This window comes from Pongo pygmaeus, chromosome 7 (assembly GCF_028885625.2).
Source record: "Pongo pygmaeus isolate AG05252 chromosome 7, NHGRI_mPonPyg2-v2.0_pri, whole genome shotgun sequence".
Lineage (NCBI taxonomy): Eukaryota > Metazoa > Chordata > Mammalia > Primates > Hominidae > Pongo > Pongo pygmaeus.
Genome location: NC_072380.2, coordinates 8,018,291 through 8,142,959, shown reverse-complemented (window position 1 = coordinate 8,142,959; position 124,669 = coordinate 8,018,291). Strand labels below are relative to the sequence as shown.

The 124,669-nt window shown below is 49.0% G+C and overlaps 18 protein-coding genes across 18 annotated transcripts; all 18 read right to left on the bottom strand.

The window, feature by feature from the left end:
* Nucleotides 1–5,427: 5,427 nt before the first annotated feature.
* On the bottom strand, nucleotides 5,428–7,067 carry LOC129043220 (ubiquitin carboxyl-terminal hydrolase 17-like protein 22). Its single transcript, XM_054499952.2, has one exon. The coding sequence runs from the start codon at nucleotides 7,065–7,067 to the stop codon at nucleotides 5,478–5,480; it is 1,590 nt and encodes a 529-aa protein (XP_054355927.1). The 3' UTR covers nucleotides 5,428–5,477.
* A 6,964-nt stretch (nucleotides 7,068–14,031) lies between these two features.
* Nucleotides 14,032–17,320, bottom strand: LOC129043218 (putative ubiquitin carboxyl-terminal hydrolase 17-like protein 23). The gene is made up of 4 exons (XM_063669427.1): nucleotides 15,810–17,320; nucleotides 15,044–15,164; nucleotides 14,207–14,326; nucleotides 14,032–14,087 (listed from the first exon to the last, which is right to left on the bottom strand). Exons 1-4 carry the CDS (start codon nucleotides 16,407–16,409, stop codon nucleotides 14,032–14,034), a joined length of 897 nt encoding a protein of 298 aa, XP_063525497.1. The 5' UTR covers nucleotides 16,410–17,320.
* Nucleotides 17,321–18,689: 1,369 nt separating this feature from the next.
* On the bottom strand, nucleotides 18,690–21,067 carry LOC129043197 (putative ubiquitin carboxyl-terminal hydrolase 17-like protein 23). The gene is made up of 4 exons (XM_063669426.1): nucleotides 20,525–21,067; nucleotides 19,702–19,822; nucleotides 18,865–18,984; nucleotides 18,690–18,745 (listed from the first exon to the last, which is right to left on the bottom strand). Exons 1-4 carry the CDS (start codon nucleotides 21,065–21,067, stop codon nucleotides 18,690–18,692), a joined length of 840 nt encoding a protein of 279 aa, XP_063525496.1.
* Nucleotides 21,068–22,783: 1,716 nt separating this feature from the next.
* LOC129043217 (putative ubiquitin carboxyl-terminal hydrolase 17-like protein 23) lies at nucleotides 22,784–25,729 on the bottom strand. Its single transcript, XM_063669425.1, has 5 exons — nucleotides 25,187–25,729; nucleotides 24,364–24,484; nucleotides 23,527–23,646; nucleotides 23,163–23,248; nucleotides 22,784–22,837 (listed from the first exon to the last, which is right to left on the bottom strand). Exons 1-5 carry the CDS (start codon nucleotides 25,727–25,729, stop codon nucleotides 22,784–22,786), a joined length of 924 nt encoding a protein of 307 aa, XP_063525495.1.
* A 2,278-nt stretch (nucleotides 25,730–28,007) lies between these two features.
* Nucleotides 28,008–30,385, bottom strand: LOC134740066 (putative ubiquitin carboxyl-terminal hydrolase 17-like protein 23). The gene is made up of 4 exons (XM_063669424.1): nucleotides 29,843–30,385; nucleotides 29,020–29,140; nucleotides 28,183–28,302; nucleotides 28,008–28,063 (listed from the first exon to the last, which is right to left on the bottom strand). Exons 1-4 carry the CDS (start codon nucleotides 30,383–30,385, stop codon nucleotides 28,008–28,010), a joined length of 840 nt encoding a protein of 279 aa, XP_063525494.1.
* A 2,284-nt stretch (nucleotides 30,386–32,669) lies between these two features.
* Nucleotides 32,670–35,954, bottom strand: LOC134740065 (putative ubiquitin carboxyl-terminal hydrolase 17-like protein 23). Its single transcript, XM_063669423.1, has 4 exons — nucleotides 34,505–35,954; nucleotides 33,682–33,802; nucleotides 32,845–32,964; nucleotides 32,670–32,725 (listed from the first exon to the last, which is right to left on the bottom strand). The coding sequence occupies exons 1-4, from the start codon at nucleotides 35,045–35,047 to the stop codon at nucleotides 32,670–32,672; spliced, it is 840 nt and encodes a 279-aa protein (XP_063525493.1). The 5' UTR covers nucleotides 35,048–35,954.
* A 1,377-nt stretch (nucleotides 35,955–37,331) lies between these two features.
* Nucleotides 37,332–39,709, bottom strand: LOC134740064 (ubiquitin carboxyl-terminal hydrolase 17-like protein 6). The gene is made up of 3 exons (XM_063669422.1): nucleotides 38,344–39,709; nucleotides 37,507–37,626; nucleotides 37,332–37,387 (listed from the first exon to the last, which is right to left on the bottom strand). The coding sequence occupies exons 1-3, from the start codon at nucleotides 39,707–39,709 to the stop codon at nucleotides 37,332–37,334; spliced, it is 1,542 nt and encodes a 513-aa protein (XP_063525492.1).
* A 3,030-nt stretch (nucleotides 39,710–42,739) lies between these two features.
* On the bottom strand, nucleotides 42,740–45,286 carry LOC134740085 (ubiquitin carboxyl-terminal hydrolase 17-like protein 22). The gene has a single exon (XM_063669444.1). It carries the CDS (start codon nucleotides 44,377–44,379, stop codon nucleotides 42,790–42,792), a length of 1,590 nt encoding a protein of 529 aa, XP_063525514.1. The 5' UTR covers nucleotides 44,380–45,286; the 3' UTR covers nucleotides 42,740–42,789.
* An 809-nt stretch (nucleotides 45,287–46,095) lies between these two features.
* Nucleotides 46,096–49,041, bottom strand: LOC129043216 (ubiquitin carboxyl-terminal hydrolase 17-like protein 6). The gene is made up of 4 exons (XM_054499948.2): nucleotides 47,676–49,041; nucleotides 46,839–46,958; nucleotides 46,475–46,560; nucleotides 46,096–46,149 (listed from the first exon to the last, which is right to left on the bottom strand). The coding sequence occupies exons 1-4, from the start codon at nucleotides 49,039–49,041 to the stop codon at nucleotides 46,096–46,098; spliced, it is 1,626 nt and encodes a 541-aa protein (XP_054355923.2).
* Nucleotides 49,042–51,319: 2,278 nt separating this feature from the next.
* On the bottom strand, nucleotides 51,320–53,697 carry LOC129043214 (ubiquitin carboxyl-terminal hydrolase 17-like protein 6). Its single transcript, XM_054499947.2, has 3 exons — nucleotides 52,332–53,697; nucleotides 51,495–51,614; nucleotides 51,320–51,375 (listed from the first exon to the last, which is right to left on the bottom strand). The coding sequence occupies exons 1-3, from the start codon at nucleotides 53,695–53,697 to the stop codon at nucleotides 51,320–51,322; spliced, it is 1,542 nt and encodes a 513-aa protein (XP_054355922.2).
* A 2,284-nt stretch (nucleotides 53,698–55,981) lies between these two features.
* Nucleotides 55,982–58,359, bottom strand: LOC129043213 (putative ubiquitin carboxyl-terminal hydrolase 17-like protein 23). The gene is made up of 4 exons (XM_063669421.1): nucleotides 57,817–58,359; nucleotides 56,994–57,114; nucleotides 56,157–56,276; nucleotides 55,982–56,037 (listed from the first exon to the last, which is right to left on the bottom strand). Exons 1-4 carry the CDS (start codon nucleotides 58,357–58,359, stop codon nucleotides 55,982–55,984), a joined length of 840 nt encoding a protein of 279 aa, XP_063525491.1.
* Nucleotides 58,360–66,099: 7,740 nt separating this feature from the next.
* On the bottom strand, nucleotides 66,100–67,689 carry LOC129043211 (ubiquitin carboxyl-terminal hydrolase 17-like protein 22). The gene has a single exon (XM_054499944.2). It carries the CDS (start codon nucleotides 67,687–67,689, stop codon nucleotides 66,100–66,102), a length of 1,590 nt encoding a protein of 529 aa, XP_054355919.1.
* A 16,559-nt stretch (nucleotides 67,690–84,248) lies between these two features.
* Nucleotides 84,249–87,405, bottom strand: LOC134740084 (ubiquitin carboxyl-terminal hydrolase 17-like protein 22). The gene has a single exon (XM_063669443.1). It carries the CDS (start codon nucleotides 86,355–86,357, stop codon nucleotides 84,768–84,770), a length of 1,590 nt encoding a protein of 529 aa, XP_063525513.1. The 5' UTR covers nucleotides 86,358–87,405; the 3' UTR covers nucleotides 84,249–84,767.
* Nucleotides 87,406–89,431: 2,026 nt separating this feature from the next.
* LOC134740083 (ubiquitin carboxyl-terminal hydrolase 17-like protein 22) lies at nucleotides 89,432–91,021 on the bottom strand. Its single transcript, XM_063669442.1, has one exon. It carries the CDS (start codon nucleotides 91,019–91,021, stop codon nucleotides 89,432–89,434), a length of 1,590 nt encoding a protein of 529 aa, XP_063525512.1.
* Nucleotides 91,022–94,049: 3,028 nt separating this feature from the next.
* Nucleotides 94,050–95,689, bottom strand: LOC134740082 (ubiquitin carboxyl-terminal hydrolase 17-like protein 22). Its single transcript, XM_063669441.1, has one exon. It carries the CDS (start codon nucleotides 95,687–95,689, stop codon nucleotides 94,100–94,102), a length of 1,590 nt encoding a protein of 529 aa, XP_063525511.1. The 3' UTR covers nucleotides 94,050–94,099.
* Nucleotides 95,690–98,717: 3,028 nt separating this feature from the next.
* Nucleotides 98,718–100,357, bottom strand: LOC129043208 (ubiquitin carboxyl-terminal hydrolase 17-like protein 22). The gene has a single exon (XM_054499941.2). It carries the CDS (start codon nucleotides 100,355–100,357, stop codon nucleotides 98,768–98,770), a length of 1,590 nt encoding a protein of 529 aa, XP_054355916.1. The 3' UTR covers nucleotides 98,718–98,767.
* Nucleotides 100,358–116,914: 16,557 nt separating this feature from the next.
* Nucleotides 116,915–120,071, bottom strand: LOC134740081 (ubiquitin carboxyl-terminal hydrolase 17-like protein 22). The gene has a single exon (XM_063669440.1). It carries the CDS (start codon nucleotides 119,021–119,023, stop codon nucleotides 117,434–117,436), a length of 1,590 nt encoding a protein of 529 aa, XP_063525510.1. The 5' UTR covers nucleotides 119,024–120,071; the 3' UTR covers nucleotides 116,915–117,433.
* Nucleotides 120,072–122,097: 2,026 nt separating this feature from the next.
* LOC129043205 (ubiquitin carboxyl-terminal hydrolase 17-like protein 22) lies at nucleotides 122,098–123,687 on the bottom strand. Its single transcript, XM_054499938.2, has one exon. The coding sequence runs from the start codon at nucleotides 123,685–123,687 to the stop codon at nucleotides 122,098–122,100; it is 1,590 nt and encodes a 529-aa protein (XP_054355913.1).
* Between the last annotated feature and the right edge of the window lie 982 nt (nucleotides 123,688–124,669).

The window sequence follows — 124,669 nt, the reverse complement described above, 5'->3', positions numbered from 1 at the left end:
GATTGCAGGACAGGGACTGGGCTTCAGAGATGCACCTTTCGCAGCTGGACGAATGACCCGGAATCTCCCCAGATGCCGTCTGTAAACACACCAAATGAGATTGATTTCAGGGCTTTCTGAATTTAGTTTCGTTGAAGACACACACTCCTGTGTGTGATTTCCTTGACTACCAATACGACTTACTTCCAAATGACTTACATGCCAGTGGGAAAATTTTCCGTTTCAACTCATTGGAATTGGACACCGTGAAACAGGCAAGTCGGTCTGTCTGTTTCCGGCGTTCTGTGGGTTCCACCAAGTGCACAAGTCCTAGGGCGCCTGAGGTCCATTCAAAAACCAGTGTAAAAACGGCGAGTCAGGGTAAGAAAGAAGAGCACCGTTCCTATCTTCCAAATGCATTCCAGTTTCCACGACTCAAGGTGGCGAGAAGGATCCACGGATGTCCCACATTAACAAAATTTCACCTTCTCATGCCGACCAACAACTGACGAGTGAAACACACCCCGGGAGAAAATAGTCAACCCAGTCCCCTGCAATAACCTCACACGCAAACCTACACGTCAACAGGTCATATTCAGAAATACACACTGAATGTCATCTACCGTGAACACAAACACACAGACAGTCCCTCCAGAGGTTGTCTGCGTTGTCCGTGTTGTACAGACAGAAACTTGGGCTCCTCATTACTTTACTTAGGATTGGCAGTGTTCGTGTTTGTGTGGGTGTGTGTGTGTTTGCGTGCGTGCTTGTGGGGGTGTGTGTGTGTGTGTGTTTGCGCACCCCTATGTGTGGGTCGGCACATCCACTGAGCTCACTGGCACAGAAGCAGAGCCCTCTTGCTGTGTTTGTTCTTCCCTTTGGATCTCCTGGTCCTCCCTTGCAGAGAAGCGAGTGTGCCAGTGTTCATGGACTCGTGATCTGTCGGGTTCGTTGAGGAGAGGTTTAGCAGGGAGCTTTGCTGTTCAGGATGGTGGTTTTTCATCCCACACTTGTATTTCGATTGATGAATCACAAGTACGTTGGGAGGCAGGGTACCTTCGACTTTTCTGACGTTGAAGTCAGGCTTGGTTTTGTTTTGCTCTTGGAGGAATTTCCAGTGGTCTAAGGTGCTTTCCTGAGTGGCCGTTTCCACCAAGTGCTCGTCCAACTCGGGTACCTGGAGGCAGGGGTCTCTCTTGAGCTCTCCTTGCGTTGCTCGCCTGTCTGTGTCTTCAGCGCCAAGGGCTCTTGCTTCCCTGCCTCTTGACACACTCTCACTGTGTCTTTCCCATTCACTCTTCTGGATGTAAAAGAGGACATAGGCCTGTTGACTCAGGACAGAAGTGATGCCAGAGGCAGTGACCTCGGCATCATCCATTTTATACCACTGGCCTTCTTGAGCTTTGACATAAGAGAAGTAATGTCCGTTGTGACAGCTCCACCCGGCGTGGACCAGCACAGCATAGAGGACATAGACAAGAGGTCCTGCGTTCTGCTGAGACACGTATGGCTGCATGTCAAGGCACTCAGGATATTGCACACTCTTGGCCAGTTTGTTGCCTGTGACATGGGAGAATCTCTTCAATACAAGGATGAGGACCTTGGCAGAAGTGTGCAAAGTTAACGTCTTGGAGGCCGGCGCCTTCTGGAGACAAAGACCACAATGATAGGCATTCTCTCCATTGAGTTCTTCGGGCTTCACCAACTGTTCCAAAGCTTGCTTCACACTCTGAGCTGCCTGGATATCCAGGGCGATGTCCAGGTAAGGGTCAAAGGTGTCTGAAATGCCCTGGCAGTGGAGACACTTGATTTGAGATCTCCAGTACCCTCCAAATATTTGGTGCATGAGGGTGGTGTCCTTAGAGTGATGATCTACCAGCTTGTGCCCGGGAAGGCATGCCTTTTTCATGGCATCCACAGTGAACATCAGAAATTCATGGGCGTCTTCCTGCTTGCCTCTATGGAAGCCAGCAGCCAATGCCCGTGAGGGCTGGATGACATGGCCAGGACGGTGGAGGGCCCGTGTGATGTGAGCTTGCATAGTACAGAGCATGCAGCCCTTGTGACCATGACAAGTTTGAGAGTGCTCCCGGGACAGCATGTAGTTGGCAAGGGGCGGTGTGTATGTCAGGCACTGCAGGGAAGCATTCACGTAGCAGGTATTTCCCATATTCTGGAGCCCAGCCCCCACCGCAGCAGGTCTCCTGCTACTCAGAGGAAGCTGCTCCCTGGGAGCAAGCTGTCTTGCCACAGGAGCCAAATCATCACCGAGGTCGACACGGGTCTCAGATGAGAGTGGTGACTTCTCAGGGAGAGAAGTCCGCTGGATTTCAGCAAAAGCTGCACCTGGCCCAGAACATGTGAGTTTTGAAAAGCGGTTCAACTGCCACTCCCCTCCCAAGCAGAGTGAGTCGTCCTCCATGTCGCCTGGAACAAGGATCACAAGGTTTTTCTGCTGGGACCGCGGGTTGCAGAAAGACGCTATCTCTTCCGAGAGGGTGTTCAAATGAGGAGCTGTCTGGCCGCATCAGCCCTTATATACCTCACCCCCACCAACCGCGAACACCCCACCCACCCATCAGGTGCGCGATAAACCAATCAAATATCAGCACTCAATTAAGGAAGGAGTCACAGGGTGTGTCCCCTTGCGTTGCTGGGAATTCAACAGACACAGCCCACATCATGCTTTCCAGAACACCTGAATCCAATTACTCCTCAGGCTGATAGGCACGTAGAATACGAGTGTAACCGGGTTGGGACAGTGGCCACACACTTGCCTTATTTTAGGTAAAACAATGTCAGGGAAGAAATCTTTACCTATGAAGCCGTGTGTGTGTGCGCGCTTGTGTGTGTGTGTCCGTGTTTGTGTGTGTGTGTGTGTGTGTGTGTGTGTGTTTGTGCTGGGATGTACTTTCAAGTGTGTGCTTTTGGCAGATACCATCATCCCTTCAGCGATTGAAGGACAAGAAGTCGGAAGTGCGCTTTCTGACTGGAGAATAGTCAATGAAGTACAGTAATTAGCACAGCGTATTTTTTTTTCCTCAATAAGAAAGGAGAGATCCGTGGAATCAAACAGACCTTCCAGCGGTAACCTTTCCATGCTCAGCCTATTGATTGTGTATCCGAGTGAAATTGCCTGCCAGTGGGGAACAAGACAAGTCTTTGCCTGAAATGCTCTTGTGAAAGTTAGATTCCCATATAATAAAGCATCAAGTGGTAGAAACATGCACTGAAGTTTGAAGAGATACTCAGTGCACAAAGTAGAATGTGAAAGACTTTCGTGAAATCACGCAATCACCGAGAGACTAATTGATGACATTCCCCAAATTGAGGTTTACCAGAAAAGAGAAATAGTCATGACATGCTACAGTCAGCGGTTTCAGACGTCCGACGGCAGTTTAAGAAAACATGAAACAAAAGTCTTGAGATATCAGAAGGTATCCCAACTAAAACCTTTGGTTTATGAAAGAAATGATGAAAATAGAAGCAACATATCTCACAGTATGGGTGGTAATATTTTCATACGTATGTGATAATGGATCAACATGTGATAGAGATGAAATAAAAAGTTCCCAATTTGACAAAAGCAAACAAGGAAAATTACACCGTAGAAAAGCCCGGGTGACGGGAGTGAGGCCCTGTTTCAAGAAGAAAGCATCGCAGAGATTGAAAAGCAGGGAGTGAATCAGAGGATTGTATAACGTTGTTAATACTGGCCCTTGTTTCAGTGGCAAAAGGACCAAATAAGCCGTGTGTCTCACGGATTCTCGCATCAATTGTTCAGGATCTGAGATATTGCCTCCATTCCCAGTTAGGCATTGTATGGTGGAATTGCAGTTAGCACATCTGGTGCAAAAATTTTAATGCTGACGAAGGTGGACATGTTCCCTGAGCTAAGAGGGTCAGAATTTGGGTGTGTCTTCAGGCTCTCTGGCTTACCAGGAATGGAGATCCTGGCTCTAGGGATTTTCCCAAAATGTCTCAGACAGTAAGCAACAGGGCAGAATTGAGTCCCGGCGCCAAGGCCTCGAGGTGTAAAGAAACAGCCCTGGCCTCAGGGCCCATGAAATTAGGATGATTTAAAGAAGGATGGTGGAATGAGAGGACTGTGACCTTCGGCCCCGTTTCTTTCCCTTGTCTTTTCATGGGCCAGGTGTGCTCAATCAGAAGGCTTCCTGCGCGTGATGTCGAGTGTCCTGGGGGAAGAAAGGAGCACTGTTTTGAAAGATGCTCCACAGGGAGAAAGGAGCCACCATTCTCAGGAGAATGATCCCCAGAAGCCTGAGCAATCCAGATGCCGTGGCTTCACACTAGACCCTGGAGGGTCTTATTCCTGGAGCCGGGACCTGGGCATCGGTGTCCTTTCATGCTCATAACTGATTTTGAGGGGAGCCCAATGGATAAACTGTCTGCGAGTCATTCGCATCACACTGTAGTTTTCACACACGTCACACAGAAACCCTGTTCGTGTGCACATTTGGGTGCTTGAGCAGGGTTGCACCCAAGATTCTGCGGTTCTACCGAGCCCTGGGTTGTGCACTGGACAACCTTCCTCAGGGGTTGGTCAATTCTGATCACTGCACCTAACGAGACAGGGACCATGAAACCTAATCAGCAAATACAGAAAAGGAAGTGGTCATTTCCCACAATCATTTCCACTGAAACACCACGTCGGATAAATAAGTCTGATTGCAGGACAGGGACTGGGCTTCAGAGATGCACCTTTCGCAGCTGGACGAATGACCCGGAATCTCCCCAGATGCCGTCTGTAAACACACCAAATGAGATTGATTTCAGGGCTTTCTGAATTTAGTTTCGTTGAAGACACACACTCCTGTGTGTGATTTCCTTGACTACCAATACGACTTACTTCCAAATGACTTACATGCCAGTGGGAAAATTTTCCGTTTCAACTCATTGGAATTGGACACCGTGAAACAGGCAAGTCGGTCTGTCTGTTTCCGGCGTTCTGTGGGTTCCACCAAGTGCACAAGTCGTAGGGCGCCTGAGGTCCATTCAAAAACCAGTGTAAAAACGGCGAGTCAGGGTAAGAAAGAAGAGCACCGTTCCTATCTTCCAAATGCATTCCAGTTTCCACGACTCAAGGTGGCGAGAAGGATCCACGGATGTCCCACATTAACAAAATTTCACCTTCTCATGCCGACCAACAACTGACGAGTGAAACACACCCCGGGAGAAAATAGTCAACCCAGTCCCCTGCAATAACCTCACACGCAAACCTACACGTCAACAGGTCATATTCAGAAATACACACTGAATGTCATCTACCGTGAACACAAACACACAGACAGTCCCTCCAGAGGTTGTCTGCGTTGTCCGTGTTGTACAGACAGAAACTTGGGCTCCTCATTACTTTACTTAGGATTGGCAGTGTTCGTGTTTGTGTGGGTGTGTGTGTGTTTGCGTGCGTGCTTGTGGGGGTGTGTGTGTGTGTGTGTTTGCGCACCCCTATGTGTGGGTCGGCACATCCACTGAGCTCACTGGCACAGAAGCAGAGCCCTCTTGCTGTGTTTGTTCTTCCCTTTGGATCTCCTGGTCCTCCCTTGCAGAGAAGCGAGTGTGCCAGTGTTCATGGACTCGTGATCTGTCGGGTTCGTTGAGGAGAGGTTTAGCAGGGAGCTTTGCTGTTCAGGATGGTGGTTTTTCATCCCACACTTGTATTTCGATTGATGAATCACAAGTACGTTGGGAGGCAGGGTACCTTCGACTTTTCTGACGTTGAAGTCAGGCTTGGTTTTGTTTTGCTCTTGGAGGAATTTCCAGTGGTCTAAGGTGCTTTCCTGAGTGGCCGTTTCCACCAAGTGCTCGTCCAACTCGGGTACCTGGAGGCAGGGGTCTCTCTTGAGCTCTCCTTGCGTTGCTCGCCTGTCTGTGTCTTCAGCGCCAAGGGCTCTTGCTTCCCTGCCTCTTGACACACTCTCACTGTGTCTTTCCCATTCACTCTTCTGGATGTAAAAGAGGACATAGGCCTGTTGACTCAGGACAGAAGTGATGCCAGAGGCAGTGACCTCGGCATCATCCATTTTATACCACTGGCCTTCTTGAGCTTTGACATAAGAGAAGTAATGTCCGTTGTGACAGCTCCACCCGGCGTGGACCAGCACAGCATAGAGGACATAGACAAGAGGTCCTGCGTTCTGCTGAGACACGTATGGCTGCATGTCAAGGCACTCAGGATATTGCACACTCTTGGCAAGTTTGTTGCCTGTGACATGGGAGAATCTCTTCAATACAAGGATGAGGACCTTGGCAGAAGTGTGCAAAGTTAACGTCTTGGAGGCCGGCGCCTTCTGGAGACAAAGACCACAATGATAGGCATTCTCTCCATTGAGTTCTTCGGGCTTCACCAACTGTTCCAAAGCTTGCTTCACACTCTGAGCTGCCTGGATATCCAGGGCGATGTCCAGGTAAGGGTCAAAGGTGTCTGAAATGCCCTGGCAGTGGAGACACTTGATTTGAGATCTCCAGTACCCTCCAAATATTTGGTGCATGAGGGTGGTGTCCTTAGAGTGATGATCTACCAGCTTGTGCCCGGGAAGGCATGCCTTTTTCATGGCATCCACAGTGAACATCAGAAATTCATGGGCGTCTTCCTGCTTGCCTCTATGGAAGCCAGCAGCCAATGCCCGTGAGGGCTGGATGACATGGCCAGGACGGTGGAGGGCCCGTGTGATGTGAGCTTGCATAGTACAGAGCATGCAGCCCTTGTGACCATGACAAGTTTGAGAGTGCTCCCGGGACAGCATGTAGTTGGCAAGGGGCGGTGTGTATGTCAGGCACTGCAGGGAAGCATTCACGTAGCAGGTATTTCCCATATTCTGGAGCCCAGCCCCCACCGCAGCAGGTCTCCTGCTACTCAGAGGAAGCTGCTCCCTGGGAGCAAGCTGTCTTGCCACAGGAGCCAAATCATCACAGAGGTCGACACGGGTCTCAGATGAGAGTGGTGACTTCTCAGGGAGAGAAGTCCGCTGGATTTCAGCAAAAGCTGCACCTGGCCCAGAACATGTGAGTTTTGAAAAGCGGTTCAACTGCCACTCCCCTCCCAAGCAGAGTGAGTCGTCCTCCATGTCGCCTGGAACAAGGATCACAAGGTTTTTCTGCTGGGACCGCGGGTTGCAGAAAGACGCTATCTCTTCCGAGAGGGTGTTCAAATGAGGAGCTGTCTGGCCGCATCAGCCCTTATATACCTCACCCCCACCAACCGCGAACACCCCACCCACCCATCAGGTGCGCGATAAACCAATCAAATATCAGCACTCAATTAAGGAAGGAGTCACAGGGTGTGTCCCCTTGCGTTGCTGGGAATTCAACAGACACAGCCCACATCATGCTTTCCAGAACACCTGAATCCAATTACTCCTCAGGCTGATAGGCACGTAGAATACGAGTGTAACCGGGTTGGGACAGTGGCCACACACTTGCCTTATTTTAGGTAAAACAATGTCAGGGAAGAAATCTTTACCTATGAAGCCGTGTGTGTGTGCGCGCTTGTGTGTGTGTGTCCGTGTTTGTGTGTGTGTGTGTGTGTGTGTGTGTGTTTGTGCTGGAATGTACTTTCAAGTGTGTGCTTTTGGCAGATACCATCATCCCTTCAGCGATTGAAGGACAAGAAGTCGGAAGTGCGCTTTCTGACTGGAGAATAGTCAATGAAGTACAGTAATTAGCACAGCGTATTTTTTTTTCCTCAATAAGAAAGGAGAGATCCGTGGAATCAAACAGACCTTCCAGCGATAACCGTTCCATGCTCAGCCTATTGATTGTGTATCCGAGTGAAATTGCCTGCCAGTGGGGAACAAGACAAGTCTTTGCCTGAAATGCTCTTGTGAAAGTTAGATTCCCATATAATAAAGCATCAAGTGGTAGAAACATGCACTGAAGTTTGAAGAGATACTCAGTGCACAAAGCAGAATGTGAAAGACTTTCGTGAAATCACGCAATCACCGAGAGACTAATTGATGACATTCCCCAAATTGAGGTTTACCAGAAAAGAGAAATAGTCATGACATGCTACAGTCAGCGGTTTCAGACGTCCGACGGCAGTTTAAGAAAACATGAAACAAAAGTCTTGAGATATCAGAAGGTATCCCAACTAAAACCTTTGGTTTATGAAAGAAATGATGAAAATAAAAGCAACATATCTCACAGTATGGGTGGTAATATTTTCATACGTATGTGATAATGGATCAACATTTGATAGAGATGAAATAAAAAGTTCTCAATTTGACAAAAGCAAACAAGGAAAATTATACCGTAGAAAAGCCCGGGTGACGGGAGTGAGGCCCTGTCTCAAGAAGAAAGCATCGCAGAGATTGAAAAGCAGGGAGTGAATCAGAGGATTGTATAACGTTGTTAATACTGGCCCTTGTTTCAGTGGCAAAAGGCCCAAATAAGCCGTGTGTCTCACGGATTCTCGCATCAATTGTTCAGGATCTGAGATGTTGCCTCCATTTCCAGTTAGGCATTGTATGGTGGAATTGCAGTTAGCACATCTGGTGCAAAAATTTTAATGCTGACGAAGGTGGACATGTTCCCTGAGCTAAGAGGGTCAGAATTTGGGTGTGTCTTCAGGCTCTCTGGCTTACCAGGAATGGAGATCCTGGCTCTAGGGATTTTCCCAAAATGTCTCAGACAGTAAGCAACAGGGCAGAATTGAGTCCCGGCGCCAAGGCCTCGAGGTGTAAAGAAACAGCCCTGGCCTCAGGGCCCATGAAATTAGGATGATTTAAAGAAGGATGGTGGAATGAGAGGACTGTGACCTTCGGCCCCGTTTCTTTCCCTTGTCTTTTCATGGGCCAGGTGTGCTCAATCAGAAGGCTTCCTGCGCGTGATGTCGAGTGTCCTGGGGGAAGAAAGGAGCACTGTTTTGAAAGATGCTCCACAGGGAGAAAGGAGCCACCCTTCTCAGGAGAATGATCCCCAGAAGCCTGAGCAATCCAGATGCCGTGGCTTCACACTAGACCCTGGAGGGTCTTATTCCTGGAGCCGGGACCTGGGCATCGGTGTCCTTTCATGCTCATAACTGATTTTGAGGGGAGCCCAATGGATAAACTGTCTGCGAGTCATTCGCATCACACTGTAGTTTTCACACACGTCACACAGAAACCCTGTTCGTGTGCACATTTGGGTGCTTGAGCAGGGTTGCACCCAAGATTCTGCGGTTCTACCGAGCCCTGGGTTGTGCACTGGACAACCTTCCTCAGGGGTTGGTCAATTCTGATCACTGCACCTAACGAGACAGGGACCATGAAACCTAATCAGCAAATACAGAAAAGGAAGTGGTCATTTCCCACAATCATTTCCACTGAAACACCACGTCGGATAAATAAGTCTGATTGCAGGACAGGGACTGGGCTTCAGAGATGCACCTTTCGCAGCTGGACGAATGACCCGGAATCTCCCCAGATGCCGTCTGTAAACACACCAAATGAGATTGATTTCAGGGCTTTCTGAATTTAGTTTCGTTGAAGACACACACTCCTGTGTGTGATTTCCTTGACTACCAATACGACTTACTTCCAAATGACTTACATGCCAGTGGGAAAATTTTCCGTTTCAACTCATTGGAATTGGACACCGTGAAACAGGCAAGTCGGTCTGTCTGTTTCCGGCGTTCTGTGGGTTCCACCAAGTGCACAAGTCCTAGGGCGCCTGAGGTCCATTCAAAAACCAGTGTAAAAACGGCGAGTCAGGGTAAGAAAGAAGAGCACCGTTCCTATCTTCCAAATGCATTCCAGTTTCCACGACTCAAGGTGGCGAGAAGGATCCACGGATGTCCCACATTAACAAAATTTCACCTTCTCATGCCGACCAACAACTGACGAGTGAAACACACCCCGGGAGAAAATAGTCAACCCAGTCCCCTGCAATAACCTCACACGCAAACCTACACGTCAACAGGTCATATTCAGAAATACACACTGAATGTCATCTACCGTGAACACAAACACACAGACAGTCCCTCCAGAGGTTGTCTGCGTTGTCCGTGTTGTACAGACAGAAACTTGGGCTCCTCATTACTTTACTTAGGATTGGCAGTGTTCGTGTTTGTGTGGGTGTGTGTGTGTTTGCGTGCGTGCTTGTGGGGGTGTGTGTGTGTGTGTGTTTGCGCACCCCTATGTGTGGGTCGGCACATCCACTGAGCTCACTGGCACAGAAGCAGAGCCCTCTTGCTGTGTTTGTTCTTCCCTTTGGATCTCCTGGTCCTCCCTTGCAGAGAAGCGAGTGTGCCAGTGTTCATGGACTCGTGATCTGTCGGGTTCGTTGAGGAGAGGTTTAGCAGGGAGCTTTGCTGTTCAGGATGGTGGTTTTTCATCCCACACTTGTATTTCGATTGATGAATCACAAGTACGTTGGGAGGCAGGGTACCTTCGACTTTTCTGACGTTGAAGTCAGGCTTGGTTTTGTTTTGCTCTTGGAGGAATTTCCAGTGGTCTAAGGTGCTTTCCTGAGTGGCCGTTTCCACCAAGTGCTCGTCCAACTCGGGTACCTGGAGGCAGGGGTCTCTCTTGAGCTCTCCTTGCGTTGCTCGCCTGTCTGTGTCTTCAGCGCCAAGGGCTCTTGCTTCCCTGCCTCTTGACACACTCTCACTGTGTCTTTCCCATTCACTCTTCTGGATGTAAAAGAGGACATAGGCCTGTTGACTCAGGACAGAAGTGATGCCAGAGGCAGTGACCTCGGCATCATCCATTTTATACCACTGGCCTTCTTGAGCTTTGACATAAGAGAAGTAATGTCCGTTGTGACAGCTCCACCCGGCGTGGACCAGCACAGCATAGAGGACATAGACAAGAGGTCCTGCGTTCTGCTGAGACACGTATGGCTGCATGTCAAGGCACTCAGGATATTGCACACTCTTGGCCAGTTTGTTGCCTGTGACATGGGAGAATCTCTTCAATACAAGGATGAGGACCTTGGCAGAAGTGTGCAAAGTTAACGTCTTGGAGGCCGGCGCCTTCTGGAGACAAAGACCACAATGATAGGCATTCTCTCCATTGAGTTCTTCGGGCTTCACCAACGGTTCCAAAGCTTGCTTCACACTCTGAGCTGCCTGGATATCCAGGGCCATGTCCAGGTAAGGGTCAAAGGTGTCTGAAATGCCCTGGCAGTGGAGACACTTGATTTGAGATCTCCAGTACCCTCCAAATATTTGGTGCATGAGGGTGGTGTCCTTAGAGTGATGATCTACCAGCTTGTGCCCGGGAAGGCATGCCTTTTTCATGGCATCCACAGTGAACATCAGAAATTCATGGGCGTCTTCCTGCTTGCCTCTATGGAAGCCAGCAGCCAATGCCCGTGAGGGCTGGATGACATGGCCAGGACGGTGGAGGGCCCGTGTGATGTGAGCTTGCATAGTACAGAGCATGCAGCCCTTGTGACCATGACAAGTTTGAGAGTGCTCCCGGGACAGCATGTAGTTGGCAAGGGGCGGTGTGTATGTCAGGCACTGCAGGGAAGCATTCACGTAGCAGGTATTTCCCATATTCTGGAGCCCAGCCCCCACCGCAGCGGGTCTCCTGCTACTCAGAGGAAGCTGCTCCCTGGGAGCAAGCTGTCTTGCCACAGGAGCCAAATCATCACAGAGGTCGACACGGGTCTCAGATGAGAGTGGTGACTTCTCAGGGAGAGAAGTCCGCTGGATTTCAGCAAAAGCTGCACCTGGCCCAGAACATGTGAGTTTTGAAAAGCGGTTCAACTGCCACTCCCCTCCCAAGCAGAGTGAGTCGTCCTCCATGTCGCCTGGAACAAGGATCACAAGGTTTTTCTGCTGGGACCGCGGGTTGCAGAAAGACGCTATCTCTTCCGAGAGGGTGTTCAAATGAGGAGCTGTCTGGCCGCATCAGCCCTTATATACCTCACCCCCACCAACCGCGAACACCCCACCCACCCATCAGGTGCGCGATAAACCAATCAAATATCAGCACTCAATTAAGGAAGGAGTCACAGGGTGTGTCCCCTTGCATTGCTGGGAATTCAACAGACACAGCCCACATCATGCTTTCCAGAACACCTGAATCCAATTACTCCTCAGGCTGATAGGCACGTAGAATACGAGTGTAACCGGGTTGGGACAGTGGCCACACACTTGCCTTATTTTAGGTAAAACAATGTCAGGGAAGAAATCTTTACCTATGAAGCCGTGTGTGTGTGCGCGCTTGTGTGTGTGTGTCCGTGTTTGTGTGTGTGTGTGTGTGTGTGTGTGTGTGTGTGTGTGTGTGTTTGCGCTGGGATGTACTTTCAAGTGTGTGCTTTTGGCAGATACCATCATCCCTTCAGCGATTGAAGGACAAGAAGTCGGAAGTGCGCTTTCTGACTGGAGAATAGTCAATGAAGTACAGTAATTAGCACAGCGTATTTTTTTTTCCTCAATAAGAAAGGAGAGATCCGTGGAATCAAACAGACCTTCCAGCGATAACCTTTCCATGCTCAGCCTATTGATTGTGTATCCGAGTGAAATTGCCTGCCAGTGGGGAACAAGACAAGTCTTTGCCTGAAATGCTCTTGTGAAAGTTAGATTCCCATATAATAAAGCATCAAGTGGTAGAAACATGCACTGAAGTTTGAAGAGATACTCAGTGCACAAAGCAGAATATGAAAGACTTTCGTGAAATCACGCAATCACCGAGAGACTAATTGATGACATTCCCCAAATTGAGGTTTACCAGAAAAGAGAAATAGTCATGACATGCTACAGTCAGCGGTTTCAGACGTCCGACGGCAGTTTAAGAAAACATGAAACAAAAGTCTTGAGATATCAGAAGGTATCCCAACTAAAACCTTTGGTTTATGAAAGAAATGATGAAAATAAAAGCAACATATCTCACAGTATGGGTGGTAATATTTTCATACGTATGTGATAATGGATCAACATTTGATAGAGATGAAATAAAAAGTTCCCAATTTGACAAAAGCAAACAAGGAAAATTACACCGTAGAAAAGCCCGGGTGACGGGAGTGAGGCCCTGTTTCAAGAAGAAAGCATCGCAGAGATTGAAAAGCAGGGAGTGAATCAGAGGATTGTATAACGTTGTTAATACTGGCCCTTGTTTCAGTGGCAAAAGGCCCAAATAAGCCGTGTGTCTCACGGATTCTCGCATCAATTGTTCAGGATCTGAAATGTTGCCTCCATTTCCAGTTAGGCATTGTATGGTGGAATTGCAGTTAGCACATCTGGTGCAAAAATTTTAATGCTGACGAAGGTGGACATGTTCCCTGAGCTAAGAGGGTCAGAATTTGGGTGTGTCTTCAGGCTCTCTGGCTTACCAGGAATGGAGATCCTGGCTCTAGGGATTTTCCCAAAATGTCTCAGACAGTAAGCAACAGGGCAGAATTGAGTCCCGGCGCCAAGGCCTCGAGGTGTAAAGAAACAGCCCTGGCCTCAGGGCCCATGAAATTAGGATGATTTAAAGAAGGATGGTGGAATGAGAGGACTGTGACCTTCGGCCCCGTTTCTTTCCCTTGTCTTTTCATGGGCCAGGTGTGCTCAATCAGAAGGCTTCCTGCGCCTGATGTCGAGTGTCCTGGGGGAAGAAAGGAGCACTGTTTTGAAAGATGCTCCACAGGGAGAAAGGAGCCACCCTTCTCAGGAGAATGATCCCCAGAAGCCTGAGCAATCCAGATGCCGTGGCTTCACACTAGACCCTGGAGGGTCTTATTCCTGGAGCCGGGACCTGGGCATCGGTGTCCTTTCATGCTCATAACTGATTTTGAGGGGAGCCCAATGGATAAACTGTCTGCGAGTCATTCGCATCACACTGTAGTTTTCACACACGTCACACAGAAACCCTGTTCGTGTGCACATTTGGGTGCTTGAGCAGGGTTGCACCCAAGATTCTGCGGTTCTACCGAGCCCTGGGTTGTGCACTGGACAACCTTCCTCAGGGGTTGGTCAATTCTGATCACTGCACCTAACGAGACAGGGACCATGAAACCTAATCAGCAAATACAGAAAAGGAAGTGGTCATTTCCCACAATCATTTCCACTGAAACACCACGTCGGATAAATAAGTCTGATTGCAGGACAGGGACTGGGCTTCAGAGATGCACCTTTCGCAGCTGGACGAATGACCCGGAATCTCCCCAGATGCCGTCTGTAAACACACCAAATGAGATTGATTTCAGGGCTTTCTGAATTTAGTTTCGTTGAAGACACACACTCCTGTGTGTGATTTCCTTGACTACCAATACGACTTACTTCCAAATGACTTACATGCCAGTGGGAAAATTTTCCGTTTCAACTCATTGGAATTGGACACCGTGAAACAGGCAAGTCGGTCTGTCTGTTTCCGGCGTTCTGTGGGTTCCACCAAGTGCACAAGTCCTAGGGCGCCTGAGGTCCATTCAAAAACCAGTGTAAAAACGGCGAGTCAGGGTAAGAAAGAAGAGCACCGTTCCTATCTTCCAAATGCATTCCAGTTTCCACGACTCAAGGTGGCGAGAAGGATCCACGGATGTCCCACATTAACAAAATTTCACCTTCTCATGCCGACCAACAACTGACGAGTGAAACACACCCCGGGAGAAAATAGTCAACCCAGTCCCCTGCAATAACCTCACACGCAAACCTACACGTCAACAGGTCATATTCAGAAATACACACTGAATGTCATCTACCGTGAACACAAACACACAGACAGTCCCTCCAGAGGTTGTCTGCGTTGTCCGTGTTGTACAGACAGAAACTTGGGCTCCTCATTACTTTACTTAGGATTGGCAGTGTTCGTGTTTGTGTGGGTGTGTGTGTGTTTGCGTGCGTGCTTGTGGGGGTGTGTGTGTGTGTGTGTTTGCGCACCCCTATGTGTGGGTCGGCACATCCACTGAGCTCACTGGCACAGAAGCAGAGCCCTCTTGCTGTGTTTGTTCTTCCCTTTGGATCTCCTGGTCCTCCCTTGCAGAGAAGCGAGTGTGCCAGTGTTCATGGACTCGTGATCTGTCGGGTTCGTTGAGGAGAGGTTTAGCAGGGAGCTTTGCTGTTCAGGATGGTGGTTTTTCATCCCACACTTGTATTTCGATTGATGAATCACAAGTACGTTGGGAGGCAGGGTACCTTCGACTTTTCTGACGTTGAAGTCAGGCTTGGTTTTGTTTTGCTCTTGGAGGAATTTCCAGTAGTCTAAGGTGCTTTCCTGAGTGGCCGTTTCCACCAAGTGCTCGTCCAACTCGGGTACCTGGAGGCAGGGGTCTCTCTTGAGCTCTCCTTGCGTTGCTCGCCTGTCTGTGTCTTCAGCGCCAAGGGCTCTTGCTTCCCTGCCTCTTGACACACTCTCACTGTGTCTTTCCCATTCACTCTTCTGGATGTAAAAGAGGACATAGGCCTGTTGACTCAGGACAGAAGTGATGCCAGAGGCAGTGACCTCGGCATCATCCATTTTATACCACTGGCCTTCTTGAGCTTTGACATAAGAGAAGTAATGTCCGTTGTGACAGCTCCACCCGGCGTGGACCAGCACAGCATAGAGGACATAGACAAGAGGTCCTGCGTTCTGCTGAGACACGTATGGCTGCATGTCAAGGCACTCAGGATATTGCACACTCTTGGCAAGTTTGTTGCCTGTGACATGGGAGAATCTCTTCAATACAAGGATGAGGACCTTGGCAGAAGTGTGCAAAGTTAACGTCTTGGAGGCCGGCGCCTTCTGGAGACAAAGACCACAATGATAGGCATTCTCTCCATTGAGTTCTTCGGGCTTCACCAACTGTTCCAAAGCTTGCTTCACACTCTGAGCTGCCTGGATATCCAGGGCGATGTCCAGGTAAGGGTCAAAGGTGTCTGAAATGCCCTGGCAGTGGAGACACTTGATTTGAGATCTCCAGTACCCTCCAAATATTTGGTGCATGAGGGTGGTGTCCTTAGAGTGATGATCTACCAGCTTGTGCCCGGGAAGGCATGCCTTTTTCATGGCATCCACAGTGAACATCAGAAATTCATGGGCGTCTTCCTGCTTGCCTCTATGGAAGCCAGCAGCCAATGCCCGTGAGGGCTGGATGACATGGCCAGGACGGTGGAGGGCCCGTGTGATGTGAGCTTGCATAGTACAGAGCATGCAGCCCTTGTGACCATGACAAGTTTGAGAGTGCTCCCGGGACAGCATGTAGTTGGCAAGGGGCGGTGTGTATGTCAGGCACTGCAGGGAAGCATTCACGTAGCAGGTATTTCCCATATTCTGGAGCCCAGCCCCCACCGCAGCAGGTCTCCTGCTACTCAGAGGAAGCTGCTCCCTGGGAGCAAGCTGTCTTGCCACAGGAGCCAAATCATCACAGAGGTCGACACGGGTCTCAGATGAGAGTGGTGACTTCTCAGGGAGAGAAGTCCGCTGGATTTCAGCAAAAGCTGCACCTGGCCCAGAACATGTGAGTTTTGAAAAGCGGTTCAACTGCCACTCCCCTCCCAAGCAGAGTGAGTCGTCCTCCATGTCGCCTGGAACAAGGATCACAAGGTTTTTCTGCTGGGACCGCGGGTTGCAGAAAGACGCTATCTCTTCCGAGAGGGTGTTCAAATGAGGAGCTGTCTGGCCGCATCAGCCCTTATATACCTCACCCCCACCAACCGCGAACACCCCACCCACCCATCAGGTGCGCGATAAACCAATCAAATATCAGCACTCAATTAAGGAAGGAGTCACAGGGTGTGTCCCCTTGCATTGCTGGGAATTCAACAGACACAGCCCACATCATGCTTTCCAGAACACCTGAATCCAATTACTCCTCAGGCTGATAGGCACGTAGAATACGAGTGTAACCGGGTTGGGACAGTGGCCACACACTTGCCTTATTTTAGGTAAAACAATGTCAGGGAAGAAATCTTTACCTATGAAGCCGTGTGTGTGTGCGCGCTTGTGTGTGTGTGTCCGTGTTTGTGTGTGTGTGTGTGTGTGTGTGTGTGTTTGTGCTGGGATGTACTTTCAAGTGTGTGCTTTTGGCAGATACCATCATCCCTTCAGCGATTGAAGGACAAGAAGTCGGAAGTGCGCTTTCTGACTGGAGAATAGTCAATGAAGTACAGTAATTAGCACAGCGTATTTTTTTTTCCTCAATAAGAAAGGAGAGATCCGTGGAATCAAACAGACCTTCCAGCGATAACCTTTCCATGCTCAGCCTATTGATTGTGTATCCGAGTGAAATTGCCTGCCAGTGGGGAACAAGACAAGTCTTTGCCTGAAATGCTCTTGTGAAAGTTAGATTCCCATATAATAAAGCATCAAGTGGTAGAAACATGCACTGAAGTTTGAAGAGATACTCAGTGCACAAAGCAGAATATGAAAGACTTTCGTGAAATCACGCAATCACCGAGAGACTAATTGATGACATTCCCCAAATTGAGGTTTACCAGAAAAGAGAAATAGTCATGACATGCTACAGTCAGCGGTTTCAGACGTCCGACGGCAGTTTAAGAAAACATGAAACAAAAGTCTTGAGATATCAGAAGGTATCCCAACTAAAACCTTTGGTTTATGAAAGAAATGATGAAAATAATAGCAACATATCTCACAGTATGGGTGGTAATATTTTCATACGTATGTGATAATGGATCAACATTTGATAGAGATGAAATAAAAAGTTCCCAATTTGACAAAAGCAAACAAGGAAAATTACACCGTAGAAAAGCCCGGGTGACGGGAGTGAGGCCCTGTCTCAAGAAGAAAGCATCGCAGAGATTGAAAAGCAGGGAGTGAATCAGAGGATTGTATAACGTTGTTAATACTGGCCCTTGTTTCAGTGGCAAAAGGCCCAAATAAGCCGTGTGTCTCACGGATTCTCGCATCAATTGTTCAGGATCTGAGATGTTGCCTCCATTTCCAGTTAGGCATTGTATGGTGGAATTGCAGTTAGCACATCTGGTGCAAAAATTTTAATGCTGACGAAGGTGGACATGTTCCCTGAGCTAAGAGGGTCAGAATTTGGGTGTGTCTTCAGGCTCTCTGGCTTACCAGGAATGGAGATCCTGGCTCTAGGGATTTTCCCAAAATGTCTCAGACAGTAAGCAACAGGGCAGAATTGAGTCCCGGCGCCAAGGCCTCGAGGTGTAAAGAAACAGCCTCAGGGCCCATGAAATTAGGATGATTTAAAGAAGGATGGTGGAATGAGAGGACTGTGACCTTCGGCCCCGTTTCTTTCCCTTGTCTTTTCATGGGCCAGGTGTGCTCAATCAGAAGGCTTCCTGCGCCTGATGTCGAGTGTCCTGGGGGAAGAAAGGAGCACTGTTTTGAAAGATGCTCCACAGGGAGAAAGGAGCCACCCTTCTCAGGAGAATGATCCCCAGAAGCCTGAGCAATCCAGATGCCGTGGCTTCACACTAGACCCTGGAGGGTCTTATTCCTGGAGCCGGGACCTGGACATCGGTGTCCTTTCATGCTCATAACTGATTTTGAGGGGAGCCCAATGGATAAACTGTCTGCGAGTCATTCGCATCACACTGTAGTTTTCACACACGTCACACAGAAACCCTGTTCGTGTGCACATTTGGGTGCTTGAGCAGGGTTGCACCCAAGATTCTGCGGTTCTACCGAGCCCTGGGTTGTGCACTGGACAACCTTCCTCAGGGGTTGGTCAATTCTGATCACTGCACCTAACGAGACAGGGACCATGAAACCTAATCAGCAAATACAGAAAAGGAAGTGGTCATTTCCCACAATCATTTCCACTGAAACACCACGTCGGATAAATAAGTCTGATTGCAGGACAGGGACTGGGCTTCAGAGATGCACCTTTCGCAGCTGGACGAATGACCCGGAATCTCCCCAGATGCCGTCTGTAAACACACCAAATGAGATTGATTTCAGGGCTTTCTGAATTTAGTTTCGTTGAAGACACACACTCCTGTGTGTGATTTCCTTGACTACCAATACGACTTACTTCCAAATGACTTACATGCCAGTGGGAAAATTTTCCGTTTCAACTCATTGGAATTGGACACCGTGAAACAGGCAAGTCGGTCTGTCTGTTTCCGGCGTTCTGTGGGTTCCACCAAGTGCACAAGTCCTAGGGCGCCTGAGGTCCATTCAAAAACCAGTGTAAAAACGGCGAGTCAGGGTAAGAAAGAAGAGCACCGTTCCTATCTTCCAAATGCATTCCAGTTTCCACGACTCAAGGTGGCGAGAAGGATCCACGGATGTCCCACATTAACAAAATTTCACCTTCTCATGCCGACCAACAACTGACGAGTGAAACACACCCCGGGAGAAAATAGTCAACCCAGTCCCCTGCAATAACCTCACACGCAAACCTACACGTCAACAGGTCATATTCAGAAATACACACTGAATGTCATCTACCGTGAACACAAACACACAGACAGTCCCTCCAGAGGTTGTCTGCGTTGTCCGTGTTGTACAGACAGAAACTTGGGCTCCTCATTACTTTACTTAGGATTGGCAGTGTTCGTGTTTGTGTGGGTGTGTGTGTGTTTGCGTGCGTGCTTGTGGGGGTGTGTGTGTGTGTGTGTTTGCGCACCCCTATGTGTGGGTCGGCACATCCACTGAGCTCACTGGCACAGAAGCAGAGCCCTCTTGCTGTGTTTGTTCTTCCCTTTGGATCTCCTGGTCCTCCCTTGCAGAGAAGCGAGTGTGCCAGTGTTCATGGACTCGTGATCTGTCGGGTTCGTTGAGGAGAGGTTTAGCAGGGAGCTTTGCTGTTCAGGATGGTGGTTTTTCATCCCACACTTGTATTTCGATTGATGAATCACAAGTACGTTGGGAGGCAGGGTACCTTCGACTTTTCTGACGTTGAAGTCAGGCTTGGTTTTGTTTTGCTCTTGGAGGAATTTCCAGTAGTCTAAGGTGCTTTCCTGAGTGGCCGTTTCCACCAAGTGCTCGTCCAACTCGGGTACCTGGAGGCATGGGTCTCTCTTGAGCTCTCCTTGCGTTGCTCGCCTGTCTGTGTCTTCAGCGCCAAGGGCTCTTGCTTCCCTGCCTCTTGACACACTCTCACTGTGTCTTTCCCATTCACTCTTCTGGATGTAAAAGAGGACATAGGCCTGTTGACTCAGGACAGAAGTGATGCCAGAGGCAGTGACCTCGGCATCATCCATTTTATACCACTGGCCTTCTTGAGCTTTGACATAAGAGAAGTAATGTCCGTTGTGACAGCTCCACCCGGCGTGGACCAGCACAGCATAGAGGACATAGACAAGAGGTCCTGCGTTCTGCTGAGACACGTATGGCTGCATGTCAAGGCACTCAGGATATTGCACACTCTTGGCAAGTTTGTTGCCTGTGACATGGGAGAATCTCTTCAATACAAGGATGAGGACCTTGGCAGAAGTGTGCAAAGTTAACGTCTTGGAGGCCGGCGCCTTCTGGAGACAAAGACCACAATGATAGGCATTCTCTCCATTGAGTTCTTCGGGCTTCACCAACTGTTCCAAAGCTTGCTTCACACTCTGAGCTGCCTGGATATCCAGGGCGATGTCCAGGTAAGGGTCAAAGGTGTCTGAAATGCCCTGGCAGTGGAGACACTTGATTTGAGATCTCCAGTACCCTCCAAATATTTGGTGCATGAGGGTGGTGTCCTTAGAGTGATGATCTACCAGCTTGTGCCCGGGAAGGCATGCCTTTTTCATGGCATCCACAGTGAACATCAGAAATTCATGGGCGTCTTCCTGCTTGCCTCTATGGAAGCCAGCAGCCAATGCCCGTGAGGGCTGGATGACATGGCCAGGACGGTGGAGGGCCCGTGTGATGTGAGCTTGCATAGTACAGAGCATGCAGCCCTTGTGACCATGACAAGTTTGAGAGTGCTCCCGGGACAGCATGTAGTTGGCAAGGGGCGGTGTGTATGTCAGGCACTGCAGGGAAGCATTCACGTAGCAGGTATTTCCCATATTCTGGAGCCCAGCCCCCACCGCAGCAGGTCTCCTGCTACTCAGAGGAAGCTGCTCCCTGGGAGCAAGCTGTCTTGCCACAGGAGCCAAATCATCACAGAGGTCGACACGGGTCTCAGATGAGAGTGGTGACTTCTCAGGGAGAGAAGTCCGCTGGATTTCAGCAAAAGCTGCACCTGGCCCAGAACATGTGAGTTTTGAAAAGCGGTTCAACTGCCACTCCCCTCCCAAGCAGAGTGAGTCGTCCTCCATGTCGCCTGGAACAAGGATCACAAGGTTTTTCTGCTGGGACCGCGGGTTGCAGAAAGACGCTATCTCTTCCGAGAGGGTGTTCAAATGAGGAGCTGTCTGGCCGCATCAGCCCTTATATACCTCACCCCCACCAACCGCGAACACCCCACCCACCCATCAGGTGCGCGATAAACCAATCAAATATCAGCACTCAATTAAGGAAGGAGTCACAGGGTGTGTCCCCTTGCATTGCTGGGAATTCAACAGACACAGCCCACATCATGCTTTCCAGAACACCTGAATCCAATTACTCCTCAGGCTGATAGGCACGTAGAATACGAGTGTAACCGGGTTGGGACAGTGGCCACACACTTGCCTTATTTTAGGTAAAACAATGTCAGGGAAGAAATCTTTACCTATGAAGCCGTGTGTGTGTGCGCGCTTGTGTGTGTGTGTCCGTGTTTGTGTGTGTGTGTGTGTGTGTGTGTGTTTGTGCTGGGATGTACTTTCAAGTGTGTGCTTTTGGCAGATACCATCATCCCTTCAGCGATTGAAGGACAAGAAGTCGGAAGTGCGCTTTCTGACTGGAGAATAGTCAATGAAGTACAGTAATTAGCACAGCGTATTTTTTTTTCCTCAATAAGAAAGGAGAGATCCGTGGAATCAAACAGACCTTCCAGCGATAACCTTTCCATGCTCAGCCTATTGATTGTGTATCCGAGTGAAATTGCCTGCCAGTGGGGAACAAGACAAGTCTTTGCCTGAAATGCTCTTGTGAAAGTTAGATTCCCATATAATAAAGCATCAAGTGGTAGAAACATGCACTGAAGTTTGAAGAGATACTCAGTGCACAAAGCAGAATATGAAAGACTTTCGTGAAATCACGCAATCACCGAGAGACTAATTGATGACATTCCCCAAATTGAGGTTTACCAGAAAAGAGAAATAGTCATGACATGCTACAGTCAGCGGTTTCAGACGTCCGACGGCAGTTTAAGAAAACATGAAACAAAAGTCTTGAGATATCAGAAGGTATCCCAACTAAAACCTTTGGTTTATGAAAGAAATGATGAAAATAATAGCAACATATCTCACAGTATGGGTGGTAATATTTTCATACGTATGTGATAATGGATCAACATTTGATAGAGATGAAATAAAAAGTTCCCAATTTGACAAAAGCAAACAAGGAAAATTACACCGTAGAAAAGCCCGGGTGACGGGAGTGAGGCCCTGTCTCAAGAAGAAAGCATCGCAGAGATTGAAAAGCAGGGAGTGAATCAGAGGATTGTATAACGTTGTTAATACTGGCCCTTGTTTCAGTGGCAAAAGGCCCAAATAAGCCGTGTGTCTCACGGATTCTCGCATCAATTGTTCAGGATCTGAGATGTTGCCTCCATTTCCAGTTAGGCATTGTATGGTGGAATTGCAGTTAGCACATCTGGTGCAAAAATTTTAATGCTGACGAAGGTGGACATGTTCCCTGAGCTAAGAGGGTCAGAATTTGGGTGTGTCTTCAGGCTCTCTGGCTTACCAGGAATGGAGATCCTGGCTCTAGGGATTTTCCCAAAATGTCTCAGACAGTAAGCAACAGGGCAGAATTGAGTCCCGGCGCCAAGGCCTCGAGGTGTAAAGAAACAGCCCTGGCCTCAGGGCCCATGAAATTAGGATGATTTAAAGAAGGATGGTGGAATGAGAGGACTGTGACCTTCGGCCCCGTTTCTTTCCCTTGTCTTTTCATGGGCCAGGTGTGCTCAATCGGAAGGCTTCCTGCGCGTGATGTCGAGTGTCCTGGGGGAAGAAAGGAGCACTGTTTTGAAAGATGCTCCACAGGGAGAAAGGAGCCACCATTCTCAGGAGAATGATCCCCAGAAGCCTGAGCAATCCTGATGCCGTGGCTTCACACTAGACCCTGGAGGGTCTTATTCCTGGAGCCGGGACCTGGGCATCGGTGTCCTTTCATGCTCATAACTGATTTTGAGGGGAGCCCAATGGATAAACTGTCTGCGAGTCATTCGCATCACACTGTAGTTTTCACACACGTCACACAGAAACCCTGTTCGTGTGCACATTTGGGTGCTTGAGCAGGGTTGCACCCAAGATTCTGCGGTTCTACCGAGCCCTGGGTTGTGCACTGGACAACCTTCCTCAGGGGTTGGTCAATTCTGATCACTGCACCTAACGAGACAGGGACCATGAAACCTAATCAGCAAATACAGAAAAGGAAGTGGTCATTTCCCACAATCATTTCCACTGAAACACCACGTCGGATAAATAAGTCTGATTGCAGGACAGGGACTGGGCTTCAGAGATGCACCTTTCGCAGCTGGACGAATGACCCGGAATCTCCCCAGATGCCGTCTGTAAACACACCAAATGAGATTGATTTCAGGGCTTTCTGAATTTAGTTTCGTTGAAGACACACACTCCTGTGTGTGATTTCCTTGACTACCAATACGACTTACTTCCAAATGACTTACATGCCAGTGGGAAAATTTTCCGTTTCAACTCATTGGAATTGGACACCGTGAAACAGGCAAGTCGGTCTGTCTGTTTCCGGCGTTCTGTGGGTTCCACCAAGTGCACAAGTCCTAGGGCGCCTGAGGTCCATTCAAAAACCAGTGTAAAAACGGCGAGTCAGGGTAAGAAAGAAGAGCACCGTTCCTATCTTCCAAATGCATTCCAGTTTCCACGACTCAAGGTGGCGAGAAGGATCCACGGATGTCCCACATTAACAAAATTTCACCTTCTCATGCCGACCAACAACTGACGAGTGAAACACACCCCGGGAGAAAATAGTCAACCCAGTCCCCTGCAATAACCTCACACGCAAACCTACACGTCAACAGGTCATATTCAGAAATACACACTGAATGTCATCTACCGTGAACACAAACACACAGACAGTCCCTCCAGAGGTTGTCTGCGTTGTCCGTGTTGTACAGACAGAAACTTGGGCTCCTCATTACTTTACTTAGGATTGGCAGTGTTCGTGTTTGTGTGGGTGTGTGTGTGTTTGCGTGCGTGCTTGTGGGGGTGTGTGTGTGTGTGTGTTTGCGCACCCCTATGTGTGGGTCGGCACATCCACTGAGCTCACTGGCACAGAAGCAGAGCCCTCTTGCTGTGTTTGTTCTTCCCTTTGGATCTCCTGGTCCTCCCTTGCAGAGAAGCGAGTGTGCCAGTGTTCATGGACTCGTGATCTGTCGGGTTCGTTGAGGAGAGGTTTAGCAGGGAGCTTTGCTGTTCAGGATGGTGGTTTTTCATCCCACACTTGTATTTCGATTGATGAATCACAAGTACGTTGGGAGGCAGGGTACCTTCGACTTTTCTGACGTTGAAGTCAGGCTTGGTTTTGTTTTGCTCTTGGAGGAATTTCCAGTAGTCTAAGGTGCTTTCCTGAGTGGCCGTTTCCACCAAGTGCTCGTCCAACTCGGGTACCTGGAGGCAGGGGTCTCTCTTGAGCTCTCCTTGCGTTGCTCGCCTGTCTGTGTCTTCAGCGCCAAGGGCTCTTGCTTCCCTGCCTCTTGACACACTCTCACTGTGTCTTTCCCATTCACTCTTCTGGATGTAAAAGAGGACATAGGCCTGTTGACTCAGGACAGAAGTGATGCCAGAGGCAGTGACCTCGGCATCATCCATTTTATACCACTGGCCTTCTTGAGCTTTGACATAAGAGAAGTAATGTCCGTTGTGACAGCTCCACCCGGCGTGGACCAGCACAGCATAGAGGACATAGACAAGAGGTCCTGCGTTCTGCTGAGACACGTATGGCTGCATGTCAAGGCACTCAGGATATTGCACACTCTTGGCAAGTTTGTTGCCTGTGACATGGGAGAATCTCTTCAATACAAGGATGAGGACCTTGGCAGAAGTGTGCAAAGTTAACGTCTTGGAGGCCGGCGCCTTCTGGAGACAAAGACCACAATGATAGGCATTCTCTCCATTGAGTTCTTCGGGCTTCACCAACTGTTCCAAAGCTTGCTTCACACTCTGAGCTGCCTGGATATCCAGGGCGATGTCCAGGTAAGGGTCAAAGGTGTCTGAAATGCCCTGGCAGTGGAGACACTTGATTTGAGATCTCCAGTACCCTCCAAATATTTGGTGCATGAGGGTGGTGTCCTTAGAGTGATGATCTACCAGCTTGTGCCCGGGAAGGCATGCCTTTTTCATGGCATCCACAGTGAACATCAGAAATTCATGGGCGTCTTCCTGCTTGCCTCTATGGAAGCCAGCAGCCAATGCCCGTGAGGGCTGGATGACATGGCCAGGACGGTGGAGGGCCCGTGTGATGTGAGCTTGCATAGTACAGAGCATGCAGCCCTTGTGACCATGACAAGTTTGAGAGTGCTCCCGGGACAGCATGTAGTTGGCAAGGGGCGGTGTGTATGTCAGGCACTGCAGGGAAGCATTCACGTAGCAGGTATTTCCCATATTCTGGAGCCCAGCCCCCACCGCAGCAGGTCTCCTGCTACTCAGAGGAAGCTGCTCCCTGGGAGCAAGCTGTCTTGCCACAGGAGCCAAATCATCACAGAGGTCGACACGGGTCTCAGATGAGAGTGGTGACTTCTCAGGGAGAGAAGTCCGCTGGATTTCAGCAAAAGCTGCACCTGGCCCAGAACATGTGAGTTTTGAAAAGCGGTTCAACTGCCACTCCCCTCCCAAGCAGAGTGAGTCGTCCTCCATGTCGCCTGGAACAAGGATCACAAGGTTTTTCTGCTGGGACCGCGGGTTGCAGAAAGACGCTATCTCTTCCGAGAGGGTGTTCAAATGAGGAGCTGTCTGGCCGCATCAGCCCTTATATACCTCACCCCCACCAACCGCGAACACCCCACCCACCCATCAGGTGCGCGATAAACCAATCAAATATCAGCACTCAATTAAGGAAGGAGTCACAGGGTGTGTCCCCTTGCATTGCTGGGAATTCAACAGACACAGCCCACATCATGCTTTCCAGAACACCTGAATCCAATTACTCCTCAGGCTGATAGGCACGTAGAATACGAGTGTAACCGGGTTGGGACAGTGGCCACACACTTGCCTTATTTTAGGTAAAACAATGTCAGGGAAGAAATCTTTACCTATGAAGCCGTGTGTGTGTGCGCGCTTGTGTGTGTGTGTCCGTGTTTGTGTGTGTGTGTGTGTGTGTGTGTGTTTGTGCTGGGATGTACTTTCAAGTGTGTGCTTTTGGCAGATACCATCATCCCTTCAGCGATTGAAGGACAAGAAGTCGGAAGTGCGCTTTCTGACTGGAGAATAGTCAATGAAGTACAGTAATTAGCACAGCGTATTTTTTTTTCCTCAATAAGAAAGGAGAGATCCGTGGAATCAAACAGACCTTCCAGCGATAACCTTTCCATGCTCAGCCTATTGATTGTGTATCCGAGTGAAATTGCCTGCCAGTGGGGAACAAGACAAGTCTTTGCCTGAAATGCTCTTGTGAAAGTTAGATTCCCATATAATAAAGCATCAAGTGGTAGAAACATGCACTGAAGTTTGAAGAGATACTCAGTGCACAAAGCAGAATATGAAAGACTTTCGTGAAATCACGCAATCACCGAGAGACTAATTGATGACATTCCCCAAATTGAGGTTTACCAGAAAAGAGAAATAGTCATGACATGCTACAGTCAGCGGTTTCAGACGTCCGACGGCAGTTTAAGAAAACATGAAACAAAAGTCTTGAGATATCAGAAGGTATCCCAACTAAAACCTTTGGTTTATGAAAGAAATGATGAAAATAATAGCAACATATCTCACAGTATGGGTGGTAATATTTTCATACGTATGTGATAATGGATCAACATTTGATAGAGATGAAATAAAAAGTTCCCAATTTGACAAAAGCAAACAAGGAAAATTACACCGTAGAAAAGCCCGGGTGACGGGAGTGAGGCCCTGTCTCAAGAAGAAAGCATCGCAGAGATTGAAAAGCAGGGAGTGAATCAGAGGATTGTATAACGTTGTTAATACTGGCCCTTGTTTCAGTGGCAAAAGGCCCAAATAAGCCGTGTGTCTCACGGATTCTCGCATCAATTGTTCAGGATCTGAGATGTTGCCTCCATTTCCAGTTAGGCATTGTATGGTGGAATTGCAGTTAGCACATCTGGTGCAAAAATTTTAATGCTGACGAAGGTGGACATGTTCCCTGAGCTAAGAGGGTCAGAATTTGGGTGTGTCTTCAGGCTCTCTGGCTTACCAGGAATGGAGATCCTGGCTCTAGGGATTTTCCCAAAATGTCTCAGACAGTAAGCAACAGGGCAGAATTGAGTCCCGGCGCCAAGGCCTCGAGGTGTAAAGAAACAGCCTCAGGGCCCATGAAATTAGGATGATTTAAAGAAGGATGGTGGAATGAGAGGACTGTGACCTTCGGCCCCGTTTCTTTCCCTTGTCTTTTCATGGGCCAGGTGTGCTCAATCAGAAGGCTTCCTGCGCCTGATGTCGAGTGTCCTGGGGGAAGAAAGGAGCACTGTTTTGAAAGATGCTCCACAGGGAGAAAGGAGCCACCCTTCTCAGGAGAATGATCCCCAGAAGCCTGAGCAATCCAGATGCCGTGGCTTCACACTAGACCCTGGAGGGTCTTATTCCTGGAGCCGGGACCTGGGCATCGGTGTCCTTTCATGCTCATAACTGATTTTGAGGGGAGCCCAATGGATAAACTGTCTGCGAGTCATTCGCATCACACTGTAGTTTTCACACACGTCACACAGAAACCCTGTTCGTGTGCACATTTGGGTGCTTGAGCAGGGTTGCACCCAAGATTCTGCGGTTCTACCGAGCCCTGGGTTGTGCACTGGACAACCTTCCTCAGGGGTTGGTCAATTCTGATCACTGCACCTAACGAGACAGGGACCATGAAACCTAATCAGCAAATACAGAAAAGGAAGTGGTCATTTCCCACAATCATTTCCACTGAAACACCACGTCGGATAAATAAGTCTGATTGCAGGACAGGGACTGGGCTTCAGAGATGCACCTTTCGCAGCTGGACGAATGACCCGGAATCTCCCCAGATGCCGTCTGTAAACACACCAAATGAGATTGATTTCAGGGCTTTCTGAATTTAGTTTCGTTGAAGACACACACTCCTGTGTGTGATTTCCTTGACTACCAATACGACTTACTTCCAAATGACTTACATGCCAGTGGGAAAATTTTCCGTTTCAACTCATTGGAATTGGACACCGTGAAACAGGCAAGTCGGTCTGTCTGTTTCCGGCGTTCTGTGGGTTCCACCAAGTGCACAAGTCCTAGGGCGCCTGAGGTCCATTCAAAAACCAGTGTAAAAACGGCGAGTCAGGGTAAGAAAGAAGAGCACCGTTCCTATCTTCCAAATGCATTCCAGTTTCCACGACTCAAGGTGGCGAGAAGGATCCACGGATGTCCCACATTAACAAAATTTCACCTTCTCATGCCGACCAACAACTGACGAGTGAAACACACCCCGGGAGAAAATAGTCAACCCAGTCCCCTGCAATAACCTCACACGCAAACCTACACGTCAACAGGTCATATTCAGAAATACACACTGAATGTCATCTACCGTGAACACAAACACACAGACAGTCCCTCCAGAGGTTGTCTGCGTTGTCCGTGTTGTACAGACAGAAACTTGGGCTCCTCATTACTTTACTTAGGATTGGCAGTGTTCGTGTTTGTGTGGGTGTGTGTGTGTTTGCGTGCGTGCTTGTGGGGGTGTGTGTGTGTGTGTGTTTGCGCACCCCTATGTGTGGGTCGGCACATCCACTGAGCTCACTGGCACAGAAGCAGAGCCCTCTTGCTGTGTTTGTTCTTCCCTTTGGATCTCCTGGTCCTCCCTTGCAGAGAAGCGAGTGTGCCAGTGTTCATGGACTCGTGATCTGTCGGGTTCGTTGAGGAGAGGTTTAGCAGGGAGCTTTGCTGTTCAGGATGGTGGTTTTTCATCCCACACTTGTATTTCGATTGATGAATCACAAGTACGTTGGGAGGCAGGGTACCTTCGACTTTTCTGACGTTGAAGTCAGGCTTGGTTTTGTTTTGCTCTTGGAGGAATTTCCAGTAGTCTAAGGTGCTTTCCTGAGTGGCCGTTTCCACCAAGTGCTCGTCCAACTCGGGTACCTGGAGGCAGGGGTCTCTCTTGAGCTCTCCTTGCGTTGCTCGCCTGTCTGTGTCTTCAGCGCCAAGGGCTCTTGCTTCCCTGCCTCTTGACACACTCTCACTGTGTCTTTCCCATTCACTCTTCTGGATGTAAAAGAGGACATAGGCCTGTTGACTCAGGACAGAAGTGATGCCAGAGGCAGTGACCTCGGCATCATCCATTTTATACCACTGGCCTTCTTGAGCTTTGACATAAGAGAAGTAATGTCCGTTGTGACAGCTCCACCCGGCGTGGACCAGCACAGCATAGAGGACATAGACAAGAGGTCCTGCGTTCTGCTGAGACACGTATGGCTGCATGTCAAGGCACTCAGGATATTGCACACTCTTGGCAAGTTTGTTGCCTGTGACATGGGAGAATCTCTTCAATACAAGGATGAGGACCTTGGCAGAAGTGTGCAAAGTTAACGTCTTGGAGGCCGGCGCCTTCTGGAGACAAAGACCACAATGATAGGCATTCTCTCCATTGAGTTCTTCGGGCTTCACCAACTGTTCCAAAGCTTGCTTCACACTCTGAGCTGCCTGGATATCCAGGGCGATGTCCAGGTAAGGGTCAAAGGTGTCTGAAATGCCCTGGCAGTGGAGACACTTGATTTGAGATCTCCAGTACCCTCCAAATATTTGGTGCATGAGGGTGGTGTCCTTAGAGTGATGATCTACCAGCTTGTGCCCGGGAAGGCATGCCTTTTTCATGGCATCCACAGTGAACATCAGAAATTCATGGGCGTCTTCCTGCTTGCCTCTATGGAAGCCAGCAGCCAATGCCCGTGAGGGCTGGATGACATGGCCAGGACGGTGGAGGGCCCGTGTGATGTGAGCTTGCATAGTACAGAGCATGCAGCCCTTGTGACCATGACAAGTTTGAGAGTGCTCCCGGGACAGCATGTAGTTGGCAAGGGGCGGTGTGTATGTCAGGCACTGCAGGGAAGCATTCACGTAGCAGGTATTTCCCATATTCTGGAGCCCAGCCCCCACCGCAGCAGGTCTCCTGCTACTCAGAGGAAGCTGCTCCCTGGGAGCAAGCTGTCTTGCCACAGGAGCCAAATCATCACAGAGGTCGACACGGGTCTCAGATGAGAGTGGTGACTTCTCAGGGAGAGAAGTCCGCTGGATTTCAGCAAAAGCTGCACCTGGCCCAGAACATGTGAGTTTTGAAAAGCGGTTCAACTGCCACTCCCCTCCCAAGCAGAGTGAGTCGTCCTCCATGTCGCCTGGAACAAGGATCACAAGGTTTTTCTGCTGGGACCGCGGGTTGCAGAAAGACGCTATCTCTTCCGAGAGGGTGTTCAAATGAGGAGCTGTCTGGCCGCATCAGCCCTTATATACCTCACCCCCACCAACCGCGAACACCCCACCCACCCATCAGGTGCGCGATAAACCAATCAAATATCAGCACTCAATTAAGGAAGGAGTCACAGGGTGTGTCCCCTTGCATTGCTGGGAATTCAACAGACACAGCCCACATCATGCTTTCCAGAACACCTGAATCCAATTACTCCTCAGGCTGATAGGCACGTAGAATACGAGTGTAACCGGGTTGGGACAGTGGCCACACACTTGCCTTATTTTAGGTAAAACAATGTCAGGGAAGAAATCTTTACCTATGAAGCCGTGTGTGTGTGCGCGCTTGTGTGTGTGTGTCCGTGTTTGTGTGTGTGTGTGTGTGTGTGTGTGTTTGTGCTGGGATGTACTTTCAAGTGTGTGCTTTTGGCAGATACCATCATCCCTTCAGCGATTGAAGGACAAGAAGTCGGAAGTGCGCTTTCTGACTGGAGAATAGTCAATGAAGTACAGTAATTAGCACAGCGTATTTTTTTTTCCTCAATAAGAAAGGAGAGATCCGTGGAATCAAACAGACCTTCCAGCGATAACCTTTCCATGCTCAGCCTATTGATTGTGTATCCGAGTGAAATTGCCTGCCAGTGGGGAACAAGACAAGTCTTTGCCTGAAATGCTCTTGTGAAAGTTAGATTCCCATATAATAAAGCATCAAGTGGTAGAAACATGCACTGAAGTTTGAAGAGATACTCAGTGCACAAAGCAGAATATGAAAGACTTTCGTGAAATCACGCAATCACCGAGAGACTAATTGATGACATTCCCCAAATTGAGGTTTACCAGAAAAGAGAAATAGTCATGACATGCTACAGTCAGCGGTTTCAGACGTCCGACGGCAGTTTAAGAAAACATGAAACAAAAGTCTTGAGATATCAGAAGGTATCCCAACTAAAACCTTTGGTTTATGAAAGAAATGATGAAAATAATAGCAACATATCTCACAGTATGGGTGGTAATATTTTCATACGTATGTGATAATGGATCAACATTTGATAGAGATGAAATAAAAAGTTCCCAATTTGACAAAAGCAAACAAGGAAAATTACACCGTAGAAAAGCCCGGGTGACGGGAGTGAGGCCCTGTCTCAAGAAGAAAGCATCGCAGAGATTGAAAAGCAGGGAGTGAATCAGAGGATTGTATAACGTTGTTAATACTGGCCCTTGTTTCAGTGGCAAAAGGCCCAAATAAGCCGTGTGTCTCACGGATTCTCGCATCAATTGTTCAGGATCTGAGATGTTGCCTCCATTTCCAGTTAGGCATTGTATGGTGGAATTGCAGTTAGCACATCTGGTGCAAAAATTTTAATGCTGACGAAGGTGGACATGTTCCCTGAGCTAAGAGGGTCAGAATTTGGGTGTGTCTTCAGGCTCTCTGGCTTACCAGGAATGGAGATCCTGGCTCTAGGGATTTTCCCAAAATGTCTCAGACAGTAAGCAACAGGGCAGAATTGAGTCCCGGCGCCAAGGCCTCGAGGTGTAAAGAAACAGCCCTGGCCTCAGGGCCCATGAAATTAGGATGATTTAAAGAAGGATGGTGGAATGAGAGGACTGTGACCTTCGGCCCCGTTTCTTTCCCTTGTCTTTTCATGGGCCAGGTGTGCTCAATCAGAAGGCTTCCTGCGCCTGATGTCGAGTGTCCTGGGGGAAGAAAGGAGCACTGTTTTGAAAGATGCTCCACAGGGAGAAAGGAGCCACCCTTCTCAGGAGAATGATCCCCAGAAGCCTGAGCAATCCAGATGCCGTGGCTTCACACTAGACCCTGGAGGGTCTTATTCCTGGAGCCGGGACCTGGGCATCGGTGTCCTTTCATGCTCATAACTGATTTTGAGGGGAGCCCAATGGATAAACTGTCTGCGAGTCATTCGCATCACACTGTAGTTTTCACACACGTCACACAGAAACCCTGTTCGTGTGCACATTTGGGTGCTTGAGCAGGGTTGCACCCAAGATTCTGCGGTTCTACCGAGCCCTGGGTTGTGCACTGGACAACCTTCCTCAGGGGTTGGTCAATTCTGATCACTGCACCTAACGAGACAGGGACCATGAAACCTAATCAGCAAATACAGAAAAGGAAGTGGTCATTTCCCACAATCATTTCCACTGAAACACCACGTCGGATAAATAAGTCTGATTGCAGGACAGGGACTGGGCTTCAGAGATGCACCTTTCGCAGCTGGACGAATGACCCGGAATCTCCCCAGATGCCGTCTGTAAACACACCAAATGAGATTGATTTCAGGGCTTTCTGAATTTAGTTTCGTTGAAGACACACACTCCTGTGTGTGATTTCCTTGACTACCAATACGACTTACTTCCAAATGACTTACATGCCAGTGGGAAAATTTTCCGTTTCAACTCATTGGAATTGGACACCGTGAAACAGGCAAGTCGGTCTGTCTGTTTCCGGCGTTCTGTGGGTTCCACCAAGTGCACAAGTCCTAGGGCGCCTGAGGTCCATTCAAAAACCAGTGTAAAAACGGCGAGTCAGGGTAAGAAAGAAGAGCACCGTTCCTATCTTCCAAATGCATTCCAGTTTCCACGACTCAAGGTGGCGAGAAGGATCCACGGATGTCCCACATTAACAAAATTTCACCTTCTCATGCCGACCAACAACTGACGAGTGAAACACACCCCGGGAGAAAATAGTCAACCCAGTCCCCTGCAATAACCTCACACGCAAACCTACACGTCAACAGGTCATATTCAGAAATACACACTGAATGTCATCTACCGTGAACACAAACACACAGACAGTCCCTCCAGAGGTTGTCTGCGTTGTCCGTGTTGTACAGACAGAAACTTGGGCTCCTCATTACTTTACTTAGGATTGGCAGTGTTCGTGTTTGTGTGGGTGTGTGTGTGTTTGCGTGCGTGCTTGTGGGGGTGTGTGTGTGTGTGTGTTTGCGCACCCCTATGTGTGGGTCGGCACATCCACTGAGCTCACTGGCACAGAAGCAGAGCCCTCTTGCTGTGTTTGTTCTTCCCTTTGGATCTCCTGGTCCTCCCTTGCAGAGAAGCGAGTGTGCCAGTGTTCATGGACTCGTGATCTGTCGGGTTCGTTGAGGAGAGGTTTAGCAGGGAGCTTTGCTGTTCAGGATGGTGGTTTTTCATCCCACACTTGTATTTCGATTGATGAATCACAAGTACGTTGGGAGGCAGGGTACCTTCGACTTTTCTGACGTTGAAGTCAGGCTTGGTTTTGTTTTGCTCTTGGAGGAATTTCCAGTAGTCTAAGGTGCTTTCCTGAGTGGCCGTTTCCACCAAGTGCTCGTCCAACTCGGGTACCTGGAGGCAGGGGTCTCTCTTGAGCTCTCCTTGCGTTGCTCGCCTGTCTGTGTCTTCAGCGCCAAGGGCTCTTGCTTCCCTGCCTCTTGACACACTCTCACTGTGTCTTTCCCATTCACTCTTCTGGATGTAAAAGAGGACATAGGCCTGTTGACTCAGGACAGAAGTGATGCCAGAGGCAGTGACCTCGGCATCATCCATTTTATACCACTGGCCTTCTTGAGCTTTGACATAAGAGAAGTAATGTCCGTTGTGACAGCTCCACCCGGCGTGGACCAGCACAGCATAGAGGACATAGACAAGAGGTCCTGCGTTCTGCTGAGACACGTATGGCTGCATGTCAAGGCACTCAGGATATTGCACACTCTTGGCAAGTTTGTTGCCTGTGACATGGGAGAATCTCTTCAATACAAGGATGAGGACCTTGGCAGAAGTGTGCAAAGTTAACGTCTTGGAGGCCGGCGCCTTCTGGAGACAAAGACCACAATGATAGGCATTCTCTCCATTGAGTTCTTCGGGCTTCACCAACTGTTCCAAAGCTTGCTTCACACTCTGAGCTGCCTGGATATCCAGGGCGATGTCCAGGTAAGGGTCAAAGGTGTCTGAAATGCCCTGGCAGTGGAGACACTTGATTTGAGATCTCCAGTACCCTCCAAATATTTGGTGCATGAGGGTGGTGTCCTTAGAGTGATGATCTACCAGCTTGTGCCCGGGAAGGCATGCCTTTTTCATGGCATCCACAGTGAACATCAGAAATTCATGGGCGTCTTCCTGCTTGCCTCTATGGAAGCCAGCAGCCAATGCCCGTGAGGGCTGGATGACATGGCCAGGACGGTGGAGGGCCCGTGTGATGTGAGCTTGCATAGTACAGAGCATGCAGCCCTTGTGACCATGACAAGTTTGAGAGTGCTCCCGGGACAGCATGTAGTTGGCAAGGGGCGGTGTGTATGTCAGGCACTGCAGGGAAGCATTCACGTAGCAGGTATTTCCCATATTCTGGAGCCCAGCCCCCACCGCAGCAGGTCTCCTGCTACTCAGAGGAAGCTGCTCCCTGGGAGCAAGCTGTCTTGCCACAGGAGCCAAATCATCACAGAGGTCGACACGGGTCTCAGATGAGAGTGGTGACTTCTCAGGGAGAGAAGTCCGCTGGATTTCAGCAAAAGCTGCACCTGGCCCAGAACATGTGAGTTTTGAAAAGCGGTTCAACTGCCACTCCCCTCCCAAGCAGAGTGAGTCGTCCTCCATGTCGCCTGGAACAAGGATCACAAGGTTTTTCTGCTGGGACCGCGGGTTGCAGAAAGACGCTATCTCTTCCGAGAGGGTGTTCAAATGAGGAGCTGTCTGGCCGCATCAGCCCTTATATACCTCACCCCCACCAACCGCGAACACCCCACCCACCCATCAGGTGCGCGATAAACCAATCAAATATCAGCACTCAATTAAGGAAGGAGTCACAGGGTGTGTCCCCTTGCATTGCTGGGAATTCAACAGACACAGCCCACATCATGCTTTCCAGAACACCTGAATCCAATTACTCCTCAGGCTGATAGGCACGTAGAATACGAGTGTAACCGGGTTGGGACAGTGGCCACACACTTGCCTTATTTTAGGTAAAACAATGTCAGGGAAGAAATCTTTACCTATGAAGCCGTGTGTGTGTGCGCGCTTGTGTGTGTGTGTCCGTGTTTGTGTGTGTGTGTGTGTGTGTGTGTGTTTGTGCTGGGATGTACTTTCAAGTGTGTGCTTTTGGCAGATACCATCATCCCTTCAGCGATTGAAGGACAAGAAGTCGGAAGTGCGCTTTCTGACTGGAGAATAGTCAATGAAGTACAGTAATTAGCACAGCGTATTTTTTTTTCCTCAATAAGAAAGGAGAGATCCGTGGAATCAAACAGACCTTCCAGCGATAACCTTTCCATGCTCAGCCTATTGATTGTGTATCCGAGTGAAATTGCCTGCCAGTGGGGAACAAGACAAGTCTTTGCCTGAAATGCTCTTGTGAAAGTTAGATTCCCATATAATAAAGCATCAAGTGGTAGAAACATGCACTGAAGTTTGAAGAGATACTCAGTGCACAAAGCAGAATATGAAAGACTTTCGTGAAATCACGCAATCACCGAGAGACTAATTGATGACATTCCCCAAATTGAGGTTTACCAGAAAAGAGAAATAGTCATGACATGCTACAGTCAGCGGTTTCAGACGTCCGACGGCAGTTTAAGAAAACATGAAACAAAAGTCTTGAGATATCAGAAGGTATCCCAACTAAAACCTTTGGTTTATGAAAGAAATGATGAAAATAATAGCAACATATCTCACAGTATGGGTGGTAATATTTTCATACGTATGTGATAATGGATCAACATTTGATAGAGATGAAATAAAAAGTTCCCAATTTGACAAAAGCAAACAAGGAAAATTACACCGTAGAAAAGCCCGGGTGACGGGAGTGAGGCCCTGTCTCAAGAAGAAAGCATCGCAGAGATTGAAAAGCAGGGAGTGAATCAGAGGATTGTATAACGTTGTTAATACTGGCCCTTGTTTCAGTGGCAAAAGGCCCAAATAAGCCGTGTGTCTCACGGATTCTCGCATCAATTGTTCAGGATCTGAGATGTTGCCTCCATTTCCAGTTAGGCATTGTATGGTGGAATTGCAGTTAGCACATCTGGTGCAAAAATTTTAATGCTGACGAAGGTGGACATGTTCCCTGAGCTAAGAGGGTCAGAATTTGGGTGTGTCTTCAGGCTCTCTGGCTTACCAGGAATGGAGATCCTGGCTCTAGGGATTTTCCCAAAATGTCTCAGACAGTAAGCAACAGGGCAGAATTGAGTCCCGGCGCCAAGGCCTCGAGGTGTAAAGAAACAGCCCTGGCCTCAGGGCCCATGAAATTAGGATGATTTAAAGAAGGATGGTGGAATGAGAGGACTGTGACCTTCGGCCCCGTTTCTTTCCCTTGTCTTTTCATGGGCCAGGTGTGCTCAATCAGAAGGCTTCCTGCGCCTGATGTCGAGTGTCCTGGGGGAAGAAAGGAGCACTGTTTTGAAAGATGCTCCACAGGGAGAAAGGAGCCACCCTTCTCAGGAGAATGATCCCCAGAAGCCTGAGCAATCCAGATGCCGTGGCTTCACACTAGACCCTGGAGGGTCTTATTCCTGGAGCCGGGACCTGGGCATCGGTGTCCTTTCATGCTCATAACTGATTTTGAGGGGAGCCCAATGGATAAACTGTCTGCGAGTCATTCGCATCACACTGTAGTTTTCACACACGTCACACAGAAACCCTGTTCGTGTGCACATTTGGGTGCTTGAGCAGGGTTGCACCCAAGATTCTGCGGTTCTACCGAGCCCTGGGTTGTGCACTGGACAACCTTCCTCAGGGGTTGGTCAATTCTGATCACTGCACCTAACGAGACAGGGACCATGAAACCTAATCAGCAAATACAGAAAAGGAAGTGGTCATTTCCCACAATCATTTCCACTGAAACACCACGTCGGATAAATAAGTCTGATTGCAGGACAGGGACTGGGCTTCAGAGATGCACCTTTCGCAGCTGGACGAATGACCCGGAATCTCCCCAGATGCCGTCTGTAAACACACCAAATGAGATTGATTTCAGGGCTTTCTGAATTTAGTTTCGTTGAAGACACACACTCCTGTGTGTGATTTCCTTGACTACCAATACGACTTACTTCCAAATGACTTACATGCCAGTGGGAAAATTTTCCGTTTCAACTCATTGGAATTGGACACCGTGAAACAGGCAAGTCGGTCTGTCTGTTTCCGGCGTTCTGTGGGTTCCACCAAGTGCACAAGTCCTAGGGCGCCTGAGGTCCATTCAAAAACCAGTGTAAAAACGGCGAGTCAGGGTAAGAAAGAAGAGCACCGTTCCTATCTTCCAAATGCATTCCAGTTTCCACGACTCAAGGTGGCGAGAAGGATCCACGGATGTCCCACATTAACAAAATTTCACCTTCTCATGCCGACCAACAACTGACGAGTGAAACACACCCCGGGAGAAAATAGTCAACCCAGTCCCCTGCAATAACCTCACACGCAAACCTACACGTCAACAGGTCATATTCAGAAATACACACTGAATGTCATCTACCGTGAACACAAACACACAGACAGTCCCTCCAGAGGTTGTCTGCGTTGTCCGTGTTGTACAGACAGAAACTTGGGCTCCTCATTACTTTACTTAGGATTGGCAGTGTTCGTGTTTGTGTGGGTGTGTGTGTGTTTGCGTGCGTGCTTGTGGGGGTGTGTGTGTGTGTGTGTTTGCGCACCCCTATGTGTGGGTCGGCACATCCACTGAGCTCACTGGCACAGAAGCAGAGCCCTCTTGCTGTGTTTGTTCTTCCCTTTGGATCTCCTGGTCCTCCCTTGCAGAGAAGCGAGTGTGCCAGTGTTCATGGACTCGTGATCTGTCGGGTTCGTTGAGGAGAGGTTTAGCAGGGAGCTTTGCTGTTCAGGATGGTGGTTTTTCATCCCACACTTGTATTTCGATTGATGAATCACAAGTACGTTGGGAGGCAGGGTACCTTCGACTTTTCTGACGTTGAAGTCAGGCTTGGTTTTGTTTTGCTCTTGGAGGAATTTCCAGTAGTCTAAGGTGCTTTCCTGAGTGGCCGTTTCCACCAAGTGCTCGTCCAACTCGGGTACCTGGAGGCAGGGGTCTCTCTTGAGCTCTCCTTGCGTTGCTCGCCTGTCTGTGTCTTCAGCGCCAAGGGCTCTTGCTTCCCTGCCTCTTGACACACTCTCACTGTGTCTTTCCCATTCACTCTTCTGGATGTAAAAGAGGACATAGGCCTGTTGACTCAGGACAGAAGTGATGCCAGAGGCAGTGACCTCGGCATCATCCATTTTATACCACTGGCCTTCTTGAGCTTTGACATAAGAGAAGTAATGTCCGTTGTGACAGCTCCACCCGGCGTGGACCAGCACAGCATAGAGGACATAGACAAGAGGTCCTGCGTTCTGCTGAGACACGTATGGCTGCATGTCAAGGCACTCAGGATATTGCACACTCTTGGCAAGTTTGTTGCCTGTGACATGGGAGAATCTCTTCAATACAAGGATGAGGACCTTGGCAGAAGTGTGCAAAGTTAACGTCTTGGAGGCCGGCGCCTTCTGGAGACAAAGACCACAATGATAGGCATTCTCTCCATTGAGTTCTTCGGGCTTCACCAACTGTTCCAAAGCTTGCTTCACACTCTGAGCTGCCTGGATATCCAGGGCGATGTCCAGGTAAGGGTCAAAGGTGTCTGAAATGCCCTGGCAGTGGAGACACTTGATTTGAGATCTCCAGTACCCTCCAAATATTTGGTGCATGAGGGTGGTGTCCTTAGAGTGATGATCTACCAGCTTGTGCCCGGGAAGGCATGCCTTTTTCATGGCATCCACAGTGAACATCAGAAATTCATGGGCGTCTTCCTGCTTGCCTCTATGGAAGCCAGCAGCCAATGCCCGTGAGGGCTGGATGACATGGCCAGGACGGTGGAGGGCCCGTGTGATGTGAGCTTGCATAGTACAGAGCATGCAGCCCTTGTGACCATGACAAGTTTGAGAGTGCTCCCGGGACAGCATGTAGTTGGCAAGGGGCGGTGTGTATGTCAGGCACTGCAGGGAAGCATTCACGTAGCAGGTATTTCCCATATTCTGGAGCCCAGCCCCCACCGCAGCAGGTCTCCTGCTACTCAGAGGAAGCTGCTCCCTGGGAGCAAGCTGTCTTGCCACAGGAGCCAAATCATCACAGAGGTCGACACGGGTCTCAGATGAGAGTGGTGACTTCTCAGGGAGAGAAGTCCGCTGGATTTCAGCAAAAGCTGCACCTGGCCCAGAACATGTGAGTTTTGAAAAGCGGTTCAACTGCCACTCCCCTCCCAAGCAGAGTGAGTCGTCCTCCATGTCGCCTGGAACAAGGATCACAAGGTTTTTCTGCTGGGACCGCGGGTTGCAGAAAGACGCTATCTCTTCCGAGAGGGTGTTCAAATGAGGAGCTGTCTGGCCGCATCAGCCCTTATATACCTCACCCCCACCAACCGCGAACACCCCACCCACCCATCAGGTGCGCGATAAACCAATCAAATATCAGCACTCAATTAAGGAAGGAGTCACAGGGTGTGTCCCCTTGCGTTGCTGGGAATTCAACAGACACAGCCCACATCATGCTTTCCAGAACACCTGAATCCAATTACTCCTCAGGCTGATAGGCACGTAGAATACGAGTGTAACCGGGTTGGGACAGTGGCCACACACTTGCCTTATTTTAGGTAAAACAATGTCAGGGAAGAAATCTTTACCTATGAAGCCGTGTGTGTGTGCGCGCTTGTGTGTGTGTGTCCGTGTTTGTGTGTGTGTGTGTGTGTGTGTGTGTGTGTGTGTTTGTGCTGGGATGTACTTTCAAGTGTGTGCTTTTGGCAGATACCATCATCCCTTCAGCGATTGAAGGACAAGAAGTCGGAAGTGCGCTTTCTGACTGGAGAATAGTCAATGAAGTACAGTAATTAGCACAGCGTATTTTTTTTTCCTCAATAAGAAAGGAGAGATCCGTGGAATCAAACAGACCTTCCAGCGGTAACCTTTCCATGCTCAGCCTATTGATTGTGTATCCGAGTGAAATTGCCTGCCAGTGGGGAACAAGACAAGTCTTTGCCTGAAATGCTCTTGTGAAAGTTAGATTCCCATATAATAAAGCATCAAGTGGTAGAAACATGCACTGAAGTTTGAAGAGATACTCAGTGCACAAAGTAGAATGTGAAAGACTTTCGTGAAATCACGCAATCACCGAGAGACTAATTGATGACATTCCCCAAATTGAGGTTTACCAGAAAAGAGAAATAGTCATGACATGCTACAGTCAGCGGTTTCAGACGTCCGACGGCAGTTTAAGAAAACATGAAACAAAAGTCTTGAGATATCAGAAGGTATCCCAACTAAAACCTTTGGTTTATGAAAGAAATGATGAAAATAAAAGCAACATATCTCACAGTATGGGTGGTAATATTTTCATACGTATGTGATAATGGTTCAACATTTGATAGAGATGAAATAAAAAGTTCCCAATTTGACAAAAGCAAACAAGGAAAATTATACCGTAGAAAAGCCCGGGTGACGGGAGTGAGGCCCTGTCTCAAGAAGAAAGCATCGCAGAGATTGAAAAGCAGGGAGTGAATCAGAGGATTGTATAACGTTGTTAATACTGGCCCTTGTTTCAGTGGCAAAAGGCCCAAATAAGCCGTGTGTCTCACGGATTCTCGCATCAATTGTTCAGGATCTGAGATGTTGCCTCCATTTCCAGTTAGGCATTGTATGGTGGAATTGCAGTTAGCACATCTGGTGCAAAAATTTTAATGCTGACGAAGGTGGACATGTTCCCTGAGCTAAGAGGGTCAGAATTTGGGTGTGTCTTCAGGCTCTCTGGCTTACCAGGAATGGAGATCCTGGCTCTAGGGATTTTCCCAAAATGTCTCAGACAGTAAGCAACAGGGCAGAATTGAGTCCCGGCGCCAAGGCCTCGAGGTGTAAAGAAACAGCCCTGGCCTCAGGGCCCATGAAATTAGGATGATTTAAAGAAGGATGGTGGAATGAGAGGACTGTGACCTTCGGCCCCGTTTCTTTCCCTTGTCTTTTCATGGGCCAGGTGTGCTCAATCAGAAGGCTTCCTGCGCGTGATGTCGAGTGTCCTGGGGGAAGAAAGGAGCACTGTTTTGAAAGATGCTCCACAGGGAGAAAGGAGCCACCATTCTCAGGAGAATGATCCCCAGAAGCCTGAGCAATCCTGATGCCGTGGCTTCACACTAGACCCTGGAGGGTCTTATTCCTGGAGCCGGGACCTGGGCATCGGTGTCCTTTCATGCTCATAACTGATTTTGAGGGGAGCCCAATGGATAAACTGTCTGCGAGTCATTCGCATCACACTGTAGTTTTCACACACGTCACACAGAAACCCTGTTCGTGTGCACATTTGGGTGCTTGAGCAGGGTTGCACCCAAGATTCTGCGGTTCTACCGAGCCCTGGGTTGTGCACTGGACAACCTTCCTCAGGGGTTGGTCAATTCTGATCACTGCACCTAACGAGACAGGGACCATGAAACCTAATCAGCAAATACAGAAAAGGAAGTGGTCATTTCCCACAATCATTTCCACTGAAACACCACGTCGGATAAATAAGTCTGATTGCAGGACAGGGACTGGGCTTCAGAGATGCACCTTTCGCAGCTGGACGAATGACCCGGAATCTCCCCAGATGCCGTCTGTAAACACACCAAATGAGATTGATTTCAGGGCTTTCTGAATTTAGTTTCGTTGAAGACACACACTCCTGTGTGTGATTTCCTTGACTACCAATACGACTTACTTCCAAATGACTTACATGCCAGTGGGAAAATTTTCCGTTTCAACTCATTGGAATTGGACACCGTGAAACAGGCAAGTCGGTCTGTCTGTTTCCGGCGTTCTGTGGGTTCCACCAAGTGCACAAGTCCTAGGGCGCCTGAGGTCCATTCAAAAACCAGTGTAAAAACGGCGAGTCAGGGTAAGAAAGAAGAGCACCGTTCCTATCTTCCAAATGCATTCCAGTTTCCACGACTCAAGGTGGCGAGAAGGATCCACGGATGTCCCACATTAACAAAATTTCACCTTCTCATGCCGACCAACAACTGACGAGTGAAACACACCCCGGGAGAAAATAGTCAACCCAGTCCCCTGCAATAACCTCACACGCAAACCTACACGTCAACAGGTCATATTCAGAAATACACACTGAATGTCATCTACCGTGAACACAAACACACAGACAGTCCCTCCAGAGGTTGTCTGCGTTGTCCGTGTTGTACAGACAGAAACTTGGGCTCCTCATTACTTTACTTAGGATTGGCAGTGTTCGTGTTTGTGTGGGTGTGTGTGTGTTTGCGTGCGTGCTTGTGGGGGTGTGTGTGTGTGTGTGTTTGCGCACCCCTATGTGTGGGTCGGCACATCCACTGAGCTCACTGGCACAGAAGCAGAGCCCTCTTGCTGTGTTTGTTCTTCCCTTTGGATCTCCTGGTCCTCCCTTGCAGAGAAGCGAGTGTGCCAGTGTTCATGGACTCGTGATCTGTCGGGTTCGTTGAGGAGAGGTTTAGCAGGGAGCTTTGCTGTTCAGGATGGTGGTTTTTCATCCCACACTTGTATTTCGATTGATGAATCACAAGTACGTTGGGAGGCAGGGTACCTTCGACTTTTCTGACGTTGAAGTCAGGCTTGGTTTTGTTTTGCTCTTGGAGGAATTTCCAGTGGTCTAAGGTGCTTTCCTGAGTGGCCGTTTCCACCAAGTGCTCGTCCAACTCGGGTACCTGGAGGCAGGGGTCTCTCTTGAGCTCTCCTTGCGTTGCTCGCCTGTCTGTGTCTTCAGCGCCAAGGGCTCTTGCTTCCCTGCCTCTTGACACACTCTCACTGTGTCTTTCCCATTCACTCTTCTGGATGTAAAAGAGGACATAGGCCTGTTGACTCAGGACAGAAGTGATGCCAGAGGCAGTGACCTCGGCATCATCCATTTTATACCACTGGCCTTCTTGAGCTTTGACATAAGAGAAGTAATGTCCGTTGTGACAGCTCCACCCGGCGTGGACCAGCACAGCATAGAGGACATAGACAAGAGGTCCTGCGTTCTGCTGAGACACGTATGGCTGCATGTCAAGGCACTCAGGATATTGCACACTCTTGGCAAGTTTGTTGCCTGTGACATGGGAGAATCTCTTCAATACAAGGATGAGGACCTTGGCAGAAGTGTGCAAAGTTAACGTCTTGGAGGCCGGCGCCTTCTGGAGACAAAGACCACAATGATAGGCATTCTCTCCATTGAGTTCTTCGGGCTTCACCAACTGTTCCAAAGCTTGCTTCACACTCTGAGCTGCCTGGATATCCAGGGCGATGTCCAGGTAAGGGTCAAAGGTGTCTGAAATGCCCTGGCAGTGGAGACACTTGATTTGAGATCTCCAGTACCCTCCAAATATTTGGTGCATGAGGGTGGTGTCCTTAGAGTGATGATCTACCAGCTTGTGCCCGGGAAGGCATGCCTTTTTCATGGCATCCACAGTGAACATCAGAAATTCATGGGCGTCTTCCTGCTTGCCTCTATGGAAGCCAGCAGCCAATGCCCGTGAGGGCTGGATGACATGGCCAGGACGGTGGAGGGCCCGTGTGATGTGAGCTTGCATAGTACAGAGCATGCAGCCCTTGTGACCATGACAAGTTTGAGAGTGCTCCCGGGACAGCATGTAGTTGGCAAGGGGCGGTGTGTATGTCAGGCACTGCAGGGAAGCATTCACGTAGCAGGTATTTCCCATATTCTGGAGCCCAGCCCCCACCGCAGCAGGTCTCCTGCTACTCAGAGGAAGCTGCTCCCTGGGAGCAAGCTGTCTTGCCACAGGAGCCAAATCATCACAGAGGTCGACACGGGTCTCAGATGAGAGTGGTGACTTCTCAGGGAGAGAAGTCCGCTGGATTTCAGCAAAAGCTGCACCTGGCCCAGAACATGTGAGTTTTGAAAAGCGGTTCAACTGCCACTCCCCTCCCAAGCAGAGTGAGTCGTCCTCCATGTCGCCTGGAACAAGGATCACAAGGTTTTTCTGCTGGGACCGCGGGTTGCAGAAAGACGCTATCTCTTCCGAGAGGGTGTTCAAATGAGGAGCTGTCTGGCCGCATCAGCCCTTATATACCTCACCCCCACCAACCGCGAACACCCCACCCACCCATCAGGTGCGCGATAAACCAATCAAATATCAGCACTCAATTAAGGAAGGAGTCACAGGGTGTGTCCCCTTGCATTGCTGGGAATTCAACAGACACAGCCCACATCATGCTTTCCAGAACACCTGAATCCAATTACTCCTCAGGCTGATAGGCACGTAGAATACGAGTGTAACCGGGTTGGGACAGTGGCCACACACTTGCCTTATTTTAGGTAAAACAATGTCAGGGAAGAAATCTTTACCTATGAAGCCGTGTGTGTGTGCGCGCTTGTGTGTGTGTGTCCGTGTTTGTGTGTGTGTGTGTGTGTGTGTGTGTTTGTGCTGGGATGTACTTTCAAGTGTGTGCTTTTGGCAGATACCATCATCCCTTCAGCGATTGAAGGACAAGAAGTCGGAAGTGCGCTTTCTGACTGGAGAATAGTCAATGAAGTACAGTAATTAGCACAGCGTATTTTTTTTTCCTCAATAAGAAAGGAGAGATCCGTGGAATCAAACAGACCTTCCAGCGATAACCTTTCCATGCTCAGCCTATTGATTGTGTATCCGAGTGAAATTGCCTGCCAGTGGGGAACAAGACAAGTCTTTGCCTGAAATGCTCTTGTGAAAGTTAGATTCCCATATAATAAAGCATCAAGTGGTAGAAACATGCACTGAAGTTTGAAGAGATACTCAGTGCACAAAGCAGAATATGAAAGACTTTCGTGAAATCACGCAATCACCGAGAGACTAATTGATGACATTCCCCAAATTGAGGTTTACCAGAAAAGAGAAATAGTCATGACATGCTACAGTCAGCGGTTTCAGACGTCCGACGGCAGTTTAAGAAAACATGAAACAAAAGTCTTGAGATATCAGAAGGTATCCCAACTAAAACCTTTGGTTTATGAAAGAAATGATGAAAATAATAGCAACATATCTCACAGTATGGGTGGTAATATTTTCATACGTATGTGATAATGGATCAACATTTGATAGAGATGAAATAAAAAGTTCCCAATTTGACAAAAGCAAACAAGGAAAATTACACCGTAGAAAAGCCCGGGTGACGGGAGTGAGGCCCTGTCTCAAGAAGAAAGCATCGCAGAGATTGAAAAGCAGGGAGTGAATCAGAGGATTGTATAACGTTGTTAATACTGGCCCTTGTTTCAGTGGCAAAAGGCCCAAATAAGCCGTGTGTCTCACGGATTCTCGCATCAATTGTTCAGGATCTGAGATGTTGCCTCCATTTCCAGTTAGGCATTGTATGGTGGAATTGCAGTTAGCACATCTGGTGCAAAAATTTTAATGCTGACGAAGGTGGACATGTTCCCTGAGCTAAGAGGGTCAGAATTTGGGTGTGTCTTCAGGCTCTCTGGCTTACCAGGAATGGAGATCCTGGCTCTAGGGATTTTCCCAAAATGTCTCAGACAGTAAGCAACAGGGCAGAATTGAGTCCCGGCGCCAAGGCCTCGAGGTGTAAAGAAACAGCCCTGGCCTCAGGGCCCATGAAATTAGGATGATTTAAAGAAGGATGGTGGAATGAGAGGACTGTGACCTTCGGCCCCGTTTCTTTCCCTTGTCTTTTCATGGGCCAGGTGTGCTCAATCGGAAGGCTTCCTGCGCGTGATGTCGAGTGTCCTGGGGGAAGAAAGGAGCACTGTTTTGAAAGATGCTCCACAGGGAGAAAGGAGCCACCATTCTCAGGAGAATGATCCCCAGAAGCCTGAGCAATCCTGATGCCGTGGCTTCACACTAGACCCTGGAGGGTCTTATTCCTGGAGCCGGGACCTGGGCATCGGTGTCCTTTCATGCTCATAACTGATTTTGAGGGGAGCCCAATGGATAAACTGTCTGCGAGTCATTCGCATCACACTGTAGTTTTCACACACGTCACACAGAAACCCTGTTCGTGTGCACATTTGGGTGCTTGAGCAGGGTTGCACCCAAGATTCTGCGGTTCTACCGAGCCCTGGGTTGTGCACTGGACAACCTTCCTCAGGGGTTGGTCAATTCTGATCACTGCACCTAACGAGACAGGGACCATGAAACCTAATCAGCAAATACAGAAAAGGAAGTGGTCATTTCCCACAATCATTTCCACTGAAACACCACGTCGGATAAATAAGTCTGATTGCAGGACAGGGACTGGGCTTCAGAGATGCACCTTTCGCAGCTGGACGAATGACCCGGAATCTCCCCAGATGCCGTCTGTAAACACACCAAATGAGATTGATTTCAGGGCTTTCTGAATTTAGTTTCGTTGAAGACACACACTCCTGTGTGTGATTTCCTTGACTACCAATACGACTTACTTCCAAATGACTTACATGCCAGTGGGAAAATTTTCCGTTTCAACTCATTGGAATTGGACACCGTGAAACAGGCAAGTCGGTCTGTCTGTTTCCGGCGTTCTGTGGGTTCCACCAAGTGCACAAGTCCTAGGGCGCCTGAGGTCCATTCAAAAACCAGTGTAAAAACGGCGAGTCAGGGTAAGAAAGAAGAGCACCGTTCCTATCTTCCAAATGCATTCCAGTTTCCACGACTCAAGGTGGCGAGAAGGATCCACGGATGTCCCACATTAACAAAATTTCACCTTCTCATGCCGACCAACAACTGACGAGTGAAACACACCCCGGGAGAAAATAGTCAACCCAGTCCCCTGCAATAACCTCACACGCAAACCTACACGTCAACAGGTCATATTCAGAAATACACACTGAATGTCATCTACCGTGAACACAAACACACAGACAGTCCCTCCAGAGGTTGTCTGCGTTGTCCGTGTTGTACAGACAGAAACTTGGGCTCCTCATTACTTTACTTAGGATTGGCAGTGTTCGTGTTTGTGTGGGTGTGTGTGTGTTTGCGTGCGTGCTTGTGGGGGTGTGTGTGTGTGTGTGTTTGCGCACCCCTATGTGTGGGTCGGCACATCCACTGAGCTCACTGGCACAGAAGCAGAGCCCTCTTGCTGTGTTTGTTCTTCCCTTTGGATCTCCTGGTCCTCCCTTGCAGAGAAGCGAGTGTGCCAGTGTTCATGGACTCGTGATCTGTCGGGTTCGTTGAGGAGAGGTTTAGCAGGGAGCTTTGCTGTTCAGGATGGTGGTTTTTCATCCCACACTTGTATTTCGATTGATGAATCACAAGTACGTTGGGAGGCAGGGTACCTTCGACTTTTCTGACGTTGAAGTCAGGCTTGGTTTTGTTTTGCTCTTGGAGGAATTTCCAGTAGTCTAAGGTGCTTTCCTGAGTGGCCGTTTCCACCAAGTGCTCGTCCAACTCGGGTACCTGGAGGCAGGGGTCTCTCTTGAGCTCTCCTTGCGTTGCTCGCCTGTCTGTGTCTTCAGCGCCAAGGGCTCTTGCTTCCCTGCCTCTTGACACACTCTCACTGTGTCTTTCCCATTCACTCTTCTGGATGTAAAAGAGGACATAGGCCTGTTGACTCAGGACAGAAGTGATGCCAGAGGCAGTGACCTCGGCATCATCCATTTTATACCACTGGCCTTCTTGAGCTTTGACATAAGAGAAGTAATGTCCGTTGTGACAGCTCCACCCGGCGTGGACCAGCACAGCATAGAGGACATAGACAAGAGGTCCTGCGTTCTGCTGAGACACGTATGGCTGCATGTCAAGGCACTCAGGATATTGCACACTCTTGGCAAGTTTGTTGCCTGTGACATGGGAGAATCTCTTCAATACAAGGATGAGGACCTTGGCAGAAGTGTGCAAAGTTAACGTCTTGGAGGCCGGCGCCTTCTGGAGACAAAGACCACAATGATAGGCATTCTCTCCATTGAGTTCTTCGGGCTTCACCAACTGTTCCAAAGCTTGCTTCACACTCTGAGCTGCCTGGATATCCAGGGCGATGTCCAGGTAAGGGTCAAAGGTGTCTGAAATGCCCTGGCAGTGGAGACACTTGATTTGAGATCTCCAGTACCCTCCAAATATTTGGTGCATGAGGGTGGTGTCCTTAGAGTGATGATCTACCAGCTTGTGCCCGGGAAGGCATGCCTTTTTCATGGCATCCACAGTGAACATCAGAAATTCATGGGCGTCTTCCTGCTTGCCTCTATGGAAGCCAGCAGCCAATGCCCGTGAGGGCTGGATGACATGGCCAGGACGGTGGAGGGCCCGTGTGATGTGAGCTTGCATAGTACAGAGCATGCAGCCCTTGTGACCATGACAAGTTTGAGAGTGCTCCCGGGACAGCATGTAGTTGGCAAGGGGCGGTGTGTATGTCAGGCACTGCAGGGAAGCATTCACGTAGCAGGTATTTCCCATATTCTGGAGCCCAGCCCCCACCGCAGCAGGTCTCCTGCTACTCAGAGGAAGCTGCTCCCTGGGAGCAAGCTGTCTTGCCACAGGAGCCAAATCATCACAGAGGTCGACACGGGTCTCAGATGAGAGTGGTGACTTCTCAGGGAGAGAAGTCCGCTGGATTTCAGCAAAAGCTGCACCTGGCCCAGAACATGTGAGTTTTGAAAAGCGGTTCAACTGCCACTCCCCTCCCAAGCAGAGTGAGTCGTCCTCCATGTCGCCTGGAACAAGGATCACAAGGTTTTTCTGCTGGGACCGCGGGTTGCAGAAAGACGCTATCTCTTCCGAGAGGGTGTTCAAATGAGGAGCTGTCTGGCCGCATCAGCCCTTATATACCTCACCCCCACCAACCGCGAACACCCCACCCACCCATCAGGTGCGCGATAAACCAATCAAATATCAGCACTCAATTAAGGAAGGAGTCACAGGGTGTGTCCCCTTGCATTGCTGGGAATTCAACAGACACAGCCCACATCATGCTTTCCAGAACACCTGAATCCAATTACTCCTCAGGCTGATAGGCACGTAGAATACGAGTGTAACCGGGTTGGGACAGTGGCCACACACTTGCCTTATTTTAGGTAAAACAATGTCAGGGAAGAAATCTTTACCTATGAAGCCGTGTGTGTGTGCGCGCTTGTGTGTGTGTGTCCGTGTTTGTGTGTGTGTGTGTGTGTGTGTGTGTTTGTGCTGGGATGTACTTTCAAGTGTGTGCTTTTGGCAGATACCATCATCCCTTCAGCGATTGAAGGACAAGAAGTCGGAAGTGCGCTTTCTGACTGGAGAATAGTCAATGAAGTACAGTAATTAGCACAGCGTATTTTTTTTTCCTCAATAAGAAAGGAGAGATCCGTGGAATCAAACAGACCTTCCAGCGATAACCTTTCCATGCTCAGCCTATTGATTGTGTATCCGAGTGAAATTGCCTGCCAGTGGGGAACAAGACAAGTCTTTGCCTGAAATGCTCTTGTGAAAGTTAGATTCCCATATAATAAAGCATCAAGTGGTAGAAACATGCACTGAAGTTTGAAGAGATACTCAGTGCACAAAGCAGAATATGAAAGACTTTCGTGAAATCACGCAATCACCGAGAGACTAATTGATGACATTCCCCAAATTGAGGTTTACCAGAAAAGAGAAATAGTCATGACATGCTACAGTCAGCGGTTTCAGACGTCCGACGGCAGTTTAAGAAAACATGAAACAAAAGTCTTGAGATATCAGAAGGTATCCCAACTAAAACCTTTGGTTTATGAAAGAAATGATGAAAATAATAGCAACATATCTCACAGTATGGGTGGTAATATTTTCATACGTATGTGATAATGGATCAACATTTGATAGAGATGAAATAAAAAGTTCCCAATTTGACAAAAGCAAACAAGGAAAATTACACCGTAGAAAAGCCCGGGTGACGGGAGTGAGGCCCTGTCTCAAGAAGAAAGCATCGCAGAGATTGAAAAGCAGGGAGTGAATCAGAGGATTGTATAACGTTGTTAATACTGGCCCTTGTTTCAGTGGCAAAAGGCCCAAATAAGCCGTGTGTCTCACGGATTCTCGCATCAATTGTTCAGGATCTGAGATGTTGCCTCCATTTCCAGTTAGGCATTGTATGGTGGAATTGCAGTTAGCACATCTGGTGCAAAAATTTTAATGCTGACGAAGGTGGACATGTTCCCTGAGCTAAGAGGGTCAGAATTTGGGTGTGTCTTCAGGCTCTCTGGCTTACCAGGAATGGAGATCCTGGCTCTAGGGATTTTCCCAAAATGTCTCAGACAGTAAGCAACAGGGCAGAATTGAGTCCCGGCGCCAAGGCCTCGAGGTGTAAAGAAACAGCCTCAGGGCCCATGAAATTAGGATGATTTAAAGAAGGATGGTGGAATGAGAGGACTGTGACCTTCGGCCCCGTTTCTTTCCCTTGTCTTTTCATGGGCCAGGTGTGCTCAATCAGAAGGCTTCCTGCGCCTGATGTCGAGTGTCCTGGGGGAAGAAAGGAGCACTGTTTTGAAAGATGCTCCACAGGGAGAAAGGAGCCACCCTTCTCAGGAGAATGATCCCCAGAAGCCTGAGCAATCCAGATGCCGTGGCTTCACACTAGACCCTGGAGGGTCTTATTCCTGGAGCCGGGACCTGGGCATCGGTGTCCTTTCATGCTCATAACTGATTTTGAGGGGAGCCCAATGGATAAACTGTCTGCGAGTCATTCGCATCACACTGTAGTTTTCACACACGTCACACAGAAACCCTGTTCGTGTGCACATTTGGGTGCTTGAGCAGGGTTGCACCCAAGATTCTGCGGTTCTACCGAGCCCTGGGTTGTGCACTGGACAACCTTCCTCAGGGGTTGGTCAATTCTGATCACTGCACCTAACGAGACAGGGACCATGAAACCTAATCAGCAAATACAGAAAAGGAAGTGGTCATTTCCCACAATCATTTCCACTGAAACACCACGTCGGATAAATAAGTCTGATTGCAGGACAGGGACTGGGCTTCAGAGATGCACCTTTCGCAGCTGGACGAATGACCCGGAATCTCCCCAGATGCCGTCTGTAAACACACCAAATGAGATTGATTTCAGGGCTTTCTGAATTTAGTTTCGTTGAAGACACACACTCCTGTGTGTGATTTCCTTGACTACCAATACGACTTACTTCCAAATGACTTACATGCCAGTGGGAAAATTTTCCGTTTCAACTCATTGGAATTGGACACCGTGAAACAGGCAAGTCGGTCTGTCTGTTTCCGGCGTTCTGTGGGTTCCACCAAGTGCACAAGTCCTAGGGCGCCTGAGGTCCATTCAAAAACCAGTGTAAAAACGGCGAGTCAGGGTAAGAAAGAAGAGCACCGTTCCTATCTTCCAAATGCATTCCAGTTTCCACGACTCAAGGTGGCGAGAAGGATCCACGGATGTCCCACATTAACAAAATTTCACCTTCTCATGCCGACCAACAACTGACGAGTGAAACACACCCCGGGAGAAAATAGTCAACCCAGTCCCCTGCAATAACCTCACACGCAAACCTACACGTCAACAGGTCATATTCAGAAATACACACTGAATGTCATCTACCGTGAACACAAACACACAGACAGTCCCTCCAGAGGTTGTCTGCGTTGTCCGTGTTGTACAGACAGAAACTTGGGCTCCTCATTACTTTACTTAGGATTGGCAGTGTTCGTGTTTGTGTGGGTGTGTGTGTGTTTGCGTGCGTGCTTGTGGGGGTGTGTGTGTGTGTGTGTTTGCGCACCCCTATGTGTGGGTCGGCACATCCACTGAGCTCACTGGCACAGAAGCAGAGCCCTCTTGCTGTGTTTGTTCTTCCCTTTGGATCTCCTGGTCCTCCCTTGCAGAGAAGCGAGTGTGCCAGTGTTCATGGACTCGTGATCTGTCGGGTTCGTTGAGGAGAGGTTTAGCAGGGAGCTTTGCTGTTCAGGATGGTGGTTTTTCATCCCACACTTGTATTTCGATTGATGAATCACAAGTACGTTGGGAGGCAGGGTACCTTCGACTTTTCTGACGTTGAAGTCAGGCTTGGTTTTGTTTTGCTCTTGGAGGAATTTCCAGTAGTCTAAGGTGCTTTCCTGAGTGGCCGTTTCCACCAAGTGCTCGTCCAACTCGGGTACCTGGAGGCAGGGGTCTCTCTTGAGCTCTCCTTGCGTTGCTCGCCTGTCTGTGTCTTCAGCGCCAAGGGCTCTTGCTTCCCTGCCTCTTGACACACTCTCACTGTGTCTTTCCCATTCACTCTTCTGGATGTAAAAGAGGACATAGGCCTGTTGACTCAGGACAGAAGTGATGCCAGAGGCAGTGACCTCGGCATCATCCATTTTATACCACTGGCCTTCTTGAGCTTTGACATAAGAGAAGTAATGTCCGTTGTGACAGCTCCACCCGGCGTGGACCAGCACAGCATAGAGGACATAGACAAGAGGTCCTGCGTTCTGCTGAGACACGTATGGCTGCATGTCAAGGCACTCAGGATATTGCACACTCTTGGCAAGTTTGTTGCCTGTGACATGGGAGAATCTCTTCAATACAAGGATGAGGACCTTGGCAGAAGTGTGCAAAGTTAACGTCTTGGAGGCCGGCGCCTTCTGGAGACAAAGACCACAATGATAGGCATTCTCTCCATTGAGTTCTTCGGGCTTCACCAACTGTTCCAAAGCTTGCTTCACACTCTGAGCTGCCTGGATATCCAGGGCGATGTCCAGGTAAGGGTCAAAGGTGTCTGAAATGCCCTGGCAGTGGAGACACTTGATTTGAGATCTCCAGTACCCTCCAAATATTTGGTGCATGAGGGTGGTGTCCTTAGAGTGATGATCTACCAGCTTGTGCCCGGGAAGGCATGCCTTTTTCATGGCATCCACAGTGAACATCAGAAATTCATGGGCGTCTTCCTGCTTGCCTCTATGGAAGCCAGCAGCCAATGCCCGTGAGGGCTGGATGACATGGCCAGGACGGTGGAGGGCCCGTGTGATGTGAGCTTGCATAGTACAGAGCATGCAGCCCTTGTGACCATGACAAGTTTGAGAGTGCTCCCGGGACAGCATGTAGTTGGCAAGGGGCGGTGTGTATGTCAGGCACTGCAGGGAAGCATTCACGTAGCAGGTATTTCCCATATTCTGGAGCCCAGCCCCCACCGCAGCAGGTCTCCTGCTACTCAGAGGAAGCTGCTCCCTGGGAGCAAGCTGTCTTGCCACAGGAGCCAAATCATCACAGAGGTCGACACGGGTCTCAGATGAGAGTGGTGACTTCTCAGGGAGAGAAGTCCGCTGGATTTCAGCAAAAGCTGCACCTGGCCCAGAACATGTGAGTTTTGAAAAGCGGTTCAACTGCCACTCCCCTCCCAAGCAGAGTGAGTCGTCCTCCATGTCGCCTGGAACAAGGATCACAAGGTTTTTCTGCTGGGACCGCGGGTTGCAGAAAGACGCTATCTCTTCCGAGAGGGTGTTCAAATGAGGAGCTGTCTGGCCGCATCAGCCCTTATATACCTCACCCCCACCAACCGCGAACACCCCACCCACCCATCAGGTGCGCGATAAACCAATCAAATATCAGCACTCAATTAAGGAAGGAGTCACAGGGTGTGTCCCCTTGCATTGCTGGGAATTCAACAGACACAGCCCACATCATGCTTTCCAGAACACCTGAATCCAATTACTCCTCAGGCTGATAGGCACGTAGAATACGAGTGTAACCGGGTTGGGACAGTGGCCACACACTTGCCTTATTTTAGGTAAAACAATGTCAGGGAAGAAATCTTTACCTATGAAGCCGTGTGTGTGTGCGCGCTTGTGTGTGTGTGTCCGTGTTTGTGTGTGTGTGTGTGTGTGTGTGTGTTTGTGCTGGGATGTACTTTCAAGTGTGTGCTTTTGGCAGATACCATCATCCCTTCAGCGATTGAAGGACAAGAAGTCGGAAGTGCGCTTTCTGACTGGAGAATAGTCAATGAAGTACAGTAATTAGCACAGCGTATTTTTTTTTCCTCAATAAGAAAGGAGAGATCCGTGGAATCAAACAGACCTTCCAGCGATAACCTTTCCATGCTCAGCCTATTGATTGTGTATCCGAGTGAAATTGCCTGCCAGTGGGGAACAAGACAAGTCTTTGCCTGAAATGCTCTTGTGAAAGTTAGATTCCCATATAATAAAGCATCAAGTGGTAGAAACATGCACTGAAGTTTGAAGAGATACTCAGTGCACAAAGCAGAATATGAAAGACTTTCGTGAAATCACGCAATCACCGAGAGACTAATTGATGACATTCCCCAAATTGAGGTTTACCAGAAAAGAGAAATAGTCATGACATGCTACAGTCAGCGGTTTCAGACGTCCGACGGCAGTTTAAGAAAACATGAAACAAAAGTCTTGAGATATCAGAAGGTATCCCAACTAAAACCTTTGGTTTATGAAAGAAATGATGAAAATAATAGCAACATATCTCACAGTATGGGTGGTAATATTTTCATACGTATGTGATAATGGATCAACATTTGATAGAGATGAAATAAAAAGTTCCCAATTTGACAAAAGCAAACAAGGAAAATTACACCGTAGAAAAGCCCGGGTGACGGGAGTGAGGCCCTGTCTCAAGAAGAAAGCATCGCAGAGATTGAAAAGCAGGGAGTGAATCAGAGGATTGTATAACGTTGTTAATACTGGCCCTTGTTTCAGTGGCAAAAGGCCCAAATAAGCCGTGTGTCTCACGGATTCTCGCATCAATTGTTCAGGATCTGAGATGTTGCCTCCATTTCCAGTTAGGCATTGTATGGTGGAATTGCAGTTAGCACATCTGGTGCAAAAATTTTAATGCTGACGAAGGTGGACATGTTCCCTGAGCTAAGAGGGTCAGAATTTGGGTGTGTCTTCAGGCTCTCTGGCTTACCAGGAATGGAGATCCTGGCTCTAGGGATTTTCCCAAAATGTCTCAGACAGTAAGCAACAGGGCAGAATTGAGTCCCGGCGCCAAGGCCTCGAGGTGTAAAGAAACAGCCCTGGCCTCAGGGCCCATGAAATTAGGATGATTTAAAGAAGGATGGTGGAATGAGAGGACTGTGACCTTCGGCCCCGTTTCTTTCCCTTGTCTTTTCATGGGCCAGGTGTGCTCAATCAGAAGGCTTCCTGCGCCTGATGTCGAGTGTCCTGGGGGAAGAAAGGAGCACTGTTTTGAAAGATGCTCCACAGGGAGAAAGGAGCCACCCTTCTCAGGAGAATGATCCCCAGAAGCCTGAGCAATCCAGATGCCGTGGCTTCACACTAGACCCTGGAGGGTCTTATTCCTGGAGCCGGGACCTGGGCATCGGTGTCCTTTCATGCTCATAACTGATTTTGAGGGGAGCCCAATGGATAAACTGTCTGCGAGTCATTCGCATCACACTGTAGTTTTCACACACGTCACACAGAAACCCTGTTCGTGTGCACATTTGGGTGCTTGAGCAGGGTTGCACCCAAGATTCTGCGGTTCTACCGAGCCCTGGGTTGTGCACTGGACAACCTTCCTCAGGGGTTGGTCAATTCTGATCACTGCACCTAACGAGACAGGGACCATGAAACCTAATCAGCAAATACAGAAAAGGAAGTGGTCATTTCCCACAATCATTTCCACTGAAACACCACGTCGGATAAATAAGTCTGATTGCAGGACAGGGACTGGGCTTCAGAGATGCACCTTTCGCAGCTGGACGAATGACCCGGAATCTCCCCAGATGCCGTCTGTAAACACACCAAATGAGATTGATTTCAGGGCTTTCTGAATTTAGTTTCGTTGAAGACACACACTCCTGTGTGTGATTTCCTTGACTACCAATACGACTTACTTCCAAATGACTTACATGCCAGTGGGAAAATTTTCCGTTTCAACTCATTGGAATTGGACACCGTGAAACAGGCAAGTCGGTCTGTCTGTTTCCGGCGTTCTGTGGGTTCCACCAAGTGCACAAGTCCTAGGGCGCCTGAGGTCCATTCAAAAACCAGTGTAAAAACGGCGAGTCAGGGTAAGAAAGAAGAGCACCGTTCCTATCTTCCAAATGCATTCCAGTTTCCACGACTCAAGGTGGCGAGAAGGATCCACGGATGTCCCACATTAACAAAATTTCACCTTCTCATGCCGACCAACAACTGACGAGTGAAACACACCCCGGGAGAAAATAGTCAACCCAGTCCCCTGCAATAACCTCACACGCAAACCTACACGTCAACAGGTCATATTCAGAAATACACACTGAATGTCATCTACCGTGAACACAAACACACAGACAGTCCCTCCAGAGGTTGTCTGCGTTGTCCGTGTTGTACAGACAGAAACTTGGGCTCCTCATTACTTTACTTAGGATTGGCAGTGTTCGTGTTTGTGTGGGTGTGTGTGTGTTTGCGTGCGTGCTTGTGGGGGTGTGTGTGTGTGTGTGTTTGCGCACCCCTATGTGTGGGTCGGCACATCCACTGAGCTCACTGGCACAGAAGCAGAGCCCTCTTGCTGTGTTTGTTCTTCCCTTTGGATCTCCTGGTCCTCCCTTGCAGAGAAGCGAGTGTGCCAGTGTTCATGGACTCGTGATCTGTCGGGTTCGTTGAGGAGAGGTTTAGCAGGGAGCTTTGCTGTTCAGGATGGTGGTTTTTCATCCCACACTTGTATTTCGATTGATGAATCACAAGTACGTTGGGAGGCAGGGTACCTTCGACTTTTCTGACGTTGAAGTCAGGCTTGGTTTTGTTTTGCTCTTGGAGGAATTTCCAGTAGTCTAAGGTGCTTTCCTGAGTGGCCGTTTCCACCAAGTGCTCGTCCAACTCGGGTACCTGGAGGCAGGGGTCTCTCTTGAGCTCTCCTTGCGTTGCTCGCCTGTCTGTGTCTTCAGCGCCAAGGGCTCTTGCTTCCCTGCCTCTTGACACACTCTCACTGTGTCTTTCCCATTCACTCTTCTGGATGTAAAAGAGGACATAGGCCTGTTGACTCAGGACAGAAGTGATGCCAGAGGCAGTGACCTCGGCATCATCCATTTTATACCACTGGCCTTCTTGAGCTTTGACATAAGAGAAGTAATGTCCGTTGTGACAGCTCCACCCGGTGTGGACCAGCACAGCATAGAGGACATAGACAAGAGGTCCTGCGTTCTGCTGAGACACGTATGGCTGCATGTCAAGGCACTCAGGATATTGCACACTCTTGGCAAGTTTGTTGCCTGTGACATGGGAGAATCTCTTCAATACAAGGATGAGGACCTTGGCAGAAGTGTGCAAAGTTAACGTCTTGGAGGCCGGCGCCTTCTGGAGACAAAGACCACAATGATAGGCATTCTCTCCATTGAGTTCTTCGGGCTTCACCAACTGTTCCAAAGCTTGCTTCACACTCTGAGCTGCCTGGATATCCAGGGCGATGTCCAGGTAAGGGTCAAAGGTGTCTGAAATGCCCTGGCAGTGGAGACACTTGATTTGAGATCTCCAGTACCCTCCAAATATTTGGTGCATGAGGGTGGTGTCCTTAGAGTGATGATCTACCAGCTTGTGCCCGGGAAGGCATGCCTTTTTCATGGCATCCACAGTGAACATCAGAAATTCATGGGCGTCTTCCTGCTTGCCTCTATGGAAGCCAGCAGCCAATGCCCGTGAGGGCTGGATGACATGGCCAGGACGGTGGAGGGCCCGTGTGATGTGAGCTTGCATAGTACAGAGCATGCAGCCCTTGTGACCATGACAAGTTTGAGAGTGCTCCCGGGACAGCATGTAGTTGGCAAGGGGCGGTGTGTATGTCAGGCACTGCAGGGAAGCATTCACGTAGCAGGTATTTCCCATATTCTGGAGCCCAGCCCCCACCGCAGCAGGTCTCCTGCTACTCAGAGGAAGCTGCTCCCTGGGAGCAAGCTGTCTTGCCACAGGAGCCAAATCATCACAGAGGTCGACACGGGTCTCAGATGAGAGTGGTGACTTCTCAGGGAGAGAAGTCCGCTGGATTTCAGCAAAAGCTGCACCTGGCCCAGAACATGTGAGTTTTGAAAAGCGGTTCAACTGCCACTCCCCTCCCAAGCAGAGTGAGTCGTCCTCCATGTCGCCTGGAACAAGGATCACAAGGTTTTTCTGCTGGGACCGCGGGTTGCAGAAAGACGCTATCTCTTCCGAGAGGGTGTTCAAATGAGGAGCTGTCTGGCCGCATCAGCCCTTATATACCTCACCCCCACCAACCGCGAACACCCCACCCACCCATCAGGTGCGCGATAAACCAATCAAATATCAGCACTCAATTAAGGAAGGAGTCACAGGGTGTGTCCCCTTGCGTTGCTGGGAATTCAACAGACACAGCCCACATCATGCTTTCCAGAACACCTGAATCCAATTACTCCTCAGGCTGATAGGCACGTAGAATACGAGTGTAACCGGGTTGGGACAGTGGCCACACACTTGCCTTATTTTAGGTAAAACAATGTCAGGGAAGAAATCTTTACCTATGAAGCCGTGTGTGTGTGCGCGCTTGTGTGTGTGTGTCCGTGTTTGTGTGTGTGTGTGTGTGTGTGTGTGTGTGTTTGTGCTGGGATGTACTTTCAAGTGTGTGCTTTTGGCAGATACCATCATCCCTTCAGCGATTGAAGGACAAGAAGTCGGAAGTGCGCTTTCTGACTGGAGAATAGTCAATGAAGTACAGTAATTAGCACAGCGTATTTTTTTTTCCTCAATAAGAAAGGAGAGATCCGTGGAATCAAACAGACCTTCCAGCGGTAACCTTTCCATGCTCAGCCTATTGATTGTGTATCCGAGTGAAATTGCCTGCCAGTGGGGAACAAGACAAGTCTTTGCCTGAAATGCTCTTGTGAAAGTTAGATTCCCATATAATAAAGCATCAAGTGGTAGAAACATGCACTGAAGTTTGAAGAGATACTCAGTGCACAAAGTAGAATGTGAAAGACTTTCGTGAAATCACGCAATCACCGAGAGACTAATTGATGACATTCCCCAAATTGAGGTTTACCAGAAAAGAGAAATAGTCATGACATGCTACAGTCAGCGGTTTCAGACGTCCGACGGCAGTTTAAGAAAACATGAAACAAAAGTCTTGAGATATCAGAAGGTATCCCAACTAAAACCTTTGGTTTATGAAAGAAATGATGAAAATAAAAGCAACATATCTCACAGTATGGGTGGTAATATTTTCATACGTATGTGATAATGGTTCAACATTTGATAGAGATGAAATAAAAAGTTCCCAATTTGACAAAAGCAAACAAGGAAAATTATACCGTAGAAAAGCCCGGGTGACGGGAGTGAGGCCCTGTCTCAAGAAGAAAGCATCGCAGAGATTGAAAAGCAGGGAGTGAATCAGAGGATTGTATAACGTTGTTAATACTGGCCCTTGTTTCAGTGGCAAAAGGCCCAAATAAGCCGTGTGTCTCACGGATTCTCGCATCAATTGTTCAGGATCTGAGATGTTGCCTCCATTTCCAGTTAGGCATTGTATGGTGGAATTGCAGTTAGCACATCTGGTGCAAAAATTTTAATGCTGACGAAGGTGGACATGTTCCCTGAGCTAAGAGGGTCAGAATTTGGGTGTGTCTTCAGGCTCTCTGGCTTACCAGGAATGGAGATCCTGGCTCTAGGGATTTTCCCAAAATGTCTCAGACAGTAAGCAACAGGGCAGAATTGAGTCCCGGCGCCAAGGCCTCGAGGTGTAAAGAAACAGCCCTGGCCTCAGGGCCCATGAAATTAGGATGATTTAAAGAAGGATGGTGGAATGAGAGGACTGTGACCTTCGGCCCCGTTTCTTTCCCTTGTCTTTTCATGGGCCAGGTGTGCTCAATCAGAAGGCTTCCTGCGCGTGATGTCGAGTGTCCTGGGGGAAGAAAGGAGCACTGTTTTGAAAGATGCTCCACAGGGAGAAAGGAGCCACCATTCTCAGGAGAATGATCCCCAGAAGCCTGAGCAATCCTGATGCCGTGGCTTCACACTAGACCCTGGAGGGTCTTATTCCTGGAGCCGGGACCTGGGCATCGGTGTCCTTTCATGCTCATAACTGATTTTGAGGGGAGCCCAATGGATAAACTGTCTGCGAGTCATTCGCATCACACTGTAGTTTTCACACACGTCACACAGAAACCCTGTTCGTGTGCACATTTGGGTGCTTGAGCAGGGTTGCACCCAAGATTCTGCGGTTCTACCGAGCCCTGGGTTGTGCACTGGACAACCTTCCTCAGGGGTTGGTCAATTCTGATCACTGCACCTAACGAGACAGGGACCATGAAACCTAATCAGCAAATACAGAAAAGGAAGTGGTCATTTCCCACAATCATTTCCACTGAAACACCACGTCGGATAAATAAGTCTGATTGCAGGACAGGGACTGGGCTTCAGAGATGCACCTTTCGCAGCTGGACGAATGACCCGGAATCTCCCCAGATGCCGTCTGTAAACACACCAAATGAGATTGATTTCAGGGCTTTCTGAATTTAGTTTCGTTGAAGACACACACTCCTGTGTGTGATTTCCTTGACTACCAATACGACTTACTTCCAAATGACTTACATGCCAGTGGGAAAATTTTCCGTTTCAACTCATTGGAATTGGACACCGTGAAACAGGCAAGTCGGTCTGTCTGTTTCCGGCGTTCTGTGGGTTCCACCAAGTGCACAAGTCCTAGGGCGCCTGAGGTCCATTCAAAAACCAGTGTAAAAACGGCGAGTCAGGGTAAGAAAGAAGAGCACCGTTCCTATCTTCCAAATGCATTCCAGTTTCCACGACTCAAGGTGGCGAGAAGGATCCACGGATGTCCCACATTAACAAAATTTCACCTTCTCATGCCGACCAACAACTGACGAGTGAAACACACCCCGGGAGAAAATAGTCAACCCAGTCCCCTGCAATAACCTCACACGCAAACCTACACGTCAACAGGTCATATTCAGAAATACACACTGAATGTCATCTACCGTGAACACAAACACACAGACAGTCCCTCCAGAGGTTGTCTGCGTTGTCCGTGTTGTACAGACAGAAACTTGGGCTCCTCATTACTTTACTTAGGATTGGCAGTGTTCGTGTTTGTGTGGGTGTGTGTGTGTTTGCGTGCGTGCTTGTGGGGGTGTGTGTGTGTGTGTGTTTGCGCACCCCTATGTGTGGGTCGGCACATCCACTGAGCTCACTGGCACAGAAGCAGAGCCCTCTTGCTGTGTTTGTTCTTCCCTTTGGATCTCCTGGTCCTCCCTTGCAGAGAAGCGAGTGTGCCAGTGTTCATGGACTCGTGATCTGTCGGGTTCGTTGAGGAGAGGTTTAGCAGGGAGCTTTGCTGTTCAGGATGGTGGTTTTTCATCCCACACTTGTATTTCGATTGATGAATCACAAGTACGTTGGGAGGCAGGGTACCTTCGACTTTTCTGACGTTGAAGTCAGGCTTGGTTTTGTTTTGCTCTTGGAGGAATTTCCAGTGGTCTAAGGTGCTTTCCTGAGTGGCCGTTTCCACCAAGTGCTCGTCCAACTCGGGTACCTGGAGGCAGGGGTCTCTCTTGAGCTCTCCTTGCGTTGCTCGCCTGTCTGTGTCTTCAGCGCCAAGGGCTCTTGCTTCCCTGCCTCTTGACACACTCTCACTGTGTCTTTCCCATTCACTCTTCTGGATGTAAAAGAGGACATAGGCCTGTTGACTCAGGACAGAAGTGATGCCAGAGGCAGTGACCTCGGCATCATCCATTTTATACCACTGGCCTTCTTGAGCTTTGACATAAGAGAAGTAATGTCCGTTGTGACAGCTCCACCCGGCGTGGACCAGCACAGCATAGAGGACATAGACAAGAGGTCCTGCGTTCTGCTGAGACACGTATGGCTGCATGTCAAGGCACTCAGGATATTGCACACTCTTGGCAAGTTTGTTGCCTGTGACATGGGAGAATCTCTTCAATACAAGGATGAGGACCTTGGCAGAAGTGTGCAAAGTTAACGTCTTGGAGGCCGGCGCCTTCTGGAGACAAAGACCACAATGATAGGCATTCTCTCCATTGAGTTCTTCGGGCTTCACCAACTGTTCCAAAGCTTGCTTCACACTCTGAGCTGCCTGGATATCCAGGGCGATGTCCAGGTAAGGGTCAAAGGTGTCTGAAATGCCCTGGCAGTGGAGACACTTGATTTGAGATCTCCAGTACCCTCCAAATATTTGGTGCATGAGGGTGGTGTCCTTAGAGTGATGATCTACCAGCTTGTGCCCGGGAAGGCATGCCTTTTTCATGGCATCCACAGTGAACATCAGAAATTCATGGGCGTCTTCCTGCTTGCCTCTATGGAAGCCAGCAGCCAATGCCCGTGAGGGCTGGATGACATGGCCAGGACGGTGGAGGGCCCGTGTGATGTGAGCTTGCATAGTACAGAGCATGCAGCCCTTGTGACCATGACAAGTTTGAGAGTGCTCCCGGGACAGCATGTAGTTGGCAAGGGGCGGTGTGTATGTCAGGCACTGCAGGGAAGCATTCACGTAGCAGGTATTTCCCATATTCTGGAGCCCAGCCCCCACCGCAGCAGGTCTCCTGCTACTCAGAGGAAGCTGCTCCCTGGGAGCAAGCTGTCTTGCCACAGGAGCCAAATCATCACCGAGGTCGACACGGGTCTCAGATGAGAGTGGTGACTTCTCAGGGAGAGAAGTCCGCTGGATTTCAGCAAAAGCTGCACCTGGCCCAGAACATGTGAGTTTTGAAAAGCGGTTCAACTGCCACTCCCCTCCCAAGCAGAGTGAGTCGTCCTCCATGTCGCCTGGAACAAGGATCACAAGGTTTTTCTGCTGGGACCGCGGGTTGCAGAAAGACGCTATCTCTTCCGAGAGGGTGTTCAAATGAGGAGCTGTCTGGCCGCATCAGCCCTTATATACCTCACCCCCACCAACCGCGAACACCCCACCCACCCATCAGGTGCGCGATAAACCAATCAAATATCAGCACTCAATTAAGGAAGGAGTCACAGGGTGTGTCCCCTTGCGTTGCTGGGAATTCAACAGACACAGCCCACATCATGCTTTCCAGAACACCTGAATCCAATTACTCCTCAGGCTGATAGGCACGTAGAATACGAGTGTAACCGGGTTGGGACAGTGGCCACACACTTGCCTTATTTTAGGTAAAACAATGTCAGGGAAGAAATCTTTACCTATGAAGCCGTGTGTGTGTGCGCGCTTGTGTGTGTGTGTCCGTGTTTGTCTGTGTGTGTGTGTGTGTGTGTGTGTGTTTGTGCTGGAATGTACTTTCAAGTGTGTGCTTTTGGCAGATACCATCATCCCTTCAGCGATTGAAGGACAAGAAGTCGGAAGTGCGCTTTCTGACTGGAGAATAGTCAATGAAGTACAGTAATTAGCACAGCGTATTTTTTTTTCCTCAATAAGAAAGGAGAGATCCGTGGAATCAAACAGACCTTCCAGCGATAACCGTTCCATGCTCAGCCTATTGATTGTGTATCCGAGTGAAATTGCCTGCCAGTGGGGAACAAGACAAGTCTTTGCCTGAAATGCTCTTGTGAAAGTTAGATTCCCATATAATAAAGCATCAAGTGGTAGAAACATGCACTGAAGTTTGAAGAGATACTCAGTGCACAAAGCAGAATGTGAAAGACTTTCGTGAAATCACGCAATCACCGAGAGACTAATTGATGACATTCCCCAAATTGAGGTTTACCAGAAAAGAGAAATAGTCATGACATGCTACAGTCAGCGGTTTCAGACGTCCGACGGCAGTTTAAGAAAACATGAAACAAAAGTCTTGAGATATCAGAAGGTATCCCAACTAAAACCTTTGGTTTATGAAAGAAATGATGAAAATAAAAGCAACATATCTCACAGTATGGGTGGTAATATTTTCATACGTATGTGATAATGGATCAACATTTGATAGAGATGAAATAAAAAGTTCTCAATTTGACAAAAGCAAACAAGGAAAATTATACCGTAGAAAAGCCCGGGTGACGGGAGTGAGGCCCTGTCTCAAGAAGAAAGCATCGCAGAGATTGAAAAGCAGGGAGTGAATCAGAGGATTGTATAACGTTGTTAATACTGGCCCTTGTTTCAGTGGCAAAAGGCCCAAATAAGCCGTGTGTCTCACGGATTCTCGCATCAATTGTTCAGGATCTGAGATGTTGCCTCCATTTCCAGTTAGGCATTGTATGGTGGAATTGCAGTTAGCACATCTGGTGCAAAAATTTTAATGCTGACGAAGGTGGACATGTTCCCTGAGCTAAGAGGGTCAGAATTTGGGTGTGTCTTCAGGCTCTCTGGCTTACCAGGAATGGAGATCCTGGCTCTAGGGATTTTCCCAAAATGTCTCAGACAGTAAGCAACAGGGCAGAATTGAGTCCCGGCGCCAAGGCCTCGAGGTGTAAAGAAACAGCCCTGGCCTCAGGGCCCATGAAATTAGGATGATTTAAAGAAGGATGGTGGAATGAGAGGACTGTGACCTTCGGCCCCGTTTCTTTCCCTTGTCTTTTCATGGGCCAGGTGTGCTCAATCAGAAGGCTTCCTGCGCCTGATGTCGAGTGTCCTGGGGGAAGAAAGGAGCACTGTTTTGAAAGATGCTCCACAGGGAGAAAGGAGCCACCCTTCTCAGGAGAATGATCCCCAGAAGCCTGAGCAATCCAGATGCCGTGGCTTCACACTAGACCCTGGAGGGTCTTATTCCTGGAGCCGGGACCTGGGCATCGGTGTCCTTTCATGCTCATAACTGATTTTGAGGGGAGCCCAATGGATAAACTGTCTGCGAGTCATTCGCATCACACTGTAGTTTTCACACACGTCACACAGAAACCCTGTTCGTGTGCACATTTGGGTGCTTGAGCAGGGTTGCACCCAAGATTCTGCGGTTCTACCGAGCCCTGGGTTGTGCACTGGACAACCTTCCTCAGGGGTTGGTCAATTCTGATCACTGCACCTAACGAGACAGGGACCATGAAACCTAATCAGCAAATACAGAAAAGGAAGTGGTCATTTCCCACAATCATTTCCACTGAAACACCACGTCGGATAAATAAGTCTGATTGCAGGACAGGGACTGGGCTTCAGAGATGCACCTTTCGCAGCTGGACGAATGACCCGGAATCTCCCCAGATGCCGTCTGTAAACACACCAAATGAGATTGATTTCAGGGCTTTCTGAATTTAGTTTCGTTGAAGACACACACTCCTGTGTGTGATTTCCTTGACTACCAATACGACTTACTTCCAAATGACTTACATGCCAGTGGGAAAATTTTCCGTTTCAACTCATTGGAATTGGACACCGTGAAACAGGCAAGTCGGTCTGTCTGTTTCCGGCGTTCTGTGGGTTCCACCAAGTGCACAAGTCCTAGGGCGCCTGAGGTCCATTCGAAAACCAGTGTAAAAACGGCGAGTCAGGGTAAGAAAGAAGAGCACCGTTCCTATCTTCCAAATGCATTCCAGTTTCCACGACTCAAGTTGGCGAGAAGGATCCACGGATGTCCCACATTAACAAAATTTCACCTTCTCATGCCGACCAACAACTGACGAGTGAAACACACCCCAGGAGAAAATAGTCAACCCAGTCCCCTGCAATAACCTCACACGCAAACCTACACGTCAACAGGTCATATTCAGAAATACACACTGAATGTCATCTACCGTGAACACAAACACACAGACAGTCCCTCCAGAGGTTGTCTGCGTTGTCCGTGTTGTACAGACAGAAACTTGGGCTCCTCATTACTTTACTTAGGATTGGCAGTGTTCGTGTTTGTGTGGGTGTGTGTGTGTTTGCGTGCGTGCTTGTGGGTGTGTGTGTGTGTGAGTTTGCGCACCCCTATGTGTGGGTCGGCACATCCACTGAGCTCACTGGCACAGAAGCAGAGCCCTCTTGCTGTGTTTGTTCTTCCCTTTGGATCTCCTGGTCCTCCCTTGCAGAGAAGCGAGTGTGCCAGTGTTCATGGACTCGTGATCTGTCGGGTTCGTTGAGGAGAGGTTTAGCAGGGAGCTTTGCTGTTCAGGATGGTGGTTTTTCATCCCACACTTGTATTTCGATTGATGAATCACAAGTACGTTGGGAGGCAGGGTACCTTCGACTTTTCTGACGTTGAAGTCAGGCTTGGTTTTGTTTTGCTCTTGGAGGAATTTCCAGTGGTCTAAGGTGCTTTCCTGAGTGGCCGTTTCCACCAAGTGCTCGTCCAACTCGGGTACCTGGAGGCAGGGGTCTCTCTTGAGCTCTCCTTGCGTTGCTCGCCTGTCTGTGTCTTCAGCGCCAAGGGCTCTTGCTTCCCTGCCTCTTGACACACTCTCACTGTGTCTTTCCCATTCACTCTTCTGGATGTAAAAGAGGACATAGGCCTGTTGACTCAGGACAGAAGTGATGCCAGAGGCAGTGACCTCGGCATCATCCATTTTATACCACTGGCCTTCTTGAGCTTTGACATAAGAGAAGTAATGTCCGTTGTGACAGCTCCACCCGGCGTGGACCAGCACAGCATAGAGGACATAGACAAGAGGTCCTGCGTTCTGCTGAGACACGTATGGCTGCATGTCAAGGCACTCAGGATATTGCACACTCTTGGCAAGTTTGTTGCCTGTGACATGGGAGAATCTCTTCAATACAAGGATGAGGACCTTGGCAGAAGTGTGCAAAGTTAACGTCTTGGAGGCCGGCGCCTTCTGGAGACAAAGACCACAATGATAGGCATTCTCTCCATTGAGTTCTTCGGGCTTCACCAACTGTTCCAAAGCTTGCTTCACACTCTGAGCTGCCTGGATATCCAGGGCGATGTCCAGGTAAGGGTCAAAGGTGTCTGAAATGCCCTGGCAGTGGAGACACTTGATTTGAGATCTCCAGTACCCTCCAAATATTTGGTGCATGAGGGTGGTGTCCTTAGAGTGATGATCTACCAGCTTGTGCCCGGGAAGGCATGCCTTTTTCATGGCATCCACAGTGAACATCAGAAATTCATGGGCGTCTTCCTGCTTGCCTCTATGGAAGCCGGCAGCCAATGCCCGTGAGGGCTGGATGACATGGCCAGGACGGTGGAGGGCCCGTGTGATGTGAGCTTGCATAGTACAGAGCATGCAGCCCTTGTGACCATGACAAGTTTGAGAGTGCTCCCGGGACAGCATGTAGTTGGCAAGGGGCGGTGTGTATGTCAGGCACTGCAGGGAAGCATTCACGTAGCAGGTATTTCCCATATTCTGGAGCCCAGCCCCCACCGCAGCAGGTCTCCTGCTACTCAGAGGAAGCTGCTCCCTGGGAGCAAGCTGTCTTGCCACAGGAGCCAAATCATCACAGAGGTCGACACGGGTCTCAGATGAGAGTGGTGACTTCTCAGGGAGAGAAGTCCGCTGGATTTCAGCAAAAGCTGCACCTGGCCCAGAACATGTGAGTTTTGAAAAGCGGTTCAACTGCCACTCCCCTCCCAAGCAGAGTGAGTCGTCCTCCATGTCGCCTGGAACAAGGATCACAAGGTTTTTCTGCTGGGACCGCGGGTTGCAGAAAGACGCTATCTCTTCCGAGAGGGTGTTCAAATGAGGAGCTGTCTGGCCGCATCAGCCCTTATATACCTCACCCCCACCAACCGCGAACACCCCACCCACCCATCAGGTGCGCGATAAACCAATCAAATATCAGCACTCAATTAAGGAAGGAGTCACAGGGTGTGTCCCCTTGCGTTGCTGGGAATTCAACAGACACAGCCCACATCATGCTTTCCAGAACACCTGAATCCAATTACTCCTCAGGCTGATAGGCACGTAGAATACGAGTGTAACCGGGTTGGGACAGTGGCCACACACTTGCCTTATTTTAGGTAAAACAATGTCAGGGAAGAAATCTTTACCTATGAAGCCGTGTGTGTGTGCGCGCTTGTGTGTGTGTGTCCGTGTTTGTGTGTGTGTGTGTGTGTGTGTGTGTGTGTGTTTGTGCTGGGATGTACTTTCAAGTGTGTGCTTTTGGCAGATACCATCATCCCTTCAGCGATTGAAGGACAAGAAGTCGGAAGTGCGCTTTCTGACTGGAGAATAGTCAATGAAGTACAGTAATTAGCACAGCGTATTTTTTTTTCCTCAATAAGAAAGGAGAGATCCGTGGAATCAAACAGACCTTCCAGCGGTAACCTTTCCATGCTCAGCCTATTGATTGTGTATCCGAGTGAAATTGCCTGCCAGTGGGGAACAAGACAAGTCTTTGCCTGAAATGCTCTTGTGAAAGTTAGATTCCCATATAATAAAGCATCAAGTGGTAGAAACATGCACTGAAGTTTGAAGAGATACTCAGTGCACAAAGTAGAATGTGAAAGACTTTCGTGAAATCACGCAATCACCGAGAGACTAATTGATGACATTCCCCAAATTGAGGTTTACCAGAAAAGAGAAATAGTCATGACATGCTACAGTCAGCGGTTTCAGACGTCCGACGGCAGTTTAAGAAAACATGAAACAAAAGTCTTGAGATATCAGAAGGTATCCCAACTAAAACCTTTGGTTTATGAAAGAAATGATGAAAATAAAAGCAACATATCTCACAGTATGGGTGGTAATATTTTCATACGTATGTGATAATGGTTCAACATTTGATAGAGATGAAATAAAAAGTTCCCAATTTGACAAAAGCAAACAAGGAAAATTATACCGTAGAAAAGCCCGGGTGACGGGAGTGAGGCCCTGTCTCAAGAAGAAAGCATCGCAGAGATTGAAAAGCAGGGAGTGAATCAGAGGATTGTATAACGTTGTTAATACTGGCCCTTGTTTCAGTGGCAAAAGGCCCAAATAAGCCGTGTGTCTCACGGATTCTCGCATCAATTGTTCAGGATCTGAGATGTTGCCTCCATTTCCAGTTAGGCATTGTATGGTGGAATTGCAGTTAGCACATCTGGTGCAAAAATTTTAATGCTGACGAAGGTGGACATGTTCCCTGAGCTAAGAGGGTCAGAATTTGGGTGTGTCTTCAGGCTCTCTGGCTTACCAGGAATGGAGATCCTGGCTCTAGGGATTTTCCCAAAATGTCTCAGACAGTAAGCAACAGGGCAGAATTGAGTCCCGGCGCCAAGGCCTCGAGGTGTAAAGAAACAGCCCTGGCCTCAGGGCCCATGAAATTAGGATGATTTAAAGAAGGATGGTGGAATGAGAGGACTGTGACCTTCGGCCCCGTTTCTTTCCCTTGTCTTTTCATGGGCCAGGTGTGCTCAATCAGAAGGCTTCCTGCGCGTGATGTCGAGTGTCCTGGGGGAAGAAAGGAGCACTGTTTTGAAAGATGCTCCACAGGGAGAAAGGAGCCACCATTCTCAGGAGAATGATCCCCAGAAGCCTGAGCAATCCTGATGCCGTGGCTTCACACTAGACCCTGGAGGGTCTTATTCCTGGAGCCGGGACCTGGGCATCGGTGTCCTTTCATGCTCATAACTGATTTTGAGGGGAGCCCAATGGATAAACAGTCTGCGAGTCATTCGCATCACACTGTAGTTTTCACACACGTCACACAGAAACCCTGTTCGTGTGCACATTTGGGTGCTTGAGCAGGGTTGCACCCAAGATTCTGCGGTTCTACCGAGCCCTGGGTTGTGCACTGGACAACCTTCCTCAGGGGTTGGTCAATTCTGATCACTGCACCTAACGAGACAGGGACCATGAAACCTAATCAGCAAATACAGAAAAGGAAGTGGTCATTTCCCACAATCATTTCCACTGAAACACCACGTCGGATAAATAAGTCTGATTGCAGGACAGGGACTGGGCTTCAGAGATGCACCTTTCGCAGCTGGACGAATGACCCGGAATCTCCCCAGATGCCGTCTGTAAACACACCAAATGAGATTGATTTCAGGGCTTTCTGAATTTAGTTTCGTTGAAGACACACACTCCTGTGTGTGATTTCCTTGACTACCAATACGACTTACTTCCAAATGACTTACATGCCAGTGGGAAAATTTTCCGTTTCAACTCATTGGAATTGGACACCGTGAAACAGGCAAGTCGGTCTGTCTGTTTCCGGCGTTCTGTGGGTTCCACCAAGTGCACAAGTCCTAGGGCGCCTGAGGTCCATTCAAAAACCAGTGTAAAAACGGCGAGTCAGGGTAAGAAAGAAGAGCACCGTTCCTATCTTCCAAATGCATTCCAGTTTCCACGACTCAAGGTGGCGAGAAGGATCCACGGATGTCCCACATTAACAAAATTTCACCTTCTCATGCCGACCAACAACTGACGAGTGAAACACACCCCGGGAGAAAATAGTCAACCCAGTCCCCTGCAATAACCTCACACGCAAACCTACACGTCAACAGGTCATATTCAGAAATACACACTGAATGTCATCTACCGTGAACACAAACACACAGACAGTCCCTCCAGAGGTTGTCTGCGTTGTCCGTGTTGTACAGACAGAAACTTGGGCTCCTCATTACTTTACTTAGGATTGGCAGTGTTCGTGTTTGTGTGGGTGTGTGTGTGTTTGCGTGCGTGCTTGTGGGGGTGTGTGTGTGTGTGTGTTTGCGCACCCCTATGTGTGGGTCGGCACATCCACTGAGCTCACTGGCACAGAAGCAGAGCCCTCTTGCTGTGTTTGTTCTTCCCTTTGGATCTCCTGGTCCTCCCTTGCAGAGAAGCGAGTGTGCCAGTGTTCATGGACTCGTGATCTGTCGGGTTCGTTGAGGAGAGGTTTAGCAGGGAGCTTTGCTGTTCAGGATGGTGGTTTTTCATCCCACACTTGTATTTCGATTGATGAATCACAAGTACGTTGGGAGGCAGGGTACCTTCGACTTTTCTGACGTTGAAGTCAGGCTTGGTTTTGTTTTGCTCTTGGAGGAATTTCCAGTGGTCTAAGGTGCTTTCCTGAGTGGCCGTTTCCACCAAGTGCTCGTCCAACTCGGGTACCTGGAGGCAGGGGTCTCTCTTGAGCTCTCCTTGCGTTGCTCGCCTGTCTGTGTCTTCAGCGCCAAGGGCTCTTGCTTCCCTGCCTCTTGACACACTCTCACTGTGTCTTTCCCATTCACTCTTCTGGATGTAAAAGAGGACATAGGCCTGTTGACTCAGGACAGAAGTGATGCCAGAGGCAGTGACCTCGGCATCATCCATTTTATACCACTGGCCTTCTTGAGCTTTGACATAAGAGAAGTAATGTCCGTTGTGACAGCTCCACCCGGCGTGGACCAGCACAGCATAGAGGACATAGACAAGAGGTCCTGCGTTCTGCTGAGACACGTATGGCTGCATGTCAAGGCACTCAGGATATTGCACACTCTTGGCAAGTTTGTTGCCTGTGACATGGGAGAATCTCTTCAATACAAGGATGAGGACCTTGGCAGAAGTGTGCAAAGTTAATGTCTTGGAGGCCGGCGCCTTCTGGAGACAAAGACCACAATGATAGGCATTCTCTCCATTGAGTTCTTCGGGCTTCACCAACTGTTCCAAAGCTTGCTTCACACTCTGAGCTGCCTGGATATCCAGGGCGATGTCCAGGTAAGGGTCAAAGGTGTCTGAAATGCCCTGGCAGTGGAGACACTTGATTTGAGATCTCCAGTACCCTCCAAATATTTGGTGCATGAGGGTGGTGTCCTTAGAGTGATGATCTACCAGCTTGTGCCCGGGAAGGCATGCCTTTTTCATGGCATCCACAGTGAACATCAGAAATTCATGGGCGTCTTCCTGCTTGCCTCTATGGAAGCCAGCAGCCAATGCCCGTGAGGGCTGGATGACATGGCCAGGACGGTGGAGGGCCCGTGTGATGTGAGCTTGCATAGTACAGAGCATGCAGCCCTTGTGACCATGACAAGTTTGAGAGTGCTCCCGGGACAGCATGTAGTTGGCAAGGGGCGGTGTGTATGTCAGGCACTGCAGGGAAGCATTCACGTAGCAGGTATTTCCCATATTCTGGAGCCCAGCCCCCACCGCAGCAGGTCTCCTGCTACTCAGAGGAAGCTGCTCCCTGGGAGCAAGCTGTCTTTCCACAGGAGCCAAATCATCACCGAGGTCGACACGGGTCTCAGATGAGAGTGGTGACTTCTCAGGGAGAGAAGTCCGCTGGATTTCAGCAAAAGCTGCACCTGGCCCAGAACATGTGAGTTTTGAAAAGCGGTTCAACTGCCACTCCCCTCCCAAGCAGAGTGAGTCGTCCTCCATGTCGCCTGGAACAAGGATCACAAGGTTTTTCTGCTGGGACCGCGGGTTGCAGAAAGACGCTATCTCTTCCGAGAGGGTGTTCAAATGAGGAGCTGTCTGGCCGCATCAGCCCTTATATACCTCACCCCCACCAACCGCGAACACCCCACCCACCCATCAGGTGCGCGATAAACCAATCAAATATCAGCACTCAATTAAGGAAGGAGTCACAGGGTGTGTCCCCTTGCGTTGCTGGGAATTCAACAGACACAGCCCACATCATGCTTTCCAGAACACCTGAATCCAATTACTCCTCAGGCTGATAGGCACGTAGAATACGAGTGTAACCGGGTTGGGACAGTGGCCACACACTTGCCTTATTTTAGGTAAAACAATGTCAGGGAAGAAATCTTTACCTATGAAGCCGTGTGTGTGTGCGCGCTTGTGTGTGTGTGTCCGTGTTTGTGTGTGTGTGTGTGTGTGTGTGTGTGTGTGTTTGTGCTGGGATGTACTTTCAAGTGTGTGCTTTTGGCAGATACCATCATCCCTTCAGTGATTGAAGGACAAGAAGTCGGAAGTGCGCTTTCTGACTGGAGAATAGTCAATGAAGTACAGTAATTAGCACAGCGTATTTTTTTTTCCTCAATAAGAAAGGAGAGATCCGTGGAATCAAACAGACCTTCCAGCGGTAACCTTTCCATGCTCAGCCTATTGATTGTGTATCCGAGTGAAATTGCCTGCCAGTGGGGAACAAGACAAGTCTTTGCCTGAAATGCTCTTGTGAAAGTTAGATTCCCATATAATAAAGCATCAAGTGGTAGAAACATGCACTGAAGTTTGAAGAGATACTCAGTGCACAAAGTAGAATGTGAAAGACTTTCGTGAAATCACGCAATCACCGAGAGACTAATTGATGACATTCCCCAAATTGAGGTTTACCAGAAAAGAGAAATAGTCATGACATGCTACAGTCAGCGGTTTCAGACGTCCGACGGCAGTTTAAGAAAACATGAAACAAAAGTCTTGAGATATCAGAAGGTATCCCAACTAAAACCTTTGGTTTATGAAAGAAATGATGAAAATAAAAGCAACATATCTCACAGTATGGGTGGTAATATTTTCATACGTATGTGATAATGGTTCAACATTTGATAGAGATGAAATAAAAAGTTCCCAATTTGACAAAAGCAAACAAGGAAAATTATACCGTAGAAAAGCCCGGGTGACGGGAGTGAGGCCCTGTCTCAAGAAGAAAGCATCGCAGAGATTGAAAAGCAGGGAGTGAATCAGAGGATTGTATAACGTTGTTAATACTGGCCCTTGTTTCAGTGGCAAAAGGCCCAAATAAGCCGTGTGTCTCACGGATTCTCGCATCAATTGTTCAGGATCTGAGATGTTGCCTCCATTTCCAGTTAGGCATTGTATGGTGGAATTGCAGTTAGCACATCTGGTGCAAAAATTTTAATGCTGACGAAGGTGGACATGTTCCCTGAGCTAAGAGGGTCAGAATTTGGGTGTGTCTTCAGGCTCTCTGGCTTACCAGGAATGGAGATCCTGGCTCTAGGGATTTTCCCAAAATGTCTCAGACAGTAAGCAACAGGGCAGAATTGAGTCCCGGCGCCAAGGCCTCGAGGTGTAAAGAAACAGCCCTGGCCTCAGGGCCCATGAAATTAGGATGATTTAAAGAAGGATGGTGGAATGAGAGGACTGTGACCTTCGGCCCCGTTTCTTTCCCTTGTCTTTTCATGGGCCAGGTGTGCTCAATCAGAAGGCTTCCTGCGCGTGATGTCGAGTGTCCTGGGGGAAGAAAGGAGCACTGTTTTGAAAGATGCTCCACAGGGAGAAAGGAGCCACCATTCTCAGGAGAATGATCCCCAGAAGCCTGAGCAATCCTGATGCCGTGGCTTCACACTAGACCCTGGAGGGTCTTATTCCTGGAGCCGGGACCTGGGCATCGGTGTCCTTTCATGCTCATAACTGATTTTGAGGGGAGCCCAATGGATAAACAGTCTGCGAGTCATTCGCATCACACTGTAGTTTTCACACACGTCACACAGAAACCCTGTTCGTGTGCACATTTGGGTGCTTGAGCAGGGTTGCACCCAAGATTCTGCGGTTCTACCGAGCCCTGGGTTGTGCACTGGACAACCTTCCTCAGGGGTTGGTCAATTCTGATCACTGCACCTAACGAGACAGGGACCATGAAACCTAATCAGCAAATACAGAAAAGGAAGTGGTCATTTCCCACAATCATTTCCACTGAAACACCACGTCGGATAAATAAGTCTGATTGCAGGACAGGGACTGGGCTTCAGAGATGCACCTTTCGCAGCTGGACGAATGACCCGGAATCTCCCCAGATGCCGTCTGTAAACACACCAAATGAGATTGATTTCAGGGCTTTCTGAATTTAGTTTCGTTGAAGACACACACTCCTGTGTGTGATTTCCTTGACTACCAATACGACTTACTTCCAAATGACTTACATGCCAGTGGGAAAATTTTCCGTTTCAACTCATTGGAATTGGACACCGTGAAACAGGCAAGTCGGTCTGTCTGTTTCCGGCGTTCTGTGGGTTCCACCAAGTGCACAAGTCCTAGGGCGCCTGAGGTCCATTCAAAAACCAGTGTAAAAACGGCGAGTCAGGGTAAGAAAGAAGAGCACCGTTCCTATCTTCCAAATGCATTCCAGTTTCCACGACTCAAGGTGGCGAGAAGGATCCACGGATGTCCCACATTAACAAAATTTCACCTTCTCATGCCGACCAACAACTGACGAGTGAAACACACCCCGGGAGAAAATAGTCAACCCAGTCCCCTGCAATAACCTCACACGCAAACCTACACGTCAACAGGTCATATTCAGAAATACACACTGAATGTCATCTACCGTGAACACAAACACACAGACAGTCCCTCCAGAGGTTGTCTGCGTTGTCCGTGTTGTACAGACAGAAACTTGGGCTCCTCATTACTTTACTTAGGATTGGCAGTGTTCGTGTTTGTGTGGGTGTGTGTGTGTTTGCGTGCGTGCTTGTGGGGGTGTGTGTGTGTGTGTGTTTGCGCACCCCTATGTGTGGGTCGGCACATCCACTGAGCTCACTGGCACAGAAGCAGAGCCCTCTTGCTGTGTTTGTTCTTCCCTTTGGATCTCCTGGTCCTCCCTTGCAGAGAAGCGAGTGTGCCAGTGTTCATGGACTCGTGATCTGTCGGGTTCGTTGAGGAGAGGTTTAGCAGGGAGCTTTGCTGTTCAGGATGGTGGTTTTTCATCCCACACTTGTATTTCGATTGATGAATCACAAGTACGTTGGGAGGCAGGGTACCTTCGACTTTTCTGACGTTGAAGTCAGGCTTGGTTTTGTTTTGCTCTTGGAGGAATTTCCAGTGGTCTAAGGTGCTTTCCTGAGTGGCCGTTTCCACCAAGTGCTCGTCCAACTCGGGTACCTGGAGGCAGGGGTCTCTCTTGAGCTCTCCTTGCGTTGCTCGCCTGTCTGTGTCTTCAGCGCCAAGGGCTCTTGCTTCCCTGCCTCTTGACACACTCTCACTGTGTCTTTCCCATTCACTCTTCTGGATGTAAAAGAGGACATAGGCCTGTTGACTCAGGACAGAAGTGATGCCAGAGGCAGTGACCTCGGCATCATCCATTTTATACCACTGGCCTTCTTGAGCTTTGACATAAGAGAAGTAATGTCCGTTGTGACAGCTCCACCCGGCGTGGACCAGCACAGCATAGAGGACATAGACAAGAGGTCCTGCGTTCTGCTGAGACACGTATGGCTGCATGTCAAGGCACTCAGGATATTGCACACTCTTGGCAAGTTTGTTGCCTGTGACATGGGAGAATCTCTTCAATACAAGGATGAGGACCTTGGCAGAAGTGTGCAAAGTTAACGTCTTGGAGGCCGGCGCCTTCTGGAGACAAAGACCACAATGATAGGCATTCTCTCCATTGAGTTCTTCGGGCTTCACCAACTGTTCCAAAGCTTGCTTCACACTCTGAGCTGCCTGGATATCCAGGGCGATGTCCAGGTAAGGGTCAAAGGTGTCTGAAATGCCCTGGCAGTGGAGACACTTGATTTGAGATCTCCAGTACCCTCCAAATATTTGGTGCATGAGGGTGGTGTCCTTAGAGTGATGATCTACCAGCTTGTGCCCGGGAAGGCATGCCTTTTTCATGGCATCCACAGTGAACATCAGAAATTCATGGGCGTCTTCCTGCTTGCCTCTATGGAAGCCAGCAGCCAATGCCCGTGAGGGCTGGATGACATGGCCAGGACGGTGGAGGGCCCGTGTGATGTGAGCTTGCATAGTACAGAGCATGCAGCCCTTGTGACCATGACAAGTTTGAGAGTGCTCCCGGGACAGCATGTAGTTGGCAAGGGGCGGTGTGTATGTCAGGCACTGCAGGGAAGCATTCACGTAGCAGGTATTTCCCATATTCTGGAGCCCAGCCCCCACCGCAGCAGGTCTCCTGCTACTCAGAGGAAGCTGCTCCCTGGGAGCAAGCTGTCTTTCCACAGGAGCCAAATCATCACCGAGGTCGACACGGGTCTCAGATGAGAGTGGTGACTTCTCAGGGAGAGAAGTCCGCTGGATTTCAGCAAAAGCTGCACCTGGCCCAGAACATGTGAGTTTTGAAAAGCGGTTCAACTGCCACTCCCCTCCCAAGCAGAGTGAGTCGTCCTCCATGTCGCCTGGAACAAGGATCACAAGGTTTTTCTGCTGGGACCGCGGGTTGCAGAAAGACGCTATCTCTTCCGAGAGGGTGTTCAAATGAGGAGCTGTCTGGCCGCATCAGCCCTTATATACCTCACCCCCACCAACCGCGAACACCCCACCCACCCATCAGGTGCGCGATAAACCAATCAAATATCAGCACTCAATTAAGGAAGGAGTCACAGGGTGTGTCCCCTTGCGTTGCTGGGAATTCAACAGACACAGCCCACATCATGCTTTCCAGAACACCTGAATCCAATTACTCCTCAGGCTGATAGGCACGTAGAATACGAGTGTAACCGGGTTGGGACAGTGGCCACACACTTGCCTTATTTTAGGTAAAACAATGTCAGGGAAGAAATCTTTACCTATGAAGCCGTGTGTGTGTGCGCGCTTGTGTGTGTGTGTCCGTGTTTGTGTGTGTGTGTGTGTGTGTGTGTGTGTGTTTGTGCTGGGATGTACTTTCAAGTGTGTGCTTTTGGCAGATACCATCATCCCTTCAGCGATTGAAGGACAAGAAGTCGGAAGTGCGCTTTCTGACTGGAGAATAGTCAATGAAGTACAGTAATTAGCACAGCGTATTTTTTTTTCCTCAATAAGAAAGGAGAGATCCGTGGAATCAAACAGACCTTCCAGCGGTAACCTTTCCATGCTCAGCCTATTGATTGTGTATCCGAGTGAAATTGCCTGCCAGTGGGGAACAAGACAAGTCTTTGCCTGAAATGCTCTTGTGAAAGTTAGATTCCCATATAATAAAGCATCAAGTGGTAGAAACATGCACTGAAGTTTGAAGAGATACTCAGTGCACAAAGTAGAATGTGAAAGACTTTCGTGAAATCACGCAATCACCGAGAGACTAATTGATGACATTCCCCAAATTGAGGTTTACCAGAAAAGAGAAATAGTCATGACATGCTACAGTCAGCGGTTTCAGACGTCCGACGGCAGTTTAAGAAAACATGAAACAAAAGTCTTGAGATATCAGAAGGTATCCCAACTAAAACCTTTGGTTTATGAAAGAAATGATGAAAATAAAAGCAACATATCTCACAGTATGGGTGGTAATATTTTCATACGTATGTGATAATGGTTCAACATTTGATAGAGATGAAATAAAAAGTTCCCAATTTGACAAAAGCAAACAAGGAAAATTATACCGTAGAAAAGCCCGGGTGACGGGAGTGAGGCCCTGTCTCAAGAAGAAAGCATCGCAGAGATTGAAAAGCAGGGAGTGAATCAGAGGATTGTATAACGTTGTTAATACTGGCCCTTGTTTCAGTGGCAAAAGGCCCAAATAAGCCGTGTGTCTCACGGATTCTCGCATCAATTGTTCAGGATCTGAGATGTTGCCTCCATTTCCAGTTAGGCATTGTATGGTGGAATTGCAGTTAGCACATCTGGTGCAAAAATTTTAATGCTGACGAAGGTGGACATGTTCCCTGAGCTAAGAGGGTCAGAATTTGGGTGTGTCTTCAGGCTCTCTGGCTTACCAGGAATGGAGATCCTGGCTCTAGGGATTTTCCCAAAATGTCTCAGACAGTAAGCAACAGGGCAGAATTGAGTCCCGGCGCCAAGGCCTCGAGGTGTAAAGAAACAGCCCTGGCCTCAGGGCCCATGAAATTAGGATGATTTAAAGAAGGATGGTGGAATGAGAGGACTGTGACCTTCGGCCCCGTTTCTTTCCCTTGTCTTTTCATGGGCCAGGTGTGCTCAATCAGAAGGCTTCCTGCGCGTGATGTCGAGTGTCCTGGGGGAAGAAAGGAGCACTGTTTTGAAAGATGCTCCACAGGGAGAAAGGAGCCACCATTCTCAGGAGAATGATCCCCAGAAGCCTGAGCAATCCTGATGCCGTGGCTTCACACTAGACCCTGGAGGGTCTTATTCCTGGAGCCGGGACCTGGGCATCGGTGTCCTTTCATGCTCATAACTGATTTTGAGGGGAGCCCAATGGATAAACAGTCTGCGAGTCATTCGCATCACACTGTAGTTTTCACACACGTCACACAGAAACCCTGTTCGTGTGCACATTTGGGTGCTTGAGCAGGGTTGCACCCAAGATTCTGCGGTTCTACCGAGCCCTGGGTTGTGCACTGGACAACCTTCCTCAGGGGTTGGTCAATTCTGATCACTGCACCTAACGAGACAGGGACCATGAAACCTAATCAGCAAATACAGAAAAGGAAGTGGTCATTTCCCACAATCATTTCCACTGAAACACCACGTCGGATAAATAAGTCTGATTGCAGGACAGGGACTGGGCTTCAGAGATGCACCTTTCGCAGCTGGACGAATGACCCGGAATCTCCCCAGATGCCGTCTGTAAACACACCAAATGAGATTGATTTCAGGGCTTTCTGAATTTAGTTTCGTTGAAGACACACACTCCTGTGTGTGATTTCCTTGACTACCAATACGACTTACTTCCAAATGACTTACATGCCAGTGGGAAAATTTTCCGTTTCAACTCATTGGAATTGGACACCGTGAAACAGGCAAGTCGGTCTGTCTGTTTCCGGCGTTCTGTGGGTTCCACCAAGTGCACAAGTCCTAGGGCGCCTGAGGTCCATTCAAAAACCAGTGTAAAAACGGCGAGTCAGGGTAAGAAAGAAGAGCACCGTTCCTATCTTCCAAATGCATTCCAGTTTCCACGACTCAAGGTGGCGAGAAGGATCCACGGATGTCCCACATTAACAAAATTTCACCTTCTCATGCCGACCAACAACTGACGAGTGAAACACACCCCGGGAGAAAATAGTCAACCCAGTCCCCTGCAATAACCTCACACGCAAACCTACACGTCAACAGGTCATATTCAGAAATACACACTGAATGTCATCTACCGTGAACACAAACACACAGACAGTCCCTCCAGAGGTTGTCTGCGTTGTCCGTGTTGTACAGACAGAAACTTGGGCTCCTCATTACTTTACTTAGGATTGGCAGTGTTCGTGTTTGTGTGGGTGTGTGTGTGTTTGCGTGCGTGCTTGTGGGGGTGTGTGTGTGTGTGTGTTTGCGCACCCCTATGTGTGGGTCGGCACATCCACTGAGCTCACTGGCACAGAAGCAGAGCCCTCTTGCTGTGTTTGTTCTTCCCTTTGGATCTCCTGGTCCTCCCTTGCAGAGAAGCGAGTGTGCCAGTGTTCATGGACTCGTGATCTGTCGGGTTCGTTGAGGAGAGGTTTAGCAGGGAGCTTTGCTGTTCAGGATGGTGGTTTTTCATCCCACACTTGTATTTCGATTGATGAATCACAAGTACGTTGGGAGGCAGGGTACCTTCGACTTTTCTGACGTTGAAGTCAGGCTTGGTTTTGTTTTGCTCTTGGAGGAATTTCCAGTGGTCTAAGGTGCTTTCCTGAGTGGCCGTTTCCACCAAGTGCTCGTCCAACTCGGGTACCTGGAGGCAGGGGTCTCTCTTGAGCTCTCCTTGCGTTGCTCGCCTGTCTGTGTCTTCAGCGCCAAGGGCTCTTGCTTCCCTGCCTCTTGACACACTCTCACTGTGTCTTTCCCATTCACTCTTCTGGATGTAAAAGAGGACATAGGCCTGTTGACTCAGGACAGAAGTGATGCCAGAGGCAGTGACCTCGGCATCATCCATTTTATACCACTGGCCTTCTTGAGCTTTGACATAAGAGAAGTAATGTCCGTTGTGACAGCTCCACCCGGCGTGGACCAGCACAGCATAGAGGACATAGACAAGAGGTCCTGCGTTCTGCTGAGACACGTATGGCTGCATGTCAAGGCACTCAGGATATTGCACACTCTTGGCAAGTTTGTTGCCTGTGACATGGGAGAATCTCTTCAATACAAGGATGAGGACCTTGGCAGAAGTGTGCAAAGTTAACGTCTTGGAGGCCGGCGCCTTCTGGAGACAAAGACCACAATGATAGGCATTCTCTCCATTGAGTTCTTCGGGCTTCACCAACTGTTCCAAAGCTTGCTTCACACTCTGAGCTGCCTGGATATCCAGGGCGATGTCCAGGTAAGGGTCAAAGGTGTCTGAAATGCCCTGGCAGTGGAGACACTTGATTTGAGATCTCCAGTACCCTCCAAATATTTGGTGCATGAGGGTGGTGTCCTTAGAGTGATGATCTACCAGCTTGTGCCCGGGAAGGCATGCCTTTTTCATGGCATCCACAGTGAACATCAGAAATTCATGGGCGTCTTCCTGCTTGCCTCTATGGAAGCCAGCAGCCAATGCCCGTGAGGGCTGGATGACATGGCCAGGACGGTGGAGGGCCCGTGTGATGTGAGCTTGCATAGTACAGAGCATGCAGCCCTTGTGACCATGACAAGTTTGAGAGTGCTCCCGGGACAGCATGTAGTTGGCAAGGGGCGGTGTGTATGTCAGGCACTGCAGGGAAGCATTCACGTAGCAGGTATTTCCCATATTCTGGAGCCCAGCCCCCACCGCAGCAGGTCTCCTGCTACTCAGAGGAAGCTGCTCCCTGGGAGCAAGCTGTCTTTCCACAGGAGCCAAATCATCACCGAGGTCGACACGGGTCTCAGATGAGAGTGGTGACTTCTCAGGGAGAGAAGTCCGCTGGATTTCAGCAAAAGCTGCACCTGGCCCAGAACATGTGAGTTTTGAAAAGCGGTTCAACTGCCACTCCCCTCCCAAGCAGAGTGAGTCGTCCTCCATGTCGCCTGGAACAAGGATCACAAGGTTTTTCTGCTGGGACCGCGGGTTGCAGAAAGACGCTATCTCTTCCGAGAGGGTGTTCAAATGAGGAGCTGTCTGGCCGCATCAGCCCTTATATACCTCACCCCCACCAACCGCGAACACCCCACCCACCCATCAGGTGCGCGATAAACCAATCAAATATCAGCACTCAATTAAGGAAGGAGTCACAGGGTGTGTCCCCTTGCGTTGCTGGGAATTCAACAGACACAGCCCACATCATGCTTTCCAGAACACCTGAATCCAATTACTCCTCAGGCTGATAGGCACGTAGAATACGAGTGTAACCGGGTTGGGACAGTGGCCACACACTTGCCTTATTTTAGGTAAAACAATGTCAGGGAAGAAATCTTTACCTATGAAGCCGTGTGTGTGTGCGCGCTTGTGTGTGTGTGTCCGTGTTTGTGTGTGTGTGTGTGTGTGTGTGTGTGTGTTTGTGCTGGGATGTACTTTCAAGTGTGTGCTTTTGGCAGATACCATCATCCCTTCAGCGATTGAAGGACAAGAAGTCGGAAGTGCGCTTTCTGACTGGAGAATAGTCAATGAAGTACAGTAATTAGCACAGCGTATTTTTTTTTCCTCAATAAGAAAGGAGAGATCCGTGGAATCAAACAGACCTTCCAGCGGTAACCTTTCCATGCTCAGCCTATTGATTGTGTATCCGAGTGAAATTGCCTGCCAGTGGGGAACAAGACAAGTCTTTGCCTGAAATGCTCTTGTGAAAGTTAGATTCCCATATAATAAAGCATCAAGTGGTAGAAACATGCACTGAAGTTTGAAGAGATACTCAGTGCACAAAGTAGAATGTGAAAGACTTTCGTGAAATCACGCAATCACCGAGAGACTAATTGATGACATTCCCCAAATTGAGGTTTACCAGAAAAGAGAAATAGTCATGACATGCTACAGTCAGCGGTTTCAGACGTCCGACGGCAGTTTAAGAAAACATGAAACAAAAGTCTTGAGATATCAGAAGGTATCCCAACTAAAACCTTTGGTTTATGAAAGAAATGATGAAAATAAAAGCAACATATCTCACAGTATGGGTGGTAATATTTTCATACGTATGTGATAATGGTTCAACATTTGATAGAGATGAAATAAAAAGTTCCCAATTTGACAAAAGCAAACAAGGAAAATTATACCGTAGAAAAGCCCGGGTGACGGGAGTGAGGCCCTGTCTCAAGAAGAAAGCATCGCAGAGATTGAAAAGCAGGGAGTGAATCAGAGGATTGTATAACGTTGTTAATACTGGCCCTTGTTTCAGTGGCAAAAGGCCCAAATAAGCCGTGTGTCTCACGGATTCTCGCATCAATTGTTCAGGATCTGAGATGTTGCCTCCATTTCCAGTTAGGCATTGTATGGTGGAATTGCAGTTAGCACATCTGGTGCAAAAATTTTAATGCTGACGAAGGTGGACATGTTCCCTGAGCTAAGAGGGTCAGAATTTGGGTGTGTCTTCAGGCTCTCTGGCTTACCAGGAATGGAGATCCTGGCTCTAGGGATTTTCCCAAAATGTCTCAGACAGTAAGCAACAGGGCAGAATTGAGTCCCGGCGCCAAGGCCTCGAGGTGTAAAGAAACAGCCCTGGCCTCAGGGCCCATGAAATTAGGATGATTTAAAGAAGGATGGTGGAATGAGAGGACTGTGACCTTCGGCCCCGTTTCTTTCCCTTGTCTTTTCATGGGCCAGGTGTGCTCAATCAGAAGGCTTCCTGCGCGTGATGTCGAGTGTCCTGGGGGAAGAAAGGAGCACTGTTTTGAAAGATGCTCCACAGGGAGAAAGGAGCCACCATTCTCAGGAGAATGATCCCCAGAAGCCTGAGCAATCCTGATGCCGTGGCTTCACACTAGACCCTGGAGGGTCTTATTCCTGGAGCCGGGACCTGGGCATCGGTGTCCTTTCATGCTCATAACTGATTTTGAGGGGAGCCCAATGGATAAACAGTCTGCGAGTCATTCGCATCACACTGTAGTTTTCACACACGTCACACAGAAACCCTGTTCGTGTGCACATTTGGGTGCTTGAGCAGGGTTGCACCCAAGATTCTGCGGTTCTACCGAGCCCTGGGTTGTGCACTGGACAACCTTCCTCAGGGGTTGGTCAATTCTGATCACTGCACCTAACGAGACAGGGACCATGAAACCTAATCAGCAAATACAGAAAAGGAAGTGGTCATTTCCCACAATCATTTCCACTGAAACACCACGTCGGATAAATAAGTCTGATTGCAGGACAGGGACTGGGCTTCAGAGATGCACCTTTCGCAGCTGGACGAATGACCCGGAATCTCCCCAGATGCCGTCTGTAAACACACCAAATGAGATTGATTTCAGGGCTTTCTGAATTTAGTTTCGTTGAAGACACACACTCCTGTGTGTGATTTCCTTGACTACCAATACGACTTACTTCCAAATGACTTACATGCCAGTGGGAAAATTTTCCGTTTCAACTCATTGGAATTGGACACCGTGAAACAGGCAAGTCGGTCTGTCTGTTTCCGGCGTTCTGTGGGTTCCACCAAGTGCACAAGTCCTAGGGCGCCTGAGGTCCATTCAAAAACCAGTGTAAAAACGGCGAGTCAGGGTAAGAAAGAAGAGCACCGTTCCTATCTTCCAAATGCATTCCAGTTTCCACGACTCAAGGTGGCGAGAAGGATCCACGGATGTCCCACATTAACAAAATTTCACCTTCTCATGCCGACCAACAACTGACGAGTGAAACACACCCCGGGAGAAAATAGTCAACCCAGTCCCCTGCAATAACCTCACACGCAAACCTACACGTCAACAGGTCATATTCAGAAATACACACTGAATGTCATCTACCGTGAACACAAACACACAGACAGTCCCTCCAGAGGTTGTCTGCGTTGTCCGTGTTGTACAGACAGAAACTTGGGCTCCTCATTACTTTACTTAGGATTGGCAGTGTTCGTGTTTGTGTGGGTGTGTGTGTGTTTGCGTGCGTGCTTGTGGGGGTGTGTGTGTGTGTGTGTTTGCGCACCCCTATGTGTGGGTCGGCACATCCACTGAGCTCACTGGCACAGAAGCAGAGCCCTCTTGCTGTGTTTGTTCTTCCCTTTGGATCTCCTGGTCCTCCCTTGCAGAGAAGCGAGTGTGCCAGTGTTCATGGACTCGTGATCTGTCGGGTTCGTTGAGGAGAGGTTTAGCAGGGAGCTTTGCTGTTCAGGATGGTGGTTTTTCATCCCACACTTGTATTTCGATTGATGAATCACAAGTACGTTGGGAGGCAGGGTACCTTCGACTTTTCTGACGTTGAAGTCAGGCTTGGTTTTGTTTTGCTCTTGGAGGAATTTCCAGTGGTCTAAGGTGCTTTCCTGAGTGGCCGTTTCCACCAAGTGCTCGTCCAACTCGGGTACCTGGAGGCAGGGGTCTCTCTTGAGCTCTCCTTGCGTTGCTCGCCTGTCTGTGTCTTCAGCGCCAAGGGCTCTTGCTTCCCTGCCTCTTGACACACTCTCACTGTGTCTTTCCCATTCACTCTTCTGGATGTAAAAGAGGACATAGGCCTGTTGACTCAGGACAGAAGTGATGCCAGAGGCAGTGACCTCGGCATCATCCATTTTATACCACTGGCCTTCTTGAGCTTTGACATAAGAGAAGTAATGTCCGTTGTGACAGCTCCACCCGGCGTGGACCAGCACAGCATAGAGGACATAGACAAGAGGTCCTGCGTTCTGCTGAGACACGTATGGCTGCATGTCAAGGCACTCAGGATATTGCACACTCTTGGCAAGTTTGTTGCCTGTGACATGGGAGAATCTCTTCAATACAAGGATGAGGACCTTGGCAGAAGTGTGCAAAGTTAACGTCTTGGAGGCCGGCGCCTTCTGGAGACAAAGACCACAATGATAGGCATTCTCTCCATTGAGTTCTTCGGGCTTCACCAACTGTTCCAAAGCTTGCTTCACACTCTGAGCTGCCTGGATATCCAGGGCGATGTCCAGGTAAGGGTCAAAGGTGTCTGAAATGCCCTGGCAGTGGAGACACTTGATTTGAGATCTCCAGTACCCTCCAAATATTTGGTGCATGAGGGTGGTGTCCTTAGAGTGATGATCTACCAGCTTGTGCCCGGGAAGGCATGCCTTTTTCATGGCATCCACAGTGAACATCAGAAATTCATGGGCGTCTTCCTGCTTGCCTCTATGGAAGCCAGCAGCCAATGCCCGTGAGGGCTGGATGACATGGCCAGGACGGTGGAGGGCCCGTGTGATGTGAGCTTGCATAGTACAGAGCATGCAGCCCTTGTGACCATGACAAGTTTGAGAGTGCTCCCGGGACAGCATGTAGTTGGCAAGGGGCGGTGTGTATGTCAGGCACTGCAGGGAAGCATTCACGTAGCAGGTATTTCCCATATTCTGGAGCCCAGCCCCCACCGCAGCAGGTCTCCTGCTACTCAGAGGAAGCTGCTCCCTGGGAGCAAGCTGTCTTGCCACAGGAGCCAAATCATCACAGAGGTCGACACGGGTCTCAGATGAGAGTGGTGACTTCTCAGGGAGAGAAGTCCGCTGGATTTCAGCAAAAGCTGCACCTGGCCCAGAACATGTGAGTTTTGAAAAGCGGTTCAACTGCCACTCCCCTCCCAAGCAGAGTGAGTCGTCCTCCATGTCGCCTGGAACAAGGATCACAAGGTTTTTCTGCTGGGACCGCGGGTTGCAGAAAGACGCTATCTCTTCCGAGAGGGTGTTCAAATGAGGAGCTGTCTGGCCGCATCAGCCCTTATATACCTCACCCCCACCAACCGCGAACACCCCACCCACCCATCAGGTGCGCGATAAACCAATCAAATATCAGCACTCAATTAAGGAAGGAGTCACAGGGTGTGTCCCCTTGCGTTGCTGGGAATTCAACAGACACAGCCCACATCATGCTTTCCAGAACACCTGAATCCAATTACTCCTCAGGCTGATAGGCACGTAGAATACGAGTGTAACCGGGTTGGGACAGTGGCCACACACTTGCCTTATTTTAGGTAAAACAATGTCAGGGAAGAAATCTTTACCTATGAAGCCGTGTGTGTGTGCGCGCTTGTGTGTGTGTGTCCGTGTTTGTCTGTGTGTGTGTGTGTGTGTGTGTGTGTTTGTGCTGGAATGTACTTTCAAGTGTGTGCTTTTGGCAGATACCATCATCCCTTCAGCGATTGAAGGACAAGAAGTCGGAAGTGCGCTTTCTGACTGGAGAATAGTCAATGAAGTACAGTAATTAGCACAGCGTATTTTTTTTTCCTCAATAAGAAAGGAGAGATCCGTGGAATCAAACAGACCTTCCAGCGATAACCGTTCCATGCTCAGCCTATTGATTGTGTATCCGAGTGAAATTGCCTGCCAGTGGGGAACAAGACAAGTCTTTGCCTGAAATGCTCTTGTGAAAGTTAGATTCCCATATAATAAAGCATCAAGTGGTAGAAACATGCACTGAAGTTTGAAGAGATACTCAGTGCACACAGCAGAATGTGAAAGACTTTCGTGAAATCACGCAATCACCGAGAGACTAATTGATGACATTCCCCAAATTGAGGTTTACCAGAAAAGAGAAATAGTCATGACATGCTACAGTCAGCGGTTTCAGACGTCCGACGGCAGTTTAAGAAAACATGAAACAAAAGTCTTGAGATATCAGAAGGTATCCCAACTAAAACCTTTGGTTTATGAAAGAAATGATGAAAATAAAAGCAACATATCTCACAGTATGGGTGGTAATATTTTCATACGTATGTGATAATGGATCAACATTTGATAGAGATGAAATAAAAAGTTCTCAATTTGACAAAAGCAAACAAGGAAAATTATACCGTAGAAAAGCCCGGGTGACGGGAGTGAGGCCCTGTCTCAAGAAGAAAGCATCGCAGAGATTGAAAAGCAGGGAGTGAATCAGAGGATTGTATAACGTTGTTAATACTGGCCCTTGTTTCAGTGGCAAAAGGCCCAAATAAGCCGTGTGTCTCACGGATTCTCGCATCAATTGTTCAGGATCTGAGATGTTGCCTCCATTTCCAGTTAGGCATTGTATGGTGGAATTGCAGTTAGCACATCTGGTGCAAAAATTTTAATGCTGACGAAGGTGGACATGTACCCTGAGCTAAGAGGGTCAGAATTTGGGTGTGTCTTCAGGCTCTCTGGCTTACCAGGAATGGAGATCCTGGCTCTAGGGATTTTCCCAAAATGTCTCAGACAGTAAGCAACAGGGCAGAATTGAGTCCCGGCGCCAAGGCCTCGAGGTGTAAAGAAACAGCCCTGGCCTCAGGGCCCATGAAATTAGGATGATTTAAAGAAGGATGGTGGAATGAGAGGACTGTGACCTTCGGCCCCGTTTCTTTCCCTTGTCTTTTCATGGGCCAGGTGTGCTCAATCAGAAGGCTTCCTGCGCCTGATGTCGAGTGTCCTGGGGGAAGAAAGGAGCACTGTTTTGAAAGATGCTCCACAGGGAGAAAGGAGCCACCCTTCTCAGGAGAATGATCCCCAGAAGCCTGAGCAATCCAGATGCCGTGGCTTCACACTAGACCCTGGAGGGTCTTATTCCTGGAGCCGGGACCTGGGCATCGGTGTCCTTTCATGCTCATAACTGATTTTGAGGGGAGCCCAATGGATAAACTGTCTGCGAGTCATTCGCATCACACTGTAGTTTTCACACACGTCACACAGAAACCCTGTTCGTGTGCACATTTGGGTGCTTGAGCAGGGTTGCACCCAAGATTCTGCGGTTCTACCGAGCCCTGGGTTGTGCACTGGACAACCTTCCTCAGGGGTTGGTCAATTCTGATCACTGCACCTAACGAGACAGGGACCATGAAACCTAATCAGCAAATACAGAAAAGGAAGTGGTCATTTCCCACAATCATTTCCACTGAAACACCACGTCGGATAAATAAGTCTGATTGCAGGACAGGGACTGGGCTTCAGAGATGCACCTTTCGCAGCTGGACGAATGACCCGGAATCTCCCCAGATGCCGTCTGTAAACACACCAAATGAGATTGATTTCAGGGCTTTCTGAATTTAGTTTCGTTGAAGACACACACTCCTGTGTGTGATTTCCTTGACTACCAATACGACTTACTTCCAAATGACTTACATGCCAGTGGGAAAATTTTCCGTTTCAACTCATTGGAATTGGACACCGTGAAACAGGCAAGTCGGTCTGTCTGTTTCCGGCGTTCTGTGGGTTCCACCAAGTGCACAAGTCCTAGGGCGCCTGAGGTCCATTCGAAAACCAGTGTAAAAACGGCGAGTCAGGGTAAGAAAGAAGAGCACCGTTCCTATCTTCCAAATGCATTCCAGTTTCCACGACTCAAGTTGGCGAGAAGGATCCACGGATGTCCCACATTAACAAAATTTCACCTTCTCATGCCGACCAACAACTGACGAGTGAAACACACCCCAGGAGAAAATAGTCAACCCAGTCCCCTGCAATAACCTCACACGCAAACCTACACGTCAACAGGTCATATTCAGAAATACACACTGAATGTCATCTACCGTGAACACAAACACACAGACAGTCCCTCCAGAGGTTGTCTGCGTTGTCCGTGTTGTACAGACAGAAACTTGGGCTCCTCATTACTTTACTTAGGATTGGCAGTGTTCGTGTTTGTGTGGGTGTGTGTGTGTTTGCGTGCGTGCTTGTGGGTGTGTGTGTGTGTGAGTTTGCGCACCCCTATGTGTGGGTCGGCACATCCACTGAGCTCACTGGCACAGAAGCAGAGCCCTCTTGCTGTGTTTGTTCTTCCCTTTGGATCTCCTGGTCCTCCCTTGCAGAGAAGCGAGTGTGCCAGTGTTCATGGACTCGTGATCTGTCGGGTTCGTTGAGGAGAGGTTTAGCAGGGAGCTTTGCTGTTCAGGATGGTGGTTTTTCATCCCACACTTGTATTTCGATTGATGAATCACAAGTACGTTGGGAGGCAGGGTACCTTCGACTTTTCTGACGTTGAAGTCAGGCTTGGTTTTGTTTTGCTCTTGGAGGAATTTCCAGTGGTCTAAGGTGCTTTCCTGAGTGGCCGTTTCCACCAAGTGCTCGTCCAACTCGGGTACCTGGAGGCAGGGGTCTCTCTTGAGCTCTCCTTGCGTTGCTCGCCTGTCTGTGTCTTCAGCGCCAAGGGCTCTTGCTTCCCTGCCTCTTGACACACTCTCACTGTGTCTTTCCCATTCACTCTTCTGGATGTAAAAGAGGACATAGGCCTGTTGACTCAGGACAGAAGTGATGCCAGAGGCAGTGACCTCGGCATCATCCATTTTATACCACTGGCCTTCTTGAGCTTTGACATAAGAGAAGTAATGTCCGTTGTGACAGCTCCACCCGGCGTGGACCAGCACAGCATAGAGGACATAGACAAGAGGTCCTGCGTTCTGCTGAGACACGTATGGCTGCATGTCAAGGCACTCAGGATATTGCACACTCTTGGCAAGTTTGTTGCCTGTGACATGGGAGAATCTCTTCAATACAAGGATGAGGACCTTGGCAGAAGTGTGCAAAGTTAACGTCTTGGAGGCCGGCGCCTTCTGGAGACAAAGACCACAATGATAGGCATTCTCTCCATTGAGTTCTTCGGGCTTCACCAACTGTTCCAAAGCTTGCTTCACACTCTGAGCTGCCTGGATATCCAGGGCGATGTCCAGGTAAGGGTCAAAGGTGTCTGAAATGCCCTGGCAGTGGAGACACTTGATTTGAGATCTCCAGTACCCTCCAAATATTTGGTGCATGAGGGTGGTGTCCTTAGAGTGATGATCTACCAGCTTGTGCCCGGGAAGGCATGCCTTTTTCATGGCATCCACAGTGAACATCAGAAATTCATGGGCGTCTTCCTGCTTGCCTCTATGGAAGCCGGCAGCCAATGCCCGTGAGGGCTGGATGACATGGCCAGGACGGTGGAGGGCCCGTGTGATGTGAGCTTGCATAGTACAGAGCATGCAGCCCTTGTGACCATGACAAGTTTGAGAGTGCTCCCGGGACAGCATGTAGTTGGCAAGGGGCGGTGTGTATGTCAGGCACTGCAGGGAAGCATTCACGTAGCAGGTATTTCCCATATTCTGGAGCCCAGCCCCCACCGCAGCAGGTCTCCTGCTACTCAGAGGAAGCTGCTCCCTGGGAGCAAGCTGTCTTGCCACAGGAGCCAAATCATCACAGAGGTCGACACGGGTCTCAGATGAGAGTGGTGACTTCTCAGGGAGAGAAGTCCGCTGGATTTCAGCAAAAGCTGCACCTGGCCCAGAACATGTGAGTTTTGAAAAGCGGTTCAACTGCCACTCCCCTCCCAAGCAGAGTGAGTCGTCCTCCATGTCGCCTGGAACAAGGATCACAAGGTTTTTCTGCTGGGACCGCGGGTTGCAGAAAGACGCTATCTCTTCCGAGAGGGTGTTCAAATGAGGAGCTGTCTGGCCGCATCAGCCCTTATATACCTCACCCCCACCAACCGCGAACACCCCACCCACCCATCAGGTGCGCGATAAACCAATCAAATATCAGCACTCAATTAAGGAAGGAGTCACAGGGTGTGTCCCCTTGCGTTGCTGGGAATTCAACAGACACAGCCCACATCATGCTTTCCAGAACACCTGAATCCAATTACTCCTCAGGCTGATAGGCACGTAGAATACGAGTGTAACCGGGTTGGGACAGTGGCCACACACTTGCCTTATTTTAGGTAAAACAATGTCAGGGAAGAAATCTTTACCTATGAAGCCGTGTGTGTGTGCGCGCTTGTGTGTGTGTGTCCGTGTTTGTGTGTGTGTGTGTGTGTGTGTGTGTGTGTGTTTGTGCTGGGATGTACTTTCAAGTGTGTGCTTTTGGCAGATACCATCATCCCTTCAGCGATTGAAGGACAAGAAGTCGGAAGTGCGCTTTCTGACTGGAGAATAGTCAATGAAGTACAGTAATTAGCACAGCGTATTTTTTTTTCCTCAATAAGAAAGGAGAGATCCGTGGAATCAAACAGACCTTCCAGCGGTAACCTTTCCATGCTCAGCCTATTGATTGTGTATCCGAGTGAAATTGCCTGCCAGTGGGGAACAAGACAAGTCTTTGCCTGAAATGCTCTTGTGAAAGTTAGATTCCCATATAATAAAGCATCAAGTGGTAGAAACATGCACTGAAGTTTGAAGAGATACTCAGTGCACAAAGTAGAATGTGAAAGACTTTCGTGAAATCACGCAATCACCGAGAGACTAATTGATGACATTCCCCAAATTGAGGTTTACCAGAAAAGAGAAATAGTCATGACATGCTACAGTCAGCGGTTTCAGACGTCCGACGGCAGTTTAAGAAAACATGAAACAAAAGTCTTGAGATATCAGAAGGTATCCCAACTAAAACCTTTGGTTTATGAAAGAAATGATGAAAATAAAAGCAACATATCTCACAGTATGGGTGGTAATATTTTCATACGTATGTGATAATGGTTCAACATTTGATAGAGATGAAATAAAAAGTTCCCAATTTGACAAAAGCAAACAAGGAAAATTATACCGTAGAAAAGCCCGGGTGACGGGAGTGAGGCCCTGTCTCAAGAAGAAAGCATCGCAGAGATTGAAAAGCAGGGAGTGAATCAGAGGATTGTATAACGTTGTTAATACTGGCCCTTGTTTCAGTGGCAAAAGGCCCAAATAAGCCGTGTGTCTCACGGATTCTCGCATCAATTGTTCAGGATCTGAGATGTTGCCTCCATTTCCAGTTAGGCATTGTATGGTGGAATTGCAGTTAGCACATCTGGTGCAAAAATTTTAATGCTGACGAAGGTGGACATGTTCCCTGAGCTAAGAGGGTCAGAATTTGGGTGTGTCTTCAGGCTCTCTGGCTTACCAGGAATGGAGATCCTGGCTCTAGGGATTTTCCCAAAATGTCTCAGACAGTAAGCAACAGGGCAGAATTGAGTCCCGGCGCCAAGGCCTCGAGGTGTAAAGAAACAGCCCTGGCCTCAGGGCCCATGAAATTAGGATGATTTAAAGAAGGATGGTGGAATGAGAGGACTGTGACCTTCGGCCCCGTTTCTTTCCCTTGTCTTTTCATGGGCCAGGTGTGCTCAATCAGAAGGCTTCCTGCGCGTGATGTCGAGTGTCCTGGGGGAAGAAAGGAGCACTGTTTTGAAAGATGCTCCACAGGGAGAAAGGAGCCACCATTCTCAGGAGAATGATCCCCAGAAGCCTGAGCAATCCTGATGCCGTGGCTTCACACTAGACCCTGGAGGGTCTTATTCCTGGAGCCGGGACCTGGGCATCGGTGTCCTTTCATGCTCATAACTGATTTTGAGGGGAGCCCAATGGATAAACAGTCTGCGAGTCATTCGCATCACACTGTAGTTTTCACACACGTCACACAGAAACCCTGTTCGTGTGCACATTTGGGTGCTTGAGCAGGGTTGCACCCAAGATTCTGCGGTTCTACCGAGCCCTGGGTTGTGCACTGGACAACCTTCCTCAGGGGTTGGTCAATTCTGATCACTGCACCTAACGAGACAGGGACCATGAAACCTAATCAGCAAATACAGAAAAGGAAGTGGTCATTTCCCACAATCATTTCCACTGAAACACCACGTCGGATAAATAAGTCTGATTGCAGGACAGGGACTGGGCTTCAGAGATGCACCTTTCGCAGCTGGACGAATGACCCGGAATCTCCCCAGATGCCGTCTGTAAACACACCAAATGAGATTGATTTCAGGGCTTTCTGAATTTAGTTTCGTTGAAGACACACACTCCTGTGTGTGATTTCCTTGACTACCAATACGACTTACTTCCAAATGACTTACATGCCAGTGGGAAAATTTTCCGTTTCAACTCATTGGAATTGGACACCGTGAAACAGGCAAGTCGGTCTGTCTGTTTCCGGCGTTCTGTGGGTTCCACCAAGTGCACAAGTCCTAGGGCGCCTGAGGTCCATTCAAAAACCAGTGTAAAAACGGCGAGTCAGGGTAAGAAAGAAGAGCACCGTTCCTATCTTCCAAATGCATTCCAGTTTCCACGACTCAAGGTGGCGAGAAGGATCCACGGATGTCCCACATTAACAAAATTTCACCTTCTCATGCCGACCAACAACTGACGAGTGAAACACACCCCGGGAGAAAATAGTCAACCCAGTCCCCTGCAATAACCTCACACGCAAACCTACACGTCAACAGGTCATATTCAGAAATACACACTGAATGTCATCTACCGTGAACACAAACACACAGACAGTCCCTCCAGAGGTTGTCTGCGTTGTCCGTGTTGTACAGACAGAAACTTGGGCTCCTCATTACTTTACTTAGGATTGGCAGTGTTCGTGTTTGTGTGGGTGTGTGTGTGTTTGCGTGCGTGCTTGTGGGGGTGTGTGTGTGTGTGTGTTTGCGCACCCCTATGTGTGGGTCGGCACATCCACTGAGCTCACTGGCACAGAAGCAGAGCCCTCTTGCTGTGTTTGTTCTTCCCTTTGGATCTCCTGGTCCTCCCTTGCAGAGAAGCGAGTGTGCCAGTGTTCATGGACTCGTGATCTGTCGGGTTCGTTGAGGAGAGGTTTAGCAGGGAGCTTTGCTGTTCAGGATGGTGGTTTTTCATCCCACACTTGTATTTCGATTGATGAATCACAAGTACGTTGGGAGGCAGGGTACCTTCGACTTTTCTGACGTTGAAGTCAGGCTTGGTTTTGTTTTGCTCTTGGAGGAATTTCCAGTGGTCTAAGGTGCTTTCCTGAGTGGCCGTTTCCACCAAGTGCTCGTCCAACTCGGGTACCTGGAGGCAGGGGTCTCTCTTGAGCTCTCCTTGCGTTGCTCGCCTGTCTGTGTCTTCAGCGCCAAGGGCTCTTGCTTCCCTGCCTCTTGACACACTCTCACTGTGTCTTTCCCATTCACTCTTCTGGATGTAAAAGAGGACATAGGCCTGTTGACTCAGGACAGAAGTGATGCCAGAGGCAGTGACCTCGGCATCATCCATTTTATACCACTGGCCTTCTTGAGCTTTGACATAAGAGAAGTAATGTCCGTTGTGACAGCTCCACCCGGCGTGGACCAGCACAGCATAGAGGACATAGACAAGAGGTCCTGCGTTCTGCTGAGACACGTATGGCTGCATGTCAAGGCACTCAGGATATTGCACACTCTTGGCAAGTTTGTTGCCTGTGACATGGGAGAATCTCTTCAATACAAGGATGAGGACCTTGGCAGAAGTGTGCAAAGTTAACGTCTTGGAGGCCGGCGCCTTCTGGAGACAAAGACCACAATGATAGGCATTCTCTCCATTGAGTTCTTCGGGCTTCACCAACTGTTCCAAAGCTTGCTTCACACTCTGAGCTGCCTGGATATCCAGGGCGATGTCCAGGTAAGGGTCAAAGGTGTCTGAAATGCCCTGGCAGTGGAGACACTTGATTTGAGATCTCCAGTACCCTCCAAATATTTGGTGCATGAGGGTGGTGTCCTTAGAGTGATGATCTACCAGCTTGTGCCCGGGAAGGCATGCCTTTTTCATGGCATCCACAGTGAACATCAGAAATTCATGGGCGTCTTCCTGCTTGCCTCTATGGAAGCCGGCAGCCAATGCCCGTGAGGGCTGGATGACATGGCCAGGACGGTGGAGGGCCCGTGTGATGTGAGCTTGCATAGTACAGAGCATGCAGCCCTTGTGACCATGACAAGTTTGAGAGTGCTCCCGGGACAGCATGTAGTTGGCAAGGGGCGGTGTGTATGTCAGGCACTGCAGGGAAGCATTCACGTAGCAGGTATTTCCCATATTCTGGAGCCCAGCCCCCACCGCAGCAGGTCTCCTGCTACTCAGAGGAAGCTGCTCCCTGGGAGCAAGCTGTCTTGCCACAGGAGCCAAATCATCACAGAGGTCGACACGGGTCTCAGATGAGAGTGGTGACTTCTCAGGGAGAGAAGTCCGCTGGATTTCAGCAAAAGCTGCACCTGGCCCAGAACATGTGAGTTTTGAAAAGCGGTTCAACTGCCACTCCCCTCCCAAGCAGAGTGAGTCGTCCTCCATGTCGCCTGGAACAAGGATCACAAGGTTTTTCTGCTGGGACCGCGGGTTGCAGAAAGACGCTATCTCTTCCGAGAGGGTGTTCAAATGAGGAGCTGTCTGGCCGCATCAGCCCTTATATACCTCACCCCCACCAACCGCGAACACCCCACCCACCCATCAGGTGCGCGATAAACCAATCAAATATCAGCACTCAATTAAGGAAGGAGTCACAGGGTGTGTCCCCTTGCGTTGCTGGGAATTCAACAGACACAGCCCACATCATGCTTTCCAGAACACCTGAATCCAATTACTCCTCAGGCTGATAGGCACGTAGAATACGAGTGTAACCGGGTTGGGACAGTGGCCACACACTTGCCTTATTTTAGGTAAAACAATGTCAGGGAAGAAATCTTTACCTATGAAGCCGTGTGTGTGTGCGCGCTTGTGTGTGTGTGTCCGTGTTTGTGTGTGTGTGTGTGTGTGTGTGTGTGTGTGTTTGTGCTGGGATGTACTTTCAAGTGTGTGCTTTTGGCAGATACCATCATCCCTTCAGCGATTGAAGGACAAGAAGTCGGAAGTGCGCTTTCTGACTGGAGAATAGTCAATGAAGTACAGTAATTAGCACAGCGTATTTTTTTTTCCTCAATAAGAAAGGAGAGATCCGTGGAATCAAACAGACCTTCCAGCGGTAACCTTTCCATGCTCAGCCTATTGATTGTGTATCCGAGTGAAATTGCCTGCCAGTGGGGAACAAGACAAGTCTTTGCCTGAAATGCTCTTGTGAAAGTTAGATTCCCATATAATAAAGCATCAAGTGGTAGAAACATGCACTGAAGTTTGAAGAGATACTCAGTGCACAAAGTAGAATGTGAAAGACTTTCGTGAAATCACGCAATCACCGAGAGACTAATTGATGACATTCCCCAAATTGAGGTTTACCAGAAAAGAGAAATAGTCATGACATGCTACAGTCAGCGGTTTCAGACGTCCGACGGCAGTTTAAGAAAACATGAAACAAAAGTCTTGAGATATCAGAAGGTATCCCAACTAAAACCTTTGGTTTATGAAAGAAATGATGAAAATAAAAGCAACATATCTCACAGTATGGGTGGTAATATTTTCATACGTATGTGATAATGGTTCAACATTTGATAGAGATGAAATAAAAAGTTCCCAATTTGACAAAAGCAAACAAGGAAAATTATACCGTAGAAAAGCCCGGGTGACGGGAGTGAGGCCCTGTCTCAAGAAGAAAGCATCGCAGAGATTGAAAAGCAGGGAGTGAATCAGAGGATTGTATAACGTTGTTAATACTGGCCCTTGTTTCAGTGGCAAAAGGCCCAAATAAGCCGTGTGTCTCACGGATTCTCGCATCAATTGTTCAGGATCTGAGATGTTGCCTCCATTTCCAGTTAGGCATTGTATGGTGGAATTGCAGTTAGCACATCTGGTGCAAAAATTTTAATGCTGACGAAGGTGGACATGTTCCCTGAGCTAAGAGGGTCAGAATTTGGGTGTGTCTTCAGGCTCTCTGGCTTACCAGGAATGGAGATCCTGGCTCTAGGGATTTTCCCAAAATGTCTCAGACAGTAAGCAACAGGGCAGAATTGAGTCCCGGCGCCAAGGCCTCGAGGTGTAAAGAAACAGCCCTGGCCTCAGGGCCCATGAAATTAGGATGATTTAAAGAAGGATGGTGGAATGAGAGGACTGTGACCTTCGGCCCCGTTTCTTTCCCTTGTCTTTTCATGGGCCAGGTGTGCTCAATCAGAAGGCTTCCTGCGCGTGATGTCGAGTGTCCTGGGGGAAGAAAGGAGCACTGTTTTGAAAGATGCTCCACAGGGAGAAAGGAGCCACCATTCTCAGGAGAATGATCCCCAGAAGCCTGAGCAATCCTGATGCCGTGGCTTCACACTAGACCCTGGAGGGTCTTATTCCTGGAGCCGGGACCTGGGCATCGGTGTCCTTTCATGCTCATAACTGATTTTGAGGGGAGCCCAATGGATAAACAGTCTGCGAGTCATTCGCATCACACTGTAGTTTTCACACACGTCACACAGAAACCCTGTTCGTGTGCACATTTGGGTGCTTGAGCAGGGTTGCACCCAAGATTCTGCGGTTCTACCGAGCCCTGGGTTGTGCACTGGACAACCTTCCTCAGGGGTTGGTCAATTCTGATCACTGCACCTAACGAGACAGGGACCATGAAACCTAATCAGCAAATACAGAAAAGGAAGTGGTCATTTCCCACAATCATTTCCACTGAAACACCACGTCGGATAAATAAGTCTGATTGCAGGACAGGGACTGGGCTTCAGAGATGCACCTTTCGCAGCTGGACGAATGACCCGGAATCTCCCCAGATGCCGTCTGTAAACACACCAAATGAGATTGATTTCAGGGCTTTCTGAATTTAGTTTCGTTGAAGACACACACTCCTGTGTGTGATTTCCTTGACTACCAATACGACTTACTTCCAAATGACTTACATGCCAGTGGGAAAATTTTCCGTTTCAACTCATTGGAATTGGACACCGTGAAACAGGCAAGTCGGTCTGTCTGTTTCCGGCGTTCTGTGGGTTCCACCAAGTGCACAAGTCCTAGGGCGCCTGAGGTCCATTCAAAAACCAGTGTAAAAACGGCGAGTCAGGGTAAGAAAGAAGAGCACCGTTCCTATCTTCCAAATGCATTCCAGTTTCCACGACTCAAGGTGGCGAGAAGGATCCACGGATGTCCCACATTAACAAAATTTCACCTTCTCATGCCGACCAACAACTGACGAGTGAAACACACCCCGGGAGAAAATAGTCAACCCAGTCCCCTGCAATAACCTCACACGCAAACCTACACGTCAACAGGTCATATTCAGAAATACACACTGAATGTCATCTACCGTGAACACAAACACACAGACAGTCCCTCCAGAGGTTGTCTGCGTTGTCCGTGTTGTACAGACAGAAACTTGGGCTCCTCATTACTTTACTTAGGATTGGCAGTGTTCGTGTTTGTGTGGGTGTGTGTGTGTTTGCGTGCGTGCTTGTGGGGGTGTGTGTGTGTGTGTGTTTGCGCACCCCTATGTGTGGGTCGGCACATCCACTGAGCTCACTGGCACAGAAGCAGAGCCCTCTTGCTGTGTTTGTTCTTCCCTTTGGATCTCCTGGTCCTCCCTTGCAGAGAAGCGAGTGTGCCAGTGTTCATGGACTCGTGATCTGTCGGGTTCGTTGAGGAGAGGTTTAGCAGGGAGCTTTGCTGTTCAGGATGGTGGTTTTTCATCCCACACTTGTATTTCGATTGATGAATCACAAGTACGTTGGGAGGCAGGGTACCTTCGACTTTTCTGACGTTGAAGTCAGGCTTGGTTTTGTTTTGCTCTTGGAGGAATTTCCAGTGGTCTAAGGTGCTTTCCTGAGTGGCCGTTTCCACCAAGTGCTCGTCCAACTCGGGTACCTGGAGGCAGGGGTCTCTCTTGAGCTCTCCTTGCGTTGCTCGCCTGTCTGTGTCTTCAGCGCCAAGGGCTCTTGCTTCCCTGCCTCTTGACACACTCTCACTGTGTCTTTCCCATTCACTCTTCTGGATGTAAAAGAGGACATAGGCCTGTTGACTCAGGACAGAAGTGATGCCAGAGGCAGTGACCTCGGCATCATCCATTTTATACCACTGGCCTTCTTGAGCTTTGACATAAGAGAAGTAATGTCCGTTGTGACAGCTCCACCCGGCGTGGACCAGCACAGCATAGAGGACATAGACAAGAGGTCCTGCGTTCTGCTGAGACACGTATGGCTGCATGTCAAGGCACTCAGGATATTGCACACTCTTGGCAAGTTTGTTGCCTGTGACATGGGAGAATCTCTTCAATACAAGGATGAGGACCTTGGCAGAAGTGTGCAAAGTTAATGTCTTGGAGGCCGGCGCCTTCTGGAGACAAAGACCACAATGATAGGCATTCTCTCCATTGAGTTCTTCGGGCTTCACCAACTGTTCCAAAGCTTGCTTCACACTCTGAGCTGCCTGGATATCCAGGGCGATGTCCAGGTAAGGGTCAAAGGTGTCTGAAATGCCCTGGCAGTGGAGACACTTGATTTGAGATCTCCAGTACCCTCCAAATATTTGGTGCATGAGGGTGGTGTCCTTAGAGTGATGATCTACCAGCTTGTGCCCGGGAAGGCATGCCTTTTTCATGGCATCCACAGTGAACATCAGAAATTCATGGGCGTCTTCCTGCTTGCCTCTATGGAAGCCAGCAGCCAATGCCCGTGAGGGCTGGATGACATGGCCAGGACGGTGGAGGGCCCGTGTGATGTGAGCTTGCATAGTACAGAGCATGCAGCCCTTGTGACCATGACAAGTTTGAGAGTGCTCCCGGGACAGCATGTAGTTGGCAAGGGGCGGTGTGTATGTCAGGCACTGCAGGGAAGCATTCACGTAGCAGGTATTTCCCATATTCTGGAGCCCAGCCCCCACCGCAGCAGGTCTCCTGCTACTCAGAGGAAGCTGCTCCCTGGGAGCAAGCTGTCTTGCCACAGGAGCCAAATCATCACAGAGGTCGACACGGGTCTCAGATGAGAGTGGTGACTTCTCAGGGAGAGAAGTCCGCTGGATTTCAGCAAAAGCTGCACCTGGCCCAGAACATGTGAGTTTTGAAAAGCGGTTCAACTGCCACTCCCCTCCCAAGCAGAGTGAGTCGTCCTCCATGTCGCCTGGAACAAGGATCACAAGGTTTTTCTGCTGGGACCGCGGGTTGCAGAAAGACGCTATCTCTTCCGAGAGGGTGTTCAAATGAGGAGCTGTCTGGCCGCATCAGCCCTTATATACCTCACCCCCACCAACCGCGAACACCCCACCCACCCATCAGGTGCGCGATAAACCAATCAAATATCAGCACTCAATTAAGGAAGGAGTCACAGGGTGTGTCCCCTTGCGTTGCTGGGAATTCAACAGACACAGCCCACATCATGCTTTCCAGAACACCTGAATCCAATTACTCCTCAGGCTGATAGGCACGTAGAATACGAGTGTAACCGGGTTGGGACAGTGGCCACACACTTGCCTTATTTTAGGTAAAACAATGTCAGGGAAGAAATCTTTACCTATGAAGCCGTGTGTGTGTGCGCGCTTGTGTGTGTGTGTCCGTGTTTGTGTGTGTGTGTGTGTGTGTGTGTGTGTGTGTTTGTGCTGGGATGTACTTTCAAGTGTGTGCTTTTGGCAGATACCATCATCCCTTCAGCGATTGAAGGACAAGAAGTCGGAAGTGCGCTTTCTGACTGGAGAATAGTCAATGAAGTACAGTAATTAGCACAGCGTATTTTTTTTTCCTCAATAAGAAAGGAGAGATCCGTGGAATCAAACAGACCTTCCAGCGGTAACCTTTCCATGCTCAGCCTATTGATTGTGTATCCGAGTGAAATTGCCTGCCAGTGGGGAACAAGACAAGTCTTTGCCTGAAATGCTCTTGTGAAAGTTAGATTCCCATATAATAAAGCATCAAGTGGTAGAAACATGCACTGAAGTTTGAAGAGATACTCAGTGCACAAAGTAGAATGTGAAAGACTTTCGTGAAATCACGCAATCACCGAGAGACTAATTGATGACATTCCCCAAATTGAGGTTTACCAGAAAAGAGAAATAGTCATGACATGCTACAGTCAGCGGTTTCAGACGTCCGACGGCAGTTTAAGAAAACATGAAACAAAAGTCTTGAGATATCAGAAGGTATCCCAACTAAAACCTTTGGTTTATGAAAGAAATGATGAAAATAAAAGCAACATATCTCACAGTATGGGTGGTAATATTTTCATACGTATGTGATAATGGTTCAACATTTGATAGAGATGAAATAAAAAGTTCCCAATTTGACAAAAGCAAACAAGGAAAATTATACCGTAGAAAAGCCCGGGTGACGGGAGTGAGGCCCTGTCTCAAGAAGAAAGCATCGCAGAGATTGAAAAGCAGGGAGTGAATCAGAGGATTGTATAACGTTGTTAATACTGGCCCTTGTTTCAGTGGCAAAAGGCCCAAATAAGCCGTGTGTCTCACGGATTCTCGCATCAATTGTTCAGGATCTGAGATGTTGCCTCCATTTCCAGTTAGGCATTGTATGGTGGAATTGCAGTTAGCACATCTGGTGCAAAAATTTTAATGCTGACGAAGGTGGACATGTTCCCTGAGCTAAGAGGGTCAGAATTTGGGTGTGTCTTCAGGCTCTCTGGCTTACCAGGAATGGAGATCCTGGCTCTAGGGATTTTCCCAAAATGTCTCAGACAGTAAGCAACAGGGCAGAATTGAGTCCCGGCGCCAAGGCCTCGAGGTGTAAAGAAACAGCCCTGGCCTCAGGGCCCATGAAATTAGGATGATTTAAAGAAGGATGGTGGAATGAGAGGACTGTGACCTTCGGCCCCGTTTCTTTCCCTTGTCTTTTCATGGGCCAGGTGTGCTCAATCAGAAGGCTTCCTGCGCGTGATGTCGAGTGTCCTGGGGGAAGAAAGGAGCACTGTTTTGAAAGATGCTCCACAGGGAGAAAGGAGCCACCATTCTCAGGAGAATGATCCCCAGAAGCCTGAGCAATCCTGATGCCGTGGCTTCACACTAGACCCTGGAGGGTCTTATTCCTGGAGCCGGGACCTGGGCATCGGTGTCCTTTCATGCTCATAACTGATTTTGAGGGGAGCCCAATGGATAAACAGTCTGCGAGTCATTCGCATCACACTGTAGTTTTCACACACGTCACACAGAAACCCTGTTCGTGTGCACATTTGGGTGCTTGAGCAGGGTTGCACCCAAGATTCTGCGGTTCTACCGAGCCCTGGGTTGTGCACTGGACAACCTTCCTCAGGGGTTGGTCAATTCTGATCACTGCACCTAACGAGACAGGGACCATGAAACCTAATCAGCAAATACAGAAAAGGAAGTGGTCATTTCCCACAATCATTTCCACTGAAACACCACGTCGGATAAATAAGTCTGATTGCAGGACAGGGACTGGGCTTCAGAGATGCACCTTTCGCAGCTGGACGAATGACCCGGAATCTCCCCAGATGCCGTCTGTAAACACACCAAATGAGATTGATTTCAGGGCTTTCTGAATTTAGTTTCGTTGAAGACACACACTCCTGTGTGTGATTTCCTTGACTACCAATACGACTTACTTCCAAATGACTTACATGCCAGTGGGAAAATTTTCCGTTTCAACTCATTGGAATTGGACACCGTGAAACAGGCAAGTCGGTCTGTCTGTTTCCGGCGTTCTGTGGGTTCCACCAAGTGCACAAGTCCTAGGGCGCCTGAGGTCCATTCAAAAACCAGTGTAAAAACGGCGAGTCAGGGTAAGAAAGAAGAGCACCGTTCCTATCTTCCAAATGCATTCCAGTTTCCACGACTCAAGGTGGCGAGAAGGATCCACGGATGTCCCACATTAACAAAATTTCACCTTCTCATGCCGACCAACAACTGACGAGTGAAACACACCCCGGGAGAAAATAGTCAACCCAGTCCCCTGCAATAACCTCACACGCAAACCTACACGTCAACAGGTCATATTCAGAAATACACACTGAATGTCATCTACCGTGAACACAAACACACAGACAGTCCCTCCAGAGGTTGTCTGCGTTGTCCGTGTTGTACAGACAGAAACTTGGGCTCCTCATTACTTTACTTAGGATTGGCAGTGTTCGTGTTTGTGTGGGTGTGTGTGTGTTTGCGTGCGTGCTTGTGGGGGTGTGTGTGTGTGTGTGTTTGCGCACCCCTATGTGTGGGTCGGCACATCCACTGAGCTCACTGGCACAGAAGCAGAGCCCTCTTGCTGTGTTTGTTCTTCCCTTTGGATCTCCTGGTCCTCCCTTGCAGAGAAGCGAGTGTGCCAGTGTTCATGGACTCGTGATCTGTCGGGTTCGTTGAGGAGAGGTTTAGCAGGGAGCTTTGCTGTTCAGGATGGTGGTTTTTCATCCCACACTTGTATTTCGATTGATGAATCACAAGTACGTTGGGAGGCAGGGTACCTTCGACTTTTCTGACGTTGAAGTCAGGCTTGGTTTTGTTTTGCTCTTGGAGGAATTTCCAGTGGTCTAAGGTGCTTTCCTGAGTGGCCGTTTCCACCAAGTGCTCGTCCAACTCGGGTACCTGGAGGCAGGGGTCTCTCTTGAGCTCTCCTTGCGTTGCTCGCCTGTCTGTGTCTTCAGCGCCAAGGGCTCTTGCTTCCCTGCCTCTTGACACACTCTCACTGTGTCTTTCCCATTCACTCTTCTGGATGTAAAAGAGGACATAGGCCTGTTGACTCAGGACAGAAGTGATGCCAGAGGCAGTGACCTCGGCATCATCCATTTTATACCACTGGCCTTCTTGAGCTTTGACATAAGAGAAGTAATGTCCGTTGTGACAGCTCCACCCGGCGTGGACCAGCACAGCATAGAGGACATAGACAAGAGGTCCTGCGTTCTGCTGAGACACGTATGGCTGCATGTCAAGGCACTCAGGATATTGCACACTCTTGGCAAGTTTGTTGCCTGTGACATGGGAGAATCTCTTCAATACAAGGATGAGGACCTTGGCAGAAGTGTGCAAAGTTAATGTCTTGGAGGCCGGCGCCTTCTGGAGACAAAGACCACAATGATAGGCATTCTCTCCATTGAGTTCTTCGGGCTTCACCAACTGTTCCAAAGCTTGCTTCACACTCTGAGCTGCCTGGATATCCAGGGCGATGTCCAGGTAAGGGTCAAAGGTGTCTGAAATGCCCTGGCAGTGGAGACACTTGATTTGAGATCTCCAGTACCCTCCAAATATTTGGTGCATGAGGGTGGTGTCCTTAGAGTGATGATCTACCAGCTTGTGCCCGGGAAGGCATGCCTTTTTCATGGCATCCACAGTGAACATCAGAAATTCATGGGCGTCTTCCTGCTTGCCTCTATGGAAGCCAGCAGCCAATGCCCGTGAGGGCTGGATGACATGGCCAGGACGGTGGAGGGCCCGTGTGATGTGAGCTTGCATAGTACAGAGCATGCAGCCCTTGTGACCATGACAAGTTTGAGAGTGCTCCCGGGACAGCATGTAGTTGGCAAGGGGCGGTGTGTATGTCAGGCACTGCAGGGAAGCATTCACGTAGCAGGTATTTCCCATATTCTGGAGCCCAGCCCCCACCGCAGCAGGTCTCCTGCTACTCAGAGGAAGCTGCTCCCTGGGAGCAAGCTGTCTTTCCACAGGAGCCAAATCATCACCGAGGTCGACACGGGTCTCAGATGAGAGTGGTGACTTCTCAGGGAGAGAAGTCCGCTGGATTTCAGCAAAAGCTGCACCTGGCCCAGAACATGTGAGTTTTGAAAAGCGGTTCAACTGCCACTCCCCTCCCAAGCAGAGTGAGTCGTCCTCCATGTCGCCTGGAACAAGGATCACAAGGTTTTTCTGCTGGGACCGCGGGTTGCAGAAAGACGCTATCTCTTCCGAGAGGGTGTTCAAATGAGGAGCTGTCTGGCCGCATCAGCCCTTATATACCTCACCCCCACCAACCGCGAACACCCCACCCACCCATCAGGTGCGCGATAAACCAATCAAATATCAGCACTCAATTAAGGAAGGAGTCACAGGGTGTGTCCCCTTGCGTTGCTGGGAATTCAACAGACACAGCCCACATCATGCTTTCCAGAACACCTGAATCCAATTACTCCTCAGGCTGATAGGCACGTAGAATACGAGTGTAACCGGGTTGGGACAGTGGCCACACACTTGCCTTATTTTAGGTAAAACAATGTCAGGGAAGAAATCTTTACCTATGAAGCCGTGTGTGTGTGCGCGCTTGTGTGTGTGTGTCCGTGTTTGTGTGTGTGTGTGTGTGTGTGTGTGTGTGTTTGTGCTGGGATGTACTTTCAAGTGTGTGCTTTTGGCAGATACCATCATCCCTTCAGCGATTGAAGGACAAGAAGTCGGAAGTGCGCTTTCTGACTGGAGAATAGTCAATGAAGTACAGTAATTAGCACAGCGTATTTTTTTTTCCTCAATAAGAAAGGAGAGATCCGTGGAATCAAACAGACCTTCCAGCGGTAACCTTTCCATGCTCAGCCTATTGATTGTGTATCCGAGTGAAATTGCCTGCCAGTGGGGAACAAGACAAGTCTTTGCCTGAAATGCTCTTGTGAAAGTTAGATTCCCATATAATAAAGCATCAAGTGGTAGAAACATGCACTGAAGTTTGAAGAGATACTCAGTGCACAAAGTAGAATGTGAAAGACTTTCGTGAAATCACGCAATCACCGAGAGACTAATTGATGACATTCCCCAAATTGAGGTTTACCAGAAAAGAGAAATAGTCATGACATGCTACAGTCAGCGGTTTCAGACGTCCGACGGCAGTTTAAGAAAACATGAAACAAAAGTCTTGAGATATCAGAAGGTATCCCAACTAAAACCTTTGGTTTATGAAAGAAATGATGAAAATAAAAGCAACATATCTCACAGTATGGGTGGTAATATTTTCATACGTATGTGATAATGGTTCAACATTTGATAGAGATGAAATAAAAAGTTCCCAATTTGACAAAAGCAAACAAGGAAAATTATACCGTAGAAAAGCCCGGGTGACGGGAGTGAGGCCCTGTCTCAAGAAGAAAGCATCGCAGAGATTGAAAAGCAGGGAGTGAATCAGAGGATTGTATAACGTTGTTAATACTGGCCCTTGTTTCAGTGGCAAAAGGCCCAAATAAGCCGTGTGTCTCACGGATTCTCGCATCAATTGTTCAGGATCTGAGATGTTGCCTCCATTTCCAGTTAGGCATTGTATGGTGGAATTGCAGTTAGCACATCTGGTGCAAAAATTTTAATGCTGACGAAGGTGGACATGTTCCCTGAGCTAAGAGGGTCAGAATTTGGGTGTGTCTTCAGGCTCTCTGGCTTACCAGGAATGGAGATCCTGGCTCTAGGGATTTTCCCAAAATGTCTCAGACAGTAAGCAACAGGGCAGAATTGAGTCCCGGCGCCAAGGCCTCGAGGTGTAAAGAAACAGCCCTGGCCTCAGGGCCCATGAAATTAGGATGATTTAAAGAAGGATGGTGGAATGAGAGGACTGTGACCTTCGGCCCCGTTTCTTTCCCTTGTCTTTTCATGGGCCAGGTGTGCTCAATCAGAAGGCTTCCTGCGCGTGATGTCGAGTGTCCTGGGGGAAGAAAGGAGCACTGTTTTGAAAGATGCTCCACAGGGAGAAAGGAGCCACCATTCTCAGGAGAATGATCCCCAGAAGCCTGAGCAATCCTGATGCCGTGGCTTCACACTAGACCCTGGAGGGTCTTATTCCTGGAGCCGGGACCTGGGCATCGGTGTCCTTTCATGCTCATAACTGATTTTGAGGGGAGCCCAATGGATAAACAGTCTGCGAGTCATTCGCATCACACTGTAGTTTTCACACACGTCACACAGAAACCCTGTTCGTGTGCACATTTGGGTGCTTGAGCAGGGTTGCACCCAAGATTCTGCGGTTCTACCGAGCCCTGGGTTGTGCACTGGACAACCTTCCTCAGGGGTTGGTCAATTCTGATCACTGCACCTAACGAGACAGGGACCATGAAACCTAATCAGCAAATACAGAAAAGGAAGTGGTCATTTCCCACAATCATTTCCACTGAAACACCACGTCGGATAAATAAGTCTGATTGCAGGACAGGGACTGGGCTTCAGAGATGCACCTTTCGCAGCTGGACGAATGACCCGGAATCTCCCCAGATGCCGTCTGTAAACACACCAAATGAGATTGATTTCAGGGCTTTCTGAATTTAGTTTCGTTGAAGACACACACTCCTGTGTGTGATTTCCTTGACTACCAATACGACTTACTTCCAAATGACTTACATGCCAGTGGGAAAATTTTCCGTTTCAACTCATTGGAATTGGACACCGTGAAACAGGCAAGTCGGTCTGTCTGTTTCCGGCGTTCTGTGGGTTCCACCAAGTGCACAAGTCCTAGGGCGCCTGAGGTCCATTCAAAAACCAGTGTAAAAACGGCGAGTCAGGGTAAGAAAGAAGAGCACCGTTCCTATCTTCCAAATGCATTCCAGTTTCCACGACTCAAGGTGGCGAGAAGGATCCACGGATGTCCCACATTAACAAAATTTCACCTTCTCATGCCGACCAACAACTGACGAGTGAAACACACCCCGGGAGAAAATAGTCAACCCAGTCCCCTGCAATAACCTCACACGCAAACCTACACGTCAACAGGTCATATTCAGAAATACACACTGAATGTCATCTACCGTGAACACAAACACACAGACAGTCCCTCCAGAGGTTGTCTGCGTTGTCCGTGTTGTACAGACAGAAACTTGGGCTCCTCATTACTTTACTTAGGATTGGCAGTGTTCGTGTTTGTGTGGGTGTGTGTGTGTTTGCGTGCGTGCTTGTGGGGGTGTGTGTGTGTGTGTGTTTGCGCACCCCTATGTGTGGGTCGGCACATCCACTGAGCTCACTGGCACAGAAGCAGAGCCCTCTTGCTGTGTTTGTTCTTCCCTTTGGATCTCCTGGTCCTCCCTTGCAGAGAAGCGAGTGTGCCAGTGTTCATGGACTCGTGATCTGTCGGGTTCGTTGAGGAGAGGTTTAGCAGGGAGCTTTGCTGTTCAGGATGGTGGTTTTTCATCCCACACTTGTATTTCGATTGATGAATCACAAGTACGTTGGGAGGCAGGGTACCTTCGACTTTTCTGACGTTGAAGTCAGGCTTGGTTTTGTTTTGCTCTTGGAGGAATTTCCAGTGGTCTAAGGTGCTTTCCTGAGTGGCCGTTTCCACCAAGTGCTCGTCCAACTCGGGTACCTGGAGGCAGGGGTCTCTCTTGAGCTCTCCTTGCGTTGCTCGCCTGTCTGTGTCTTCAGCGCCAAGGGCTCTTGCTTCCCTGCCTCTTGACACACTCTCACTGTGTCTTTCCCATTCACTCTTCTGGATGTAAAAGAGGACATAGGCCTGTTGACTCAGGACAGAAGTGATGCCAGAGGCAGTGACCTCGGCATCATCCATTTTATACCACTGGCCTTCTTGAGCTTTGACATAAGAGAAGTAATGTCCGTTGTGACAGCTCCACCCGGCGTGGACCAGCACAGCATAGAGGACATAGACAAGAGGTCCTGCGTTCTGCTGAGACACGTATGGCTGCATGTCAAGGCACTCAGGATATTGCACACTCTTGGCAAGTTTGTTGCCTGTGACATGGGAGAATCTCTTCAATACAAGGATGAGGACCTTGGCAGAAGTGTGCAAAGTTAACGTCTTGGAGGCCGGCGCCTTCTGGAGACAAAGACCACAATGATAGGCATTCTCTCCATTGAGTTCTTCGGGCTTCACCAACTGTTCCAAAGCTTGCTTCACACTCTGAGCTGCCTGGATATCCAGGGCGATGTCCAGGTAAGGGTCAAAGGTGTCTGAAATGCCCTGGCAGTGGAGACACTTGATTTGAGATCTCCAGTACCCTCCAAATATTTGGTGCATGAGGGTGGTGTCCTTAGAGTGATGATCTACCAGCTTGTGCCCGGGAAGGCATGCCTTTTTCATGGCATCCACAGTGAACATCAGAAATTCATGGGCGTCTTCCTGCTTGCCTCTATGGAAGCCAGCAGCCAATGCCCGTGAGGGCTGGATGACATGGCCAGGACGGTGGAGGGCCCGTGTGATGTGAGCTTGCATAGTACAGAGCATGCAGCCCTTGTGACCATGACAAGTTTGAGAGTGCTCCCGGGACAGCATGTAGTTGGCAAGGGGCGGTGTGTATGTCAGGCACTGCAGGGAAGCATTCACGTAGCAGGTATTTCCCATATTCTGGAGCCCAGCCCCCACCGCAGCAGGTCTCCTGCTACTCAGAGGAAGCTGCTCCCTGGGAGCAAGCTGTCTTTCCACAGGAGCCAAATCATCACCGAGGTCGACACGGGTCTCAGATGAGAGTGGTGACTTCTCAGGGAGAGAAGTCCGCTGGATTTCAGCAAAAGCTGCACCTGGCCCAGAACATGTGAGTTTTGAAAAGCGGTTCAACTGCCACTCCCCTCCCAAGCAGAGTGAGTCGTCCTCCATGTCGCCTGGAACAAGGATCACAAGGTTTTTCTGCTGGGACCGCGGGTTGCAGAAAGACGCTATCTCTTCCGAGAGGGTGTTCAAATGAGGAGCTGTCTGGCCGCATCAGCCCTTATATACCTCACCCCCACCAACCGCGAACACCCCACCCACCCATCAGGTGCGCGATAAACCAATCAAATATCAGCACTCAATTAAGGAAGGAGTCACAGGGTGTGTCCCCTTGCGTTGCTGGGAATTCAACAGACACAGCCCACATCATGCTTTCCAGAACACCTGAATCCAATTACTCCTCAGGCTGATAGGCACGTAGAATACGAGTGTAACCGGGTTGGGACAGTGGCCACACACTTGCCTTATTTTAGGTAAAACAATGTCAGGGAAGAAATCTTTACCTATGAAGCCGTGTGTGTGTGCGCGCTTGTGTGTGTGTGTCCGTGTTTGTGTGTGTGTGTGTGTGTGTGTGTGTGTGTTTGTGCTGGGATGTACTTTCAAGTGTGTGCTTTTGGCAGATACCATCATCCCTTCAGCGATTGAAGGACAAGAAGTCGGAAGTGCGCTTTCTGACTGGAGAATAGTCAATGAAGTACAGTAATTAGCACAGCGTATTTTTTTTTCCTCAATAAGAAAGGAGAGATCCGTGGAATCAAACAGACCTTCCAGCGGTAACCTTTCCATGCTCAGCCTATTGATTGTGTATCCGAGTGAAATTGCCTGCCAGTGGGGAACAAGACAAGTCTTTGCCTGAAATGCTCTTGTGAAAGTTAGATTCCCATATAATAAAGCATCAAGTGGTAGAAACATGCACTGAAGTTTGAAGAGATACTCAGTGCACAAAGTAGAATGTGAAAGACTTTCGTGAAATCACGCAATCACCGAGAGACTAATTGATGACATTCCCCAAATTGAGGTTTACCAGAAAAGAGAAATAGTCATGACATGCTACAGTCAGCGGTTTCAGACGTCCGACGGCAGTTTAAGAAAACATGAAACAAAAGTCTTGAGATATCAGAAGGTATCCCAACTAAAACCTTTGGTTTATGAAAGAAATGATGAAAATAAAAGCAACATATCTCACAGTATGGGTGGTAATATTTTCATACGTATGTGATAATGGTTCAACATTTGATAGAGATGAAATAAAAAGTTCCCAATTTGACAAAAGCAAACAAGGAAAATTATACCGTAGAAAAGCCCGGGTGACGGGAGTGAGGCCCTGTCTCAAGAAGAAAGCATCGCAGAGATTGAAAAGCAGGGAGTGAATCAGAGGATTGTATAACGTTGTTAATACTGGCCCTTGTTTCAGTGGCAAAAGGCCCAAATAAGCCGTGTGTCTCACGGATTCTCGCATCAATTGTTCAGGATCTGAGATGTTGCCTCCATTTCCAGTTAGGCATTGTATGGTGGAATTGCAGTTAGCACATCTGGTGCAAAAATTTTAATGCTGACGAAGGTGGACATGTTCCCTGAGCTAAGAGGGTCAGAATTTGGGTGTGTCTTCAGGCTCTCTGGCTTACCAGGAATGGAGATCCTGGCTCTAGGGATTTTCCCAAAATGTCTCAGACAGTAAGCAACAGGGCAGAATTGAGTCCCGGCGCCAAGGCCTCGAGGTGTAAAGAAACAGCCCTGGCCTCAGGGCCCATGAAATTAGGATGATTTAAAGAAGGATGGTGGAATGAGAGGACTGTGACCTTCGGCCCCGTTTCTTTCCCTTGTCTTTTCATGGGCCAGGTGTGCTCAATCAGAAGGCTTCCTGCGCGTGATGTCGAGTGTCCTGGGGGAAGAAAGGAGCACTGTTTTGAAAGATGCTCCACAGGGAGAAAGGAGCCACCATTCTCAGGAGAATGATCCCCAGAAGCCTGAGCAATCCTGATGCCGTGGCTTCACACTAGACCCTGGAGGGTCTTATTCCTGGAGCCGGGACCTGGGCATCGGTGTCCTTTCATGCTCATAACTGATTTTGAGGGGAGCCCAATGGATAAACAGTCTGCGAGTCATTCGCATCACACTGTAGTTTTCACACACGTCACACAGAAACCCTGTTCGTGTGCACATTTGGGTGCTTGAGCAGGGTTGCACCCAAGATTCTGCGGTTCTACCGAGCCCTGGGTTGTGCACTGGACAACCTTCCTCAGGGGTTGGTCAATTCTGATCACTGCACCTAACGAGACAGGGACCATGAAACCTAATCAGCAAATACAGAAAAGGAAGTGGTCATTTCCCACAATCATTTCCACTGAAACACCACGTCGGATAAATAAGTCTGATTGCAGGACAGGGACTGGGCTTCAGAGATGCACCTTTCGCAGCTGGACGAATGACCCGGAATCTCCCCAGATGCCGTCTGTAAACACACCAAATGAGATTGATTTCAGGGCTTTCTGAATTTAGTTTCGTTGAAGACACACACTCCTGTGTGTGATTTCCTTGACTACCAATACGACTTACTTCCAAATGACTTACATGCCAGTGGGAAAATTTTCCGTTTCAACTCATTGGAATTGGACACCGTGAAACAGGCAAGTCGGTCTGTCTGTTTCCGGCGTTCTGTGGGTTCCACCAAGTGCACAAGTCCTAGGGCGCCTGAGGTCCATTCAAAAACCAGTGTAAAAACGGCGAGTCAGGGTAAGAAAGAAGAGCACCGTTCCTATCTTCCAAATGCATTCCAGTTTCCACGACTCAAGGTGGCGAGAAGGATCCACGGATGTCCCACATTAACAAAATTTCACCTTCTCATGCCGACCAACAACTGACGAGTGAAACACACCCCGGGAGAAAATAGTCAACCCAGTCCCCTGCAATAACCTCACACGCAAACCTACACGTCAACAGGTCATATTCAGAAATACACACTGAATGTCATCTACCGTGAACACAAACACACAGACAGTCCCTCCAGAGGTTGTCTGCGTTGTCCGTGTTGTACAGACAGAAACTTGGGCTCCTCATTACTTTACTTAGGATTGGCAGTGTTCGTGTTTGTGTGGGTGTGTGTGTGTTTGCGTGCGTGCTTGTGGGGGTGTGTGTGTGTGTGTGTTTGCGCACCCCTATGTGTGGGTCGGCACATCCACTGAGCTCACTGGCACAGAAGCAGAGCCCTCTTGCTGTGTTTGTTCTTCCCTTTGGATCTCCTGGTCCTCCCTTGCAGAGAAGCGAGTGTGCCAGTGTTCATGGACTCGTGATCTGTCGGGTTCGTTGAGGAGAGGTTTAGCAGGGAGCTTTGCTGTTCAGGATGGTGGTTTTTCATCCCACACTTGTATTTCGATTGATGAATCACAAGTACGTTGGGAGGCAGGGTACCTTCGACTTTTCTGACGTTGAAGTCAGGCTTGGTTTTGTTTTGCTCTTGGAGGAATTTCCAGTGGTCTAAGGTGCTTTCCTGAGTGGCCGTTTCCACCAAGTGCTCGTCCAACTCGGGTACCTGGAGGCAGGGGTCTCTCTTGAGCTCTCCTTGCGTTGCTCGCCTGTCTGTGTCTTCAGCGCCAAGGGCTCTTGCTTCCCTGCCTCTTGACACACTCTCACTGTGTCTTTCCCATTCACTCTTCTGGATGTAAAAGAGGACATAGGCCTGTTGACTCAGGACAGAAGTGATGCCAGAGGCAGTGACCTCGGCATCATCCATTTTATACCACTGGCCTTCTTGAGCTTTGACATAAGAGAAGTAATGTCCGTTGTGACAGCTCCACCCGGCGTGGACCAGCACAGCATAGAGGACATAGACAAGAGGTCCTGCGTTCTGCTGAGACACGTATGGCTGCATGTCAAGGCACTCAGGATATTGCACACTCTTGGCAAGTTTGTTGCCTGTGACATGGGAGAATCTCTTCAATACAAGGATGAGGACCTTGGCAGAAGTGTGCAAAGTTAACGTCTTGGAGGCCGGCGCCTTCTGGAGACAAAGACCACAATGATAGGCATTCTCTCCATTGAGTTCTTCGGGCTTCACCAACTGTTCCAAAGCTTGCTTCACACTCTGAGCTGCCTGGATATCCAGGGCGATGTCCAGGTAAGGGTCAAAGGTGTCTGAAATGCCCTGGCAGTGGAGACACTTGATTTGAGATCTCCAGTACCCTCCAAATATTTGGTGCATGAGGGTGGTGTCCTTAGAGTGATGATCTACCAGCTTGTGCCCGGGAAGGCATGCCTTTTTCATGGCATCCACAGTGAACATCAGAAATTCATGGGCGTCTTCCTGCTTGCCTCTATGGAAGCCAGCAGCCAATGCCCGTGAGGGCTGGATGACATGGCCAGGACGGTGGAGGGCCCGTGTGATGTGAGCTTGCATAGTACAGAGCATGCAGCCCTTGTGACCATGACAAGTTTGAGAGTGCTCCCGGGACAGCATGTAGTTGGCAAGGGGCGGTGTGTATGTCAGGCACTGCAGGGAAGCATTCACGTAGCAGGTATTTCCCATATTCTGGAGCCCAGCCCCCACCGCAGCAGGTCTCCTGCTACTCAGAGGAAGCTGCTCCCTGGGAGCAAGCTGTCTTTCCACAGGAGCCAAATCATCACCGAGGTCGACACGGGTCTCAGATGAGAGTGGTGACTTCTCAGGGAGAGAAGTCCGCTGGATTTCAGCAAAAGCTGCACCTGGCCCAGAACATGTGAGTTTTGAAAAGCGGTTCAACTGCCACTCCCCTCCCAAGCAGAGTGAGTCGTCCTCCATGTCGCCTGGAACAAGGATCACAAGGTTTTTCTGCTGGGACCGCGGGTTGCAGAAAGACGCTATCTCTTCCGAGAGGGTGTTCAAATGAGGAGCTGTCTGGCCGCATCAGCCCTTATATACCTCACCCCCACCAACCGCGAACACCCCACCCACCCATCAGGTGCGCGATAAACCAATCAAATATCAGCACTCAATTAAGGAAGGAGTCACAGGGTGTGTCCCCTTGCGTTGCTGGGAATTCAACAGACACAGCCCACATCATGCTTTCCAGAACACCTGAATCCAATTACTCCTCAGGCTGATAGGCACGTAGAATACGAGTGTAACCGGGTTGGGACAGTGGCCACACACTTGCCTTATTTTAGGTAAAACAATGTCAGGGAAGAAATCTTTACCTATGAAGCCGTGTGTGTGTGCGCGCTTGTGTGTGTGTGTCCGTGTTTGTGTGTGTGTGTGTGTGTGTGTGTGTGTGTTTGTGCTGGGATGTACTTTCAAGTGTGTGCTTTTGGCAGATACCATCATCCCTTCAGCGATTGAAGGACAAGAAGTCGGAAGTGCGCTTTCTGACTGGAGAATAGTCAATGAAGTACAGTAATTAGCACAGCGTATTTTTTTTTCCTCAATAAGAAAGGAGAGATCCGTGGAATCAAACAGACCTTCCAGCGGTAACCTTTCCATGCTCAGCCTATTGATTGTGTATCCGAGTGAAATTGCCTGCCAGTGGGGAACAAGACAAGTCTTTGCCTGAAATGCTCTTGTGAAAGTTAGATTCCCATATAATAAAGCATCAAGTGGTAGAAACATGCACTGAAGTTTGAAGAGATACTCAGTGCACAAAGTAGAATGTGAAAGACTTTCGTGAAATCACGCAATCACCGAGAGACTAATTGATGACATTCCCCAAATTGAGGTTTACCAGAAAAGAGAAATAGTCATGACATGCTACAGTCAGCGGTTTCAGACGTCCGACGGCAGTTTAAGAAAACATGAAACAAAAGTCTTGAGATATCAGAAGGTATCCCAACTAAAACCTTTGGTTTATGAAAGAAATGATGAAAATAAAAGCAACATATCTCACAGTATGGGTGGTAATATTTTCATACGTATGTGATAATGGTTCAACATTTGATAGAGATGAAATAAAAAGTTCCCAATTTGACAAAAGCAAACAAGGAAAATTATACCGTAGAAAAGCCCGGGTGACGGGAGTGAGGCCCTGTCTCAAGAAGAAAGCATCGCAGAGATTGAAAAGCAGGGAGTGAATCAGAGGATTGTATAACGTTGTTAATACTGGCCCTTGTTTCAGTGGCAAAAGGCCCAAATAAGCCGTGTGTCTCACGGATTCTCGCATCAATTGTTCAGGATCTGAGATGTTGCCTCCATTTCCAGTTAGGCATTGTATGGTGGAATTGCAGTTAGCACATCTGGTGCAAAAATTTTAATGCTGACGAAGGTGGACATGTTCCCTGAGCTAAGAGGGTCAGAATTTGGGTGTGTCTTCAGGCTCTCTGGCTTACCAGGAATGGAGATCCTGGCTCTAGGGATTTTCCCAAAATGTCTCAGACAGTAAGCAACAGGGCAGAATTGAGTCCCGGCGCCAAGGCCTCGAGGTGTAAAGAAACAGCCCTGGCCTCAGGGCCCATGAAATTAGGATGATTTAAAGAAGGATGGTGGAATGAGAGGACTGTGACCTTCGGCCCCGTTTCTTTCCCTTGTCTTTTCATGGGCCAGGTGTGCTCAATCAGAAGGCTTCCTGCGCGTGATGTCGAGTGTCCTGGGGGAAGAAAGGAGCACTGTTTTGAAAGATGCTCCACAGGGAGAAAGGAGCCACCATTCTCAGGAGAATGATCCCCAGAAGCCTGAGCAATCCTGATGCCGTGGCTTCACACTAGACCCTGGAGGGTCTTATTCCTGGAGCCGGGACCTGGGCATCGGTGTCCTTTCATGCTCATAACTGATTTTGAGGGGAGCCCAATGGATAAACAGTCTGCGAGTCATTCGCATCACACTGTAGTTTTCACACACGTCACACAGAAACCCTGTTCGTGTGCACATTTGGGTGCTTGAGCAGGGTTGCACCCAAGATTCTGCGGTTCTACCGAGCCCTGGGTTGTGCACTGGACAACCTTCCTCAGGGGTTGGTCAATTCTGATCACTGCACCTAACGAGACAGGGACCATGAAACCTAATCAGCAAATACAGAAAAGGAAGTGGTCATTTCCCACAATCATTTCCACTGAAACACCACGTCGGATAAATAAGTCTGATTGCAGGACAGGGACTGGGCTTCAGAGATGCACCTTTCGCAGCTGGACGAATGACCCGGAATCTCCCCAGATGCCGTCTGTAAACACACCAAATGAGATTGATTTCAGGGCTTTCTGAATTTAGTTTCGTTGAAGACACACACTCCTGTGTGTGATTTCCTTGACTACCAATACGACTTACTTCCAAATGACTTACATGCCAGTGGGAAAATTTTCCGTTTCAACTCATTGGAATTGGACACCGTGAAACAGGCAAGTCGGTCTGTCTGTTTCCGGCGTTCTGTGGGTTCCACCAAGTGCACAAGTCCTAGGGCGCCTGAGGTCCATTCAAAAACCAGTGTAAAAACGGCGAGTCAGGGTAAGAAAGAAGAGCACCGTTCCTATCTTCCAAATGCATTCCAGTTTCCACGACTCAAGGTGGCGAGAAGGATCCACGGATGTCCCACATTAACAAAATTTCACCTTCTCATGCCGACCAACAACTGACGAGTGAAACACACCCCGGGAGAAAATAGTCAACCCAGTCCCCTGCAATAACCTCACACGCAAACCTACACGTCAACAGGTCATATTCAGAAATACACACTGAATGTCATCTACCGTGAACACAAACACACAGACAGTCCCTCCAGAGGTTGTCTGCGTTGTCCGTGTTGTACAGACAGAAACTTGGGCTCCTCATTACTTTACTTAGGATTGGCAGTGTTCGTGTTTGTGTGGGTGTGTGTGTGTTTGCGTGCGTGCTTGTGGGGGTGTGTGTGTGTGTGTGTTTGCGCACCCCTATGTGTGGGTCGGCACATCCACTGAGCTCACTGGCACAGAAGCAGAGCCCTCTTGCTGTGTTTGTTCTTCCCTTTGGATCTCCTGGTCCTCCCTTGCAGAGAAGCGAGTGTGCCAGTGTTCATGGACTCGTGATCTGTCGGGTTCGTTGAGGAGAGGTTTAGCAGGGAGCTTTGCTGTTCAGGATGGTGGTTTTTCATCCCACACTTGTATTTCGATTGATGAATCACAAGTACGTTGGGAGGCAGGGTACCTTCGACTTTTCTGACGTTGAAGTCAGGCTTGGTTTTGTTTTGCTCTTGGAGGAATTTCCAGTGGTCTAAGGTGCTTTCCTGAGTGGCCGTTTCCACCAAGTGCTCGTCCAACTCGGGTACCTGGAGGCAGGGGTCTCTCTTGAGCTCTCCTTGCGTTGCTCGCCTGTCTGTGTCTTCAGCGCCAAGGGCTCTTGCTTCCCTGCCTCTTGACACACTCTCACTGTGTCTTTCCCATTCACTCTTCTGGATGTAAAAGAGGACATAGGCCTGTTGACTCAGGACAGAAGTGATGCCAGAGGCAGTGACCTCGGCATCATCCATTTTATACCACTGGCCTTCTTGAGCTTTGACATAAGAGAAGTAATGTCCGTTGTGACAGCTCCACCCGGCGTGGACCAGCACAGCATAGAGGACATAGACAAGAGGTCCTGCGTTCTGCTGAGACACGTATGGCTGCATGTCAAGGCACTCAGGATATTGCACACTCTTGGCAAGTTTGTTGCCTGTGACATGGGAGAATCTCTTCAATACAAGGATGAGGACCTTGGCAGAAGTGTGCAAAGTTAACGTCTTGGAGGCCGGCGCCTTCTGGAGACAAAGACCACAATGATAGGCATTCTCTCCATTGAGTTCTTCGGGCTTCACCAACTGTTCCAAAGCTTGCTTCACACTCTGAGCTGCCTGGATATCCAGGGCGATGTCCAGGTAAGGGTCAAAGGTGTCTGAAATGCCCTGGCAGTGGAGACACTTGATTTGAGATCTCCAGTACCCTCCAAATATTTGGTGCATGAGGGTGGTGTCCTTAGAGTGATGATCTACCAGCTTGTGCCCGGGAAGGCATGCCTTTTTCATGGCATCCACAGTGAACATCAGAAATTCATGGGCGTCTTCCTGCTTGCCTCTATGGAAGCCAGCAGCCAATGCCCGTGAGGGCTGGATGACATGGCCAGGACGGTGGAGGGCCCGTGTGATGTGAGCTTGCATAGTACAGAGCATGCAGCCCTTGTGACCATGACAAGTTTGAGAGTGCTCCCGGGACAGCATGTAGTTGGCAAGGGGCGGTGTGTATGTCAGGCACTGCAGGGAAGCATTCACGTAGCAGGTATTTCCCATATTCTGGAGCCCAGCCCCCACCGCAGCAGGTCTCCTGCTACTCAGAGGAAGCTGCTCCCTGGGAGCAAGCTGTCTTGCCACAGGAGCCAAATCATCACAGAGGTCGACACGGGTCTCAGATGAGAGTGGTGACTTCTCAGGGAGAGAAGTCCGCTGGATTTCAGCAAAAGCTGCACCTGGCCCAGAACATGTGAGTTTTGAAAAGCGGTTCAACTGCCACTCCCCTCCCAAGCAGAGTGAGTCGTCCTCCATGTCGCCTGGAACAAGGATCACAAGGTTTTTCTGCTGGGACCGCGGGTTGCAGAAAGACGCTATCTCTTCCGAGAGGGTGTTCAAATGAGGAGCTGTCTGGCCGCATCAGCCCTTATATACCTCACCCCCACCAACCGCGAACACCCCACCCACCCATCAGGTGCGCGATAAACCAATCAAATATCAGCACTCAATTAAGGAAGGAGTCACAGGGTGTGTCCCCTTGCGTTGCTGGGAATTCAACAGACACAGCCCACATCATGCTTTCCAGAACACCTGAATCCAATTACTCCTCAGGCTGATAGGCACGTAGAATACGAGTGTAACCGGGTTGGGACAGTGGCCACACACTTGCCTTATTTTAGGTAAAACAATGTCAGGGAAGAAATCTTTACCTATGAAGCCGTGTGTGTGTGCGCGCTTGTGTGTGTGTGTCCGTGTTTGTCTGTGTGTGTGTGTGTGTGTGTGTGTGTTTGTGCTGGAATGTACTTTCAAGTGTGTGCTTTTGGCAGATACCATCATCCCTTCAGCGATTGAAGGACAAGAAGTCGGAAGTGCGCTTTCTGACTGGAGAATAGTCAATGAAGTACAGTAATTAGCACAGCGTATTTTTTTTTCCTCAATAAGAAAGGAGAGATCCGTGGAATCAAACAGACCTTCCAGCGATAACCGTTCCATGCTCAGCCTATTGATTGTGTATCCGAGTGAAATTGCCTGCCAGTGGGGAACAAGACAAGTCTTTGCCTGAAATGCTCTTGTGAAAGTTAGATTCCCATATAATAAAGCATCAAGTGGTAGAAACATGCACTGAAGTTTGAAGAGATACTCAGTGCACACAGCAGAATGTGAAAGACTTTCGTGAAATCACGCAATCACCGAGAGACTAATTGATGACATTCCCCAAATTGAGGTTTACCAGAAAAGAGAAATAGTCATGACATGCTACAGTCAGCGGTTTCAGACGTCCGACGGCAGTTTAAGAAAACATGAAACAAAAGTCTTGAGATATCAGAAGGTATCCCAACTAAAACCTTTGGTTTATGAAAGAAATGATGAAAATAAAAGCAACATATCTCACAGTATGGGTGGTAATATTTTCATACGTATGTGATAATGGATCAACATTTGATAGAGATGAAATAAAAAGTTCTCAATTTGACAAAAGCAAACAAGGAAAATTATACCGTAGAAAAGCCCGGGTGACGGGAGTGAGGCCCTGTCTCAAGAAGAAAGCATCGCAGAGATTGAAAAGCAGGGAGTGAATCAGAGGATTGTATAACGTTGTTAATACTGGCCCTTGTTTCAGTGGCAAAAGGCCCAAATAAGCCGTGTGTCTCACGGATTCTCGCATCAATTGTTCAGGATCTGAGATGTTGCCTCCATTTCCAGTTAGGCATTGTATGGTGGAATTGCAGTTAGCACATCTGGTGCAAAAATTTTAATGCTGACGAAGGTGGACATGTACCCTGAGCTAAGAGGGTCAGAATTTGGGTGTGTCTTCAGGCTCTCTGGCTTACCAGGAATGGAGATCCTGGCTCTAGGGATTTTCCCAAAATGTCTCAGACAGTAAGCAACAGGGCAGAATTGAGTCCCGGCGCCAAGGCCTCGAGGTGTAAAGAAACAGCCCTGGCCTCAGGGCCCATGAAATTAGGATGATTTAAAGAAGGATGGTGGAATGAGAGGACTGTGACCTTCGGCCCCGTTTCTTTCCCTTGTCTTTTCATGGGCCAGGTGTGCTCAATCAGAAGGCTTCCTGCGCCTGATGTCGAGTGTCCTGGGGGAAGAAAGGAGCACTGTTTTGAAAGATGCTCCACAGGGAGAAAGGAGCCACCCTTCTCAGGAGAATGATCCCCAGAAGCCTGAGCAATCCAGATGCCGTGGCTTCACACTAGACCCTGGAGGGTCTTATTCCTGGAGCCGGGACCTGGGCATCGGTGTCCTTTCATGCTCATAACTGATTTTGAGGGGAGCCCAATGGATAAACTGTCTGCGAGTCATTCGCATCACACTGTAGTTTTCACACACGTCACACAGAAACCCTGTTCGTGTGCACATTTGGGTGCTTGAGCAGGGTTGCACCCAAGATTCTGCGGTTCTACCGAGCCCTGGGTTGTGCACTGGACAACCTTCCTCAGGGGTTGGTCAATTCTGATCACTGCACCTAACGAGACAGGGACCATGAAACCTAATCAGCAAATACAGAAAAGGAAGTGGTCATTTCCCACAATCATTTCCACTGAAACACCACGTCGGATAAATAAGTCTGATTGCAGGACAGGGACTGGGCTTCAGAGATGCACCTTTCGCAGCTGGACGAATGACCCGGAATCTCCCCAGATGCCGTCTGTAAACACACCAAATGAGATTGATTTCAGGGCTTTCTGAATTTAGTTTCGTTGAAGACACACACTCCTGTGTGTGATTTCCTTGACTACCAATACGACTTACTTCCAAATGACTTACATGCCAGTGGGAAAATTTTCCGTTTCAACTCATTGGAATTGGACACCGTGAAACAGGCAAGTCGGTCTGTCTGTTTCCGGCGTTCTGTGGGTTCCACCAAGTGCACAAGTCCTAGGGCGCCTGAGGTCCATTCGAAAACCAGTGTAAAAACGGCGAGTCAGGGTAAGAAAGAAGAGCACCGTTCCTATCTTCCAAATGCATTCCAGTTTCCACGACTCAAGTTGGCGAGAAGGATCCACGGATGTCCCACATTAACAAAATTTCACCTTCTCATGCCGACCAACAACTGACGAGTGAAACACACCCCAGGAGAAAATAGTCAACCCAGTCCCCTGCAATAACCTCACACGCAAACCTACACGTCAACAGGTCATATTCAGAAATACACACTGAATGTCATCTACCGTGAACACAAACACACAGACAGTCCCTCCAGAGGTTGTCTGCGTTGTCCGTGTTGTACAGACAGAAACTTGGGCTCCTCATTACTTTACTTAGGATTGGCAGTGTTCGTGTTTGTGTGGGTGTGTGTGTGTTTGCGTGCGTGCTTGTGGGTGTGTGTGTGTGTGAGTTTGCGCACCCCTATGTGTGGGTCGGCACATCCACTGAGCTCACTGGCACAGAAGCAGAGCCCTCTTGCTGTGTTTGTTCTTCCCTTTGGATCTCCTGGTCCTCCCTTGCAGAGAAGCGAGTGTGCCAGTGTTCATGGACTCGTGATCTGTCGGGTTCGTTGAGGAGAGGTTTAGCAGGGAGCTTTGCTGTTCAGGATGGTGGTTTTTCATCCCACACTTGTATTTCGATTGATGAATCACAAGTACGTTGGGAGGCAGGGTACCTTCGACTTTTCTGACGTTGAAGTCAGGCTTGGTTTTGTTTTGCTCTTGGAGGAATTTCCAGTGGTCTAAGGTGCTTTCCTGAGTGGCCGTTTCCACCAAGTGCTCGTCCAACTCGGGTACCTGGAGGCAGGGGTCTCTCTTGAGCTCTCCTTGCGTTGCTCGCCTGTCTGTGTCTTCAGCGCCAAGGGCTCTTGCTTCCCTGCCTCTTGACACACTCTCACTGTGTCTTTCCCATTCACTCTTCTGGATGTAAAAGAGGACATAGGCCTGTTGACTCAGGACAGAAGTGATGCCAGAGGCAGTGACCTCGGCATCATCCATTTTATACCACTGGCCTTCTTGAGCTTTGACATAAGAGAAGTAATGTCCGTTGTGACAGCTCCACCCGGCGTGGACCAGCACAGCATAGAGGACATAGACAAGAGGTCCTGCGTTCTGCTGAGACACGTATGGCTGCATGTCAAGGCACTCAGGATATTGCACACTCTTGGCAAGTTTGTTGCCTGTGACATGGGAGAATCTCTTCAATACAAGGATGAGGACCTTGGCAGAAGTGTGCAAAGTTAACGTCTTGGAGGCCGGCGCCTTCTGGAGACAAAGACCACAATGATAGGCATTCTCTCCATTGAGTTCTTCGGGCTTCACCAACTGTTCCAAAGCTTGCTTCACACTCTGAGCTGCCTGGATATCCAGGGCGATGTCCAGGTAAGGGTCAAAGGTGTCTGAAATGCCCTGGCAGTGGAGACACTTGATTTGAGATCTCCAGTACCCTCCAAATATTTGGTGCATGAGGGTGGTGTCCTTAGAGTGATGATCTACCAGCTTGTGCCCGGGAAGGCATGCCTTTTTCATGGCATCCACAGTGAACATCAGAAATTCATGGGCGTCTTCCTGCTTGCCTCTATGGAAGCCGGCAGCCAATGCCCGTGAGGGCTGGATGACATGGCCAGGACGGTGGAGGGCCCGTGTGATGTGAGCTTGCATAGTACAGAGCATGCAGCCCTTGTGACCATGACAAGTTTGAGAGTGCTCCCGGGACAGCATGTAGTTGGCAAGGGGCGGTGTGTATGTCAGGCACTGCAGGGAAGCATTCACGTAGCAGGTATTTCCCATATTCTGGAGCCCAGCCCCCACCGCAGCAGGTCTCCTGCTACTCAGAGGAAGCTGCTCCCTGGGAGCAAGCTGTCTTGCCACAGGAGCCAAATCATCACAGAGGTCGACACGGGTCTCAGATGAGAGTGGTGACTTCTCAGGGAGAGAAGTCCGCTGGATTTCAGCAAAAGCTGCACCTGGCCCAGAACATGTGAGTTTTGAAAAGCGGTTCAACTGCCACTCCCCTCCCAAGCAGAGTGAGTCGTCCTCCATGTCGCCTGGAACAAGGATCACAAGGTTTTTCTGCTGGGACCGCGGGTTGCAGAAAGACGCTATCTCTTCCGAGAGGGTGTTCAAATGAGGAGCTGTCTGGCCGCATCAGCCCTTATATACCTCACCCCCACCAACCGCGAACACCCCACCCACCCATCAGGTGCGCGATAAACCAATCAAATATCAGCACTCAATTAAGGAAGGAGTCACAGGGTGTGTCCCCTTGCGTTGCTGGGAATTCAACAGACACAGCCCACATCATGCTTTCCAGAACACCTGAATCCAATTACTCCTCAGGCTGATAGGCACGTAGAATACGAGTGTAACCGGGTTGGGACAGTGGCCACACACTTGCCTTATTTTAGGTAAAACAATGTCAGGGAAGAAATCTTTACCTATGAAGCCGTGTGTGTGTGCGCGCTTGTGTGTGTGTGTCCGTGTTTGTGTGTGTGTGTGTGTGTGTGTGTGTGTGTGTTTGTGCTGGGATGTACTTTCAAGTGTGTGCTTTTGGCAGATACCATCATCCCTTCAGCGATTGAAGGACAAGAAGTCGGAAGTGCGCTTTCTGACTGGAGAATAGTCAATGAAGTACAGTAATTAGCACAGCGTATTTTTTTTTCCTCAATAAGAAAGGAGAGATCCGTGGAATCAAACAGACCTTCCAGCGGTAACCTTTCCATGCTCAGCCTATTGATTGTGTATCCGAGTGAAATTGCCTGCCAGTGGGGAACAAGACAAGTCTTTGCCTGAAATGCTCTTGTGAAAGTTAGATTCCCATATAATAAAGCATCAAGTGGTAGAAACATGCACTGAAGTTTGAAGAGATACTCAGTGCACAAAGTAGAATGTGAAAGACTTTCGTGAAATCACGCAATCACCGAGAGACTAATTGATGACATTCCCCAAATTGAGGTTTACCAGAAAAGAGAAATAGTCATGACATGCTACAGTCAGCGGTTTCAGACGTCCGACGGCAGTTTAA

What these genes read in the sequence shown, in the direction of transcription:
- LOC129043220 (XM_054499952.2), bottom strand. Translation starts at nt 7,067, where the DNA reads ATGGAGGACGACTCACTCTGCTTGGGAGGGGAGTGGCAGTTGAACCGC.
- LOC129043218 (XM_063669427.1), bottom strand. Translation starts at nt 16,409, where the DNA reads ATGGAGGACGACTCACTCTGCTTGGGAGGGGAGTGGCAGTTGAACCGC. An exon ending in ACCAAATATTTGGAGGGTAC is followed by an intron (nt 15,165 to 15,809) that starts TGGAGATCTCAA and finishes CCCTGCCTCCAG; the next exon opens with GTACCCGAGTTGGACGAGCA. An exon ending in GAAAATTTTCCCACTGGCAT is followed by an intron (nt 14,088 to 14,206) that starts GTAAGTCATTTG and finishes GTGTGTTTACAG; the next exon opens with ACGGCATCTGGGGAGATTCC.
- LOC129043197 (XM_063669426.1), bottom strand. Translation starts at nt 21,067, where the DNA reads ATGGAGGACGACTCACTCTGCTTGGGAGGGGAGTGGCAGTTGAACCGC. An exon ending in CATGCCTTCCCGGGCACAAG is followed by an intron (nt 19,823 to 20,524) that starts CTGGTAGATCAT and finishes CCATGCCTCCAG; the next exon opens with GTACCCGAGTTGGACGAGCA. An exon ending in CAACGTCAGAAAAGTCGAAG is followed by an intron (nt 18,985 to 19,701) that starts GTACCCTGCCTC and finishes AATGGACCTCAG; the next exon opens with GCGCCCTAGGACTTGTGCAC.
- LOC129043217 (XM_063669425.1), bottom strand. Translation starts at nt 25,729, where the DNA reads ATGGAGGACGACTCACTCTGCTTGGGAGGGGAGTGGCAGTTGAACCGC. An exon ending in CATGCCTTCCCGGGCACAAG is followed by an intron (nt 24,485 to 25,186) that starts CTGGTAGATCAT and finishes CCCTGCCTCCAG; the next exon opens with GTACCCGAGTTGGACGAGCA. An exon ending in CAACGTCAGAAAAGTCGAAG is followed by an intron (nt 23,647 to 24,363) that starts GTACCCTGCCTC and finishes AATGGACCTCAG; the next exon opens with GCGCCCTAGGACTTGTGCAC.
- LOC134740066 (XM_063669424.1), bottom strand. Translation starts at nt 30,385, where the DNA reads ATGGAGGACGACTCACTCTGCTTGGGAGGGGAGTGGCAGTTGAACCGC. An exon ending in CATGCCTTCCCGGGCACAAG is followed by an intron (nt 29,141 to 29,842) that starts CTGGTAGATCAT and finishes CCCTGCCTCCAG; the next exon opens with GTACCCGAGTTGGACGAGCA. An exon ending in CAACGTCAGAAAAGTCGAAG is followed by an intron (nt 28,303 to 29,019) that starts GTACCCTGCCTC and finishes AATGGACCTCAG; the next exon opens with GCGCCCTAGGACTTGTGCAC.
- LOC134740065 (XM_063669423.1), bottom strand. Translation starts at nt 35,047, where the DNA reads ATGGAGGACGACTCACTCTGCTTGGGAGGGGAGTGGCAGTTGAACCGC. An exon ending in CATGCCTTCCCGGGCACAAG is followed by an intron (nt 33,803 to 34,504) that starts CTGGTAGATCAT and finishes CCCTGCCTCCAG; the next exon opens with GTACCCGAGTTGGACGAGCA. An exon ending in CAACGTCAGAAAAGTCGAAG is followed by an intron (nt 32,965 to 33,681) that starts GTACCCTGCCTC and finishes AATGGACCTCAG; the next exon opens with GCGCCCTAGGACTTGTGCAC.
- LOC134740064 (XM_063669422.1), bottom strand. Translation starts at nt 39,709, where the DNA reads ATGGAGGACGACTCACTCTGCTTGGGAGGGGAGTGGCAGTTGAACCGC. An exon ending in CAACGTCAGAAAAGTCGAAG is followed by an intron (nt 37,627 to 38,343) that starts GTACCCTGCCTC and finishes AATGGACCTCAG; the next exon opens with GCGCCCTAGGACTTGTGCAC. An exon ending in GAAAATTTTCCCACTGGCAT is followed by an intron (nt 37,388 to 37,506) that starts GTAAGTCATTTG and finishes GTGTGTTTACAG; the next exon opens with ACGGCATCTGGGGAGATTCC.
- LOC134740085 (XM_063669444.1), bottom strand. Translation starts at nt 44,379, where the DNA reads ATGGAGGACGACTCACTCTGCTTGGGAGGGGAGTGGCAGTTGAACCGC.
- LOC129043216 (XM_054499948.2), bottom strand. Translation starts at nt 49,041, where the DNA reads ATGGAGGACGACTCACTCTGCTTGGGAGGGGAGTGGCAGTTGAACCGC. An exon ending in CAACGTCAGAAAAGTCGAAG is followed by an intron (nt 46,959 to 47,675) that starts GTACCCTGCCTC and finishes AATGGACCTCAG; the next exon opens with GCGCCCTAGGACTTGTGCAC. An exon ending in GAAAATTTTCCCACTGGCAT is followed by an intron (nt 46,561 to 46,838) that starts GTAAGTCATTTG and finishes TTTGCTGATTAG; the next exon opens with GTTTCATGGTCCCTGTCTCG.
- LOC129043214 (XM_054499947.2), bottom strand. Translation starts at nt 53,697, where the DNA reads ATGGAGGACGACTCACTCTGCTTGGGAGGGGAGTGGCAGTTGAACCGC. An exon ending in CAACGTCAGAAAAGTCGAAG is followed by an intron (nt 51,615 to 52,331) that starts GTACCCTGCCTC and finishes AATGGACCTCAG; the next exon opens with GCGCCCTAGGACTTGTGCAC. An exon ending in GAAAATTTTCCCACTGGCAT is followed by an intron (nt 51,376 to 51,494) that starts GTAAGTCATTTG and finishes GTGTGTTTACAG; the next exon opens with ACGGCATCTGGGGAGATTCC.
- LOC129043213 (XM_063669421.1), bottom strand. Translation starts at nt 58,359, where the DNA reads ATGGAGGACGACTCACTCTGCTTGGGAGGGGAGTGGCAGTTGAACCGC. An exon ending in CATGCCTTCCCGGGCACAAG is followed by an intron (nt 57,115 to 57,816) that starts CTGGTAGATCAT and finishes CCCTGCCTCCAG; the next exon opens with GTACCCGAGTTGGACGAGCA. An exon ending in GAAAATTTTCCCACTGGCAT is followed by an intron (nt 56,038 to 56,156) that starts GTAAGTCATTTG and finishes GTGTGTTTACAG; the next exon opens with ACGGCATCTGGGGAGATTCC.
- LOC129043211 (XM_054499944.2), bottom strand. Translation starts at nt 67,689, where the DNA reads ATGGAGGACGACTCACTCTGCTTGGGAGGGGAGTGGCAGTTGAACCGC.
- LOC134740084 (XM_063669443.1), bottom strand. Translation starts at nt 86,357, where the DNA reads ATGGAGGACGACTCACTCTGCTTGGGAGGGGAGTGGCAGTTGAACCGC.
- LOC134740083 (XM_063669442.1), bottom strand. Translation starts at nt 91,021, where the DNA reads ATGGAGGACGACTCACTCTGCTTGGGAGGGGAGTGGCAGTTGAACCGC.
- LOC134740082 (XM_063669441.1), bottom strand. Translation starts at nt 95,689, where the DNA reads ATGGAGGACGACTCACTCTGCTTGGGAGGGGAGTGGCAGTTGAACCGC.
- LOC129043208 (XM_054499941.2), bottom strand. Translation starts at nt 100,357, where the DNA reads ATGGAGGACGACTCACTCTGCTTGGGAGGGGAGTGGCAGTTGAACCGC.
- LOC134740081 (XM_063669440.1), bottom strand. Translation starts at nt 119,023, where the DNA reads ATGGAGGACGACTCACTCTGCTTGGGAGGGGAGTGGCAGTTGAACCGC.
- LOC129043205 (XM_054499938.2), bottom strand. Translation starts at nt 123,687, where the DNA reads ATGGAGGACGACTCACTCTGCTTGGGAGGGGAGTGGCAGTTGAACCGC.